This window comes from Psammomys obesus, unplaced genomic scaffold (genome assembly GCF_907164565.1).
Source record: "Psammomys obesus unplaced genomic scaffold, mPsaObe1.curated_primary_1811, whole genome shotgun sequence".
Classification (NCBI taxonomy): Eukaryota; Metazoa; Chordata; class Mammalia; order Rodentia; family Muridae; genus Psammomys; species Psammomys obesus.
The window spans coordinates 29268262-29412440 of record NW_026596046.1 but is presented as its reverse complement, the minus strand read 5'-3'; the positions used below and the strand labels follow the sequence as shown (position 1 = coordinate 29412440).

Below are 144179 nucleotides of genomic sequence, written 5' to 3'. Positions count from 1 at the left end.
CCACCAGGGTTTTTGCTGGTTTTTGGTAACATCAGAACCTGACTTCTTTACAGTCTCCAAGGTGGATTGCAGACTGGATGTACTCCACGAATCCTCAGGCCTTCAACCAGACTGGAACTCCTGAGACATCCAGACTAAAGGAATGAGCAGTCACTGTGGTCTCAGTCTCCATTGTGAAGACAGTTAGTGTTGGATAGGCCAGCTGTATTGTGAAACTAATCTACCAAGTTCCTTTTTACCATACCTTTTCTATAGATGGCACTCTTCCAAAGGGCTCCCACTAATACATCACCATATATGTCACTATGATAAGATACAAATTGTAAATTTTACAAAGACTTGACAAAGTGTGAGTAACGTGTAAATGATGATGAACACATACTGTTCCACCCCCCTCTTTTTCTTTTCCTCTGCCCTGAGTTCTACCCTCCCACATTAACTTAGTGTGCGCCCACACATGCGTCATTGCCCCCTGAGCTCAATCACAAGACTTGACTTTACATCTTAAAGTTGACAAAATACTTCAGACAAGCAACAGTGTTTACCAAATATGTGAAGTTAGCTGGTCATTTTTCCCTTTTCCTTCTCACCCTAGTTGATGTTTGTATCTAAGACAAAATAAGAGAGCTGCACATATGACTTTAAAGCATGCTTTTCACTTAATGTTTTGCTGTCCCTTTGTCTCATAATGCTAATTATCACTGTGATGAGTGCTTATTGTTTCATCAAGCTGATGTTCCGTACTTTTATGACCTCTCGGTTATTATCGAGTACTCAGGCTGCATCTTATTTTTCATTATTAAAATGACAGCATAATGAGGCTTTTCATACACTCTTGCCTTTGTCTTCAAAATATTATTCATACTGTGTGCCATCAAGATGTGCCGATATGTCAAAGGAGGTGTGGACGTTCTTTTGGCTTTAAAAGGAGTTTGGAAATGAGTTTCAAAGACATTTCGCCAGGCTCTCATCCACCAGTGAGGAATGCGCATGCCCAGTTTTTGAACATATAGTGAAACACATATTTAGTTTCCTATGAGATGCCTACCGTTTTCACTGCCAGAAGTTCCATTGTTCTAGTGAAAGCCCTCTTCTTCTACTCCGACCACTGTAGCTGTCACAGTATTTCCCTTGCTCATAATAGTCCCGCCTTCTTCAACATGAAGTCGATTGCTCTTAGCACAAGTAACATACTTCTTTGTGAGTTTTCAAGACAGTAAGTACCCAGGGTGTCAATCTCTTTTTTTACACTAAGTAAATGCTATAAATTTAAAGATTTTATATCTCTCTCCTGTATGCTTAATGCATAACGTTGGCTTTTCCCTGAGTCCCTTCACATACTGTTTTTTCGGAGGGGTCTTGATTTCCAGTTAATATACACCTCATGTGTTCTTGTTATTCTCTGTCTCACGAGCATGTTTTTTATGCTCTTTATAAGAATGCATGGACATACTCACTGGTAAATTGCATACCTTTCTTTCCCCATGGTGTCATCTCCCTCCTTTATGATATGCTAACAATAATCTCAATGCGGACAAATCATATTAATATCATTGTCAACACTAAACAAGCAGCTGCCATAAGCCTGGGCTAAAGAATGATGTCTGGAGGAATGTGTGGCAATCTAGGGTCTTTGAAATCAATGTGAACTGGTATTTTAATTTCTACAAAGCATTCAGACTTGAATGATAAAGACTTGAAATGAGCTCTGAGTAGTGATATGTACTCTCTATCTTAGCACTCAGTAGGTAGAGGTAGGGGGATCACTGCGAATTTGAGGCAGTCTGGGCGATACACTACATAGTGAGTTTAATTCCAGCCTGGGATGTATAGTCCGACTATTAAAAAAAAAAAAAAAAACTGAAACAAAAATTATTTCATTGCTCAGAGACTCTATGTGGCTCATCTTTCCATGACTTTAAAAAGACAATTAAGGCAGTTTAAAAAGAGAACTTCTATTGAAGAATTTGTAGAAAATTTCACATAAATAACAAGCACCCCTAAGAATCCAGGCCACTCATCAGACTCCACCAATATTTGCCATTCCATTAGCTCTCTACTCAGTTTCATAAGGAGCATAGGAGGTTCTCTTTCTTCTCCCCCTTCTCTGTTTTGTTCTTACAAGGGCTCATTGCAGAAAAAAAAAAAAAAAATCTCAGACCAGTTTTACCCTGCTCCTTTGCTGCATGACACAGGCTTCTGGTGACATTCAGCTAATGAATTTTCTTCATGATTAACTACCCGTTATACGTGGCCATTATCATGGATACACGTTCAGCCCATGCCATCCCCCTTACAAGCAAGGTGGCTGTGCAAAGGCTCATTAATATAAGTGAGGCAGGACAGTATTCTTTTATGAAGTCAGAGAAAAGTGAAGCGTAAAAAATATTACTCAAATTCAAACAAATTGCTGAAACAAAAGTATGCTCTGCTGGGCCGTGATGGCTATTCTTTTATTAGAAATGGCAAAAGTTATGAAATTAGATAATGAATTCAGTATAGAAATTCTTCCCTTTTTGTATTCTTCTGGAGGCACTGGAGAGATAGTGGGGAAAAAACAATAACAAGACAAAGAAACTCCTCACTTATTATTATTTTTAAAATTAATATTCTTATTCATTTGCTTAGCTTGTCAGAAGCCTCTGTAGAATTTACATTGTTGGAAGCCTTTCACCATTGCTTAATCTTTAGTGACACCTGGTGGCCTAAATTACTTAAGCTGTTGCAGGAACTCTTTATTGTTTTGTTTTGTTTTAATTTTAGGAACTCTTATTTGTTCATTATAAATATGTTTCATGCTCTTTAGTTGACACCTGTTCTTACTTGGCTAACATTAAAAAAACATTTTTTTCTTGTATTGCAATGTTAAGTATACATGTGTAATATGGGAGAACTGGGGAACATAAATTTATAAATTCTGTATTACTGTCTTATATGGGGACTCGACTTAAACTATTTATAATTTTGCCTCCTTTAAAAAGGAATAGGTTTTATACACTGTATTATTAAATATACTAAGTAAATTATTTGCGTACTTGTTAATCATAGGTTCTGGGCACTTTACCTCCTTGCATATCATAATTCCCTCAGAAAATGCCTTGCTAAGTATATAAGCTACATCAACACAGCAACACAGTGTGAGGTCCTCATCTCCCTGACGGTGTTTCCAGCCCCACTACTTCCCAAGGACACAGTGCTGTAAAGGTCTCTCTCCTTTCTGTCACTTGTGGGCCCTGAGGGGAATGTTTTTTTCTTTGACTCATTCTCCCTTCAGGATGCTTGTACATTGAATGATGGCCTGAAACCTCCAGGTCAACACGTCAATGATTTTTTTTTTCCTTCTATGCAAGCAACTTAAAATATTGACGGAAATCTGGTGTAGCTTTATACCTGCCAATGTATTTTGTAAAGAAAATCTTATTGGGTCTCACACTAGCTTCCTATCACTGTTAGGAAAAGAACAAATCCTTCCAGCATACATATTATTTGTGAGAAGTATACTTTTAGCATTAGCTTGCACAGGAAGGTTCTTTGAACTGTTCAAATCAATCATAAGTTTCAAAACCCTCCACCATCCCACATGCATTGTTTTTCATTAATCACTACTTCTACCTTTCTGAGTCTAGAAAATCCTGCTTGATCTCACAGTTCATTTTGCATTACTTCTCCATTAAAATCTAAGCTGAACACATAGTGTATAGTAAATTTATCTAATACACCAGCACACAAATTTCACTTCATACTTTCCAATAATGATCTAATTTTCCTTGAGATTTACTACTTCCCTTCATCTGACACTATCATCTCATATTAGAAAGAAGTAATTCAATAAAATATTTGTAAAGTTTATTTGTACCTTGACAATTCATATCTACAAACCAGTTGTTTCTCATCGGAAAAAAAGGCATAAGAGAAGTTACTGCTGCTGCTAGTGTGGATAAAAGTAACACTCTTATGAGTCCATGTCTAACAGGAGGGCATGCATGACTTTCAACTGTACTTGTTGTCTTGTAGAGATCATAAGCAAAGCCCTCACTGAACATTCTTGAAAATCAGTTTCAGGCAGCAGCGTGAGTCTAAGAGACAATAAACAATGGAAAGAAGGCACGGCCGGCACAGAAATGGTGCTAGGTATTCTAAGAAGAGGGATGGAATAATAGGGATGTGGGATACCCAGTGAACTGTCATTTTCTACATTCTCTCTGTGTGTGTCTCTCTTCACTTTGATATGCCATGAAGCCTTTAAGATATCAGCTCTGGAAATGTAATTTTTGAAGGAACACAGATGCTGGCTTTGCAGGACAGAAGCAGAATTCAAAAGGTCACTGCCAGAATGAGAATTAGAACGTAAGCTGGACTGACCCACTGTGTAAGGAAGGAGAGAGAAGGAGAGAGCTGTGCTAAAGAGGGATGTGCAACAAAGGAACAGGATGTGCTCTCAGGTTTGAATCGTGAGTTAGTAGACTTGGCACAAGGGGATCCTGCCTGTAGTGAATTCTTCAGGGTGTGTGTGTATGTACAAAGGCATGCATTACTTATAACTTAGACATTTATCCTAAGATATTTTTGGCTTCTGAGTTATGTGATCATCATAAACAGTGACATAATTTCACTACTTAGAAACATATCACAAGATTCAACACATAGAGATTCAACACATATAGATTCAACACATACAATAAATGTTTTAAAGAATCAGTGTTTTAAACTTTAAGTGCCACACGCACCTGAGCTCAATACATTTGCTCCTAAGCCTACATCCTTGCTTCCATCTTTCACTTTTTGATTTCCCATAATGTATTCTAGGGTGACTTACAAAAACAGAGGTGGTGAAACAAACCCCAAGACACCTAAGAAGATAAGCCAAGGAGAAGAAACAGAACATACCGGACAATGAACAAGTTGCTGCACTTTTAGGTCAAGACAGTATAACAAAAATCCATGTCCCAACTCCAGTCTTTATGAGTAGAAATAGAATAGGTCAGCAGTAAATCTGGGCAGATGGATTTTCCTGAAGTTCTGCATGATCAATGTCTTGAAGTGATTATCATAAACATGTTTTGTTTAAGAACATAGACACGCTCAGAAAGCAGAGGCAGCAGATGACTGTGAGTTCAAGGCCAGCCTGGTCTATAATAACATGGGCACTACAAACCAGAGTGTTGAGTCTAGCGGTCATTAGTTTCCTACCTATATAATCTAAATGTTTTGAGCACATTATGGATTTTATTCCAGTGTTGTTTATTTTTAAAGTACCTTCAGTTCAGTTCACTACCCATTCTCCTTCTCCTCACCAATGCTTTTAAAATATTCTTTTCAACACTATTTTCTTGTATTTCCTTTACATAGTGAATTCTCACCTACTTTTACCTTCTCATGCATTATCACCGATGATTTATTTATGTACTCAATTTGATACTGTAAAATACAGTCTTATGTAATCAAAGCAACCCAGCATTCTTGCTATGGAACTGAAGATGATTTGAAAACCTGCGGATTCCCGCCTCTACCTCGAAGTGCTTGGATGAGAGGCTTAGACCACATCATCAAATTTTGATTCCATTATAACAATAATTTCACTTTGACCCGCAATATGTAATAGTGAATATGATATTTGATTTTCTTCTCTTTCAGGTAAAAAGATTATTTAGGCCTCCAGAACAGTACATGGGGCAGCCAAAATGCTTAATTAATCCCACTGGCAACACAGAGAGGATTCACATGAAAATGCAGCAACATCAAGAACAGTATTATTCTATACAGCATATAGAGTATACATTTTAGATACCAATGGGGGGTAGGCTAAATGCCAGTTTCAGTTTCTATTACATTCCTAATGACTCAGTTTCCTCATCTAGAGAATAAAGATTGGGGCTTTTTCTTACTCATAGATGTGGTAATATTAAATATTAGCATAGGTGAGCTGTTTTTAGATGGGCTCTTGTCATATGGAAAGCATTCTGTAAATGGTGGTTTCATTGATTGGACTCCCAATCAGTGGAGACACTGTTCTTTTCTCTATCATTGTCAGAATGATTAGAGATCATTTACTGTGTCTCTTCCTCAGTTAAAAATTACATTATAATAAAGTAAGATTCATTGAATTGATACAGTCTCCTCTTAAGCAATCTAAGCACTTGCTGGAGCCACATTCATTTTAATAAATTCTGTGAAGCATCTACATAATTAATATTTATTAAGCACCCAGCATGGAAGAGGCAGCATTTGAAAGAAATGGAGAGAGCTTGAGTCTGAGGAGATCTGGGTAATATGATCCTTCATCTACATTGTAATTTTAATCAAGAATTCCAATTGTGTATCTAGTGAGGTCTAGTGAGGATTTTAACAGCTATAGAAGAATTTCTGTAAATGACAATAGACTCTTCCATTCCCCTCAGGCAATTTGAGATTATGTTAAATGTAGGGAGGAAAACAGAGCTTGGGTTAAGTAAACATCTTCCTGAGTTTAAAATCAAGGTAAGAGGTTGGCTCTAAGCAGTGGGTGTGCTACCTACAATCCACAAGCTGTTCTTCAGAGACAAGGCAAGTGGAGGGGTGAAAAGTTTGAGGTCAGAAGCAAGGAGCCCTTCTCTTAACAAAGATGCTAAGGATAAATCAAGTTGCCTATGTGCCTTTCAGAAAATTATTCAAGCAGTTGTGGCTTCAGTTATTTCCTCTTTAAAATTGAAATTAAAATATGTATGTAGCAGGGATATTACCTTACACAGAATATTAGTAGTATTCATTTTAGCGATTTAAAATTATTTCAAAATATTACTATATTTATATGCTCATCCTAGCTTACCTGAATTATTTGAATATTTTAAGGGAAATCAATGTTTTGTGGAACCATAAAATTTCATATTGGTCATAGGAAGAGTTGGTGCCCACACAGAAAAGTAACTTCAAAGTGTTTTGAATTTGTGGCATACAGCTTGGCTATGGGGCAAGGCGGATGTGTTCCCATCCATAATAAATGACCCGCAGGACGAAGAAGGATAATCATCCTTGCAGTAGCTGGCTTTGTAAGGTGTTTCACCTTTCTGCTTGAGAGACTTTTTGCCAATGCATATTTAGGGGAATGGGAACTATGCAGAGATGAAAGCACATCAGACATTTATCTCAAGAGTTTCATTTTCTAAGGAAGAGCAGGTGTATCGTGCAATTTCTCAAAGGGGCAAATGCTTCTCTAAAGTCTCTGTCAGTGTTTCTGGAGATAGATAGTGTGGGAGAGATAGCATGGAATGGATAGCTCAAGAAAAAAAAAATATATTGCATTTAAAGAAACTAGGCTAGGCAATACATTTCTTGCAAGACTAAATGTCCCAGAAACAATCAAATTGTTGTGAACAAAAGAAAAATACTACAGGAGACAGTACTAAAAAATGACGAAGATTCAATCTAAAACATCTTTAAATCACAGTTAAAAACTCACCGGTTATTGCTTCTATCTATGCGTCACACGTCGTCTCTGTTTTCTAAAGTCATTCTACCTTTGCTGTGTGCACAGCATGTGCTCAGAAACTCCAGAAATAGCTGCAGCCACCGTTTACTTCTGTTGTCACACCTGTACAGTTACCAAATATCTAACAAAGATAATCAGGAGATGTATAACGCCTCAAGTGCAAAGCAGGCGCTTTTCAATGATTAAGTAACAAGGAGAGCATCTTTCTCCATAGGAAGACAGTAGTTTTCAAATGCACATTACCTGTGAAATTCTTCCAAAGAAACATGAGTTTAATAGGAAGTCATTGTACACAGAACCCCGACCAGGGTTATACTAATTGCTTTCCATGCACTAATTTATGACATCATCAAAATTCTTAAGAAGTTAGAATATTAGTAATAAAATATTAAATATATCTGATGAAAATGGGGCTCTGAATGTCTCAGTAAACTAGAATTCAGTTACTATTGAACACTGGTCAAACAAAGGCAATCTGTTTCAAGATACTTTAATACTAACAATTCCCAAAATATTTGTGATTTGAAAAGTTATCTAATAATACTCGGCATGTCTTACAGTGGACAGACAGGTATATTTAGTCATGCAGTACTTAGTATCTGCTAAAAGTCATGTCATGGGTAATCACTAGATGTACAGAGGAGGCTAGTTCCAGTTTTTAGGAGGCTTGCATCACAGTAGAGAACACAAATGAAACAATGAACAGTCTTAAAACAGGAGCCTGGGCATTTTGATCATTGACTCTGGATGCCTGTTTCAAAGATCATATTTCCACATCCTGATAGCTCCAACACAACATATAATTCTGGAAGTCACCAATGAGCTGCTTAATCTCAATTAGGGGGATTGCCTTTGAACCAAAGGTCTGAACAGTTCTCATTTACAAGCTCTGCTTACCATATTTCCTCTGTGACTTCCTGCCACTTCTAGAACACGAGGCTAAACCCATCTTTTACATAGACTATTTTCCAACACACCCACTCTGCTTTTTCAAATTCCCACTCCCCTTCCTCTATGATTTTCTTCCACATCTAATGGATCATGGAATTTTTCCTTGTCTCTCTTGTAAATCGTGTTGTGCTTCCTTATTGCCCCTGCAGTTTTGCAGCCCTGTCCTCAGCACCATGAGTTTTCTCATAACGTACCTGCATATTTTCTGAAACTTCTTTGAGTACAAATACTCCAAATAAGAAAAAGGAAAAATGCATTCCCAATGTTGTCCTGAAAAATTATGCTCTCTTGATTTAGACCTATTAACCATTAGACCTCAATTCAAGTTTTTCAAACTTCATATATTTTCATCCCTCCCAGTGCTAAATCAGATGTATTGTTAGATCATATCAGTGTGATCTTTCTGCTATTTAAGCACCAGAATTCTTTAGGATGTGTGTTAAGTGATTGGAGAATCTCTTACACTAGGTTCTCATTCTTGTAGGTTCACTGATTCTACTGCTATACATGGTCATTGTGGGCCATTATACATGACATGAATCTTCTTGAGTCCTTATTTTGGTTATGTTTTGGCACTCATATATGCTTTGTTCTTTATCTTCCTTAACACAAAATTTCAAGATCCAAATCAACTGATACATCTGAGGAGTCTTTCCCCATCTTAGATAGCAGAATAAATCAAACATCACATCAGATATGCTTATATAGCAATCCTAGAATGTAGACTTTGATTTTGATGTCATGTTCTCCATACATTGAATGAATGATCAAAGAGCGGCAGCTTTAAATTATAAAGTATCCCCAGACCCTAGCATATACTCGGCACTAAAATTGACATGCATACACTTGGTAGGAAGACCATGCCTCTTCCTATGTTATTTAAATCCAAAATGACAAAGTCTGTAATGTATAAATATTTAACTATCTTAGACTACAATTCTTGCTTGCATATTTTTGAAAGCAAATGTTATTTATTAGCATTTTTACATCTTTACCTGAATCCATACTTAATAGGATAAACAGGCTTCTGTTTGGACTTGCTCTATGCTCAACTTTCTTTAATTTAATCTCTACAGAAAATGTAGTCTGAATCTGATGAGTTCAGATAATGCTCTTCTTTTTCTTAAAGCATTCTTCTTGTTCTAAGTGACACTAAAATTTTTCCACAGCTTACTTTGTTCTGGGCTCTACTAATCTCTTCACAGTTGTATCTTGCTCTACTATCAATTCTCTCCACCAAAAATATATATTTATATTTGAGTCTCATTATACTTTATTATTTAATGTACTTCTTATATGAAATAGTGCCTATTTTACGCATGTTTAAAGATATATTTCCCTATCATACGACTTCAAATATTTTATGGTCTTTAAGATAAGGAATGTCTTAGGCATAAAAAGCTTTTATGACTAATCCTATACTTTCCACTCCTGAAAAACTAGGTTGCAGTTCTTTTCCCGGCTTCTATAACTCCTTGTTCTTGCCATTGTCATAAGCCTCCTGGGTTGATTTTTCCATTCTCCTTTCTTACCTGTATATTTCACTAAGCATAAACATGACTGAGTTTTTCTACTATTGCATTTCTAATAATGTTTGCACAACTTAACTTGCTCTATGATATAAAGTACTCATTAATTGAAGAATTGTTGAATAGACAGAGTGAATTGTTGTTTAGACCTGTGACTCAGGCAAATGGTTAAGAACATCATGAAATCTAAGACCAATGAATCTCAAACGTTTATCCAAATTTAAGCAATGAAGACTTAAGCCAGAGGCAATTCTGTGTGCTTTGCAAAGTGTGAATGAGAGAGAGAGAGAGAGACAGCGAGAAAGAGAAAGAGGGAGGATCTAAATCTGCAGCGAGAATGAAAATCTCTTTGGTGCAACAGACCTTGGTTTAGTAAGTTCTTATCATTTTAGATATTTTCGGCTTTCCAAAATACTTAAGCAACCATATGTTCTTATTTATAAAGATAAAGACAGATTTGCCATTAAAAAAAAGAAAAATAAGACAGGAATTTGGAGTTCGAACTTGAATGAGTATTTGTCGTTTTATGTTGGTTTTTTTCCACAAAACATGGAAAGAATTTAGATTTTTATCTAAGAACTCAAATGAGTTCCTTCTATTTAATCACTAAGAAGACTACTTTCCTCTTTTATTGAAAAAAAAAAACAATACTCAACTTATTGTTTCTTCTGGTTTATCTCCCCCACTACTAAAATATGTATTTCTAAAATTAATTTTTAAAAACAGTAACTGTAAATTCTCCAATATTATGTTTCTCCAACTCAGGTATAGACCCACTTCTCACCAATTAGATAATTCACCTTTTCTCCATAAACTTAGCACATATATTAAGCTAGATTCATAGCCATACAGCACAGAACTGTAGCTAGAGTGATAAGAAGAAAGATGTACACTGTACAGTTGAAATACTGGATGGTAATGTGTAAGTTTTATACAACAGGTTATACAAATCACAAAATAACCACAAGGTATGCTTAAAGCATAAATTCAGAAGTTTATTTGACAAGGAAAATTTCCTCTAAGGCTAGGTTTGTTGGGAGTCTATATCATATTAATTGGGAAGAGTACCTTGTTTAATCCAATTGTATTAACAATCACGTTTATGCTTCATAATCATCTCACGTCTGTCTGTACTAACTTAAATATCTGCTCTGATTTCTCTGAAATACCCACCTCATTTGGGATCATGGATCCATATATCTCTCATCTTTCCTCCTGTCATTTCTTAACTCTGACCCCATTGCCTCTCATTAATACGGGGGTAGTATCACCACATTGGTCTCAATAAAAGAAATCAGGATAATTGTTCCGATCTGAAGACCAACTATTGAATTACATATGCATAAGTTGCAATGTAGTTAAAGTTTCCAAGGATAAGGATAGAGATCTCCTCTTGTTTAGGAGGCATTATCTGCCCTGCTATAGAATCCAGCTATGTGAAATTATGGTTACTATGAAAGCTAGGTCTAACTTCCAGCAGAGGCTGTTTCCAAACTACACACTTATCCACCATGACTCCAAACAGCAGACTCTTATCTATTATCTGTGATATGTAGATACTGCTTCAAACCCCACTCTGTAATGATATAAAAACACAGGGAAACTTAATGTGCGTGTATTTCTACTGTCAGTCTCCCAAATAGTTTTTTGGTTTTGCCTACAGTCCGTCTGCCAGCTCTAAGCGGTAGAGAAGTGAATTGTTTCCTGAAAAACTGCGTCTGTGTGATTTCTCCAGGCAGTCAAAAGATATTCATGTCAGCATGATTTACATTGCAGACAAATCTTGGCACCCAGTTAGTTTCCTGTTGGCAAAATGATAGTGTAATATACATCATTCTTATCTTAAATGTTTCTGAAAGTCAGTCAGTCAACAAGCTTTATTGAGAGACTAAAAATGCACTTCACATAAGTCAATGTTCTGTAAGTGAACAAGATAATCACCCAAATGTCAAAAATAATAATATTAAATAATATTAATATGCTTATTAAAGGAAAAATTTCACAAATGTACATATTGTAAAATTAAACACCCACACATACACATATACTATAACTATAGGACAAAACTACAAAATACTGAGCTGGAGCCTTAAAAATGACCTTGGATTTAAGACTCTCACTATGTGAACCACTGCATCATCCTCTTTCTATCTTTCCACTAAGACACACAAATACAAGCATTAATGTAAAGAATATTTTCAATGAACCAAAAATTTAACTTTTATGTAAAATGTAGCAAAGTAGTATAAACACAATGTGCAAAAACAGCCTAACTAGTGTGTATAAGAAGCCTCATTTGTCTTAAAAATGTCTACAAAAATGTTCAAAGGTATTTTTGAATTTATTATTCTCTTACTTGATGGCCCATTTTCATAGTATCTTTCCTAGCTAGCATGTGTCCAAACTCCTTTACCCATTTAACACATACAACACATCAGGTATAACTGTTCCTGGGATGCTTCTCATTTTCATATAATGTTAAAGTCCACCTTTGCACACTTTTAGATAATGCAGAAATTATGACAGACAAATGACATGGTTATCTATCCATGTTGTCTACTGTATCTTGTACAAGCTCAAGGCTGTATCCCATCTGCTATCTAGAACACACTTTAGAGACTATTCATGCATTTCCATTAAACAGAAGCATATAGACTTTATTCATTGATTCTTCAGGACAGGAGCCTACCACAGAGGGCCTCTGAAAGACTCTACCCAGCAACGTATCAAAGAAGATGGTGAGACTCATAGCTAAACATTGGGCAGAGTACAGGGAATTTAATGAAAGAAGGGGGAGATAGAAAGACTGGTTGGGAGCAGGAGCTTCACAAGGAGAGCAAACAAAAATTATGGACACAGGGGTCTTTCTTGAGACTGATACTACAACCAAGGACCATTCATGGAGATAACCTAGACGCCTGCACAGAGATAGCCTATGTCAGCTCACTGTACAAGTGGGTACCCTAGTAAGGGGAACAGGGACTGTCTCTGACATGAACTCAGTGGCTGGCTCTTTGATCACCTCCCCAAGAGAGGGAAGCAGACTTATCAGGCCACAGAAGAAGAAAATGCAGCCAGTCCTGATAGGCTAGAGTCAGATGGAAGGGGAGGAAGACCTCCCCTATCAGTGGACTTGGAGAGGGGAATGGGAGGAGATGATGGAGGAAGGGTGAAATTGGGAGGGTATGAGGGAGAGGCTACAGCTGGGATACAAAGTGAATAAACTGTAATTAATATAAAGTATAAAAATTTTAAAAAATGTAGTTGAAAAAATAATGAAAATATCAATTATGTAAGGAATAGGAGAAATTAAGTATCTTAAATCAACATCACCAGCATCCATCTTTTGCTAAATTGTGGCGTTAAAGTGTCTAATGCAGTGTTTTTCAACCTTCCTAATGCTACAACCCTTTAACACAGCTCCTCATGCTGTGGTGACTCGTATGATAAATCTTTTTTCATTGCTACTTCATAACTGTAATGTTGATTCTGTTTTCAATTGTAATGTAATGAATTGTAATCTGATACGTATGACCCACAGATTGAGAACCATAACCACCCAAACAGCAAGTTAACATGGACATATTCTTCCACTAGTGCTCTCTGCTGGAGCATGTGTCACATTCATTGTCGTAACAACTAAGCTGTGCCCTACCAGAAACTACCTGGCACCCACCCTCCTTCGTTACTCCACCTTTATTGAATCGCATGCAAAGCTTGTGCGGAATGGCCCTCAGTGTGGAGTTGTTTGACGTGTTGGAATGATTCACATCAGGGTTGTTTGTTTGTTTGTTTTTGTTTTGTTTTTTTCTTGCAGAGATACAGCCGAAATGTCCTTCATCATGCACAGCAACAAGTGGTACATGATGCCTGTCATTATGCCCCCAATATTGACTCTAATGTTGTGATGAAGGTGGTGTCTGACAGAATTTACCGTCTAAAGCTGTTAGTGTCTCCTTTGAAATGATCAGAATATTGTGGGCAGAGACTTTGAAACTAAGCAAGTATCTTGTTTCTCAGACTCTAGGGGAGCACACACACCGAAGACAGCTGCATCTCTTACAGCTCTGGATTTCCGGACTCACTTTCAGTAATATTTCATATCACTGATTAAATAAAATGAGAGGTCACCTAACTAGTTTGGGCTGTGTTTTGTGGGGTGTTTGTGCATGTGGACAGAGTATTTAGTATCTAACTTTCAACTGTGAAAAGGTAATAACGTGGGAACTTTCACAAAGACTATAAAGTTATAACGTGAGAATATACAAGATGCAATTTTCCAAGTGTAGGATTAGGTAGAAAACCCTTTGGGTTAAGGAGAAAGCCTATCCAATGCTACCAGTGTTTGAAAACACAAAGAGCATGTACGTTGGAGCATAAAATGCAAGTAGAACTTACAGGTGAAGAATATTATAATACAGGTAATGTAGTGGGCTGCAATGAACTGCCTTTAACAAGAGGTTAAAGAGTAAAATTTAATAGAAAATGATAACATATGAATTTTTTAGCAAAATGCTTTCTATAAAGTTATTTTTTCAGTAGGACACAAGAACATCTGTTGATTCTTTAAATCTTGTGAAGTTTAGCTTCCTGATTTCCTTTTGGATGTGGACATTGCTATTTTCTTTTGTTGGAATGTCTATGGGAACGCTTATAACTATGTAAAATACCTCGGAGGAAGTTAAAGAGTACTGTCATGAGAAAATCCCAAGTTTTCACTAAATGAGACTCACTCTGAAATCTTTTCAGTTCAATTTTCTGTTACTTTCACTTCATATTGGAGTAAAATGTGTTTGTATGTTACTCTTTGTACATGGAATACACTTCTGATGTCCAACAACAGTGATTCATGATGACCACATGAACAATTATAATCATCTGTGGTCAGACCATCTTTAGGCCTATTGCAAGCATTTACCTGTTTGGCCCTGTGGAAAGACATAAATGTGACCTAGAGCTTCAAGGTCATATAGCCACTGGAACCAGAATTTATTTCATTGTTATTGTGTGTGTTTCTAAATATAACCTCTCTGGTGCATATAATGTTATTTGTATTTATGTTTTTAGGGCTGACCATTTGTCACTGGAGAGCCTGATTGATGTGCTCTTCCTTGAAATAAACTACCTCTCCTGCTACAAGCTTTCCCTATCTAACCATACTTCCTGTGTAGGGCTGAAGCCTTGTAAATTTTTCCAGGTCTACTTCATCATGTGCATTCATTTTGTCCTTGATAAACTCATGTTTGGTCAGTCATCTTAGCAAGAACTTTCAGGTTTAACTTGAACCATTACTGGGAACTACAATCTTACAGAAAACTCCCTGATCCCTTGGCTCTTATGTTCTTTTTTTTTAATATTTATTTTATTTTTATATTAATCACAGGTTGTTTACTTTGTATCCTAGCTGTAGCCCCCTCCCTCATTCCCTCCCAATCCCATCTTCCCTCCCTTTATCTCCTCCCTGCCTTTTTCCAAGTCTACTCCTAGGGGAGGTCTTCCTCCCCTTCTATCTGAACCTAGCTTATCAGGTATCTCCAGGACTAGCTGCCATGTCCTCCTCTGTGGCCTAGCAAGATTGTTCCCCCCCCCGGGGGGGGAGGTAAAGGAGGCAGTCATTGAGTTCATGTCAGAAATAGTTCCTGTTCCCCTTACTAGGGAACCCACTTGGTTACTGAGCTACCATGGGCTACATCCGAGCAGGGATTCTAGGTTATATCCATACATGTTTCTTGTTTGGAGAAACAGTCTTATAGAAGACCCCTGTTCCCTGATATATTTGGTCCTTACTCTTTACTCACCCTTTTCTGCAATCTTCTCTGAACCTTAGATGTGGGGTATTTTGTAGATGAATCCGTTGGTACTGGCCTTAAGAGTAATTGTTGTAGTATCCATTGTGCCCTTCTACAGTATCCTACATTGTATTTCTCTGTAATGTGACTGCCAACTGGAAATGTCCAGTTAAGAAAAAGAACACAGATGCCATGTATATTCAGGAATGAGTTTTTAACATGTCTTGCAGATTTTTAAGAAAATTAATCATAAAATAGATGAATATATAGTAAACCAAATGTTTTCAATTCCCACTTTACAAACTGAATTTTTGCCACTCTTGTATTTTTTTTAATTAATTAATTAATTAATTAATTACACTCTATTCACTTTGTATCACTGCTGCAGCCCCTCCCTCATCTCCTCCCAGTCCCAACCATCCTCCCTTTTCTTCACCTATGTCCTTTCCCCAGTCCACTAATAAGGGAGGATCTCCTCCCCTTGTATCTGACCCTAGCCTATCAGGCCTCATCTGTACTGGCTGCATTGCCTTCCTCTGTGGCCTAGCAAGGTTTCACCTCCCAGGGGGAGGTGATCAAAGAGCAGACCACTGAGTTCATGTCAGAGACAGCCCTTGTACCCCTATTTTTCTAATCATTTAGTTTCATTCCATCATCTTCCGTTTTCCTTCATTCTCGCCTCTCAAGATTTTCAAAGATTATTTACAAAGCTCACTAACCATTTCTTTCTGCTTGTTTTAAACTGAATCTCATGTTGTTTGGAATTCCTTAGCATTATCATAATCATTTGCGGTACTATCAAATGGTGTCCCCTCACAAACTGAATGCAGAAAGGAATGTTATAGGGAAAAAAAATCACCATAGAATGGCAACAGTCAGAGAAAGTGGTATGCAATAAGCTTTACTCAATTAACCCCAGAAGCAGCTCCTGTTCGCCTATCATGAGATATATTTAAATATATTTACAATATTTTCTGAAGAAAAAATAGAGGCATTAATATACCTAACCTTTTCTGAATCATTACGTTAAAAATTACACAATTGCACTTTTAATGACACGTTACATACAGCAGGTCATGGATATCTTGCATTTAAGAAATATTTCACTACACAAAAAGAGGCGCAAACACCAAAAACACCTCTTGAACAAACTATCTAGTGCAATTCACAAGGCAAAGAGTGAGGTGTCTGTGTTTCAGTGATTTGCAACCCTGTTATATAGGTCTATGGGACCTTTCACACAGTATATAAATTATTGTTTAGGAAAGAAACAATTGTTCTTTTGTATGATAAATCCTCCAATTTTGAGATAACAGTTACTTCCACTTTTACAACTCACAAATAACGTAAAATGCATGCTTCCCTTAACTTACTACACTAACTTCTCTCATTCCTGTATGCTTTTCAAATTAACTGTTAGATAAAAAGAACAAATAGGGATAGAGGTACTTAAACATGTATTCATTGACATTTTCCAGAATTCATGGCTTAATTTTTTAATATTCATTAGTAAACCCATAGGTATGAAAAACAACAAAATATTTACTTATTTTGAGCACCATGATGCTAGAATGACTGTAGAATATGCACTCAACAGAATGAGCCAGATTTAGAAACATGATCACTTACCAGTCGGTGTTTATTTAGCATTCATTTTCAAACAAAATTGATCCTAAAAGAATAAAAGTAAAATCAATGATTAATATATAATAATAAAACATAAAAACATTCACCTTACATTAGAGTTTTGCTCACTCATTTAACTCCTGGCTATCTGTCTTCCCCACCTCTAATTCTTATCATAGAATGACAGCAGCTGAATTCTGGCCCATGATAGCTGGCAAGTAGCTAATTTAGCTGCATACCAATCGGGGACACCTATGGCTAGAGATTAGAAAGAACATGTCTTGGGTGAGGAAGGAGTACTTTACTGAGATGGAGGGTGGAAGAAGATTTATTTTAGCAGCTTTCAATTTTAAGATAAACTACCTTTCTGAATGAAGATTGAACATCTTACCAAAGTCCTCTTTCTTGATTAGCTTCCTTAGGTGTACAGATTTTAGTATGAGTATCCTATATCATATGTCTAATATTCACTTATAAGTGAGTATATACCATGGGTGGTCTTTCTGCTTCTGGGATACCTCACTCATAGTGATCATTTCTATAAACCACCATTTCCCTGCAAATTTCATGATTTCCTTGTTTTTAATTGCTGAGTAGTGCTCCATTGTGTAAATGTACCACAATTTCTGTATCCATTCCTCAACTGAGGAATTTCTGGGTTGCTTCCAGCTTCTGGCTATTACAAATAAAGCTGCTATGAACATGGTTGAGCAAATGTCTTTGTTGTATACTTGAGCATCTTTTGGATATATGCCTAGGAGTGGTATAGCTGGATCTTGAGGTGGCACTATTCCTAATTGTCTGAGAAAGCACCAGATTGATTTCCAAAGTGGATATACAAGTTTACATTCCCATCAGCAGTGGAGTAGGATTCCTCTTTCTCCACATCCACAGGGATCTGGACAGGAGCCTATCACAGAGGATTCTGAAAGACTCTACCCAGCAGGGCATCAAAACATATGCTGAGATTCATGCCAAACATTTTGCAGAGTGGAGGGAATCTTATGGAAGAACGGGAGATAGAAAGACCTGGAGGGAACAGGAGATCCACAAGAAGAGCAACAGAACCAAAAAATCTGGCCCAGGGGTCTTTTCTGAGACTGATACTCCAACCTAGGACCATGCAGGGAGATAACCTAGAACCCCTGCACAGAAGTATCCCATGGCATGTTCAGTCTCCAAGCATGTTCCCTAGTAATGGGGACAGGGACTGTCTCTGACATGAACTCAGTGGCTGGCTCTTTAATCACCTCCACCTGAGGGAGAGCAGCCTTATCAGTCCACTGAGGAAGACAAAGAAGCCAGTCCTAATGAGACCTGATAGATTAGGGTCAGATGGAAGGGGAGGAGGACCTCCCTATCATTGGACTGGGGGAGGGGCATAGGAGAAGAAGAGCCCAAAGGGTGGGACTGGGAGGGGATGAGGAAGGGGACTTCTGCTGGGATATGAAGTGAATAAACTGTAATTAATAAAAATAAATTTTAGGAACAAGATAAACTACAAATTGGTCTTAAAAGCAAAAATGAAATCCATGTGGCCAGAAATGATACATCAGTCTTTTGGCAGAGTCCTAGTTCTTGGCTTAATTCTAGGGGAAAGAAGTTGGAACCCCCACTAAACTCAAGACTTTCAGAAGTGAAGTCTCCTTCTGGAAAGCTTGACATCAAGCTCACCACGTGAGAGAAATATGTGCTCCCAAACATTAATATGCTCCAACACTCCAAAGAAGTGATTTTTAAATCCTGAACTCATCCCAAACTCACAATCAATATAGCCAGGCTTGCATTTTTCCCACCATTGAAATGCGGGAGAAGTAGAAAATTTATTTATTTGTTCCACAAATGTTTATTGTTTGTGTTTCAAGTACAACGTTTGTTTTGTGTAATTATGATCACCACAAACTGAGAAAGCTGCTTGTTTGAATTTACATTGTATAAATAGGTGATGAACAGATATTCCATATTTTTAAGGTCCAAGTACAAGACAGATTATTTTTCATTTTTTTCTTTTTTTAGCATGTTTTATTTTTTGAGACTATCATATAGTTAAATCATTCCCCTATACCTTTTTCTTCCTCCAAATACTCATAGAGCCCTCATTGCTCACTTTCATATCCATGGCCTTTATTTCATTAATTTTTGTACGTGCATACATGAATATATATGTATAGTCATACATCCCTTAATATATAAAAACAACTTTTTCAGTGAGAATAATTTTTCTTATATGTTAATTTTTAGGGTTGACCAGTTTGTATTAATAACCAATTGCTGTGGTGTTCCCTTTGGAAGACACTTTTTCCTGCTCTCAGCATAACTTAGTCAACTCTAATCCTTTGTGTGGGCTCAAGAACTCCTGGACTCCTCACCCTATTCACTTTAGCATGTCTACTGTTTCAGTTCACATTTAGGCAATCGTGTTGTTTAATCTTTATTGGTGCAGCTACTGACCTTCATAGATGACAAACTCCCAAATCCTGTGGTTTCTACAATCGGACTACCACCACACCTAGCCCAGTGATCCTTGAGCTTTAGGTGTGGGAGTTGATTGTATATATATATATATATATATATATATATATATATATATATATATATATACACACACACACACACATACATTTTGGTTGGTACTGGGACCCACAATTTGTAATGATCTCCTAGGCAACTCTCCAAGCTACTAAAGTAATGAATTTTGGAGGAGAACCTGGAACCACCACTTAACTCACCCAGAATAATTCCTAGTTACAGTCTTAAGTATTTGTCTTAATGGCCACAGATAAGTGCAGTCCCCAATCCCTCATCAAGAAAACTTCCCTTTACAACAGGCAGAAAATATTTTTAATAAGGGAAATTAAGACATTGAGAGACAGTCGCAGAAGCTAAAGATGAGTGAGTGGAGTTTGCAACTTGAGTGTTTAAGGTAGAGCAATGAATATTCAATAATTTAAACTACACTAACACACTATTAGAAGAAAAAAGAGGTTGATTTTAAGTGAGTAAATTTATAAAGACCAGTATATAGAGAGAGTTCTAGAGCAATGATAAGGCCATAGCTTTACAGGTGAGACTCTCGTGATTTTCACAAGAACACAGGAAAAAATTATCTTGGCACTTGATTGCCTACATTTGCTTTATAATTTTTCAATGCTGAATAGACGTTCAGGACTAAATCACAAGTTAAATTCTTTGGCATAAAATGTCACATTTGACTGTGAAGTGATCCATGAGACACTGAACTACCCTTTCTTCAATTACAGAGCGTCCTTAAAAGATTGAGAAATGATAGAAATCTTCAAACTGGGTTGCAATCCCATGTCACTAATTTAAAATAACCGTTCAAGTTTGCTTCTTACTGCTTTGAAAAACACCCTGTGATAAAGGTGACTTGGAGGAGGAATGGTTGATCTCAGCTTACTCCCTTCAGCCCACACGTGAAGTCACACAAGGAACTCTGGCAGCCACTTGGAGATGGGAAATGAAACAAGGACAGTGGAAGAAAGCTGCTTACCATGAATGCTCATCCTGTTTCCTTTACTTTTTTTTATATTTATGTATTATTTTTTTATATAACTCAGGACCATCTTCTTAAGTGTGGTACATTCACAGGACATTGAGCCCTCCCATGTTTGTCATTAATAAGCAAATACCACATTTACTTGCCTACAAGCCAATCGAAGGGAGACATTTTCTCAACTCAAGTTCCCTCTTTCCAGATGGCCTTGGCCTGTGTTCACAAAAGAACAGAGAAGAGGGGAGGGGAGGGAAGTGGAGGGGAGGGGAGAGGAGGGGAGAGGAGAGGAGAGGAGAGGAGAGGAGAGGAGAGGAGAGGAGAGGAGGAGAGGAGGGGAGGAGAAGAAAATTAAAAACAAAACCCCCTACTGGTAGAATAATAAAATGATTATATCCATGGTATTTTATTATAAATAAAATGAGGAAGTAACCTTATTTCAATTCCATGTGGGGTGATAAAATATTCAACAGTTGGGAATTAGCTGTATGTCACTGATGCTAATTCTGCTTTGAGATTCGCACATGTGCACATGAGTGTGAGTGATCACAAGAGCACACATAGTTAGATATTAGCCTTGCTTTTTAATGATGGCATACATTCAAATTTCGTTGAATTATCTAAGAATTCAACATGGGCACAGTTATGATCTCCTATGGATGTTTTCAGAGCTCTGTGTGTGCGTGCGTGTACACTATAGTGATGCTCAGAATTTGTGTGTGTGTCCCCCCTGTCATGATGCTGAGGCTGTCTGGTATGTGTGTCCCCACCTAAGGATGCTCAGAGTGCCTGGTGTGGAGATGCTTGGTTGTAAGTTTTGTCTGTCTTACAAGTATCATTTCACTATGTATACATATTATTTTTTCATTTTTGCTGGTTATTTTGTCTTTAAAATTTGCCAGGGGAATTTTGGTCTGAAGTTAAGGCTATTAGTCCTGAACTCACACAAAAAGCCTTTGATATGCTTTATGAAGAAGAAATTAATTTCCGCATTAATTTAAGCTTTATACAAGCATCAAGTATAATGCTGCTTACTATGATTTGGTAAATAAATCTATAATGCACATTAAATTTGATTTCTTCATACATTAAACAAGGTTTGTCATGATCCATGACCCTGGGCTGGCAGGAAAATAATTCAATATTATTTATAGAAATGGACGGCATGGGCTTGCTATGTGTTAATCCATTGTTTGCAATATACTTAGGGAACATTACTACAGCAAACCCTGTGACTTGTCTGTGCATGGAGGGTGCACTTTTGTGTTTCCGTTTGTATTTGTGTCACACGTGTGTGTGTGTGTGTGTGTGTGTGTGTGTGTGTGTGTATGTGTGTGTTGCAACTAGTACATCTTAAATTTCCACTGGGTATACCCTGGCAGTTCCAAATGGCACTCAGTACTTTGCTCCCCCCACCCCGCAAAAAAATAAAAGTCTACTCTCTTCCATGAAAATACATAGATGGATAATACATTAAATACTGAACAGTACTAGACATTTTATCTCTTTAATTTTATGATTCTTGGCTTAATATTTAAGTAATTAAAACAATTGAATTGTTACATTGCGATTAGGTACAAGTTAAAATATGAATGAGTGGGGCTTCTCCAGATTTATTTACAAAGTTAGCTTTATCCAAAAAAAAAAATAATAATTAAATAATTTTTTATTCTCTTTATATCCAGGTTGTAGTCCCAATCCTCCTCTCCCAGCTCCACCCTTCATCCCTCTCCCTTTTTCCCTTGCCTATTTCTCAGAATAGGGGAGCTCCCTTTCCCATCCACACCAGCTCATCAAGGTGTATCAGGCCTGAGTGTGATCTTTGCCTGTAGCCTGGCAAAGCCAGAGAGGATTGGGGGAGGAATTCTAATCCAGCAAAACATCCTATGAAAATGAAGGATACTGAAGGATTTATGATGAAATATAAGGGTTTTGGCCAAAATGCTCTTTATTCTCTGACTCTTTTTTTTTTTTTCTATTTTGAGCTGACCTCCTCTTCCACAACCTTGGTTATTCTGTTTAAGGTCCATTGGAATGATAATTGTCCAGTTAATTTTTCTTACCTTTTAAGTCTTCATAGCCCCAGGATCTGAGCAAACATCTCACTACATGTAGGAAATGCTGTTATGCGATTCAGGAGTGCTAACATGTTATACTGCAGTGTTATGAGGCTTTGAGATTGCTCTATATATGTTTTTATAACATGTATTTACAAAATAATATTTATCCATATAACCTACTTAAAAGTTCCTCATAAGTGCTTTTGAAATTTTCCAAGTTTTACTTCAGTCTGACCTGAGCCCAGTGTAGTAAGACAGTGTAGTGTGAAATTTGGTTAAGTAGGGTTTTTACATGCTGATTCTACTACCTACTAATCACAAAGTATTTTAAAAAGTTATCAACCCATTCTAACATTGAGCTTGCTTGTGTATGAAGTGTAACTAGAATATCAGCTACACAAACATCAACCCCACAGGCATGCATTTATATATGCCAATTTTCATTATTCACAGATAATATCTAAGTACATGTCTTAAAATAGTTCCAATGATGACTTCACGAAGTTATCATTGTCTTAATTTAATAGGATGTGAATCTAGATGCAGCTGGAGGGCTGTGAGTTATCAAAAAAGTCTCTGCTATAGGCAATAATTTTAATGTTAATTAACTCCATCTGTAAGGAAAAGCAGGTGCTGAAATTGATCACTTAAGTACAGAAAGCAAAAGCTGTTTACTAAACTCTCCCTAAATTAATTTGAGCTTATGGTTAAATTGCTTTCAAGTCGCTTTTCTATGAATGCCTCATACCAAATGCTGAAATTGGAAAAAGAAGTAGACCAAGCAGATTCTAATGAAATGTAACAAATTGTTCTGAAAGGTCACCTAAAAATAAAATTACATTTTAAAAATGAAAAAAAAATGCAATATTCATTTTTTTTCTTCAATAGCAGGTAGAATTCGGGGCAAAAAAAATTTATCTCCCACGTGTGGTGCACAAATCATTCCATTCACCTGCATCAAATTAATGTGAGAGCACTACAAATGGTAGAATTCTGGGATGTCTGCCAAACATATGGAAATAGATTCCCAGCAAGGCCTGGGAATGTGTATTTTTACCAATACCTAGGCATCTTTTAGTGTTATTCAAATGCAACTGTTCTCCTAAGACCAGAGAAATAGCAAATCTCATTGATAATGACACAAGGACCTGAAAAAGAATGAATGAGGATTGTGAGTTTCTCTGAGGGAAAACCGGAGACAAACAGGGTATATCATGAAGACTCAAAGGCCAGGATCAAAACTCTCTGTGTTGCTTAAAACTTAAATGGCTACAGTGGTGGTAGTGGAGAGTTAGTTCATTTGCCTCCTGCCACTCTCTAGTTCCTTCACAGAAAGCCTATACTTCTTAATCTTCTCAGAATCTTCCTTAGTGGTCTTATTTGTTTGTCCACTGTCTTCCAAAGTGAGGCTCCATAGAGTTGATATTGCTCAGGTACACAGAATCAGGGGTGTGGAGACTGAAACTGAGAAATCTACTTTTTTTTTCTTTTTATTAACTCTGTATCTCAGCTGTATCCTGCTCCCTCACTCCCTCTCAATTCCACCCTCCTTTCCTCTTCTCCTCCCTGCCCCTTTCAAGTCTTCTGATTGGAGAAGACCTCCTCCCCATTCATCTGACCCTGTTTTGTCAGGTATCTTCAGGACTGGCGGCAAAGTCCTCCTCTGTGGCCTAGCAGGACTGCTCCTTCCTTGGCGGGTGGGGAGGTCAAAGAGCCTGACATTGAGTTTCTGTCAGAAATAGTCCCTGTTCCCCTTACTAGGGAACCCACTTGGTTACTGAGCTACCATGGGCTACATCCAAGCATGTTTCTAGGTATGCCATGAGGTTTGCAGACCACTGTGTACCCTTTATGGTCTTTTTTTCTTTTTCTTTTTTTTTTTTTTTTTAACTAGTCAACGTCTCTGAGCACGCCTCGTGGGTGAGAGGGTATGTATTGTATGAAATATGACAACAGTGTCTCTTGCTTCTCTGTCAGACAGAAAATTGACTGCTGCAGTCACAAGGGTCTCAAAGACAAAGAATCAGATATTTCCTGCATCTCATTGCTTTTTGGAGAGCTCTTTGTTTACCTCCAAATTTATCTTCAGAGTAAATACCAACACTGGTTTGAATATGTGCAAAGTGTGTCTCACACCTGCTGAAGAAACCTAGTTTCAAACTGCGAGCATCTGGCACATCCATAGAGCTCCGGTTCCTTTCCACGCTTCCCACTGTCTCCAGAAATGCCTCTCCCGCTCAAGCATCATTCAAGGAAGCTGTGGACTTCATCAAACCAGACCACGCCCATAATGTAGAATCAGAAGATTGATTTGCTTAACTTTCCAAGACCGAAATTAAGGTACATTGGCATTTAGCTGGCTGTGTTTCTAACATTCCCTTTGGATCAGTTCAAAGCCTGCTCATGCCCGTGCTTCCACGAGGACACCCTTTACTTTCCAAAGCCCCCTGCTGTATGGATGTGAAAGCAGCAGCAGCAGAGCCTGCTACGCTTCCTGACTGCAGACTGAAAACAGCATTATAGTTTGTTATCATGAAATAAATATTCTGAAATGAAATGATATCTGTGAAAGCATGTTTAAGTTCAAACAATTGTATACTCATAATGTGTTAAAGGTATTTTTTTAATGTAGAGTTTTTTTCAAGTAGTTACTGATGAATAAAAATGTTTTAAATTTTATATCATAATCAATAATGTCTTCATATACTATCCATGTAGTGAGTTTTTGTATATAAGTATATAACACAAACTGCTATTGTAAACATTTATTTTGTTTTGAATTGTGTGCCTGCCTGTGTGTATGTGTGTTGCCATCAGAGGCCAGATGATGGTGTTAGATCTTCTGGAGCTGGAGTTACAGGCAGTGGTGAGCTGCTTTATATGGGTGGTGGGAAGAGAACTTGGGACCTCTACAAAAGCAATATGTGCTCTTAACAACTGAGTCATCTCTCCAGCCTATGTGCATGTCCCCGTGTGTGTGTTTGTGTGTTTGTCTCTCTTTCTCTCTGTGTCTATGTGTGTGTTTATGTTATCTATTTATTTAACACTTTTCAAACATAAAGCCTATATAATTTCAGGAGGAAGGATGATTTTCACACTTTCCTAATTGTAAAATTACCCTAAGGTACTTTTTAGAAAGCTATATTTTTTTTCAGTGTCTCCCCTGGAACATTATTGAGGTCTGAGTAGGAACTCCAAAGATATTATATATAATCAAAGATATGACAAGTATATTACAGAATTTCATAGGATAGAATCAAGGGAAATACTATTGAAAACACTAACATTGTTTAGGATATTTAAAAAACAAAATATAAGCCCAAGCCAAACAATTCTTTCATTTTATCTAATAAAATTGTAAAAATTTATTGTGGGAGATAGGCTTGTTTACTTTGCCAAAATGCTTGGTTTGTTAAAATACTTGTTTCAATGCATACCCAGTTGTTATTTATCCTTAAAATAAATGGAAAAAGAACAAGTATTTCCTTAGAACAACGAATATTCTTAAAAGATCTCAACACAGCAAGACCAGGTTATGATGTACTAGTAATGAATTTGATTCTGGACACCAGTACTTATTGCAATCCGTAAGTCTTGCCCATTCACTGTGAAAGTCCTGGGAGGATTGGCTGACATTGGAAAAGTGAGAGTGAAAGGTCTAGTCCACATGGTCACTGAGGGAAATAGCCATCGTCTTGTGAAGTCCATTCCATGATGAAGGACCTAGAAAGTGTAGGGTGAAGCTATCACTTGATCATCTCTCCATCTCAAGGACAAAGCGACACATAGCATTGTCATCAGTAGTTCACCACCCGTGGTCCACAACTGGTCTATTATAAATGAAAGTAAGCTGGAAAGTGTAGAGTAACATATGTGAAATATTAGCCTGCTAATATGGTCTCGTTCCACTTCATACCTAATGGGTGTCCTCTACAACTACATATCTGTAAATAATGTCAAATCAGAGAGGAATCTCAGACAAAAAGGAGAAGATATCATAGACTAGAACTCTGGCTCTAGAAGCTTCCATTCACAGAGATGGCATGGAGGCCCCACTGAGTTTCAAGGACCCTGCATTGAAGAAATACAATGTATAATACATGTTTAGTTACAGAGAACCAAGTGCTTTCGGTAAACCAGGCATGTATGAGATAAATTAGATGAATTAGAACTATAACATTTTTAGACATCTAAAATATTCAGACAGGGTAATATTATTTAAAGGTATAACTATAAAAAAAGACATGCCATGTTTGTCTTATTGAAATAAAATTGAATTTAATACACAGTTAAGAAAAATATAAACAAATATTTTTTAAAAAATGTTTCAGATCCTTCCACAGCAAAAAGCTAATAATGATTCATGTGCATTGTTTAATTTTTATTGGAAAAAATCCTTTTCAGACAAACGTTATTCTCCTTTGACAGGTATGATCAGAATTATGAAGAAAATAGATTTACATCACACAATTACTAAATGTCTAAACTGCAAAAAACAACAATAGTTTCTAAGCATTGCCTGGGTCTCCCAGTATTGAGGACGGAACATCACATATGTCTTTCTGGCATGAAGAAGGGATGCATCGGCAATCTAGGATTCCTTTTTGGAACTCCTACCTTGACAGAGAAGAAGAACAGCGCTCTTCAGAAGCTACAAGACTTTCTTTAATGAAGTCATAATCTAGTCACTCCCAGACTCAGCAAGCCTGCTGCTCTTATGTCTAACATTTCTGCACTACGGGACCATGGACATATAAAACAAATAGGCAAGATCATTGAGGCTTCAAATAACCCTTCTCTGACTTTTCCTTCCAATTTCACAAGAATTGGCAGCTAATTAGCAGCTCATTAGCAACATTGATAAACCATGTGACAAAAACAAATGTTGTGGGAACAGAAGGGACAGAGCTTTTCTGATGACTCTGAAATGGAATGTGCAGCTAAAATCACATCACTGCACTAGCTTCTCAGGATTCATGCCTGATCTGATGTGTTCTGAGTATTTCACTCACTCAGATATTTATTAGCCACCATAGCTCACTCAAGGCTGTGTAGTAGTTTTTTTTTTTTTTTTGGGGGGGGGGGAAACAAACAGTAAAAACCATTACTCTCCTCCAAAGAACTCATGAAATAGGAAGTGAGTAAGGAATCTGCACATTTTCTTTGTAAATGAGTTTCATGTGGCAGGAATATAATATTTCATAGGGAAGCACTATGTTAGGGAACACAACACGCACCATCACAACCACCATAACCACCACACCACACACTAGTTAATTACACTGCTATTAAAATAGTCTGAACAATTAATTTGTAAATAAGCTTCATGGAGGATAAACATGGTATTTTATAATGAAGCACTTTGCTAAGGAACATATATACCACCATTATGAAGGCATATTTTCTAGTTAGAGGCTATTAAAAGAGATGTAACATCTTTCCACAAGGCTTTGGCACGTATAATCAAATGACCTCTTGCTCAAAGGAAGACCATAGGCTGCTCAGTTTCCAAATGGGTTCCCTAGTAAGGGGAAAAGGGGCTGTTTCTAACATGAACTCAGTGGCACACTCTGATCACCCTCCCCTGGGGAGTGCAGCTTTGCCAGGCCACAGAGGAAGATGATGCAGCCAGCCTTGATGAGACCTGCTGGGATAGGGTTAGATAGAAGGGGAGGAGGACCCTCCCATCAGGGAACTAGGGAAGAGGCATGGGGTAGAAGCCAGAGGGTCAGGGGACTGGGAGGAGATGGGAGAGGGGGCTACAGATGCTATACAAAGTTAATAAATTGTTGTAAGTTATGATTAGTATTTACTAATAATTATCTTTTAGTAATGCTTGCTGTTAATCCTAAACAGCTGTATAACTGAATCACCACACACAGACTGGTTTTATTTAGTTAACCTAGAACACAATGCTGAGCAATAGTTACTCCCTCTTAAACCTCCAAGCCCTCAGAGTTTCCTAACATTTAGATTTCACCCATATACTTGGTTTTTGTGAAATCTTAGGTCTGGTTCATGCTCTAAGTCCTCCAAGATCTGTCCTCCAGCTCTCTCTCCTAGCTCTCCTCTTGCCCTTTCTCCTCCCATTTGTTTCCTGCCCTTTGCTCCTCCCCTCTTCCCTGTCCTCTGGCTCCTCCTGTTGTACAACATTGTGGCTAGTTGCTTTATTTTGGCCTATTTAGACAAAGTTGAGACAGGATACTTAGAATAAGTATCACAATGCAATTTCAAGAGGAGTAGTTTGTTCTGGTGTATAGTTTAAGTAGTTACAGTCTATGCCAGGAGCAAAGGTGTCTTTGTAATGGCTGGTGCTTGTGATGTGTCTTCTTCACTCTTGGTGTGTCAGGCAGAGGCCAATTCTGTAGGAAGCAAACCTGGTGTGTGACATTTAAAGTTTTCATCTAGTGACTTAACTTCAAATATTAAGCCCAATATCCTATAATCCTTATAATCTCCCAGAACAACCTGACCAAGTAGTGACCATATTAAAAAATATGAGTCAGTGGGGCATTTTAATCCCAAACCAGAACAGTGTCTTTCATATGATGATAGTAATAACTATCTTTATATTCAATAGATTCTTAAAAGAGTATCTTACTTAGAAATATAACATACAACATGTTTCTGAGTCTACCTTTGTGGCTTAAAATGATACATTAATTCTATTTTGTTGCACTTATAGTAGTTGTGTCTCTTATCTGCATGGGCTTGGAAATAGCCAACAGTTGCATTCCACGGTCTGAGTAGAGATGGCTGGCTGTCTTATGCACTACGGAACCCTCTAAACTGTTGTGGAAAATAGCGGGGCCAAAAAGAGAGATAAAAGCTCTCAATTTCTCAGATGAGGTTCCTCCTTCCCACTTAATCCTAGGTGTGTGTTAAGTAAACAACTGAAGCTAAGTGTGACAAGGCCAATCCTTAACTGGCCAACTGACAAATTTGATGGGTGACAATGATAGGTTTATACAGAAGATGAAATTCTAGCTGGTATCTGAAGGGTTATTAAAAAGTTACACAAGGTGTTATTACAAACTCAACCTTAAAAGGAACTTTTTAATTTATCAATATCTGTAGATTTCTTCTGTCAACTTCTTTAAACTATGTTGCATCGGCCCTCAACAAACATTCCACATCCATCAGCTTCTTGTCCTTTTCAGGGTTACCTCTCTCTCATAGTCTTAAACATACAGATTCAAAGACAGAAAATCATCTTTTCAAACTTTAACACAGATTCTCTGCTGTTACATAATTTGTGTACACATTCATATGGGAAAGCAAGGTAAGAAAAACTGAGATTTTGAAGTTAGTTTCACTCTCTTTTAAACATCAATACAGTGGGACTTGTTGGTAAAACTAAACCCTTTTCAAATTCCATATGCATAAAACTGTAGTGCTTTTTAGGTCTGCTTCAGTGTTTCCTTTATTCTTCAAGCAAGACTCATGGGTATTTATGTATGCAAACGTATAAAGTGGGCTGCAAACTGGTTCATAGCCCAAGGTACACCAGTGGGATTTGAACCACTACAGTTAACATCCAGGTCTTAATTATATGACCCCTTTCACAACCTTACTGATTAAGAATACAAATCAGAGACAACTTATGTTACTTTCAATGGACAGGGAACCAAAGTGTATGTTATCTGTAAGTTACTGATGCTTCTGAAGTATCAAAATTCATTTAGCATGCAGTGAACAAGCTTTGCATCCAGGATTGGGTCTAAATTTTGACACTGCCAAAAAGTAGCTGTGTAACTGGCTAAGTTACTTAGCCTCTCTATGTTTCTGTGAAGCCCAGACGATGGTAAGCTCCAAGAGTTTTGTGGGGCAAGAAATGTGGAAATGCTGACTCAGAAGCAGGCACAACATAAGCATTTAATTCTGTCTCTTCCTCTCCTTAATGCTGGAAAACTTGAATTTTAAACTCTATGGCAAAACCAGCTAATTCTCTGTTCTCTCTTTGTGCCTTGTGATGTCAATAAATCTCAAGGACTTAGAAGTTATTTCAAGGTCAAACATTTAACAATAAGTCATTAATTACATTTTCCGTTAGTAAATCATTATAAGAAAAAATCATTATGTGACCTTTTTTTTTGGATACAGTGATCCAATAAAAGTTACATTAGCCGGAGTTTCAGGAACATTAGTCTAATGTTCTTTCAAAGATTGCCTAATCTGAGCAGTGTAATAAGTTTGTGTGAAAAGCATAAAGCATGTAATATATAATAAAATTTGGACGTTAATGAGCCATCTTGGCATACTGACTAGTACTATAACTCAATGTTGAGCATTCTTTAATTAATGAATTAAAAAGCTTAGTGTATTCTCTAAATGTTACATGTGAATGCAATACATAGCCCTTATTTTGTATTTTACTATGAGGCCAATTTGAAATGAATCTTAAGTGATCTTGATTATGAAAGTAAAAGAAAAATTAAGTACAACATAAAGAGACTAGTTTAGTTTCTAGAACATTCTTTTCCTGAAAAGATTAATAATTCTACTTATCTTTTGAATATATATATGTGTGTGTTTTTAAAAGTCTCCCATAAAACATGTACTATAACATGAATGTAAATAAGCCTCTGAGCTTCTTTATTGAAAGATTTCATGAACAACAGACCAGTAGAACATTTCAAAGAATACTCTATTCTTTCTTTTACCTATAGCCTTTAAAATGGCTTTGTCCTACCTTTCCTCTACCTGTAGCCTTTTGAAAGTTTTATCATTTGTGTTTTATGCCTACAATAGCATTGGCTCAATATGAACAGAAACTTTTCACAGATGTATGCATTTTTCTCAGTGTTCTACTCCAGGTTTTAAATGTATGGTTGGTGAAGAGGTGTGGAAAAATGAGTAGGGGCAGTAAGAAATTGTTAGTCTATGATAAAATATTTCTCTAAAATATTATATGATTTTTCTGGAGTGTTATTAGCAGTAAAAGAACATTATGTCCTATTGTATTATAATAAGGATAAACAAAATCACTGTCATTTAATTCTGCCAAGTCTTCATTTTTAAGACACATGCTTGGAGAAAATAAATGCTTCTTTTTTTTTTTAAAGATATATTATTTTTACAGTACTCTCCCTGCATGTATACCTTAACAACAAAAGAGGGCACCAGATCTAATTATAGATGTTTATGAGTCACCATGTGGTTGCTGGGAATTGGACTCAGTATATTTGGAAGAACAGCCAGTATTCTTAATCTCTGAGCCATTTCTCCAGCCCAGGAAAACGTTTCTTAAAATCAAACCACTGTTTTGATTGTTAAATCATAATTTCATAAGTCACAACCTCCAAAAAGGACAAAAATAGTTTATCACTCTTAACAGGGAGGCATGACTTACAAGGAGATCACTGGGTAGATTGTTAGTAAAAATTACCTTTGGAGTGTTCACACCAGAGAAAGTTCCAAAAAGTAAATATATAGAATCTAGATACTTCAGAACTCTTTTTCAAGAAATTCAACTGTAAGACTATTACCAGTCATACTCAGTGACTATTAGACTATTTTCCTTTACACTTGTTAGTTGGGGCTACAATATGGTAGCCACTCTGATAACTTCAAGGTACCTGTATTTTACTTGTTACAGAAAGGATTTAACTCTTGAAGGAAAAAGACAGTTTTGGATAGATTTATTCATGTTCACTTCCATCTAATGTCACTAAGAATAGCTGTAACATATGACTATTTGCTTTCTAATCTAAACACATTTCATAATGTTTTATTGTCAAGAAAACAACATGAATATAAATAATGCATACATACTCTTTAAATTTATAGCACATTATAAACAAATATCTATACACATTTGGAAGAACTATTACAATTCTTCTCTCAAACACATCATTTATAGTAAACTTTGAGAAAAACAATCAGCATCAGAAAATTCAACTTTCTTGTGATTTTAGATTTTATAGAATCTAAAGCCCAATAAAGATAGCTACACACATTTGACCTCCAAGATATGTGAAATATCTTGGTTGCATTTAATTGAATTATATATAGATAATATCTAAGTCATTGACTCAGTTTTTCTACATAGTTGTTTTTTTTTTTTTTAAGAGATTTGTCATAAAGAAGGTAGTTTATCATTCCTTGATTACTGTTTCATAATGTGCCTTTTATAGTCAGGCACTGAGCTAACCTGATCTAGCCTTCTTTTCTTCCTCTGCTATATAAAAATACTTACCCATCTCCAAATGCTATGCTAATGAAATAAAGTAGTCGGGCTCTACATGTAGACATCCAGTTAGACCAGCACCATTTGTTGACGATGCTATCTTTTTTTCATCGAATGGTTTTGGCATCTTTGTCAAAAATCAGGTGTCATTAAGTGTGTGGTCTTCTATTCGATTGCATGGATCCACCAGTCTGTTTCTATGCCAGCACCATGCACTTTTTAGTATTGTTGCTCTATAGCACAGAGATCTTGTTGCTCTTGAGATCAGGGATGGAGATACCTCCTGAAGATCTTTTACTGTAGAGAATTGTTTTAGCAATTCTGGGTTTTTTTTTGTTGTTGTTCCATATGAAGGTGAAAATTTTCCTTTCAAGGTCTGTAAAGAATTGTGTTGGTAATTTGATGGGAATTGCATTGAATCTGTAGATTGCTTTTTGCAAGATGGCCACTTTCACTATATTAATCCTTCCAAGCCACTCCTGATGAGACCTAATTGACTAGGATCAGAAGGAAGGAAAAGAAGACCTCCCCTATCAGTGGACTTGGGGAGGGGCATGCGTGCAGAGGGTGGAGGAAGGGAGGGATTGGGAAGGGAGCAGGGAGGGAACCATAGGGGGGATACAAAGTGAATAGAGTGTAATTAATAAAGAATAAAAAAAAAGTAGTGGGGCTCCCCCCAAAACACACTGCCTTCTCTCTATGTATATCCCCAGTAGATGGTCCTACTGGCTGTTAGATAACAAAACACTTAAAATTATAATGTGTTATACAGATCCTTCCAAGAGGTTCACACTATATTTCCTTCTTGTGCGAAGCATAGCTTTTCATGAAATTATAATAGTTTTCATCTTTGCACCCTCTACATTTCCTTGGAACAGTTTTCTTCTGCCTCTCACCAAGCTAATTCACATTTGTGTGGTTACCAGGAAAAAAAATGTCTCTGTCCTTATTTTTCATCAGTTGGAATACTGATGTGTCAACTAATTCAGTGGATGTAGTTGTGTTGCTAACAAGAATGTAGAAATGTTCTTCTCCATCCACTGTGTCTCACTAAGAGACCACAGCCATACCTATATGCTTTTACTTTTGATAAACACAGTTAACATAAAAATCTCTTCTTTATTACAATTCACAGTGTTTCTGTGACGATATTAAGTGTGTGGGAACTGGTCCTAGTGGGTGGTGATTGTATTAACTGTTTGACAACATCTTTATAATGGCTAAGTAGTCTTGAGTCTACTACACTTTAGTCATTTATTTTATAGAGAATAGAATTAGAAAGTAATAGGGGGGCTTGCAAACAGAAGCTTCATGTAGTAACAAATGCAGTGTGCATACAGCTTAATAACTGAAAGTTAACATAATATATAATGAAATTAGACCTATTGGTGTTTCTTCCACAATCGTGAATCCCATCTGTAACACGTAATCACACGACTTGGACAGAAAGTTGTTCTGAAAATTCCTAGTTGGCTCCAATCCACATTTATGTCTTATATCCACAATTATCACCAAAATAAATTGTACTGGGTGCACTACAAACAATGGCATAAATAATGACCATATCAAAAGAATAAGCAAGCATATTTCAGAAAAGCTAATTCCAAGCAGAAGCTATTGGCAACTTAACAGAGAAAGAAGAGCTTAACTTTCTAACAGTAATGTTAAATTAAAAGGAAACGCTTCAAACCTATGCAACAGCCAGGAGCCCTGACACTTGAAGTCCCTGACACATCTGTTGTGAGGACCTGCTGTTGAGATTGTGCCAGGGCTACAAGGAAGAAAATAAAAGGAATGGGCAAAGGGAGCCTGCAAATGTTCCCCTAAAAGTCTGTTAGGTTTGTTTCTGTGGAAAGAATTCCAAATTATCCCTGGAACTTGAGACATTTTTAGCAATGGTTGGTTAAGAGAAGTCCAGTTTTGCTGTTTAAGATTAGCTTCTTTGGTCTTTATAAAATATACAATTATGATTTTCAATTTGAAATAATAGAATAAATCAAACCAATCTCTGGAATAGTTAATGATTTCCATCATGATAAAGTAAGATTGGGATTTAAGTCTACATGTATGTTGCTGAAATCTAACTTCTATATATCTTTCCATTATCTCTTGAGAGAAGAAGAGTACAACACACACACACACACACACACACACACGTGTGTGTGTGTGTGCGTGCACGCAAAACAATTCAGCTTGATTGTTCCTAACTGAAATGTATCCTAAATAAATTTACCAATGACTATCCCTGTCTCTATATTCACCATTTGCCAAATTGCTTCCAATACTATAGAATTCATTCAAGTATCATTTCTTCCTTTCACAATTCCTCAGTCTGTTTTATCAGAAAACCATTTCCATGGCCATAGAGAAGAAGTCTGTCTGCCTCCCTTAAGGATCTTTATCTAACCATCCCTTACACATTTTTTCTATCCTGATTTTGAACTATAATAAACATTTGAAGGAATAGAAAACTACAAAATTATAATTTTCCTTGAGAAGAATAAATATCTCTTATACGTCAGTTTCTTAATACTGAAGGAACAGTGTTTAATAAACATACAGATGATCTATGTTGACACGTTTAAATTATATAGACTGAGTCTTTTCACCTGTGACATATCATAGACACTGTCTAGAAATTCCAGTTAACTCAAAGCCCTAAGTGTAGGTGGCTTTTCTTTGTGTACTTTTGAAGCATCCATGACTATGTGTATTAGGATTTCTAGTGCTGTGTTAAAATACCATGACCAAAGATAATTGGGGAAAAAAAGGTTCTTCAGTTTACAACTCTCTGATAACCCATCACTGAGGCATGCTAAGGCAAGAACTCAAACCAGGAACCAGGAGGTGAGAACTAAAGCAGAGTTGGAGAAATGATATTACTGGTTAGCTCCCCATGACACACACACACACACACATATAAATGTTATATATATATATATATATATATATATATATATATATATATATATATCACCATATTTATATATGTGTATGCTATGTACATACACATACATACATAGATATGTAAAGATTTTATACATATATAGAAGATAGATAGATAGATAGATAGATAGATAGATAGATAGATAGATAGACAGATAAAAATATATTCACTATTTATCACCATCTATTCAGTCATGACACCATCCCAGTGAACTCTCTGGGCCTGCCCACATTAACAATTAATCAAGAAAATTCCCCACTGACTTGTTTATAAAAATCTGATGAAGCCATTTTTCCAATGGAGGATCCCATTTCCCAAAGGTCTCTAGATTGTATCAAAATAGACAAAATCTAACAAGCCAATTACCCAGGCTCAGACATATAATTGGTACTATTTTAATGCATATTTAATGTAAATCCCTTTTTCCTTTTTTTTTTAATTTTATTTTTTATCAGTTACATTTTATTAACTCTGTATCCCAGCCATGTCCCGATCCCTCATTCCCTCCCAGTCCCTCCCTCTCTCCCTCCCTCCCTCCCTCCCTCCCTCCCTCCCACCCTCATCTCCACCGTGACCCTTGCCAAGTCCACTGATAGGGGGGACCTCCTCCCCATTCATCTGATCCTGTTTTATCAGGTATCTTCAGGACTGGCTGCAAAGCTCTCCTCTGTGGCCTAACAGGACTGCTCCTTCCTTGGGGGGTGGGGAGGCCAAAGAGCCAGTCATTGAGTTCCTGTTAGAAATAGTCCTTGTTCCCCTCACTATGGGAAGCCAATTGGTTACTGAGCTACCACAGGCTACATCTGAGCAGAGGTTCTAGGTTACATTCATACATGGTCCTTGGTTGCATGTCAGTCTCAGAAAAGACCCTGTGCCCAGATATATTTGGTCCTTGTGGAGCTCCTATCCTTTCCTCATCAGACTAACTCCCCTTCTTTCTTATGATTCCCTGTACTCTGCCAAAGGTTTGGTCATGAGTCTTTGCTTTGAAAACACTGCTAGTTAGAGCCTTTCAAATGCGCTCAGTAGACTCCTATCATATGTTCAATGCGCATCCCATCTGTCTTTCTAAATGAGGATTGATAATCTTACCCCATGTCCACTCTCTTGATTATCTTTTTTAGGTGTATAGATTTCATTATGTTTATCATATCTTATAGGTCTATATAAGTGAGTATATGCCGTGTTTGTCTTTCTCCTTCTGGGATATTTCACTCAGGATGATCTTTTCTAGATCCTACCATTTGCCTGCAAATTTCATGATTTCCTCCTTTTTGATTGCTGAGTAGTATTCCATTGTGTAAAAATACCACAATTTCTGTACCCATTCCTCCCTTGATGGACTTCTGGGTTGTTTCCAGGTTCTGGCTATTACAAATAATGCTGCTATAAACATGGTTGAGCAAATATCCCTTTTGTGTACTTGAGCAAACTTTGGGTATATACCTAGCAGTGGTATAGCTGGATCTTGAGGAAGCACTATTCCTAATTGTCTTAGAAAGCGCCAGATAGATTTCCAGAGTGGTTGTACCAGTTTACATTCCCATCAGCAGTGGAGGAGGGTTCTCCTTTCTCCACAACCTCTGCAGCATGTGTTGTCCCTTGAGTTTTTTATCTTGGCCATTCTGATGGGTGCAAGGTGATATCTCAGGGTCGTTTTGATTTGCATTTCCCTGATGGCTAATGAGGATGAGCATTTCTTTAAGTGTTTCTCTGCCATTCGATATTCCTCTGTCGAGAATTCTCTGTTTAGCTCTGTTCCCCATTTTTTGATTGGATTACTTGGTTTGCTGCTTTTCAGCTTCTTTAGTTCTCAGCTTCATATGGAGAAACAAAAAACCCAGAATCTCCAAAACAATCCTGTACAACAACAGATCATCTGGAGGTATCTCTATCCCCGATATCCAGTTGTACTACAGAGCAGTAGTAATAAAAACTGCATGGTATTGGCACAAAAACAGCAAGGAGGATCAATGGAACCGCATAGAAGACCCAGAAATAAACCCACACACCTATGAATACTCGATTTTTGACAAAGAAGCCAAAACCATTCAATGGAAAAAAAGACAGCATCTTCAACAAATGGTGCTGGTCCAACTGAATGTCCACATGCAGAAAAATGAAAATAGATCTATATTTATCACCCTGCACAAAACTAAAGTCCAAGTGGATCAAAGACCTCAACATAAAACCAGATACTCTAAATCTGTTAGAAGAAAAAGTGGGGAAGAGCCTAGAACTCATTGGCACAGGAGACAACTTCCTGAACAGAACACCAACAGCACAGGCTCTAAGAACAACAATCAATAAATGGGACCTCATGAAACTCAACAGCTTCTGTAAAGCAAAGGACACTGTCATCAAAACAAAACGCCTGCCTACAGATTGGGAAAGAATCTTCACTAACCCTTTATCTGACAGAGGACTAATATCGAGTAAATCCCTTTTTCTAATTCCAACTGTACTTACAACTTGGATATATGTAGTTTTTTTTTGTTTGTTTGTTTCTCTTTGTTAGTTTTGCATATTAACTCCACATTAACACTTAATACATTAACACATCTCATTCAGTATCAGTTGGCTTACGCGAACATTCTTCACTAAGGAAATTAGTACAAAGAAATTATTTTATTGAATAGGGTATCTTTGGATGTAGTAGTATCAAATAATGTTCTCGTGCTTGTCTGGCCCCTGTATTTCTACATGGCTCCTTTGATATTTCTCTGCGAATGACTCAATATCTTACCATAGTTTTCTCTAGAAAAACAATGAACTAACAGTATAATAACAGTTCAGGAATGTTTTTTTTTTTTTTAATAGAAGGTGATGATGCTGATTTTGTTCTGTGCACTTAATTATTAATTTATATTCTCGTGTACACAATATTTAAAATATTCTCATCTAAGCCACCTTTCTATGCCATGTTCACTAAGACAGAAGTCTGAGTGAGTAAGTGGTGCTGTTTGCATGGAATAGCCGTTCACATAGTTAAAATTTATACCTGTTTTCTCTGACCTAAAATTTTATATTCAAAGCACTCCACATTATTTTCTGAGATATACAGATTAAGTGAATAATCTTTACTGAACTTACTGGCTGTCTCTTTAAAAAAAAAAAAAACATTTTTAACAGTTTCAATCACATGTTCACAGAACACAATTCGCCGGTGACCAGGTTTAATAAAGAAATCACTTCAACGGAAGACTCAGAACTCATAGCGTCTCTTTCTACAAGGTATAGGAATCTAAGTGAGCAGAGAGAAGCTCAGAAGTCAGTCACCCGATGCAGCAGCCACAAGGAAGGAGGCGGGGGTGCAAGCAGATCTAGCTTTAGGTCACTTCACGATCCTACCCACTGCACACGTCATGAGATTCTTCCTACTGACACATTCTCAGTAGAAATTATGAAGACTGTTCAAACATACCAAATCAAAATGTCTTCCAATACAGCTGGGATGAGAGCAAATTAGAAGTAATTTGAAAAGTGAAATGGGCAGGTAGACTATGAGCATGCTGGTCTTTTGAAAGCACTCACAATACCTCCTGATAGTGTCCATCAATCCTGCAGAGCAATACTTGAAATGAGAAAATCTGGAGGATGAACTATCTGTAAGTGGAGAGATTTCCATACTTAGCAACCAAACTTCCAATCCTCTGACAATTCTTCAGTCCGGCATCAATGGATAGATAGATAGATAGATAGATAGATAGATAGATAGATAGATAGATAGATAGATAGATAGATAGATAAAGAAGTAAATAAATAGATAAATAAATAATAAAACAAAAATGCCACTGAGACCTTACCCAGAACCTGGATTCAGCAATTTGAAACCTGACGCCTTTTCTCTAGATCGTTTTTTTTTTCTTTTTTATTATTCATATAATGACAAAATAGTATGCCAATACATTTCTCACACTATACTTATGAGAACCTTGTGCAAATTACTGTAAATGCCCCACTCTAAAATACCGCCGGGGATAGAGTTAGTGTGCAAGAAAAAAGCGGCTACAATTATGTTTATAAGTCAACCACATTTACATGTTAGGCACTGTCATGATGCAGAATATTTAAAATAAGAGGCACAACATATAAATCAGCGTTTTTATGGTAAACAAAACAGAGGCGAAAAGAAGCTATTGATACTGAAGATAAGGTTCACCTGTTCTTGCGAGTGACGGAGACTGTCTGCATTTCCGATTTGAAAAGACAGGTGCTATGTTGTTTTAGAGTTTTACCACCTCTCTCCACATCCCAGCGCCTTATATTACTTGTTTTCTAATGAATTCCTGCTGCTTTTTTCAGGATCTCGTCACTTCTGGAACAGAACCTGTACCTCAGACCCTAATTAAACTTCCTTCCTGTGTTGAGCTTAATCCAGTCTGGCAGCAATCAAGAGAAATGACCATGCAGTGTCAGGGCGGCGCCATCCTCAGCCGCTCCTCGGAAATGGGACAGGGGACCCATCTAGTAAGGGATACAAGAATGATATCAGATGGAAAATAAAAGGCACTGAATGTCTCCCTTGGGGGGAAAATATTTCTCTTAATGACAAAGGTGTTGGAGTTGGCAACCAGGCATATCTTTGGCCAGCCTCCAGGGGACCTGACAAGCTGGCCATCAGGTGTCAAATGAAACCACCTCCAGAAATGCAGAGGCAGTGGCACCTTTTACCATCACTGCGAAACAAGCATCGCTTTGTCCTACACATGCTCTGGGTCACTTTTATAAAAGGACTTGCCCATCCCCTTACCCCCTCACCCAGAGACTGTCTCTGTAAACCCCTCCTGTAATAAAACCTCCCATCCTCCCACGCAGAACCTGTTTCGTGACGTGATTTAGGAACCTGCGGTGTGACCCCACCACATAAATCCTAACAAAAGGGACACTAGGAGAGCTTTGAAAAAGCCACAGAAAATTCACTTCATGGGAGAAGTGGGGAAAAAAAGTTCTCTGAAAGCAGAAACAAAGTAACGTTTCCCTTCTCGGCCCTCTGTACACGTCTGAAATTAAATCAAACTCAAATGGAGATTATTTAATTACCACTGATTTATGCCCTATTTCAGTACAAAATGAATTAAGATGGGCAATTAATGTATCCTTTCTGCCCCTTCCGTTAAGCTCTAAGAAATCTGCTTTTGAGCCATTGCACTCACTGTAGTGTTTTCTTCCTTGATTAATGAGAGCAAACCACGTAGCTGAACACCCTAGAACTAATGTTAATACTAAGGGGGAACTGACTTGATTTCTGACCTTTACCTCTCCTCAGCAACCTCTCATCACCCTGTGGCCATTTTTCTCTGCAATGGCCCCTCCTCAGGCTTATTTGCTGCTGGTGGGTAAGGCACCTGATGACATTCCAAAGAGTCCTAACTCCACTTCTCCAGGGGCATATATCTCCATACCTTCCCACTGTTCTCCTTCTCTTTGGCATTTATCCATTCTCACCTGTGGAATGAAGGTATTCCTAGTGGTAATCAAAAAGGTATTTGACCAGAAGTTCACATACTTTGTTAGGAGTGGATCTGTAGTGAGGGAAGGAGGAGAGATATTGGATACAGACAGCCCTCATTTCCTGGCTTGTGTTTGTGTAGTCTTGGCAAAATAGCAAATCACTAGTTTATGTTCTCATGTGCATTTTTGGTTTAAGACAATATAGTATAAAATCTTGATGTTGCATGATAACATATAAAAGAGCTACAAAGCCTGACATCTATGACTGACATTTAATTTATTTCTTTGATCTGTTTAAAATCACATTTAGTTTTGAGATACAGTTGTCTCATTCATATATTGATCAATTTTTATTGCCAATTACAACCATCTTAATGGCAAGAAACACATTCGTGATTTCTGTCCAGCTACCCATAACTCTGACCTGCAGACATTTCAGCCGTACTGATCGCCACCTGAGTAATTCCTGATATAATATGTACCCTCTTCTTGGCATCAGAGTAAACACTCCCTTGATCTGTTCATGCTTTTTTCAGCTCACTTCCTCCACTTTTAGAATTTGCTTGTGTTCTTGTGTGCTTCTCCTGTGTAGGGCATGCTTTCAATTCTCCTGACAGCTCTTTTACCTCATGTAGAATATTCCCACCCTGGAAAGGTTTTCTTCACTGGTCCAGACCCTTAGGACTTTCAGTCTCTGTGCAGTCAAACCAGGAATCATTCCCTCATACCCTAGTAGCTGCCAGACTGCTGTCACTCATCTGTTTTGTTTACAATCTCCTCCTTAAAGGTGAAATGAAATAAAATTACATCAAATATCATCATGGTAGCTATGTCTTTTCATCGTTAGAACCAAATAAAGCAAAAGACCATCTTCTAATGTAGCACTAAAATACGTTACCAACTGGGACGACAGGATTTACGTATTAACTCTACATTCCTTCTGTATATAGCTGTAATCATATACAAAAAAATGTTTAGGCCAGACAAGGTGATGTTCAAATAAACTGGATTATTTTTATATGAAAGATACTAAATCAGTTTTCCTAACAACAATATTAAGTAACAAAATATTCTAAGAATATGCACTATTTATCCTGTTATTAAAACCTGTGTGTGTTTTTCCCTTAATGGCCACCTTCTGTTACTGACAGAAGGCTCTCTCAGACCTCCACTACACAGCCTAATCTTTTCCCTTTAAACTAACTCCCTGCCATGCAAACCTAAGTGGCAGTGAATAAGGAACTTCCTAGGCCCTAAGCCCTGGGTCCGGATTTTACCGCCTACCCAGCTCCATAGTCCCCAACCACTTGGCCCAAACATCCCATGCCAGCCCAGAACTCATAGAAAGGAAACAGACACAAGGCAAGAATCTTTATCTACTCAAAAATTACTAACCCTCTAAAAACGGATCGCAGTAAGGAGAACTAAATTTCAACATGCAGAAAAATAAAAATAGAACCTTAACACTCACTGTGTACAATCAGCTACAATTAGATCAAATATCTCAACATACTACTGTGTAGTTCCCTGAAACCTCTCCAGGAAAATGAATGAGTATGTTTTTGCATACAGACTCAGGCTAGGATTTACAGAATAAGATTCCAGTAGAACTGGATAATACCACCAATCATCCAATGGGATCTTGCAAAACTAAGAAAAAATTGAGTGGGTAAACAGACAGTTCACAGAAAAAGAGAAAATTATTGCCAAATTCGTATCTGATGGAGGACTGCTGTTTTTAATATACAAAGAAAATTTAAAAATTATTATGAAAATGAACTTTGTTGGTATCTTTGCAGGGCTCCTGTCCCCTCCAGGTCCTTTTATATCCCCCTTCTTCCATTAGTCTCCCTGGGCTCTGTCCAAAATTTGGCTGAGTGTCTGCATCTGCATGGATCCCATGCAGGTTGGAGGTTTGTAGAGGACATGTGTGGTAGGCTCCAGTCCTGTTTCCTCTCTTCTACCACTTCTGGTGTCTATCCTGTTTCCCCTTCTGAATGAGAATTAAGCATCTTCCCTAGGATCTTGCTTGCTGTTTAGCTTCTTTAGAGTTGTAGATTTTAGTATGTAGGCCTAGGGGTTACTACAGAAACTGATGCATCAACCAAAGACCATTCATAGAGATGACCTAGACCCCTTGCTCAGATGTAGCTTATAGACAGCTCAGTCTGTATGGAGCTTCCTTAGTAAAAGGAGAAGGGACAGTCTCTGACATGGACTCGGTTGCCTGCTCCTTGATCACTTTTCCCTGGTGGACAACCTAGCCAGCCCACAGAGGAAGGGGATCCAGTCAGTCCTGATGTGACCTAATAGGCTAGGGTCAGACAGCAGAGGAGGAGGACTTCCCCTGTCAGAGGACTATGGAAGAGGGATAGGGGAGAGAAAGGGAGGGGGGGTGGGACTGGGAGGAGATGAGGGAGCGGGCTACAACTGGGGCACAAAATGAATTATAAATAATAGTAGTAATATTTTTTAAGAAATAGATTTAAAATACATTAAACATAAGATGTCAACTATTTAAAAGTATTAGCAGGAACTTGCCATGGTGAGTAAAATATTAGCCCGAGAGCACACAGAAACACTAGTACACAGAGATAATGGTGGGGTTTCAAGGTACAGATAAATTGGAACATAGAAATGGGGGTAGAAATTGCAGTACAGCCATATTAATACACAGAAAGGGATTGGGGGGCCAGTTCTGAAGTCTTTTCTGAAAGAAATATATCAGTTGCATTAAATCTTAAGATTTTCAGAAAAAAATAACAATCTAAAATTGAAATGAAAAATTTTACAGAAAAATTCTAAAATTACAGAAGAAATTCAAATGGCTAGCAGACATTTTAAAATGTGCTATTCATTTTATTCATGAGAAAAATGCAAACTGAAATTACTTTAGGATTCCACTTTACCCCAGTCAGAATGGCTAGCACCTGTATTTAACAAAACTTTGGACAACTTATGTTGGTGTGGATGTGTGAAATGAGAAATTGTGGGAAATGTGTGAAATGTTTCTGGAAATATTAACTAGTGCAGCCACTTTAATAGTCAGTCCAGAGAGTTCTCAATAAACAAAAACAAAACAAGAACAAATCAAATCAAATCAAATCAATCAAACAAGCAAAAAACAAACCAACTAGAAACAGAACTTCTGTAAGACTCAGCTTTGCCTTCCTTGGGTGTATACTTAACAGACCTTTACGTTCTACTGAAGAGCACCTTTTACATCCTTGTTCATCTATTCATCTATTCACAGTAGCTAGAAAACGACATCAACTTCGGCAGCCATCAACAGAAGAATGGAGGGGAAAAGTGTAGTAAAATACAGAAAGAAATTACATTAAGCATGTTCAGCTCTTAGCATACTTTATGCTCCTTAATATCATTGTTAGTGAAAGATGCTAACTTTCATATAAAGATAATCCTGTTAATTTGCATATCACTATGAAGGACATAGGTACTTCCTATATACATATATATATATATATAAATTTATATGTGTACAACTGTGTAGCTACCTTTAAAGTCTGTTCATTATGTAACTTCTGTCTACACAGTTTGTGACACATTTAAAGCTACATTAGATTGTCTTTTGCTTGACTTATTTCCAGTGGATGAAAAGAAATAGCTACGATTATAATACTTTGATGTAACTGTCATCTTTTGAGGAATTAAAAAAAATAGTTGAGTGACAGCTCTCTGACAGGTACCATTGTCAGCTAGAGTGAGGCTTGGCTTTGAGAATATCGAAACAGCAAAGAGATAAAAAGGAATGTAAAGGCTAGAGGATTAGGAGGAGTGCTGTGAAGTGTTGTCTTCTAGAAATGACATAGCAAATGCAATCATGGACTCACAGAAGCTTGGGTAACCTGCTCAGGCTGAATCCAACCAACATTCGGACATAGATAAGATAGATGAGCGTCAGGCACCACATCTTACAAGGGAACTGTTGATAGCCTGTCATTGCTGGGAAGAGTCAGAAGCTGTTGAGAGTGATAGCATGTCATTGCTGGGAAAGGGAAATCTCTCTCTATATATATCTCTTCCTCTCACTGTGCCTACTGGTAGCCACTGTTTTCCCACACTCCAGAGGATGGCACCACATTTATGAACATATGAGAAGCACTATAGTAGACAATCCAGAAGAAAAGAAAGACATAAAATTGGTAGTTGGAACTGTTAGTTATGAATATGGGATAAGTAGAAGGGGGAGATGGAGGTTAAATGAGATCATATTTTACGTAGATGTATAAGAACATCTCAAAAATAAAATATCACAACTACTACATCATCATTAAAATTCCATAGATTAATTACAATTATACTTAATGTTAATAAAAATGATTTTTATTAGAAAGCATCCTTTGTGTAATGTTAAAGCTTGATCAAGTCATGGTGTTGAATGAAAACTCAGGTCTTTATGAAACTGAAGCTCTTCTTGTGTTGTGTAAGATCTCCTCCACTCTGACCACAGTCCTTGTGGCTAATGACTTTCCAGACTGTCCATAATGCAGTGGCAATATCAGTACCCTCAAAGGGGATTTTGGTGTCTTAAAAAAAACAAACTGCCAGCAGTAAATGATTAAAATGAATTTCCAGGGAAAACTTCAAACTTTTGGTAGTCTGAGCAGCACGGCAAACATCTGGTGCAATGCACACAGACACAGTATGACCCCGGGGTTCAGCTGCTCATGCACGAAGAGAATGCTGTGCGCAGCGCTGGGTGCTTTGAAGAGGTGAGGATAAGCCATGCTTACCGTGTTTAATCATGCCTGCCAAAGTATGACGAGAGCATTTACGTTTCAATGACTAATAAATTCATTTTTTTATGACAAGTTTATTATTTTGAAACTTGAATTGTATTAGTATCAGGGTAAAAAAATAAAGTAAAAAGAAAAAAAAGATTCCTACTTCTGTTCCAATAACCAGTTACAATTAGTGGGGAAATCACTGGTATAGCATGATCTTGGAGCACAGAGTATGACTTCTTACAGGCTCTTGGACATCTTAGCTCATGGGACTATAAGAAAGTAAAGCTTTCAGGCAAATTGAATTAAGATTTTTTTTTTACACTGAGATACAGAAGAGAACAACACATCTAGCTCAGGAGAGTGAAACAAGAAAGTGTTCCTAACCTCGGTTAGTCTGAGAACACAATTTGTGGCACTCATGGTGAATTTATAAACACTCAATGCTTTTTTATATAAATGGTTATATATGTGATAGTTGGGAAGGAATTTTCTTCCTTTTTTCTATTATTTAGGGGGAATTTGGAAGCAACCCCAGAATATAGAAATCAATTCCTCTATTAATCAATATTCAAGAAAGATTAGCTTACCAATTTCTGAAACTTGAGTGGTTTGGTAAATATCCACATGATTACAAACTAAGTTAACAAACTTACACTGATAGCCAAAAGGTTCTGGTAATCTTTCAAGGCATGAGGTATAAAATCATGATTTCTGCATAACTTCAGATTAAAAATGATCTCATTTTTTTCTACAAGACAGAAGACTTTAAGGGACATAGATAACATAATACAGAACAATGAAGAGTAAAGTATCCAAAATGATCAAACAAAATATCATGAAATAAGTACACTGATTTGAACTTTCAGGATCAAAGGCAGCTTCTTGATTTGTGAAAGTAGATGTCTGAAGCACAATGAGAAAATGTGTAGAGGAATTCCGGGAAGTGCAAGCTGAGAATGATTAAGCTTATGCTAATCATTCTTTTAGAACTTGGCTTAAGTGCAATCCAGAATTGTTACTATTTCCACTAGTGTATCTATTCATAACTTTGCCAAATGGCAGTGGGTGTGTATTATCCTGACACCAGATAAGGAAAGCAGATCTTAGCTACCAAGACTTGGTATTGAACTCTGTGTTGAGGCCCCATATGAAGACTAATCTCCAAAAACAGATGAACAGACCAGATGTGCATAGTTGGACAGCTTCCTCACTGGTTCAGTAATTCTCATTAGAGTGTTCATGATGTAATGTTGGCAATTTTTTTTTTTTTTTTTAATGAGGCTAAGATAACCTTCCCCCTTTAATTTTGCCTCATGGGACAGAGTTGCTATTGAATCTTCAGAACACAGAGGAGAGGGTGTTTCCACTCTAGATAGACCCCTACAGAAAAAAAAAAAAGAAAAGAAAAGAAAGAAAGGAAGTGGTTGTGAGTCTGTAGGCTAACTGTATGCATTACACCAAGCAACCAAGCATACAGGCATTCCTTAAACAGGACGCTGAGACCTGCTGTGAAACAGCCTTGACAGCAAGAGCAGCAGCCATTCTCCGCTGTGGCACAGGCAGCGTGAATTTGCACGAGATGTAATTTTATTATCTAGACGGCCCTATTTGATTAATCACAGCAACTAGTGGGAGACACTATTTGCATAGTGCATCTATTTTCTGCCCTAGCATTCATTTGTATGTGAGACACATTCAGCGAAAAGCAGTTAGGAAATGGGCATCAGGCACATAAAAGGTTTATTTTGTTTTTACGAACAAAATTGCTGTTTACAAATACCACACAGCAGGTTCTCTGTTTTATGGACAGGAATAATTCACTCATAAGCTATAAAGGTCCTGCAGAAATGGGTTTGCTTATCTCCAGCCCATTTTAAATTATGAGAAGCCCCTGCCACCAAGCTCGATGTTTGTGCTTTTCCTGGCCATGCCTTGCATATTCACGCACACCAGCCAAATGATGAATGCTACTTAGGGGTGCTTGTGGGCACAGTCCATTTATAGCACATAAGCTTAATATTCTCTCCTTTTTTTGTAAGTACAAGAAAACACAGAGGTTTTCTATAGCATAAAAGAGCAACAGTCTTTTTTTTTCTTTCCATAAAGGAGTGAATTTCATGCCATTTTAAGGAGAGAAGAGAACAATTGTAGTCAAGTCAAAAGCAATTCCTGTTGTACAAATTGTAGACACAATCTTCCTACATACTACTGGGTTTTTTTTTGTCCATATAAATTTAACACATATTCTTATTTTAAACCTGGGTACTCTTTATTTTATATTACCCCAAATAACCAAAATTCTAATTTGGAGGAACAGTGTATAAAACTTAAAAATTATAACCTACACAATAAAGTTTATTAGAGACAAATAGAGCGAAAGAGAGAGAGAGACAAAGAGAGAGAGAGAGAGGGAGAGAGGGAAAGAGAGAAAGAGAAGAAGAAGGGAGGGAGAGGGACAAAGGGAGAGAAGGGGAAGATAGATAGATAGATAGATAGATAGATAGATAGATAGATAGATAGATAGATAGAACACTCCTGGGCCATTTGTAAAATATATTGATGGGGCTTCTGGATTCAAGTGACAATTGAAGTACATTTTGATTGTCTGAGGTGTCATCATCCCTACCACAAAAAGAAAAAAAATAATGACCCCCCCCAAACCAAAGAACAATAAAGTTCTAGTAAGTCTGAAAATGAAAGATATAAATATTGAAAACATTGTAGAAATTTCAAAATTAACTTAATACTAGACAAAGAAAACAAAATAAACAAAAATTGAAGTTACTTTCATAACAGTTTAGCTGCATTAGAAGTAAAAAAAAAAGATTAAAAATATTCTGTACCAACTTTAAATCAAGCCATCAATTATATTATATATAAAGATAATTAAATCAAAATTGAATATAGATATTGCATAGAATAAATATACTTGCATTGATTTAAAGGTTTTCCTCCATATATAATAACTTACACTTTAATTTACCATCACAATCCTCTTAACTAGAAAACTTTTGGTGAATACCTGAAATTACATACTATATCAGAGTTTTAAAGCTATATATTTATTAATATTTATAAAGATGTATCTACAATGCGTTGAATCATAAATCCAAGGCTTTCAACTGCATATGTTTCCAACTATGTTTAAAAAAATCAGAATTACTATGCTTAGTGTAATCATGAACCAAGGCAGTTTAGCTAAAATGGAAAGTGGACATATGGGATAAGGAGAGTGTGGGGTGTAGGTTAATTTATAATTATTTTATAAAGTCTTCCCAAACAGGCATTGCAGACAGAACAGAAAGATGCTATGAGTCAGGGGTGGTAGATGAGTACAAGGAAACAATTTATTCCTGACACAGCAGGACAACTGTGTAAATTAACTCATAGAGACAATGATAACACACAACAGGCACCATGCATGCTAAATAAAGGCGGACCAAATCCCAGCATGGGGAAAGGGAGTGGACACAAAGGCCCACCACTAGCAGAAGAACTTTTGGGAAATGACACGTTTCTTGGAGAGAAAGAGATGGTTTTAAGAGTGTTGTCCCTGATAAGTCAAACATTTTCTAGTACATGGCCATACAACAACAAATATATTGGACTTTATAGGTTACAAAAAAAAAAAAAAAAAAAAAAAAAAAACCAAATTTGAATGGGCATGGAAGTGGGTAGATTAGGGAAGAGTAGACATTGAAGGTGATAAATAAGGTAAAACACATTGTGTGCCCTTAGAGTGGGGAAATTCAGACCCAGAAAAGCAAACTCCTTACTATTCTTTTTTCATTTGTGAATCTTAGCTACAGATCTTCAGATGTGAGTTTATAACCTGGAGTAACAATGGATACTAGGTGCGTAACCAGGACCAGGATTGACCAAGAGGCAAGGGAGAAATTCTAAAGAGAGGAATAGTAGAACACAGTTGCAAAGGTAGGGAAAATGGAACAAAAACAGGAGGGATGAGATAATTATCTGTGGAGTGGGGAGGGAAGGCAGTGCAGAGAGAGGAAAAATAAATAATACTAAGGATGCTGGAAAGAACCATAGGAAATCAAATATAGATGTGTGCATATAGCTTGAAGGGGTTATGAAAAAATCTTTCTAAAAGCCATAGGATGCCTAACAAAACTCAGTGCAAGGCATGGGAAGCCTCCATTTGAGTTGTTGATTAGTAGAATTAAAGATATTTTTAAACGTTATAGACCATTGCTATTGAACTTAGTTACCTACCATAGTTTGAATGTAAGACCTTATTGCTCACATTTAGACTAAGGATTTTGTGGAATAAAAGCAAGAACTGACCTAAACCCTTTACAATCAAGGCTACCTCTCATAGAACTAGAAGCATCTATGAAAGATGCCAAAGGCAAAAAATAATCAATTGGGGCCACCTGGCTGTAATGTGTGTAAACCACAACAGTGACGAGAATGACAAGATAACAATAAAGATATAGTAATGAAGCATATCCTGAAGGTGAGTGACAGCCACCTGAGTGGATTGAAATCAGGCTCAATAAAAACGAATTCATTTCTTGTACTATTTTCAATAAAAGGAAAATAAATTTAAAAGATTTTATTGGAAAATAAAGAGCATTTTATTATATTTTTCATTCCATTTTTAGTTGCCATAAATATCATAACTGCTGTAAACTTCCGTTTAACTGGAAGGAAAATGTCATCATGTCTACTTACTCTGCTTTTCATCCAAAGGTATAAATATCCCTCTCATCATATCACAGCTTAATCATGGCATCACTTTTTGGTAGAACCTACATGTGTGATCAAACAGTTTTCATAATGAAGCACTTTAAGAATAAAACTAGGACAAAAGTTTATTATAAACAATTTGGAGACTACTAAGAATTGAAAGTGTTTCTATGGAACCACTTGTTGATACATTTCTTTCTCACCTAATATTAAACAATGTAATAGTTTCCTGTTTATTTTGTGTTTCTTTCCTTTTATTATAGAAATATCAAAGGCATCCATGAAGAGTTTTCATTACAGAAATATGTTAATTTGATTAGTTTCCTGAAACTTGAAACCTAATTTATTTTTACTGATGTCCCTATATATCAAAAGGAAAAATGCCTTTGTAGACAAGACTCCTCTGATTCCTCTCCAGAGTTTGAGACAAACATTCTGTCTGAACATTGTCTTTAGGTTACTATAGACATATTAAACTGAAATGTATCCATATGGGGCTCTGCATAATTAAAATTATTTCATAAGGACCACCTTACTTCTCTGTCATGACAATTATTACTAAAATTATACCAACTTTAGCTTGGCAGCTTTCCTTCCTGTTGGTATATTGAAAGTCTGGTTTATGCTGTTTGTCCAGTGATGCATAGAAAATCCTGAAAGCTGAACAGCCCTTATTTTGGAGGCAGGATAAAGCTGGAGAAAGTAAGTTACTGGAGGCAGCTCTTCAGGGTTATACCTGGCCTCCATTTCAGAATAGCCCCCTCTTTGCATCCTGGTTGAAGGGAATGTGAGCAAATAGCTTCATGCAAATATCTCAACTGCCCCCAGGCTTCCTACTACACAGATTCCCTTCCATAATGCATTATATAGTCAGACCATGGGCCTCAAAAACAAATTTCTACTAAGTTTGCTTGTGTCAGATGTTTGGTTACAGCAATGTGAAAAATAACTCTTATAACCGTTATTTGTCCGTGGGAGACTTAATAATTTGAGTTCATCGTATGCTTTTTCCTCTTTTGCTTCCTGAATTATCCCCAATTAAATCCTCAGAATCCACCCTCTCCACATAGGTTCCACGTCAGATACGTAAAGTGACACACTAAGTACATAATCATCCTGGAGCCTATCCTCGTAAACATCTTCAGTCCCGTGATTCAGCTTTCTGGGGCCTCTTTGTTTGGGTTTAGGGAATATACAACTTCTTGTAAGTGTCTCTGCATTTTGTGTAATACCCTAGATTTCCATACATCCCATCCCGTTTCAAAGTTCACTTCTTTTTTTTTTATTAATTACACTTTATTCATTTTGTATCCCCCCATTAGCCCCTCCCTCCTCCCCTCCCGATCCCACCCTCCCTCCCCTTTCTGCATGCATGCCACTCCCCAAGTCCACTGATAGGGGAGGTTCTCCTCTCCTTTCTGATCTTCTTAACCCCTGAGAAAGAAAATAATTATGTCTTGCAGAGGAATCATAACATTTCTGCATCTTTCAAAATGTTAGAACTGGTGAGTATCTCAGTTACATGTGATTCTTGACTATGAAGTTTGGAATAACTTTTGACTTTAGCTATGAGCCTTCTGTAATAATGGAAAGCCCTCTTTAAAGGTGCTGGCCACAAGAGATGAACTCAGCAGCTACTGCCGTGTTCTAGTGAAAAAAGGCTGAGGCTGACTTCAGGTGCTGGGTATTCTCACTGAGGCTGTAGAAAAAATTAAGTGGCATTTATGAGACAAAACATCCAATCACACATGAACAATAAAAAAATTATAAAGATAATAGAAAAGGTTAAGAGAACACCAAAATTTCTGGCTTGAGTACTGAGTAAAACTAAAGATATCTTACTGAGGAGGCAGACACAAAAGTCCAGGCATGGGAGAGCAAAGACTATGACCAAGCATTAAGAGGAAATTTAATTTTAGTGTATCTATGGGACAACTTGAACACAATTGCCAGGAGATAAAATCAGAGATGAAATCTTTTTTACAAAAGCATCTGTCCCTGTGATGCGTAGATCTACAAGTAAGTATAATGAGAATGGCATATTTTATCAATTGTTTATGTTTATGTATTGTTCTTTGGTGATAAAATTCTTTTTAAAAATTTAGAAGACTCACTAAGTACTGTATTTAATTTTTAAGATTTGAAGACAATCTAACAGTGACAATTATTTGACAATCAGGCATTTCCACAGGTAGTTGTAACTCAGAGGGCAAATAAAGCCCTATAATGGCAACTAAGCCAGGGCTTCCCAAAACCATTCCTACCACTTGTTTCATCAGTGTCATATAGAAAGTGATATGGAAAGCATGACTTCTTAAAGCCCTAATAAATGGTCGGTGTCTGTAACCCCAACATTGAGGATTTTGGAAGTTTGAGGCCAGTCTAGGCTAGAGAGAAAGACTCTGCATAGGTAGGTAGATAGGTAGGTAGTTAGATAGATAGATAGATAGATAGATAGATAGATAGATAGATAGATAGATAGATAGAAGAAAAACTCAACATATTTAAAATGCAAAGCATGACAGTATGATATGCATATGAACCATGTATTAATTACTATAATTAAATGAGCTACCACATCTATTACTGTTCATGTTTGTTAACTATCCCCAAACATGTTCATTTATTTTTTTAATTTTTATATTTGATATTAATAACAGTTTATTCATTTTGTTATCCCAGCTGTAGCCCTCTCCCTCATTCCCTCCCAATCCCACCTTCCCTCCCTTGTCTTCTCCCATGCCTCTCTCCAAGTCCACTGATAGGGGAGGTCCTCATCCCCTTCCATCTGACTGCAGAAGACAACGTAGCCAGTCCTGATGAAAATGCTCTTTTTTTAAATCCTATTATCTGGATCATTGAAATGCATGCTTTTCACACCAAGAGAGACAGTGACAAAACTAAGTCTTGGGCTTGTCATAGTAAATGATTACAGGCAGGCAATTTCATTAGAAAATGAACATTTTATTGCCACCCATGAAGCAAATGCTAACGCCAGGAGAGCTGAGCAATTTCTGTAACATCTCTGACATATTTTAGATGCTAGAGAAACTTGTATGACCACACAAACATTTGAACACCTTTAATCAACGGATCAATAAATGATTAGCCTGCCATGTTGCATTGTAGGGGTGCACAGAAGATAAATTGCCTTTATGATTGCATAGTTTAGCCTTTATAAAATGCCAGACAGATTTGGAATGTGATATTCTTTGCTAATTTGCCTAGCATCTCTTTCTGTGTGTCCCTCATTCCCTACTTTGTGTGTCTGTGTGTACATGCGTGTGCATGCTGGTGTATAGATAGATTAATCAGCAGATAACAACCCCAGTTCCTTTCCTCTGCTTTCTCTCTTCCCCTGAATTCTCCTGTGCACATAACAGGTATATAGTTGAGTATAAAAGGTTATAAAATACTTTTAACTCCTAAAACAATAACAGTCAAGAAAGAAAAGCAATAGTTACAAAACTACAAAATCCAGTTGCTGAATATCCAGGGCAACCTGCTCAAAGATGCAGTCATCTATACTGACTATAGATAACGGTGGTGGTTTTACAACTTGTGGAAACTCTACAAGAATGGAGATGGCTTTGGAAAGCAGACAGATATGAAAAAAATAAGGTAAAACCTGGAGCAAATGGGATAAATATTGAAGTATCCAAATGTCTTATCATGTGTAGGACTCTTCATTATTAAAAAAAAAAAATAAGTGATACTAGCAGAAGAGAAAATGACTGGTTGATTGCTTGAACATGCCTTTAGAGATTATCTACCTTTACTTGGAAAGTCTAATTGTGGTTTCTCAGAATTTATTCTAAGGTCTCTTTTATCCCCCATCGTCTATATTTCTTATAGGACTTTATCAGTCAGTTTCTACCATCATGACTCAATCCACCCAAGACTATTTTGATGATGTACCGTCCAACTGTATACTCTGCTTCTATACTATTATAGAAAATTCAACCCATTATTTCCCACTGTAACACCTTTTCCTCAAGTCAATAGGTGATGCATCCATCTGAACGTCTGCCATAAAATCTGAAAGTAATTTTCTTTTACATTTTTTATTTCAAGATTATAATATAATTACGCTTTTCCCTTTTCTTTTTCCCCTCCAAACCCTTCTATGTACCTTCCCTTACTCTCTTTCAATATCATGGCCTCTTTTATCATTAATTGTTATTATATGCGTAAATGTATATGTGTATACATATATTCCTAAATGTAATCTATTCAGTCTGTCACTTAGTGTCACTTCTAGGTATGCTTTCAAAGCTAATTATTTTAGTCCTGACAACTCCTGTGTTTTTATACTCCATATACAATTAATTACTATGTACTAATAATTACCTGTCATAACTATTTCACACGTATGCCCCTTTCTGTTTTCCCAGAAAATAACTAATGAGTTTACAAAGAATGTCACTCAATGGCTGTAAAAAGTATTGCCTGTTTAGACAACACTAGAGTGTCATGGGAAAAGAGTATAGCAAAAAAGTTCCATGTGTTTATTTCTGATATAAAAATGATGGTTATAATTATCACTATGAGCAACATGGTTGCTCTCAATATCCACAGTTTTATTCTGCTGTATGTACTAAGATTAGAACCATATATATCATGTGTGACTTTTTACTAAGATATAAGATGATAGCAATATCATAATCCCTTTGGGGAAAATTGTCAACCATTATTTACAACTAGAAGACTGTGAAGTGAACAGTACAGGTACATGTTTGAGGACGTTTGAGTCATGCTATTTAAAAATAAGAGAGCAGATTTGTCCCCATATGTATGAATTAATATCATGGCATGTAAATATGGAAAGATTTAAGAACAAAGGAGATAAACACATTTATCACATAGAAGAAATTTTCATATACATCTCTGTCTGAGGTTGAGAAGGCAGTTTTCAGAAATAGTTTGCTAGCCATGGAGGAAATGAGCCAGGAGCAAAACCATCACAAAACAAGCAGATGCTTGGAAGTTTCAAGTATGGAGGATGGAGCCTGAAAATCATTCAATCTGTGTCCTTCCATTTCTGACAAATGGGTCCAGAATGCTCTCACTTTTCCAATTCCTCTTTTGAGACTTCAAAGAATGTTTGCATAGACTGCAAGTAATCAGAACCCTAGAGCTTTGCAAAAGGACAACGAATCTATGTTCATGTGCAAATAAAACCCTGCTGGGAAACAAGGAGATTGATCCCCTGCAGGAGGCATTAAAGAGACTCACGTTTTCCTAGTGCTGGTAATTGATGACTCTTTGATATTGCTCCCAGGACACAATTTAACAAGGTACAACCCAGTGCTTACATTATAGGATAGAATGTGTGTTTACAATAGAAACACAACACAAAACGACAAACAAATAAACATCTCCTCACATCCAGCAAGAACCAGCTGTCCCATTTTCCCAAGAGCGAGCTAGTTGCCAAACAGCTGAACACTGCTATGGTTCACTTTGTAGCATCCTATGTGAAAATGTTGACTTTTTGCTCCTGGGTTGCAATTTCAAAGTCCCTTCAACTACTGAAATGCACACAAAAGGTTACTAAGACACAGACTATTCAGTCATTTATTTTTAAAATATCATATACACAGTATCTATTCTGCAATAACATTGTAAAGACCTAGAATTGAGTAGATGGATAAGTGATGGCTACTTCAAAGGAATTTCAAAGCCAGTGAGCATAATATAATCAGAGTTCTGCAGTACTCCTGATAAAGTCCTGAAGCAGCATAAACAAGCAAACAGTAAAACAAAACAAAACCTAGAAAGAAATTCCAAACACCAAGAAAGTACTTTATGTATACAGAGAAGAGAGATTGCATAGTAACTATGCAATGCACTGATAGGGAGACTTTCAAACGTGTTGACTAGGAGCTCCAAACGCTGCAGTGAGGAGGACACTGGCCTTGGTATAGGATCGGCATGAAAGAGTGCATTCAACTGTCTCAGTTTCTTCTGCTCGGTGGTGTAAGTGTTGCTCTTTGCATCAGTGCAATCACACAGTTGTACCTGGCACGTGTCATCAAGGAGCGTAGTCAGGACCTTGCCCAGCTTGTGCTAGGTATGGGCCTTCCACCTCCACGCTTGTGAAACAAATAAACCTTTAATGTTCAGAAAGTTAGTTGTCTCCCATAGTTGTGATAGTGTCCCAGACATAACACAAAATTATATATATATATATATATATATATATATATATATATGTATATATATACATACATACAATTGATACATTCATAAATGATATAAAAACCCAACCATATGGGTGTATGTATTGTAATAATAGTTAATTTTTTGGACTCATGGGGTGTCATTTACATAAATTTGGCATTGTTAGATTCTCAGGTTCACAGACAGAAGAAAGTTGACAAGGAAAAACTCTTGAGAAAAAAAAATTAAAAATATGGTATCCATTAGATAAACATTTCCAGAAAACAGAGTAAGTCTTGAACACATTGGAATTGCAAGAAATAAGAGCAACTATCATCATATTTTTTTATAAACACCCAGGCCACAATATTTAGTCATAATGAGCTAAACTGTATAACAGTAAAAGAAAAAAATGGTAGTATGTGCGTAAATGGGTTTGTGATTCTTGTAGCTACTATTCCATGCCAAAATCAGTCTTTTGTAGGAACCTGCATTCAAATATAGCTTATAGGGTTGTTTATTTCAATGTAGCATGAGAATGAAACAGACTGTACAATTGAGATTCCTGAGGCCCAGCGAATTAGCTCAAGACCACACCAATTTATTTCTACACTAACAGGTGAAGCATATATTGCTCCTTTTATATGAGAAAAACAGCCCCAAAGCCTTGTAATTATGTGAATCTGTAACAATTCGATTAGCTATTCACTTATTTTCAGTTTAAAGATAGAGGCCCAGAAAAAGTGTGCACATTTCACTACACGCACTGATATTGTAGCAATGTTTTTACTTTTTCTGACTGTAAAGTTATGGCATCACATGAACTAAACAGCTTGCCAAGGGAACAGAATTATTTAATGATGGAGAAGTTCAGTGTGTGCTCTCCCTTCAGTCTGTCGTTCTGTAACGTCCCAGAACATTCTAGAAACATTTTCACATACCACCTGGGATTTCCATACATCTTCACATAATGATAAGGAAAGATACCCTTACTAATATTTCAAGATCATTCTATTTTTTTTTAATTCACCTATAGCCAATCCCACTGCTGCTGACTGGGCTCTGCTTTTTGTTTCAAATGTGTGGTATTGCTCCTCTGAGCCAACAAGTCAGAGTTCATTCCAGACATAGAGGATTCACCTGATCAATGCAGGAAGTTCTCATCTCTCAAGTGTTTCTTTCACTTGAGTCCAAATGTCATTTAGTTCACAGAACTCATCAGACTGCCCTATAGTGAAATCTTAGGTGTCCATTACTTTACTCCATGAGGATTTTAGGTATGGAAGGTTACACATCATTTGGACCAGTGTACGTGGAAAATAATTGTGGGAGTAGGGTCAGATTCTGTGAAGTGGTGAAAAGCAGACTACGAAGAGAACTCAATTAATGTAACCATGAGTGAGCACCTTTACTGCTGAGAGTCCATATCTTCATCTGTTAAAAGAATATTATGTAATCCTACCCCACATTTAATAATAATCACTAGCAATAGTGAATGCCTTTTAATGCAAGTGTCAGGTAGAACAGTGCTTTTAGAAGATAGCTTTTATCTTATTGGGGAATGTTTCCTCTAGTCCTATACTCTCTCTAGGACTTTCATCACAGTTTTCCTCTTTAATTCCATTAACATGCTTTATCACATGTATTGACATTTGTGTGTTGAACCATCTTTGCATAGCAGAGATAAAACAACTTGGTCATGGCAAATATTTGTCTATATTCTGTTTGCAAGTATTCCATTGCACATTGTTTTAGCATTTTGGGGGTCTGTGTTTATAAGAAAGGCTGGCCCTTTTATTTGTTGGGCCTTTACTTGGTTTGAGTATTAGACTAATATTGTCTTTGTAAAAAGAGTTTGTGGACCAGGCTTTCTCTCTCTCTCTCTCTCTCTCTCTCTCTCTCTCTCTCTCTCTCTTTCTCTCTCTCTCTCTCTCTGTAGTGCCAGAGTAGGCTGGTGCACTGTGGTGGGACCCAGATTAGATCTGGTGGGTGGAGGAGGTTTTGCAGGGAAGGTTCAGACCAACTTACCAGGGTAAATCCTAGAAAAGGATGTGGAGATTCATGCAGGATGGAGAGGTTGGCTGTGTTGTGGGAGCAGCTTTAAATGAAGCTTTTCGTAGGCATTGGTACATTACCTCTAATGTATGATGATGATGAATAAAACTCTTTGCTCCACTATTTATTGCAGAGACCTTAAGAATCATGAGTTGTGGCTAGCTCTATGGGTCTCTTTTACTCATTTGCCCATTTAGTTTATGGATATCCATTTCACAGCCAGTTAGATAAAGGACAAACATTCTAAGACTGTTAGTTGCCTTCTTCTCAGTTATAGTCAATGGTTTATTTCAAAATCCTATTTTTTTTAATTTTAGTAACATTTAGTGATTCATCTAATAATTTAATAGCATGTTTACAAATTCAATTAAACTTTTTTATTAAATTTGTTTAATTCTTATAGACCTTCTCTTTGTTACTAGACCAATGCCATTTATGGTAGACAAACTATGTTGTGAATCAATTGTTGAAGCATTGAAGGTTACATATATTGAGGGAAAGGCAAACCAATGACTTGCCCAACTTGATACCCATCCTGCTCGTGAGAGCCAACCACTGACACTATTAATGATACTCTGTTATGCTTGCAGACATGAGCCTAGCATAACTGTATTTTGAGTGGCTTCATCCAGAAGCTGATGGGAACAGATGCAAAGATCCACAGTTAAACTATAGGCAGAGCTCAGGGAGTTTTGTGGAAAGACTGGGAGGAAGGATTGGAGGAGCCAGAGAGGTCAAGACACCACAAGAAGACCTACAGAGTAAACAAGTCTGTGCCCTTGGGGACTGAACTACCAACCAAAGAGCATGTATGGGCTGGAGCTAGATCCCTACACAAACATAGAAGGTGTGTAGTTTGGTCAACATATAGATCCCGTAACAGTGTGAGTTGGGGCTGTCTCTTACTTTGTTGCCTTCTTTTGGATCCCTTTGCCCTAGCTCACCTTCCTTATCTGGCCTCAGTGAGAGAGGAGACAGTTAAGTCTTTCTACCTGAAGTGTCAGGATGGGTTGGTAATCCTTGGCAACCCTCTAAAAAGAAGAAGGGGTGTGAGGGAAGCAGTGTGAGGGTGAAACTGGGAGGAGAAGAGGTAGGGGGCTGACATCAGGATATAACGTCATCAAAAAAAAGTGTGAACAAGATTTTAAAGTTCTCCTCACCAGAATGCTGGCTTATGGGTTGTTTATAGAGACATGGTGATCACATTTGGTGAGTGCCTTTTCACAGTCAGAGGTGTGGCCACATGAAACACATCTGGTTCTAATCACCATGTCATGAGCTGCTGTTCACTTCTTTGTGTTGTAAGCAGAAGGATATTATATGCTCAGGTTACTTTCATATGCAGCTTTTAGTATTTCTCACACACAGAATATAGGCATAGGCTCAGCTGTTCCAAGGTGCTCTTGCTAGATCATCAAACTCATTGCATTGAAAGAAAAGTCACCTGATTATTGTGGAATACAAGGGTCAAGTGAGATTAAATGAAAAGTAGGGTAGGCATGAGATATGCTCATATAAAGCTCAGCTTTATATTTTTCCATAATACCTAACCCCAAAAATAATTATTACAAAGAATAATGTCATGATGGAACTATTATGGCATTGTGTGCTGTATATTGTCCTGGTTTCAGAGCATCATTTTTCAGAGTCCAGTTGCAAGGATGGCCTATGGACAAACAGCATACACTGACAGGTAATCCAAATGGGTAGAGAGAAGTGCTGCTATTTTATCACTCTGTGGTATTATGAAAGATGATAATTTGTCCAAACCATTGTTATATCTCTTTAAATGAGTTTGAAGAATGCCAGTAATTGACCTGGCTTTGGAAACTCCATCAAGAAACAAGACAATAGTTTCACTCCTTTTTATTGTGATTAGCATAACTGCGGTGGTTTGAATACTAATGTCCCATATAGAGTAATGTGTCTGAATGCTTGGCCTATAGGGAGTGGCAACATTAGCAGTGTGGCCTTAGAGTATGTGTAGCTTTGTTGGAGGGAGTGTGTTACTGTGAAGGCAAGCTCTGAAGTTATATATGCTCAAGCTATACCCAGTATGGTTCATATTCTTCTGTTAATGTATTAGCATTCAAACCAATCTTCCAAATCTACCTTCTCTACCCTGTTACAGTGATGAGTCATTTCCTCTTTTTATTTTATAGACAGATTTCTGTTTTTCTCCCTTTACCTGTCTTTCCCTTTCCTCCCTTTCCCTTTTCCCCTTCTCCCCTTCTCCTTCTTGGTGGTAGTTTTTCTTACTCAATTAATTTAATAAACGTATCTGCTTTCAAACTTAATTATCCAAGTTCGGCCCCTGAGCCTCATGTGATGGAAGAACAGCATCAACCCCCACATATTTTCTTCTGACTTCCACATATGAACTATTGCAAGTATACTTGTATTGCACAGCATACACACACACACACACACACACACACACACACACACACACACACACAGGATAAATAATATATTACAGTAGTTTAACATAATTGCATTATTTAATTTTGTCTTCTTTATGGCCATCACTACTGAAAAGAAAGACATACTTTAATTTCTTTCAATATTATTATGTAGTCAATATACAGCTTGGCTAGGTAATGTGATTTTAAGACAGAGAGCTCCATGAAGAAGTAAACCTAAAAGGCCTTTGTCCTAGTTTGCACCTGATTAAGTACTCCAGAAAGATGCACATGGCACAATTAAGTTTAAGTACCTCCTCAGGTGCTTCGCAAAAAGTCATTCTGATGTAGTAAAACCCATCCACACAGAAAGGGGTAAATTGATCCATGTGAAAATAGCATCCTTTTTTATATAAAGTTCATCTGCCTCTGCTGTTTATTACCCACCTGAAGTCATATGCTTGTTCTTGTGACACCCCACATGCTTGCTGAATAAATTATGATTAATATGGAAAACAGGGAGAAAAGTGCCTTCTTGCACACAGGTGTTACTATCAACCAGAAAAGGACTTCTAAAAAGCGAGAGAAGTGAGACTAACACTTCAGTTGTTTTAATGGCGTAACTGTGTAGAGGGGGCTTCTCTGTACTTAGGTTAGGTTAAATGGGAATCTTAAGACACTCCTGCTGGAGATAACTCGTAATTCCCCTGTGCCTCAGAAGAGCCTCATAAAGAGGCAATCTGGTAATGAGCAGCATCGTCTGACAATTTGCCAGAAGGAAGCCTCATTTATTTAGTTTTATTTTTTAGCACTTTCCCTGCATGATGATAATTTTAATAGACAGTGTGATTCAAAGAATTTGTCTCAAGTCGCTAATTATTCCAATCTAGGCTGCACTCTCAGAGGCCCAATTACAGCAATGCCCCAGAGAGTCAATACCATTTAAGTTTCTGAATCAGTCAGTGTCTCATCTCCCTGCTTCATCTTTAGTTGGTGGAGCTATGATTATTCCTCCAGACACCATCTTTCCTCGATAGCAAAATGTTTCCAATATTCAGTCAATCAATCAATCATTTATTCATTTATTCACTCATATTAGTTAGAATTTTGTTGAACATGTTATTGTGTATAGCAATATAGATGGATAAAATATCCATCTCCATAAACAATTTACTCTTTGTAACCAGTGACGTTTAGCGAAATACGGTGTTTCAGGTGGCTGAGGAAAACCTCATAATAGAACATAAGGTGGAGTGAAGGGATGGAAAGATTCAGATTCAGAGAGCTAGTGTGGAAGTTAAGGAAAAACATCTTACAGAAGTAAATTGGTTCCTAGAGTAAATGTTTAAGAGGAGTTAAAATGAATAGGAGAGTTTTCATCAGAGAAAAAAGTGTGAAGGTGAGAACTCACATGGCGCTGATATCACAAAAATTAGGTAGGGCATGTGGCTTTAAATTACAGCATAGAAGGGACATACAACATTTCAACTAACTGTCTATGCACTCAGATTCAGGTTACATGACACTTGTGTTTTACCAATTAGCAAAATGTAGGTTAGGACTTACCTAAAAAACATGAAGCTAAGGAGAAATTGATGTAGAACTCCAGCCAACTCGGCTGATCTCAGAGCAATAGTCTTAATCATGGGATCATTTGCAGAAGAGCAAGATCTCATTTATAGGTCTAATCACAAGTTTCTACTACCTAACTTTAATGTTAGTTGGAAAATAAAAGAGAAAACCCCAAGACAATCATATAGAAACCAAAAATCCTAGTTGAGAAAAGGTTATTTCAATGTTGACAGAGCATTGATAAAGTATGCAATTGTAATAGTGACATGACGGTGGCTCTGGGGAGATTTGAGTGTCATTAAAGAGATGCATTGAGGGCAGGTTGCAGTGAATAAGGACAATCAGGAAATGGAAGGTGGCTTGTGGGTTTCAGGCACAGATCACTAAGCATAAATGAATTATTTATGTAATTTTCAGTGCAACAATTGAAATCATTATGATATTTGCAGATTTGATGCAACAGTCAACCACCTTATCTTATAGTGCAATTCAGAAATAACAGTTTAAGCCCAAGGTATAAAATTTAAGTCCTCTGCACATCTGGAGAAATCCATTCCCTATGCATTAAGTTTCTCTAAACACTGTGTTGAACAGATTTTTCCCCACTATAATATATACAGAAAATAATTCTCTCTCATCAATCTCACAAAACCTGCTCCTTGCGCTTTCAGCTTTGCAATGACCTTTTCTTATTGCCTGAGTAATGCCTGCCTAGCCCATTCTGTAACAAATACAGATTGCTTTCCTTCTCCTTCTGTCTGGTGATGGGCTGATTAATAGCAGAGCAAGTGGATGCTCCTTGAGATTAATTAATCACCTGTCATAATTGTTCAGCAGTTAAATAAGTATTCATCTGGGGCTAGTCAGAGTGAAGGTTGACAGGTTAGAAATGGGAGGAGAGTTCTCACCACAAGATCAGGGCTAGGCTCTTGTTAAAATACAGCTTCCGAGTCCCTGACTGACTGTGTGGAGAAGTAAAGTGTCTCAGGGGCTGGGCACCTATAAAAGATTAAGAAATAACAGATCATTGCATACTTAGCATTGAATTATTCAGATGCTCCTCTTACAATGGTAACATAATTAGCACCATCTAAAGAAGAGTTGGCATTAGTCTCATTGCCCATTAGGGCAATGGAAAGTGGCCACAGGACATATTAAGCAGGAGGGGACCTTTGTTAAATGTATCTAGGCAGTATTAAGATAATTATATTTTACCTCCATTCCACACCAAATCAATAGAAAAAGGAAATATATAATAGGGGGATGTTTTGACCTTATAGTTTGTTAATTTGGTTAGTTGGTCTTCCTGTATGTCAACACGGCTATAGACATTAGTAATAACCAGTCTGCAGTTCAACCCATTGAGTCTCCTGAAGCTTTGCAGCCATTTCTTCCCAGTATAAAGCATATAAAAAAATAGAATTTGTGCACTGGATACATAATATCAACAGCATGGAAGAGCAGAGAGAGAGGGGCAGATCAGCTTCTTCCTTCTCATCACACATGAAGATAAGGTTTTTAATTTTTTCTTCTGCTGCTGATTTTGGAACATTGTCAATGAATAGGAGTTTGAAATCCTTTGTGGTACATTATAGAAATTTAGCAATGCTGATTTAGATCTTTAGTTCATATTCTAGCACTTATAAGCATTCTTTTCATCACAGATAAAGTTAGGAAGGATTAGAAAGTATCTAAAGATGGGTACTTATAATATGGTCTGCAATCATGGAATACTTAGTACTAACTGTGGGGGTAATTAACAGTATTGATTTTTTTTCAGGGTCTTTAGAATCAGAAAAACTGATAGAACCATCATCAATTCTGGTGGGGGTGAGACATAAATTTAATCTTTTTGGCCACTATATCTCACCTGATGGCTTAGGGAACTGGTGGGCAGTGCAATTCTTTCTTTTCTTTCATTCGGTGTTTATTCAAGCCTATGGGGATATAATTTTACACTGTGAGATTAAAGACCTGAAAGACAATCTGTGAATCATTTTATTCCCAAGGACAAACAGTCTCTGAATAGGATTTGCAACAATTCTTTTCTAGATTACATTTGCCCCCTGCAAAGTAACCTGACATCCTACATCATATTTGTGTTTCTTTTGCACACTCAGTTTTCATAAGACATTTGCCTCTTGTATCAAGGTTTTTCTGTTTGGTTTTGAAATACACTTGCCTCTAATTTTTTTCTCTGTACTTATTCTTTTTCCTTCTTTATTATAGTAATGCAAAAATATATTAAATCTCTTTGTGTGTCTAAACCATATTTTAAACATACATAATATATATAAATATATATATAAATATATATTATGTATATATATATATAAGCTCAGATTATTTTTAAATGGACCAGAATAAAAAGGGGAAGAGAGATGATAACATACATTTAAAGTCAATGAAGAGCGGAGGAAAAAGAAGGAGTTCTAAGCTAAGTCAAGGTTAAGCTAACCTTAACCCTCATTTGCCTTCTCATCAGAATAATAAGCATTGATACTTGGTAACTCCCATTTGTCTCTACTTGTTTACTTGCTATTGGTAGTTAAAAATAAAGCTAATAGGGCTATTGTGGATTTGTCTTACAAAAGACTGAACAGTGTCCTGAGCCACATGAAACTCTTAGTAAATGTTGGAAACCAGAATTAAGAATAGAACCTTGTCATACATCACTAGCAGCTGCACTTTAATGGCTTGCACTGTCTGGCTTCCTACCTTACCTCTGATAATGCCCTCTACTTACATTAAGTTAGCACATGGGCTTCTCTAAAGATACAGGTTACATATTGATTTTATTTGTTGACAAGCTCTTTTAACTGTTATTAAGTTAAAAAGACTTCATTAGGGTAATCTCTAATCCAGTAAAGCAGTATACTGTTGTACAGAGATGTAAACATCAGAGAAAACATTGTAAAGTTGAGGGCATAAATAAAAGTCCAAGAGTACTTAACATTCTCAAAAAACCACAGCAAATTAATGAAGAGATCCAAAACAGAAGAAACAGACAATGTTCAGGAGTAAAGGGGATTTTAAGTGTCATTCTTAGAGCACTGGCATATGAAAGAGAATGACAGAGGAGCTAAACTCACCTGTCAGATAACTCATTTTAGATCTCAAAGAAATCAAAGCCCTGGGTACTTGATTTCAGTCCTCACAAAACTATGAGACAGTAAATTAACATCAGACTTACCTACTTTGTGACACCTTCTTACCTCAAACCTAACAAGTTACATGTTGTGTCATTTTCTTTCTACCTATTTCCCTTCTCTCCTAAATACTGTTCTCAGTTTTCGTTTGAAGAAAAAAAATGAATTTTTTTCCTCCAAAAATATATCTCAAGGGTTTAGAGATAGCTCAGTGGTTGAAAGCACTGACTGCTCTTCCAGAGGATCTGGATTCAATTCCCAGCACCCTGCTAGCAGCTCACAGCTGTTGGTATTTCCAGTTCTGTGGGTTCTGATCTCCACACACAGATAAATATGTAGGAAAACACCAATGCAAACAAAGTAAAACAAATAAATCATAACTATCTCTCAGATTAGGACCATTTAAAATGCTTTTTCTTTATATAGCATATTGTAGCACTAAGACTGGGATGGGTGGGTCTAAGAAACTGAGAATACATAGCTCCCTCTTTTCCTCTTATGGAGGTTTAATACTCTATGGGAGTTTTACCTATATTAAATCCTTAGTTCTCTAGGGAACCCTGATGTTTGTGCTTTGATTCTGTTCCCTTCTCTAATTTTTTCCCCTTAATCTAAATATTTTTTATGCTATAACAGCTATAACCTCTTGTAGAGTCCCAAAATTCTGTCACTAGTTGCAATTGACAGGAAAAGTGCCAGGCCCAAAATCCATTTGAACTATGACAAATGCCTAGTCACCGTATTTAAGCTTATTAGGGAACTACAGAGAGAAGCCATGCATCTTTCAGCAATGCGTCAATTATTATGAACCATATGTTTGTGAAAATTGCCCTATCAATGACAGGTTTACAAATACTAGAATTAACAAAAGTATGTATTATAGTGAATGGCTTGGTGCCAGTGCAATTAATGATTTTCTATTAGGAATGTTATACTTGTGAGTCTTGGTCATGAATGTATGATAAGTCCCATTAAGCCATTTACCTCAAATAGTTTGTTGTTTTGTAATAATTATGGATACTTCTCACATAAATACATTAGTTAAATCAGAATACAGCAAGTCTTTCTTTTTCTTTTTTCCTTTCTTTCTTTTTCTTTTTTCTTTCTTTTTTTCTTTCTTCTTTCTTTCTTTCTTCAATACCAAAGTCTATCAAATACTCAGATCTTTGCCTGTACGGTTGATTAATACAATGGCAATACTTTAAAGTGCACAAAAAAGAGCACCTTAACAGCCCTTGGCTGTATAAGGACCACTGACTCACTTATGGCTCTCGATAGCTGCACAGACCCTGAGGCTCAACATGGTCTCAAGTCATTACACATGCTAATACTTTTACCTCTTTAAAAGAAAACTCTACAACCATAATTTATTTTTGTTGTTAAAATGGTAATTTTGATATAGAAGAGTGTCTCAGTTCTTTTTTTCATTTATTCACTTTATATCCCAATTGTAGCCCCCTCCCTTGTCTCATCCCTATCCAACCTTCTCTCCCTTTTCACCCCCAACTCCATCCCCTAGTCCTCAAAATGGAGGAACCCTCCCATCCTACCAACAGACACCATCCTATCAAGTATCATCAGGACTAGCAGCAGCATCTTCTCTGAGGCCTATCAAGGCAACCCCACCAGGGGGAAGTGATCAAGGAGCAGGCAACAGAGTTCATGTCAGAGACAGTCTCTGCTGACCTTAATAGGGGACCCACGTGGAAACTGAGATGCTTAGGAGCTACATCTGGGCAGAGTCACTAGGTCCTCTCCATGCATGGTCCTTGGTGCATCAGTCACCGCAGGCTCCCTGGGGCCCAGATTTCTTGGCTCTGTTGGTGTTTCTGTGGAACTCTTTTCCCCTCTGGGTTCTTCTATCTCCCCATTCTTCCACAAACAGGGGACATTTTGAAGGACCCCATGCCACATGTCTCCACAGGTGTCAGACCACTGAAACATCTTCTGCTATCTATGTGCTGGTACTCTCATTTTATTAGCTGTCGCTTATCATAAACATGGGCTGACTCTCTGGTCCTCAGTATGTCCTTTCTCTTTCATGAACTATACATCATCCAAATCCTGCACTGTAACTGGATTGCAGCTTGTTGTATTCTTTATGTCTCTAAACCCCATATGTCTCTATGTCCATACTCTAGATCATGATTAATTTACGTGAAAGTTATTCAAAATGAGATTGCGTATATTGGAGAATGAGTGGACGAATGAATGAATGATAAATTGTTAGAAAGATGAATAGATAAATGTGAATACACAGTTTTACAAAAGTCAATCATACCTATGTTATGTTTTCTATTACATCAAAGTCTGAATGTATCAGTGGGCTGTCAGATGAAGCTAATATAATATGTATAATTATCTAAGCTGTGGTATAAGATTGTACCTAGAGTGAATTCTTTTTTATCAACTTGTGGTTTCTATACAAAGAGTAGAAAAAAGCAACTGAAAAATAAAAAAATAAACATGCCCATTTCTCTCTGTTTCTTTAATTTTGTCTCTCTCAGCATCCATCAGTGTCTCTCTTATCTCTATTTCTCTCTGTCTCTCTGTCCCTGTCTTTTTTTCTCTCTTTTGGAGCCAAAAAGACAAGAATCTTAGAGGTATGATCTGTGCTGATGAATGTTGACATGTCACTAATCATATTAAACCTATAGAATTATAATACACAAAAACTATGTTCTTTAATCATATCTACCCCCCCACACACACCACTCTAGTCACCTCCAGCAGCCTATTCTGCTGTCTTGTCTCATATTTTTGTTATGTGAGTGAAAAATACAATTAGAAATAATATTTTTGAAATACACAGACTATTTCAACTCTGTGGTGTGCTTGTGCTCTACAGTGAATTCCAGTCTATGCAGCTACAGAATAGGAAGATTTATCTCGTGTGATAAATGAGATGACCTCAAGAATTTTATGAGCTTCCAGAAAGCAGCATTGTTTATCTGTGGTTAAACTGACCTTTACCATTGGAGGTGCAGGTTCTTTCAGGGCCATATATCTGGACTTAAATCCTAAGAAAAAAAAATGTATCTACCAATTCAATTAATGTCCTCACCCTTGCCCTGCCACAGTCCTTGGCACATTCAGTATTGATGAGTGATAATTGTAGCTGTGGAAATAAAATGAAGCTCCATAATCATTCAGGAAGTCAATTTTGAGCCAAACACACAGTTTAAAGAATGGAAACTACCATTCTGTTTAGACTAGCTAGAAAAATCATATAAATCTAAAAAAAAAAAATTAGTTAAATTTCTCATCCCCATACTTTCTATGCTACCATCATTAATAAGTTAATAGTTCTAAGCTTTTATCTGATTAAACAGGAAGATAAGCTTTTATTCTTATAACAAAGTTTGTTATAAAAATTAAATGAGAGAAAATAGCACATGAAGCTACTGATGAACTTAATTGTTAAATTAGTATTTGGAACAGAGATGGAAACTGAGCCCAAAGATTCATGGCCATTCTGGATAAGCCATAGAATTTACCTTCCTAACCAAGGCACTATGAGTCCTAGTCTCCATAAAACAACAGGAGTCAAGTCCACTCATGATTTGCTGGAAAGCTTTACGGTGAAATAGTGAGTGTTAAAGTGAGTTGTTCAAGAAGCTGATGTGATGCTTTCCTTTCCATCATATCTCTCAATTTCTGCAAGCCTGATATTGGAGTCACTGTCAGTCTCAAACTTACAGCTTAGTCCTTCAACAGAAGACTGTATGGAGCTGGAGGGACTCTGTCCAGTGACTCTACATGGACCATAGTCCTAGGATGTGGCTAAGGTGAACAAGTAAACAATGTATTTTCTGAAATCTTTAGCAATTAGACATCGTTATATCAGTTTTATTGTTCCTCTTAGAAGGATTGAGAGAAACTGGGACAGGACCTCATATATAAATGAAAGAAGTAAAAAATAAATGAAAATAGAGAAAGCCTAAAGAAATAGAAGTCATGGGAGACGTAGCGTCCTTGGCCTTCAAGTAACAAAATAATGTAGTTTTCACTCTATGTGTTTAAAATTTTTATTTTACATGTATGAGTATTTACCTGTCTGCATTTAGTGCCCTGTGTGCATGCCTGTTTTCCATAGAGGCAAAAAGAGTACTGAATACCGTAGAGTTGGAGTTAGATATAATTGTTAGCCTGGAGGCATAAGGTTATTATGTAATTCAAAGGCTGATTTCTGTATCCCCATTATCTGGTTGCAAGCCTTGTTCTGAGAATCCCCTGTCTTAGTGTTGTAAAACTCCCCAATGGTACCCTGATATGTCAATAAAACAGCTTACACTCAATCACTGAACAGGGGCGATAATAGGGTGGGACTTCCTGCCAGCCAGTATAGGCCGGGTTAGAGGAGCTGGATATTCAGCGAGGAAGATTTTGCAAGGGGGTTGAGCCACAGGAAGAGGTACAAGCAGCATCAGGAGGAAGGAGCTGTAGCCAGCGGAGGGAAGCTACAAAGTCAAGTATCACTGGGATGCACGCTTGCAGGAAGCCAAATTAGCTTAGAGGGTTAAGAATAATCTCTTCTCAGTTACTGTGTTGTGAAGCTTATCATTAAACAAATATAAAAGTCTCGGTCACTTATATGATAGGTTAAGAGAGAAACAAACACATGTAAAAATAACTGTAACATTAGCCTCCATGTGAGGCATAAGTCTTTAGCCCATAAACTCCACGAACTCCCCTAAAAAGTATAATATATAATGCATTTCACTGCAGGACATTGTTGCAGGTAATTTCAAGATGCCCACTATCAAATTTCAAAGTAAATGTCTGCAAATGAGGAAAGGAAGAGATAGAAAATTAAAAAACATGTCTGGGGGGGGGAGGCATACGTTCTGGTCCCTGGAATTGACTATAAGCAAAAAGTTAAGCATTTTAGCTTGTAAGGGAACTATTGATAAAACAAACACACAAAGACAACAACAAACCTAGACATTGGACCACTGTGATTGCTTAGCAGGTAAAGGCACTTGCTGCTAAATTTGACAACCAAAGTTCATGGCCTGAAAATAACTGATTCCAAATGTTGTACTCTGACCTCTGCATCAGCACCGTGTCACATGTAAAAAGAGGCACACACATAAATAGACAAAAATAATAAACTTAAGTAGTTTTTAAAAAGTGAAACCACAGCCAAATGTCTTCTGATACTTAACACTTGAACCACTAAATTTTCTTGTGGATAGAATAGTGAAAATGTTCAGAAAACTTATGACCTAGCATTTTCAGATTTGTTTAAGAGCTGTGGGTGAGCAAATCAATACTGGAGGAAGATATCATTAGTTAGTGACGACTGCTTTCCCAATCAATGACAGTCTTATTATCTCTTTTAACTTGTGTCCTCTGCACATGTGTATTTTTTTACAAGGGAATTTTCAATGTAGTTCTACATTCTTTAGTCCTTGAATGAAAAATAAATTACCACTAAGCCATACTTTTGACACTGACAAAATGATTTCTGGCTGGTCAAAAAAGCAGACCTTCAAATTTCAATAAAAATATTTACTGAAGATCTTTGGCTTATTTCTGTGAAGTACAGATTTATTTTTCTAGGAAGCAATTGTGCAGTCTGAAGCAATGTTTCCACAAAGATACTTTAATCAAACTAAAACCATGAACTGGCTCTCTTAGCAAACTAAAAGACAAAGTGTTATATGCCTTTTCTATTCCAAAGTATTTAAGAAACATATCTGTGCCTCCTCTTATTTGTACTTATTTCTTAACTTGATTTCTATATGCTGAAGAAGGTAAAGTATGTAGAGCTGAATTACATACATCTATGTTATGTCATCTTTGAATAAAATGATTTTATTCAATTTAATGCTTTTGTATATTTATATAATTTAAGCCCTCTCTCTCTGTGTGTATATATATATATATACTAATTAAACACTTCCTTAAAGAATCTCTGCATTTCCTACCCAGTTCCTTCTCTTTATCCTCTTTCATTGTCTATTCCAATAGACAATGAAAAAAAAAGTCATATTATTTTACTCTTGATTATTTCATTTTTTAATATTAATGTTATTTTTTCTTCACAATTTTTTCATTATGTATCACAATTTAAGCTATTTCTCTCAATTTCCCTAGTCCCACCTCCCTTCCTCTTCCTGTCACCCCCATCCACTAGTCCACTGAAAGGGGGGTTCTCTACTATTGCCATCTGCCCATAGTTTGTAAAATCTCAGCAGGACTGCCTGGACCCTCTTCGAAGCTCTATGCCTGGCAAGGCTGCATCATCAGGAGTGAGTGATCAGAGAGCAGTCAACTGAGTTCATGATAGAGGCAGATCCTGCTCCCCTCACTCAGAGATCCACAAGGAGACTGAGCTGCCAGTCGGCCACACCTGAGCAGAGGGTCTAAGTCCTCTCCATGCATGGTCCTCCTTTGGTGCATCAGTCTCTGCAGGACCCCCTGGGCTCAGATCTTTTATTTTGTTGTTCTCCTTTTGGGGCTCCTGTCCCCTCCATGCCCCTCTCTTCCCACTCCTTTCTTCCTCCATAAGATTCCCAGAGCACCAGAAGCCACACATTTTTAAATCATGTTACTTATTACTCCCAAGAGGGAGTTATCAAGAATAAGCTCTCAAAATTAATTTGACATTTATTTATTTATTTATTTATTTATTTATTTATTTATTTTGTATTCACATATGATTGGTGTCCAAGGATAGCACACACATGGAGCTCAGAAGTCAGACTGAGGGAATCAGTAATGAGACATCTCATGGGCCCCCAAATGATCTTTCTTTGACTTTTTTGATCACTTCTTAATGCAGCAATAACTTAATACTTTTATATAGCAAAAAGTCATTGGGGTATCTTTTGATTTAATAAAATGTTATTGCTTAGTGTGTTCTTTGGCTTTTACTTATGCTTATATCTTCTCACTGGATATATTATGTATCCCATAGAAGTTTGGAAAATATCATTATTTCATTTTCATATGTGATATTTTTATTGAAAAGAGATTTTTAGTACAATATATTCTGATTATGTTTTTTCCTCACCTAACTCACCCCAGATCCTCCCTACTTTTCCACCTGCCCAAATCCACATTCTTTCTTTCAGTGTTTTTTAAGGTCTTAAAGTTTCTCAGGTTACAGATTTGTGTCATCTCTAAGCTTCTGTCTGCTTCACTATGCTTGTCTTTCTGCTCCGGGTCACACGGGCTGCATGAAGCATATGGCTTTGATCTTCTTACCTTTGAGTCACAGCAGTGAACAGAAGGAGAATTTGGAGTAGGTTTACTGACACTGGATAAGATCCTAACTGCATTGCTGATGACTTACTACATGAATGTGCATGAACTGAAAGGACCTTTAATACTGCTTACCTAGCACAGTTTTCCCCAGTGAGTCCAAGAGAAGTGCCAAGAGAAGTTTAATAGGAAGAAATGTGATGTGGAAACAGAACTGACAGCATAAGACATGGCAGTTAAGCTGTGTGGTGACTTTCCTTTAAAAAGCAAGCAAACAAACAAAAACAGCAACTACCAAACAAACGCGGTTTTCATTAGCCGGGTGGCTGTGTTCTCTTTGAGTAACATAATAGAAACATGTTTGGAATTTTGTTTTCAAGGATAAGAGTTATACATTTTCATTATTTGAAAATGAGGAATATATCTGGGGAGAGCTATACAGCCCCTGATCATTGTAAATTGGAAGTATTGGAGGAGAAATAAACAGAAGGGCAATCTTCCTGGGAAAGGTAGTCACTGGGGGAAGCTAAATAATTGACTATTAAGATAACACATAGCACAGCCTCTTTAAGGGAAATAGATTTGAAGGAAAGGCACTCTAATGAACTGTGTCCAAAAGTATACAAACAGTAGCAGAAATGTGGCATGGGGCTAATTTCCTCTCCACTGTGACCATATGCTCGCTGAAGGCGTTAATGGCGCTAATTGCTTAGGGAGGACTCTGTGAAGTGCATTTTATGTGGTGTGCTAAGAAATATCACAGAAAACATAAAACCTCAAGGTTGCTATTTGCAGCTTGTCAGAAATCAGCCACAATTTATTTTAGTAGGATTTGATATTAAGAGAAAAACCTAATTTCCCATCTGCTTAGGCCAAATAAATCTCTATGCAATCAAGGAGCAAAGAATTTCCAAATTAACTCTTCATGGCTGGGTTGCTTGACACATTCTGAGGCAACACGGATGGAAATGCATGCTAGAGTTTTGCTCCAGAGATTCGTACTCTGAACACTCCAAACAGTAAAGGGCAGAAGTGCAAAGGCAGGCAGCAAATGAAAGCCTGGAACCCAGAGAGTGCCCAGAGAGAAGTAAATTGGTGCCATCTCACTTGTAAGTAATTGGCTACTTAAAAACCTGAGTTTGGCATAATTCAATTATCCAACTAAAGAGGAAATTGTATTTAGCTACAAAACTCACACACCATCATGGTGGTTAAGCATGGCCTAGAGCAAAAACAACAAAACAGAAGATTAGATATGAGTCTGAAATTGCAGAGAAAACAAGGCATGCACTGGGAATGGAAGAAAGTCCCTTTGCCACACCAAATGAACACTGTGGAGAAGAACCCAGGCTTTTTTAGTAAGCAAGTATGGAATATCTCACAGTTAAACACACCACACATCTTGGACTTTTTTCCTGAAAATGGGATTTCTGAGTAATGTCAGAGTACCACAGAGAAGCCAGTGTCACACATTTTGTTAGAGATCACGGGGATGTCACCTTGGTGTACAGGAGATCAGGAAACACACATGATGAAAACTATCATTTAAAAGCCTGGGCAGAAAGTTAATTTCTAAATATTCTTCTAGTATTTAAAACCTGAATTAATGCCAGGTGGCTTTTCACAGCGATTAGAGTTGACAGCACAGAATATTCATTCCGCGGGATTTTGCGTTACAGAGAGAATCTGGGAGTGATGACCTGTCAGGCTTAGGCTGTTTAGTAGACTTGCTATTCTAATTCTTTTAATATTACTAATGATAGGTTCTTCTTCATTGATTCTCACCAGGATCTTTTACTTCTCGTCAAATGAATCCCATTATAACATAGCAAACACTCTCCTGTATAGACGCTCAATCCCTCAGGGCCTGGAATTTCCCTTCTACACTTTTTCCTCCTGGACTCAATCACACTAGGCCTGTAAATTGAATGTACTGATACTCACTAGATATCACTACCTTCTATCACACTTAGCCTACATTTTCTCTTGGAGCCGTACATCATTATTTTCTTCATTAATGATGGTCATTTTGCTTCACTTTTCTCTGAAGCATCTAAACCTTACAGGTTGGATGGCACATTTTATGCATGTTAATACAGGATCTAAGAGCCTGGGCAATGAGGATTAAGATGGCATTTTGCAGGCTTTGGCGATCTTGTAGCTCCTCATGTATACTGTAGGGTACTTTTTTTCCTCATCACACGTGGAGACAGGTGCCTTTCTCTTTGCATCTTACAGTTATAGCATAGTTTTAAATTCTCTTATTCCTTCATAAAGGGCATAAAAGGAAAAGAATTTTGTTGCAATGCTAGAATAACTTCCGTTTTGCTCTCTAGCTCCATGTTTAGTCAGGCTGAGACCTTGCCTAAGTAAGTCCACCTAATTGGCTGAATCTGATCAGAGGAAAGCTGTTCTTCCCCAGAGCCAGCCTTATTATTCTCATAAGAAACAATTCAGTCGACAAATATTTATGGGACACTTAGCGCACTCTAGGAAAAACAGGAGAGAGAATTGAACATGTCATGGTCTCTGCACTAAACATAAAGGAAGAGAATTGTGGATTTGTACTTGTTTATGTGACCTTCACATTTTTGAGGCATTTGCAGACAAATATTTAGGTTTTCTAGTCTACGCCCCCTCTCTTCCACTCACGGGCTGCCACGGAGATAATGGTGCATGGGAAAATAGTTCCATGTGGATGGGCAGCGTTCCCCTAGTCTATGTGGAACATCAGACACATCACCTTGGGGTATTAATTTTCTGATGTTACTGACTCTGGTTCACCAAGGGAAATAAGGCAGGCTTGTCTTCAAATACACTGAATTGTCATTCAGTTTTCAGGAAGATCCATGTGTGTGTTTGTGTGCATGATATTATATATAACAGTGGTGTTGCTGTGAAAAGATGGAAACTAAAAATGCACTTCTAACATTATGCAGGTGATTGAGAACCCTGAGTTATTTCACCTCCTAGGGGTGGACAGGCCCCAGGCCTGTCCTTGGAGAAGATAATCAGAAAGAATCTTACCTCAGCCGGACTATGACATCTGTCAGGTAATAGAAGTTTGAATAGAAGTCTCCATGGGGGTTTCCTAGTAGGGGGAGCAGGAACAGTCACTGGCATGAAATTGGTTGCCTGCAATTTTATCACCTCCCCCTGGCGAGGTGACCTTACTAGCCACAGAGAAAGAGGATCCAAACAGTCCTTTTAAGACCTGATAGGCTAAGGTTAGATTGTAGGGGAGGAGGACCTCCCCTATCAGTGGACTAGGGGAGCTACCTAGGGGAGGAAGAGAGAGGGAGGGTGGGACCAGGAGGAGATGAGAGAGAGATCTATAGCCAGGATACAAAGTGAAGAAATATTAAATAATAATAAGAATAATAAGAATAATAGTAATAAGAATAATAATAAGAGAAACATAAATTGCAAGGAATCTGAGGATGCTACTATCAAATCCCCAATTTTAGGAGGAAACAATTTGGGGGCTAAAAGAAAAATCTTATGGGTTGTAGAATCCAGGTAAAGTAACTCTTTTAAATTATTTTTTTCTTTTTCACAATTTATTCATGTTATATCCCAATTGTAGCCCCCCAATTCCTCCCATTTCCACTCTCCATCCTTCTTCCCTCCTCTCATTTTCTCCTAGTCCGCTGAAAGGGAGAGTTCTCGTCCACTGCCATCTGATCCTGGCTAATGAAGTCTCATCAGGACCTTCTGGATCTTCTTCCTCTGTGGCCTGACAAGGCCTCATTGCCAGGGGGAAGTGATCAAATAGCAGGCAACCGAGTTCATGGCAGAGGCATGTGCCTCTTATTCAGGAACCCACATAGAGACTGACCTGCCTATGGGTTACATCTGAGCAAGGAGTCAAGGTCCTCTCCATGAACGATGCTTAGTTGGAGCATCAGTCTCTGCAGGTAGCCCTAGACTCAGATATTTTAGCTTTGTTGGTCTCCTTGGGGAGCTTCTGTCCCCTCCTCTGGGTCCTTCTGTCCCCTGTTCCTCCGTAAGATTCTCTGCGCTCTACCCAAAGTTTGGCTGTGAGTCTCAGCGTCTGCTTCATTCAGAATGAGAACAGAATAGATGGCAAAAGGTGTGAAAAAGAGGGAACAGGATGGGGGCCTATCATGGAGGTCCTCTGAAGGGCTCCACCTAACAGGGCAAACTAATCTCATAATTGAAGTCAGAGGTGATGGAAGGTGAAAGCACACAGTTGAACTTCATCAATGGTGAACTAGGCTTGGCTAAAGCAAAAGAGAGAAAAATGCAGGTCAGAGTCAAGAGTTTATTAAATATGACTTATCGATGCATAGACAGGTGCTGATAAGCCATTGTAGAGTTAGGGGTGACAGGTATTGGTGATTCTTCATATGTTTCAAGAGACTACAAGAAATGATTATTGTTTAACTGTGAGGAAATAAGTAGTTAAGCAGAGAGCTATGGTTAATGTGATGTAAATACTGCAGTGTATTTCTAGCAAGATATAATATTCTTTATCTTAATTATGTACAATTTTAATGACATTGTGTGTGGTTAAATGTAATTTTTGAAATGTGGTTTTCCACCTCTAAATACTCTTTGAATATCTATGACATCTGGTTCTGAAGAGAGGTCTTTAGAGTTCAACTAAGCTACCCCTGTGAGATATCAAAACTCAACATCGAGAGTCACATTTACTGTTTGGTAACTGAATTTTGTAAAAATATGAATGACAGCAGAGCATTATCTAATGTCCATGTTTGAAGAATAACACTTCCTGATTTTTAAGGTTTAATTCTGTTTATGTTCCCACTTTTATGATCCTTTCATTATTTGCCTAATACAAATAATAAAAAAATACAGAAGTACAGGGATTCAGCATAAACATTTCAACACCTTTGCATATATCCTCTGTAGTGGGACTAATGGGTTTAACGTGGTTCATTTCTTATCTTCTCAAGGAACCTCCTTGTGGTTTTATGAAATTAGTGTCCTACCTTGCAAGACTAACGAAATACATTAAAACCTCTTTCTCAAGTCCTTACCAAGATTGTCATTTTTAAATTTACAGTAGCAGACAAATCCAGAGAGTATAAGATCATCTCATGGTGGCTTTTATTTACATTTCTCTGAATCATGTATCTGCTGGCCATCAGCCTTTTTGGAAATATCTATTCAAGTCTCTTGCCTCTGTTAACCAAGACTGATTTGCTCTTGAGTAGTTTCAGTTTCACATTTATAGCCATGATTAAAACGGAAACCCTACACTGGGTGATGGTGACTCAGCTGCAAAGGCAGCCAGAGTTGGAGAGCAATGTGGGGAGGATGTGAGAGGAGAGAAGAGGGCCAATCAGTTTAAGAGTGCAATACTAGAAGTTAGTTCTGATGTTCTAATATACAGCAAGGTGACTACAATTTGTGTATGTTTGAACTGAAGGGGTTTGCATGCTCTGACCACAAGAACATGTTGCCTACAAGAAGTGATGGTAAATGCTAATAACTGTTTGCTCTTTCTTCAGGATCCCCATGTATTAAGACAGGAACTCCACAAGGAGAGCAACAGAACAAGAAAATTTGAACACAGGGAACTTCCCAGAGACTCATACTCCAACCAAGGACTATCCGTGGAGATAACTTAGAACCCTGATAATGCAGCCACTTCTGATGAGAACTGATAGACTAAGATCAGAAAGAAGGAGAGGAGGACCTCCCCAATCAGTGGACTTGGGGAGGGGCATGCATGCAGAAAGGGGGGGAGGGGGGACCACGAGGGGAGGAGGGAGGGGCTTATGGGGGGTACACAATGAATAAAGTGTAATTAATAAAAGTTAAAAAAAAGACTCAACCCCATATGTACACATTTAATTTGTCAGTTAACTAAAACTAGAAATTGTCCAAAAGGGAAAGTAATCTCATGATTGAGTTTTACCAGTAATAATTGTTATTTTACCTATTTTTAATTTACCTTGAACGTGTGTATCAGTTTCATTTTTCTTTGGAGACAAGGGTTTTATGACAATGTGAATAGCTGGTCACTTTGGATTAAGGTAACTCAGCAGTTAGTGGGCTTCAGCAGTAAAGTTATTTGCTGTGATAATTATTATTTCTTTGCCTGAAAGTAGACATTTTGCCCAATGGGTATTTATGGTCTGTGACTATAGTTATATGTATGTTTTTGAAGACTGATTCTGTAGCCTGAACTATTAAAGATTGAGATTGTAGGAACTATTGAAAAATGCCAAAAAAAAAAAAAAAAAAAAAAAACCATCACATTTGTAATTGAGTCCCTTTTGAGAATGGGCAGAGCATGGCTCTTTACAGTGTTCAATGTATAGTTCCTAATAATAGAACTTAATGTAAAGAGTCCAAAGAGAAATAATATTTATACATCAAACAAAATGGACTTCCGTATTCCTCTGCTGCTTTCTAGACTACACTGGGAAACTTTGCATTTCTTTGAGTCTAGTATTGTCCTCCTTTAAAATAATGCATATGCTTTATTCATCATGCTTTTTATGTGCCAAGCCTATAGAACTTGATGTATGTTATTGCATTTTATCCTTAAAGCAACTCTGTGAGCCAGAAGATATTATTATATCCAATTTGCAGATAAGGAGAGTAGAGCTCGGAGAGATCAAGCAAATAAAATGCAAAAGGAGGGTGCTTGCAAGGAGGTAGTGAGAAAAGCTGCTGCTGGCGGTGGGCATAGCAGGACTGATAGCTGAAAGTCTGTAGAGTGTGTCCCTGCATAGACTATGAAGGAGAAGGGAAAAGGGGCTAACAGGGGAAGCTGTCCGCGCTTAGCCTAGTGCTTAGCATAGAGATGTGATGCAACACACAGGCGCTGACTGACTTTGTCCCAGAGTGAGTGAGCTATTAGGACCTGGGAGGCCAGATACAGTCATCTCTGTGCATGGATTCCATCCCACAAGGTTGACTTTTCTGTTTACTCCACTTACAGACGAGATGAACACAAGGCACAAGTAAGGACTAACTCTGATGAGGAACTGTAGAACTTCAGGGCAGGGTCTGTGTGAATAGCATAGGAACACCTTCTGAAGCAGGTTTCAGGTTTCAATGTTAAGCTAGAATTTTGCCTTAAGCCTCCGCGCTGCTTCAAACTCAGGTTTCAATAAAAGAAAAACCAGCTGCACCTTTTCAAAAGCAGCTTCTAGTGTTGTTCAAAACATAATAAAGTGTAAGCATGAAATTAATAGCAAAGATTTATTATTGTGAGAAATAAATGAATTAACACAACACCTGTCAAACACATTTATGCTGAATACAAGCCAATTTAATTTTTGAAATTAGATCCTAAAACGGTAGCAATAAAAAAAAAACTAAGTTTAAATATATTTTAAAACAGCTTTCTTTGAATCAAAATTTCAAGGTAGTTTTGATATTGGATCTTGGTGAGTGTGTAAAAATAGGATGGGTATAAACACCACAATACATATGTTTTTTTTTAATCACCTATAGGTGATTATAAGAAAATAGGCTTATTTAATATACACCATGGCCTTTATTTCTTTGCAAAGCATCTTACATTTGTTTAGCATTGTGTATTTGTTTATGTGCATGCTCATTAGGTATGCACAAGTAAGAAGACGTTTTACAAAATATCTTACATTTGTTTAGTATTGTGTATTTATTTATGTGCATGCTCATTGTGCATGTTCAACTAAGAAGACAACACTGAGGACTCAATCCTCTCCTCCACCATATATGTGAGTTCTGAAGAGCAAACAAAGGCTATTGGGCTAGGTAGCAAGTGCATTTAGCATCTAAACCACCTTGCAAAACCATTTTTCAATGTCATTTATTTGAACCTCACACATTTCTACAGTACACACTGTACAGGTTCATTTTCAGGATGATGAATCAGCGGATAGAAGGACTGACCTATGTCATGATCCTGCAGTTTAGTGAAATGATTGTGATTGATTTCAAATTTGATTATAAACATGTGCTATCATTTATAGTAAATAATGGCAATTCTACCTCCTCTAGCTCTAGATACCTACACACTGCAACTGCATTGTCTTTTCATTCCAAATGTTCCAAAACTAGTCCTAGAGAACCTCACTCTCCAAGCTAGCAGCTTTCTTTCTTAGCCCGAACTAAGAAATAAACCCTCAAAGCCTCAGCTGTCTTCTGCAACTCTCGCCTTCATCATCAGTTTACACTGGAAACATGCCAGTGCTTACCCTCCAGGTTTCTTGGACATCCGTGTGCTTTATAAGACAATGCACCTCACTCATAGAGACATATAATATAGGATAAACCTACTAAAATCTGTACACGTAAAGAAACAAATCAAGAGGGAGGACTCTTGCTAAAATACTCAATTCCAGTCCAGAAAGGCAAAGAGGATGGACATCAGAAGACGGAGAAAAGAGGGAACAAGTCAGGAGCCTGACACAGAGGGCCTTTGAAAGGCTCTGCCCTGCGGACTATCAAAGCAGATCCTGAGACTTATGGCCAACCTTTGGGGCAGCATGCAGGGAATCTTATGAAAGAAGTGGGTGACAGTAAGATCTGGAGAGGACAGGAACTCCACAAGGAGAGCAACAGAACCAAAAAATCTGAGCACAGGGTCTTTTCTGAGACAGATACTCCAACCAAGGACCATGCATGGAGATAACCTAGGACCCCTGCACAGATGTAGCCCATGGCAGTTTAGTGTCCAAGTGGGTTCAACAGTAATAAGAACAGAAACTGTCTCTAACATGAACTGATTGGCCTGCTCTTTGATCATCTCTCCCTGAGGGGGGAGCAGCCTTACCAGGCCATAGAAGAAGACAATGCAGCCACTCCTGATGAGACCTAATTGACTAGGATCAGAAGGAAGGAAAAGAAGACCTCCCCTATCAGTGGACTTGGGGAGGAGCATGCTTGCAGACAGGGGAGGAAGGGAGGTATTGGGACAGGATGAGAGAGGGAACCACAGGGGGGATACAAAGTGAATAAAGTATAATTAATAAAGAATTTTTAAAATGTAGATCTATTAAGAACACATGCTATAAACAGCAATCATGTGCCTTACCTCCATCTCGGCTGAGGACCTCATCAAGATGTAAGCAGCCAAATGACTGGCAGCCATCTTTACTAAGGTTAAAGATTACACGTCATTGGCAGCCAGTCCTGAAGATACCTGATAAGCTAGGGTCAGGTGGAAGGGGAGGAGTGGACTTGGAAAGGGACAGGGCGGAGATGAGGAAGGGAGGGTGGGGTTGGGAAGGAATAAGGGAGGGAGCTATGGCTGGGATACAAAGTAAATAACCTGTGATTAATATAAAAAATAAAAATTAATAATAAAAAAGATAACACACATGACCACATATGAGATATCCCAAAGGGCTATGTAATTGAGGAGGGGAAATAAAAACTAATCCCAGCTCTAAAGGAAGGGGGCCATTTAGGGCCTACCATGAGAAACAAGAATCAAACAGAGGCCGAAAGTAAAATGTGGAGTATTGTGAAACACAAGAGGAAACACACTGATTCATCATATAGCAAGATGGCAGGAACTATGCCCTGAAAGGATGGAGTGGGTGGGTGTGAGTTGAAGTGTGAAGTAGGTAAGTGTCTGAAGAACGGCATCAAGTGGGAGGGGGGGTGGACAGGGTTACTGGATAAACATAAGGAGGTGCCTCAAACATTCCTCTTTTGAAGAATATGAAGTATGGTGGGCACGATGATAACACATATGTCTAAAGACAAAAAGAATGGCGTAGTTAGAGAGGACTCGGATGGTACATTAATCACTTTGGACTTACTTCCACCTTTCAAAAGAGACTAGAACATTTGAGAGCACCAAACCATCTCTCTGACTTGCATTTAATTAAAGCATTACTAAAAATTATAATGTTAATACTAGTAAAATTTTCTCCTACTTCTAAGACAATCTCTTTTTACCAAGTTTTGGCCTATAACCAGCTACCTCCAAATCTTCTTCAGCTCCTTTCTTATTAGCAAGAACCACACTGCACATCCCGGTCTGTCCTGAGTTAATTGACCCACAAAGCCTTGCTTTCCACGAATTAAGTTAACATTACCTTCTTTGATTCTCTATTCATTAGGCTCAAGGGGCACTGTTTTCACTTAAACATGGAATCAAAGGGGAATGCAGAGATGCCAAGTTTATTTTCACCGATTAACTCACTACCATGCACGAAGAAAGGAAATTGGTTCCAGATGAGGACAGGCAGCGCCAGCAGAACTGGGGTTAAAGCGCTGGAACCCAAACTAAGCAGCACAGGCTGTCCCTGCTGAGTCACTTTCAACTATGACTATAAACAGTAACACTGGGATTGGATGACAGAATCAGGATTTCAGATCTGTCTGCCACATCTAGGATGGATTTCTATTACTTTATTTATTAATAGTTTAAAGTGTTGATTAGCTTTTCAGCTTTGATTCTTATGCATCTCTCTTCTTTCCCTCAATAAAGGCCTGTTCCTAGAGGCTGTCCTTGTTTGTGCTGTAGTACTAAACAGCCATAACTAAAGAAGACAAGGCATTCCATAAACCTCGGCTATCACATGAGGAATAAAACTTGCCAAGGGATCAGGTGCAATTTTGAAGCTGGGTTTTGAAGAGAAGACAGTTGCCATCCTTTGTTTCAATCTTGCTTACCTCTGAGGCAGTTAAGTTAAACACTCATTTCTTTGTTAAGCTATACAAAAGGGATCAGGAAGACTACCTTTCTCCAAGAAGAGCAATATTTCGATCCTAGATGCTAAGGCCTGCCATATTACAAGACATCTCTGCGTAACAGGTACATGATGAGTTTTCCTAAAACAATACAGCAAAATTAGACTGGATCCTACAATGTATAAAGATGAATGCAGTAGTGGTGGAGTTGGAAGTCACTGGCCCCTGTGGCAGGGAGAGGAGCTACAGTGAAGGACGAGCTTGGCTCCATTTCTAACACTTCTTTTAACACTGGGGACAAAAAAAAATCTATTAGGGACATGGATAATTGAGATAAACATGCATAGCTATAAATTAGAAAAGGCCCATATTGGCAATTATAAAAACTTGAGGAAATTACGAAGACTTGCCTTTCCATTCACACAATTTCTATTTCCAAGTTATCTTTCATGAACATTTTCTCATTATTGATATTTAGTATGTGGGTCAGAGAGGCAGTTGGGAGGGTAACAGCAATGGGGGTTGGGATCAGGAATGGGGAGAAGAGAGAGAGGAAATTGGGGTGGGAGCATCTGTGGGCAGGGGAGGCTTCAGGGAGATTATGTGGTAACCTTAGCCTAGACACCTACCAGCAGGGCATTAAGGAGCCTGAAGTACCTACCTTCTGTAGCCAGGTGGGACTTCCAGTGGAGGGAGGGGGACACCAACCCACCCTAAAACCTTCAACCCAAAATTTGTCTTACCTACAATAAATGTAGAAATTAAGATGGAACAGAGATTGGGTGAATGGCAAATCAATCACTGGTTCAAATTGAGACACACCCCAGGAGAGAGAGAACAAACCCCTATCACTATTAATGATAGTCTGCTATGCTTGCAGACGGAGCCTAGCACAACTGTCTTCTGAGAGGCTTCATCCAGTAGCTGATGAAAACAGATGCAGAGACCCATAACCAAATAATAGGTCGAGCTCTGGGAGTTTTGTGGAAGAGTGGGAGGAAGGATTAAGGAAGCCAGAGGGTTCAAGAACACCACAAGAAGACCTACAGACACTGAACCACAAATCAAAGAGCACGCATGGGCTGGACCTAGATCGCCTACACATATGTAGCAGATGTACAGTTTGATCAGCATGTGGGTCCCCCAACAATGGGAGTAGGAGCTGTCTCTGATGCTTTTTCCTAACTTTGGATTCCTTTACTCTAGCTGTGATGCCTTGTCAGGATTCAGTGGGAAAGAATGTGCTCAGTCCTGCTGTGACTTGATAGGCCAAGGTGGATTGGTACCCCTTAGTGGCCTCCCTTTCTCTAAGAAGGAGAGGCAGTATGAGAGTATGGGGGCGGCAGGTCATGAGGTTAGGAGTGGGAGAAGAGGGAAGGGCCTGGGATTAGGTTTGAAAGTGATGAGAGACAGAGAGAATGAAAGAAAGAGAGAAAGAAAGAGAGAGAGAGAGAAAGAAAGAAAGAAAGAAAGAAAGAAAGAAAGAAAGAAAGAAAGAAAGAAAGAAAGAATAAAGAAAGAGAAAGGAAGGAAGGAAGGAAGGAAGGAAGGAAGGAAGGAAGGAAGGAAGGAAGGAAGGAAGGAAGGAAGGAAGAAGTTGCAGTATGATACTTCATTGACTTTTTTTCTCACATGCATTTTCCTTTGCATGTCCTCACCGGCCACTAGGTCATTTTCAAAAACAAATGTTACCATTGGGTTTCATTATTTTTATGTAAAGAGGAGTTGTGAAATTACCATGGGGCTAGATTCTAAATAACGTTGATGTACGTATTTAGTCTTTTATTTTCTCAGTGAAGAGAGCTTGAGAACCAACTGCAGGCCAGAGACTGAGGCATTACTGAAGCAATCCTTTTGTTCATCTTAAGAACCGGTAAGTTATACCCATAGTCAACAGATAATGAAAAGCATGTTGCACAGAAATTTCTTCACTGAAACTTCAATTCTTTCATTGTCTCTGCATCTGTCTAGTCTATCTGCCTCTGTCTCATCTCTGTCTATCTTTTAACTATCTGCATATGTGTATGTGTGTGTGATGCAATTCGTATATGCAAATCTTGCTATTTAGTAAGTAAAAATATTGATCACTAAATACTAGACTTAGGTTCAAAGCCTTTAACCCATATTATCATTGCTGGATTTTTTTGTATTAATATTAAATGTTTCTAAATATTTAAAGCAATGGATAGCTTTGGAAATGTCACTGAAGAATTAAAGGTAACATGGTGCTCCTCTCTTTTCAGATGAATATAATATATATGACTTTCTTGTGAAGACCTTAATGGTAAATTAAGTGAAATTTGCATTAGAAGCTACACAAAAAATAACTGCTGACTGATGGGGTCAACATGTGCTTCTGTGCAAACCTGCAAACCATGGCCAGCTTATAGGAAAGAATCTGAGATTTGAGGAAAAAAATATACTCCACACCTTGCTTGATAATTACAGGAATATTTATGACCTAAACCAGGAAGCATTTTACATCTTCTTGCTGCTAAGTCACTCAGATTTTTCTGAGTTGCAAGCATGGTACAAAGCCATTCATCCTGGTAAGAGATAATGAGTCTTTAGCTGCTCTGTTATAGGCAAAGGCATGGTGGAGATTTAGACCAGATTCTGGATATAACATGAGAATTTATCAGTGAGTTGTATCTTTGCTGCAGTTAGTTATTCACCGAAGCACCAAGGCCTTATTGGAGCACAAGAACCCAATGAATGCTTTTGTCTTTCATTTTTATCTGTTGATTCCAAATTTGGTCTGTCTGAGAATAACATAAAATTTGGATTTCACTGAAACTCTACACTTTAACAATATATGATTACAGAAATGTGTCATTTATTTTACTGGGTTTATAGAATCTTACTAAATCTTCAAATGAAAAGGTTTGTGTAGCAATATAGTTGTAATAATGTAACATTGATTTTATTTATATCTTTACATGATACTAATGCATTACAAACAACTTACAGACATATTGAAAGTGTAATTTTTATATTTTTGTTAACGTGTTGATGCTAGTTTCAGTATTTGTCTGCTCCACCGTTTTTCACCAAAAATGGACCAAAACATATAGCTATTTCAGTGGAGCATTTGGATAAAATATTGTACTGAGACTGTGACATACACATTGCTAAACATTGACACCTACTAGGAGTACATGAAAAAGAAAATTAATAACTAAATATCTATTTCTCTGTGTCTTGTGATCAACCCTGAATCTCAAAAGACTTTTTATTGTGGGACAAAATTGTAAAATAGTAACCGCAAGAATCTCTGCTCTCTGTAAGGCTTCTTGAGAATCATGCAGTTCTCCTAGCTCTGGAACCTAGCTTAGCATCCTGCCCAGTTAGTAGACTCTTCTATGGTGGGAGAGAAAGAGCCACTATCCTGAACATCCTGTACAGTCTCATGACTCATTGCCGTGTTGAGACCTTAGCCACCTAGCCTTCTGTGATCCAAGTCAGAGCATAGATAAATGCACACCATAGCCCAATTGGCACAAATTGTGAAACTACCTGGTTCTTCCTTTTTTTTCTCTCAGATTCATAAAGCAAAATGGATACTACCCCTCAGTAACTCAAGTTCCAAACACCCAAAAATAGTCGCTTAAGGATCCTACGCCTATCCATCAGCAACAAAAGCATCCAAAGAGAACTAAACCTTTCTTCCATAGCTTTCTAAACTACAATTTGTCTTACTACAGCTTGTTTTCTCAAGAACAGGAATTATAGTTTACGACTGCCTAGTACTAGGCATAAAGAATTTTAGGTATTTATCATTGCTTTATCAAAAAGGTATGGATTTACATTATAAATGGCAGAGTTTTAAAACGTTGCAAATAAATAATAAAAGCAAGAATTCAAACAAATGTGTTACTGAAAGAAGGTTATACTTGAAATGTACTAATTGCTGATACCAATCCTCTGCTTGAGAAAGGCAGAACCAATCAATGTTTTTTTTTTCAATATTTAAAGATGACCCTTATCAAAACCATAACATGACCGTACAGTCGCTGTCATATTTAAAAGTGTATTTTGCTGCTCGTGTTCAATGTGCACATTCCCACTAACTGAAGAAGTAAGAACCTCAAACATTACTCATTTTTTCTGTATAGAACATATAATAGACACCTTATAGTGCAGATATGAGCCAGTTCTGCATGCTTAGAAGTGAGAATATGAGGCATTTTGACAATAATAAAACAATTCCTTATATGTTTTAAATTTTACTCATTAATATTATAATCTTCTTTCTTTTTTGTTTGTTTTTTTAATTTTTATTATTAGTTACATTTTATTAAATCTGTATCCCAGCTGTATGCCGCTCCCTCATTCCCTCCCAATCCCACCCTCCCTCACTCATCTCCTCCCTGCCCCTTTCCAAGTCCACTGATTGGGGAGGACCTCCTCCCCTTTCATTCGACCCTGGATACCTGATAATCTTCTTTCTTGTTTAGTTATTTCTGGTGCCTTCAACACACAATTCTTTGTTTTATAATCCTTCTGTTGAGTGTATTTTCTCTAAGAACTAAAAGCTCAATCTTTCCATGTAGAAGCCTATGACAATAATGATAAAGTATGAGCAATATCAGAAGGATGAGGCTCAATTTAAGGCAAGTGGGAAAGTTCCTGCCCTGAGCTCGAGGAACATTGAGAGATAATAATTTGTCCAATGGTCAGTAAGTTCAGTGGTCCACAAAACCATCTACTCTTCATATATCAAGGGAGAAGACATCTAGATGCTTACGTGTAAAAATGTAATTTTATGCATTTGTTTTACAAATGAGTCATTTAAAATGAAAAGGTTACATGGTGGCCAAGATTATGTAAATTTGAATGTTTTTAATAGAATAGAATTGCATCACTTCCCTCTCTCCCTTTATTCTCTCCAGCCCCTCCTAACTACATTACACTCTTTTTTTCTCATTTCTAAAAACATATTTATTATTAATTACAGTTTATTCACTTTGCACCTCAGCTGTAGCCCCCTCCTTCATCCCCTCCCATTTTCACCTTTTTCCCTCTTCTCCTCCCGTGTCCCTCCCCAAGTTTACTGATAAGGAAGGTCCTCCTCCCCTTCCATCTGACCCTAGACTATCAGGTCTCATCAGGACTAGCTGCATTGTCTTCCTCTGTGGCCTGGTGAGGCTGCTCTAAGAGCCAACCACTGAGTTCACATCAGAGACAGTCCCTGTTCCCCTGTCTAGGGAACCCACTTGGAGACTGAGCTTCCATGGGCTACATCTGAGCAGGGCTTCCAGGTTATCTCCCTTTATGGTCTTTGGTTGGAGAATCAGTCTGAGAAAAGACCCCGCGCCCAGATTTTTTGGTTCTGTTACTCTCCTTGTGGAATTCCTGTCCCCTCCAGGTCTTTCTATCTCCTCCTTCTTTCATAAGATTCCCTGAACTCTGCCCAAAGTTTGGCTATGAGTCCAAGCATCTGTTTTGATACCCTGCTTGGTAGAGTCTTTCAGAGTCTCTCTGTGGTAGGCTCCTGTCTTGTTCTCTGCTTTCTCTCTCTTCGGGTATCTGTCCCATTTGCCTTTCTGAGTGAGGAGTGATCATCTTACCCAGCATTTTTAGGTGTACAGATTTTAGTATGTTTATCCTGCATTCCCTCTTAACCCGTACATGTTTTCCAACTCTCAAGTTCATAGCCTTTTTCTTTGCTTATATTTGTTACATATATACATACATACATACACATATAAATGTGTGTGTGTGTGTGTGTGTGTGTGTGTGTGTGTGTGTGTGAACCTGTGTTCAAGACCGGCCACTCTGCATCTCTGTGGGTGGACTCTTTTCACTAAGCTTAAGCACTAACCATATATATGGATTTCATACTCATTTATTGTCACAATTTACAGAACTCACCTGCATTCCTTGGAGAAAAACAAAGAGCTGAAAGTGTGTAATCTTGCCCTTCCTATCAGAAACATATCTAAATACCACTATCTGATTTGCCAAGTTACTTGCTCTGACCATCAGCCATCCCTCATATTTCTGTGTTACTTGTTTTCCCTGATGGCTTATGATTAATCTTTTTTTTTTTTTTTTACTGTGTTTACATGTCTAACTTTAGCTATTTGATTACATACTTTAAATCACTTCTACTCTTTTCTCTGACAGAACAAGGGAGGTATTTCTTTTCATCTTTGATAAAAACTCACTGTGTCTTTTTGATATTCTTTTCCAACTACTCAAATTACACCTAATTGTGTTGTATCTAGAACCTATAACACTCAGCCATAGTTTTCTTTGTCCTGTGAAGAATTGTGCATAAGGTCCTTTCATTTAGTATCTATGCTGAAGGATTGCCATAGGTAAATTTCTTAAAGAAATAATATTGAATTAACATGAAATGTAGAAACCCTTTGGTATGAAAATAACATTTTTTTAAATTTTATTTTATTTTTATTTTTTAAACTTTTATTAATTACGCTTTATTCACTTTGTATTCCCCCATAAACCCTTCCCTCCTCCCCTCCTAATCCCACCTTCCCTCTCCCTTCGTCATGCTTGCCCCTCCCAAGTCCACTGATAGGGGAGGTCCCTTCTTCTTCCTTCTGATCTTAGTCTACCAGATCTCATCAGGAGTGGCTGCATTGTCTTCCTCTGTGGCCTGGTAAGGCTGCTCCTCCCTCAGGGGGAGGTGATCAAAGAGCAGGCTAACCAGTTTATGTCAGAGGCAGTCCCTCTTCCCATTACTATGGAACCCATTTGGATACTGAACTGGCATGGGCTACATCTGTGCAGGGGTTCTAGGTTATCTCCATGCATGGTACTTGGTTACAGTATGAGTCTATGGAAAGACCCCTGTGTGCAAATTTTCTGGTTCTAAAAATAACTTTTAATTATATGCACTAAGAAAGAAAAACAGCTGGATTACATTTAGTTTACCTTATTAGTCAAATGAATGCTGTCTGGAGAATAATTTTTGGAGAATAATACTTGATGTTAAAAACTAGTATTTTCACTAATGAAATACTAGCATTCTTGGTTTTTAAAAACTTGTTAAATTGCTGGCTGTTATAGGAATAGTCAATACAATATATATAATTTTAAGTAAATATTTAATTGTTTAAACCAAAACAAAATAGAGAAGAAATATAATTAAAGGCAGAGTACAAATCTATATAAACTTCTGGAATTTTTTTTTCCAAGACATTTTTATTGCTACTAGGGAAAGGTCTGAGTAATCAGAAAAATGTATTTTCCATTTCTAGTTAAAAATGTCAGTGTCTTCTGAAGGAGATGTAGTCATTCAAGGCCAAGGAAATCATTTGGATTTACAGATAGAACAAGGAGCAGGAACCATTCAGGCTGTGTGAAGAAGCTATGGTCTCTCTATATAGTCCTTTTGTTTCCTGTACAAACTCAACAGACTCAAGGATAGAATGTGCTACTGAAAAGATAGCAGAATACTGCAAATGCCACCCAAAATGCTTTTGTAAGAACTAAATAAGATAATTCACATATACAGTATATTGAATATTAAAAAAATTACACGAGTTGATATGCACACAATGTGTTCAATTATAAAGTAGCAATTAGCTTGTAAATCAGTGCTAACACGAGGGGTTCATCAAATAATTACAGACTAATTTTAGATGTGGAGTCCTTGAAAGCAAAGGCTCGGCCTGCTTCTAAAGAATAGTATACTTACAAAAAAATTAAACATACTTTGATGTTGTAATTATTTCCTTGATGATGGGTATTATTGTATATAACATAGACAAATAATATATTGTATATAACAAATAACATAATATAGACAAAATAAAATAAGAAGAAACTTTAATAATCCAAAATAATTATCAAAAGTTATTATTCTACTTTGAAAAGTTCAATAAATAAAAAAAATTGCTTTTGAAGAAACTAGTTAATTTTTATCTTAATATATGAGAAACATTTTGTGAGGCTTTTCTTCAATGCTATAGGAAAAGAATCAAGTTGAAACAAAACTAAGTAAACTTTAAATACCCTTTTAATTTTCATTCAAGGAAAGAGATTATTCAATATAAATTATGAAAAAAAAATTACATAAAGGAAAAAATTGGTGAACTATGATATCCCTATAAGAACACCTGTAGGTTAGCCTCCTGAAACTGAGCCTCATGCTATGTTGGAGCTTGTTTCAAAACATTTGCATTTGAAGTAGATAATTCCTTGGAATATGATCAATACAATCTTACTATTTATTCATGTATAGAATGCTGAATGTCATTTGAATTGACACCATGGTTTTGGACACTGACCTTTGCTCCAGTACTGAAAACATATATTTAGAATTTAAAAAATGGGCAGGTTAGATGGGTCAACAGGTAAAGATGTTTGTGCCAAAAATGAACAACCTGAGTTTGGTCCTCAGAACACACATGATGAAAAGAGAAAACTGACTCCTCTAACCTTTACTTTTATCATCACACATTTTCCATGGAATCTATGCTTCAACAAAGGAGATTCATACACTCAATATCTACACGCACACAGTGTTTAAAATATGATTATTTATGAAGAATTTTTTTCTGAAGGCAGTGGACAACTTGAACATGTATAATATATAATATTTCAAAATACTCATCAAGATTTTAATTTTTACAAATGGCTGTATTCTCATTAACTATATTCTCACCCGACTCTTAATATCTGCTTGAACAGAGCAGAAAGAGTTTCAATTCCTGGGAAAATGACAGACCTTTTTCTGCCATAGTTATGACCATGGAACAGTATAATTGCGCTCTTATATTACAATCCTACTGCTCATCAGAGATGTTTCTATCTGTATTCTAAGGTTCAATATATTAAAAACATTAAATGGCATTACCCCCAACAGACATTCCAAATAAGGGATCAGTTAAACCATTTGCTACTGGGAGTTACAATTAGCCCTGCTTCTGTCATCATGATTTTTATGTTGATGCATTTTCATACAGTAAATCTCGCTTCCCAGCCTCCCTGTGTTACCATATACTATAGAGCTACAGCTACACCTACTGCACCAAATTCTGCTTTGATTTTACTTAACTCATATGTACTCAGACAGCCACGTGGCATTTGGCATGTAGAGTCTACTAATCATGTTGTCAATGTCAGAGTATGTGTTTCTTCTACCATCTGTAAAAATGAACAGATTGAATGGGGCTCAGTTATATTAGGAAGCTTTCTAAAGTTGCTGTCTTTGGAACAAAGCTTCTTTTGTTCAAATTAAGCTTCAGTCAACACAGACCCTGATCCTATGAATTTTGCATTAAATGAAAAGATCTGTTAGAACCATGATACCATTATTTCACTGGTTTTGGAAAACACTTGAAAGATCTTATTAATAAAGACCCACCAAAACCCAGACATTTCTAAGAATGGGTATCTATGAAAGGCCTTATTATCCTATGGGTTATATGGATCAAACCAGCCTCCAATTATAGCTTTCCCAAAGACCATTAACTTATCACAATACAAAGGTGTCAGGGTGATAAACATGATGAGCAGAAGTAATCCTCTTACTCCATCCATTCAGCACACATGGACTGAAACTTTCTAGTTTCTGTCTGAAAGTAGTACATGGACCTGGAATATTGACATTCGTGGTGGTTTGAATAAGAATGTCTTCTGTGGGCTCGTATATTTGCATATTTAATTATCAAGGAGTGGTACTATTTGCAAGGGATTAGGAGGAGTCACCTTGTTGGAGAAAGTGTATCACTGGGCTTGTCTTCAGGTTATCAACAGTCCAAATGAGACCCAGTGTCTTTCTGTTCCTACTTCCTGAAGATCCAGATGTAGAATGCTAATCCACTTCTCCAGGACCATGTCCACCTGAATGTTGCCATGCTCTCACCATGATGACAATGGACCAAAACTTTGAAACTGTAAACAAGCATCAATTAAATGCTTTCTTTTACAAGAGTTGCAGTGATCATGATGTCTTTTCATAGCAATAGAACAATGCCATTCAAAGAATAGACAATGCTATTCAAAGAATTAAAAGACATTGTAGTACTTGATAATCACAAGACTGAGAATATGTAGTTCTAGCCCAGCTACTGTCCCCTAAATGTTTACTAGAAGATTTCACACTGAATTTTATTTAGAAAGTATTTGTATTTACTCTGGACCAACTAATTCCTTAACAATTCATCTCACTATAAGAACAAAAAGATGCTACAACTTCAGTGCTGTGTATGTTGCTTCTTTTTCAAATTTAAATTTACTTTTTGAAATTTATTCAATTTACATCCTGAATGTAGCCCCCTCCCTTGTCTCCTCCTGTTCCCATGCTCCCTCCTTCTTACCTCTGTTTCTCAGAAAGGAGAAGCCCTCATCTTCTACCATCTGACCCCAGCCTATCAAGCCTCATTAGGACTGCCTGCATCTTCTTCCTCTGTGGGCTGACAATGCCCCCTCACCCCTCACCCGAAGAAAGTGATCAAAGAGCTCACAACAGAGTTATGTCAGAGACAGCTCCTGCTCCCCTTACTAGGGAACCCACATGGAGCATGAGCCGCCAAAGGGCTACATCTGAACAAGGGTTCTAGGTACTCTCCATGCGTCAGTCTCTGCAGGAGACTGGGACCAGATTTCTTCGCTCTGTTCTACTTGTGGAATTCCTGTCCATCCTGGTTTCTTCTATTCCTTTACTGTTTCCTACTGCTCCCTACTCTCCACCCAAAGTTCAGTTGTGAGTCTTAGCATCTACTTCGATCCCCTACTGGGTGCAGTATTTCAGAAGACATTTATGGTAGGCTTCCATCCAGTTCCCTCTCTTCAGTCTCTTCCAGTGTCTTTTCTATTTTTCCTTCTGAATGAGAATTAAGCACCCTCCTTTGGATCCTCCTTGTTGCTTAACTTCTTTAGGTCTGTGGTAGTAGTATGGTTATCCTGTATTATATGGCTAATATCCACTTACAAGTGGGTATATTCCATGCATGCCTTTCTGATTCTGGGTTATCTCACTCAGGATGTTCTTTTCTAGTTCCAACCATTTCCCTGCAAATTTAATGATTTTCTTGTTTTTAATTCCTGAGTATTATTCCATTGTGTCAATGTGCCACAGTTTTTGTATTCATTCTTCAATTGAGGGACACCTAGGTTGGTTCCAGATTCTTGCTATTAATAATAAAGCTGCTATGAGCATACTTGAGCAAATGCCCTTGTTGTTTGGTGGGACATCTTTCAGGTTATATGACCAGGAGCGGTATACCTGGATCTTGAGGTTATTGTATTCCCAATTGTCAGAGAGAGTGATTTCCTGAGGAATTGTACAAGTGTGCACTCCCACCAGCAGTGAAGGAGGGTTCCCCTTTCTCCACATTTTTCAGCATGTGTTGTCACTTGAGGTTTTGATCTTAGCTATTCTAATGGATGTAAGATGGAATCTCAGAGTTGTTTTGATTTGCATGTCACTGATGACTAAGGAGGTTGAACAATTCTTTAAATGTTTCTCCACCATTCGATATTCCTCTGTTGACAATTCTCTGTTTAATTCTGTACCCCATTTATAATTGCATAATTTGGTTTGTGGGAGTTTAATTTCTTGAATTCTTTAAATATTTCAGATATTAGCCCTCTGTTGGATATAGGGTTGGTGAAAATCTTTTCCTATTCTATAGGCTGTCGTTCTGTTCTGTTCACAGCGTCCTTTGCTTTACAGAAGCTTTTCAGTTTCATGAGGTCCCATTTATTGGTTGTTGCTCTTAGAGCCTGTGCTGTTGGTGTTCTGTTATCTCCTATGCCAATGAGATCAAGACTCTTTCTCATTTTTCTTCTAACAGGTATAGGGTGTCTGATTTAATGTTGAGGTCTCTGATCCACTTTGACTTTATCTAAGTGTAGGCTTAAAAATATGAATCTATTTGCATTTTTCTACATGTAGACATCCAGTTAGACCAGCACCATTTGGTTGAAGATGTTGTCATTTTTCCATTGTATGGTTTTGGTTCCTTTGTCAAAAGTCAAGTGTCTGTAGGTGTGTGGTTTAGTTCTGGATCTTCAACTCAATTCCACTGAACCACCAATCTGTGTCTATGCTAGCAGCATATAGTTTTAATTACTGTTGCTCTATAGTACAGCTTGAGATCTGAGATGATGCTACGTTCTGAAGATCTTTTATTGTACACAGTTGTTTTAGATATTCTGGGTTTTTGTTTTTCTGTATGAAGTTGGGAATTGTTCTTTCAAAGTCCTTAAAGAATTGTGTTGGTATTTTGATGGGGATTGCACTGAATATGTAGATTGCTTTTGGTAAGGTGGCCATTTTTACTATGTTTATCCTACCGATCCATGAGCATGGGAGATCTTTCCATCTTCTGGTATCTTTTTCAATTTCTTTCTTCAGAGTCTTGAAGGTTTTGTTTGTTTGTTTGTTTGTTTGTTTGTTTTTCATACAAGTCTTCCACTTGCTTGGCTATGGTAACACAAGATACTTTACAGCTTTTCGTGGCTACTGTAAAGGGTGTTGTTTCCCTAATTTCTTTCTCAGCCCTTTTGTCTTTTGTATACAGGAGAGCTACTGATTTTTTTTTTTGAGTTAATTTTGTATCCAGCCACCTTGCTGAATGTGTTTATCAGCTGTAGGAGTGCCCCAGTAGAATTTTGGGGCCACTTATATATACTGTTATATCATTGGAAATATGGTGTTTTGCTCCTTAAAACAGGTGAACTTCCCCACATTTTAAGTCTCTTGACTTTAGGAAGCTTCTTCCATTTATTGAATTCATAGTAATTCTAATGAATTCCCTAGTTCACATAATTCTAAGCTTAACCAACAAAAGACCATGTAGTATCTTAGTGTTACTCAGCATATTCTGACAAATCAAAAGAGGAATGTCTAGTCAACTCTGAGTGTATAATCTGTGGTTCTAAATCCTTAACTCAAAGTACATTTTTAAAAACCTTATATAAATCCATTTTCTTTTGTTTTTAATTGCAAATTTTGTAGTTTATCTTCGTGAAATAAGTGTACCACATGCGTGACTAGGGTTTGCAGAAGTCAGCAGAGTGCATTGAATTGTAGAAGGTTGTAAGACACCATATAGATTCTAGGAACTGTACATGGGTCCTCTGCAAGAGCAACAATTGCTTTTCATTGAACTATGTCTCCAGGCTTGAAATCAAATTTCAAATATAATGTATACAAACTCTTGAGTAAGAAATTATATGTAGCAATCTATCCTAACCCACCATGTATTATAATTAGCCTTCTTATACATTCTTAACTTAGTTATTTTTTTAGATATTACATAAATGTTCCTTCTATGTAATATGCATCTAAAATAGGTTTACACTCACACTACTTGATATTTCCTAATAATCTGCATTTAACATTCTTTGTGCTGTATTTTCTATTTATAGTCAGTTTACATAAAACAACAGCTGTTTTAGAAAAATGACTGCTGAGAAAGAATAGGGCATAAACTCGGCAACTATGGGTGTTTCCTGATGAGATAAATATATTTAACTGAAAGAAAGACTGCATGTTGGACGTGAATAGAAAAACAGCTATGAATGTGCTTCTCGTTCAAAGGAACCAGATTTCAGAAGTGATTAGACGACTCTTTCCATCTGCAGTTTTATTGCTTGTAAAATGCCAGGGTTCTATGCTTTCTGCACCATACATATAGCATGCTAATACATAAATTCAGAGCAAAAAAGTTGGAACTCAAGACACAATAATATCTAAATTTTATAATAAATTATCAAATATTATTCATTGTAATTTCATTTTATCTAGCGCTTGTCTCTTGTATTTCACTGGCTTTAGATTTGGCATAGGAGACTTGTTATGCAAAACCAAGAGAATTACTCAGATATAGGGTACTGTTTGCATTATTATGAGCCTAGGTTCAATGCTAAGAACTGACTAAAATAAAATAAGCGGTTACAATCTATACGTTCTTTTATTTCAAAAAAAATGGCTTTTGTATATCCAAAATCTACTCAACTATACAAGGACGTTTGCTCAATCATGTTCCTAGTAGCTCTATTCATAATAGCCAGAATCTGGAAAAAACCTAATGTTTCTCAACTGAAGAATGGACACAAAAAGTGTGGTTCATTTACACAATGGAATACTACTCAAGGAAATCATGAAATTTGTAGGCAAAAGGTGGGAACTAGAAACGATCATCTTGAGTGAGGTATCCCAGAAGCAGAAAGACAAACATGGTATATACTCACTTATAAGTGGTTATTAGACATGTAATATAGGATAAACATACTAAAATATGTACTCCTAAAGAAGCTAAACAACAAGGAAGACCCTAGGGAAGATTTTCAATCCTTATTCAGAAAGGCAAATGTGACAGACATCCGAAGCAGGAGAAAACAGGGAACAGGACAGGAGCCTACCACAGAGGGCCTCTGAAAGACTCTACAGAGGCTGAGGCTGAGACTCATAGCCAAACTATGGGCAGAAGGCATGAAACTTTATGAAAGAAGGAGGATATAGAAAAACCTGGAGGAGCCATGAGCTCCAAAAGTCTACAAACAGAACCAAAAAAAAAAAATTGGGTCTGAGGGTCCTACAGAAACTGATAGCCTTTCCAAGGACCATGCATGAAGAGGACCAAAAACCCCTGCTCAGATATAGCTCATAGATGTAGCCCAGAGATGTAGCCCACGTGCAGTCCCTAGTAAGGGGAGCAGGGGCTGTCTCTGCTCTCAGTGGCCAGCTTTCTGATCACCTCCCCTTGTCAGGTCACAGAGGAAGACAATGCAGACAGTCCTAATGAGACCTGATAGGCTAGGGTAAGATAAAATGGGAGGAGGACCTCACCTATCAGTGGACTACTGGAGGGGCATAGTGCGAGAAGAGGGAAAGAGGGTGTGATTGGGAGGAGATGAGGGACAGGCCACAGCCAGGACACAAAGTAGATAAAGTGTAATAAATAATAATAACAATTTTTAAAAATGGCATTGATACTGGGTGCTCTTCAGAGTATACTGTGGACATGTGCTTACATTAAGTTGCCCAGTAAAACAGTATATACTGAGCTCTGAAATAAAGCATTAGTTTTTTCTTAATTTGTTTGTGTTCTAAATGATTAAAATCCAAGCTATAAAATAATCTTAGACATTGTTAACCATACAAAACTAATTTTATATATGTTTGCAATGCATAGAAAGTTTGCTGTTCAGTCTTCTAAATATTTATTTAAATGTCATTAAAGGTATTTTCTGTTTGTTCCTTGAGGACATCACTGGCAACTATTTGAAGAAATACACAAATGCAGTGCATATATTATTAAATGTTATATTATTTATGAATTATATGCCTCAAGTGTAATGTATAAATGTTTATATTAAAATATTACATACTTAAAATTTGATTTCCTTTCAATTTTGCTTATGGTAATATAAAAGTAGCTGTATTTTCCAGGGTTCTCTAAAGGAACAGAACTAATTAAAGAATGTGTGTGTGTGTGTGTGTGTGTGTGTGTGTGTGTGTGTGTGTGTGATTTAAGAGGCTTACATCTGTGTTCCAGCTAGTCCAAAAATGGCCTTGTACCAACAGTAAGTCCAAGAATCCAGTATTTGTTCAGTCCATGGGACTGGATGTCTGATCTGGTCTTCAGTATACGGTGGATTCCAAAAGAAGTTGGCTCAAATGCCAGTGAAGGAATGACTTTGCCATTGTGAATTACAGGAAGCAGCCAAAAAAAAAAAACAAATGTTTACTTCATTCACATCTTTTGTATCGGCTGCCCCAGAGGTGTTCTGTGTTTAGAGTAGGTCTTTCCAGTTCAAATGATTTACTTAAGAAAATACCTCGTAAGTGTACCTAGCCACTATATTCCATATGTAGTCAAGTTGACAGCCAACAATTACTATCACAGTGTGTATGCTTTATAATGAAATCAGTTCCCATACCTATAGTTCTGCTTATACTGGAAAAGAACCTCCAAGCATTCTATAATCACAGTGCATTCAGCAAAGCACTCAGCATTTACAGAGTTTGATTTTTCATTGGCTGAAAGACTTCTGCTGCTAGAACTTTTAACGTGTTATTTTGAGAAACATTGCTTTGTGTTATCTCTGTATTACAGAATCCAAAAAATGGGCATGTCAGGATAAATGATGGGTCTTCTTGAAAATTTGACAATAAATGAAACTTTCCTCTGAACTTCTCACAATCTTGAAACATAAGTGAATTTTAGCTTCCTATTCAAAGTGTCGTTTTTTTTATCAATATCCTTTCCCCAAATTTCTCAAAGATATCCATTTATTTTAAGAAAAAAAAATATGGTACTCAAAAAAACAGAAAGGAAAGTAATATTTTTTCTAGTTTTTCCACAGTCTCAAATAAACTTACAAAGTAAGTAAAAATATTATTTCTGCTTTTCAGGTATATCTTCAATAGATAAACTCAAGAATTATTTCAAATCAGATTGTCATGCCCATTCCCTCCTTTTTAGGGGTGTTAACCAAAGCCATAAATCTTGCCATTAGTGACTCTGAGTACCTTGTTATACTTGATACTTCTTCATTGTGCTAATATTTGTTAATACTCAAGAGAAAAGAAATTATTGTCAAAAATTATGAACAATAATTTTATTGTAATGTGAGTATGTACTTTAGGTAGTACCACAGATTTACATAAAAGAAATGAAGATCTAGGAATAGATCTTATTTAATGACAGATTATAAAATAAAGTCTATGTCTTTTGACACCCAAGATTCTGGTATTTCTTACCAAACATACTGATATGATGAATATTTAAAATAATTTACCTTTGGAGATTTGAAGGAAAAACTCAAAGAAGAGAGAATAAGTGAAGAATAAGTGAATGGATATTAATACACTAGCATTTTCCAGATGGCCATGCAACAAGCCAAGAAAGATTATTGATTTTAAAAGGGTCATTTGTGCCTTAAGAATTATGCTTTCAGAAATGATATAACCTCATCCATGAGAATCTAGAATGTACCCTTTCATGACATTTCAAGAATCTCTAGGATAAGGTTGGCTACGCTCCTAAACCCGGTCCCCCAACTACTGCACACAGACTCTGCTACAAAGCATTCTATGTTCCTCTAGCATTCCTTTTGTTTCTAATTTAAATTCATTTTTATTTATTCACTTTACATACTGATCATAGCCCCCTCCCTCATCTCCCCCAAATCCACTCTCTGTCCCTCTTCTTTCCATCCCCCTCTCCTAGTCCTCAGAAAGGGGGTGGGGGACTCCTCCCCTATCAATTCCGGCCTGTCAAGTCTCATCAAGACTGCCTGCACCCTTTTCCTCTGTGGCATTGCAAGGCAGCTCAGTCAGAGGAGAGTTCTGGGTTGCAAAAATGTATAACCAATTACTGCTTCAATTATTGTAAACTTTCTGTCTTGCATATAAATAAACATCTATATCTTAACAAATCTTGTAAATAAGCATGTAACTTTAGATATAAATCTGCTTACTAGGAATGTGTTAAATTATTAATATAAATATAGTATACCTTATCAATCAGTACTTACCCCATACTGGACTGTCAATAAATTAATAACAGAAAGGGGTACAAATAAAACTCACTGACACTGTCAAAAAAAATATGCTTCCATTTAAAAAAAAAAAAAGGAATGCCAAGGTTGGAGGTGCACACCTTTAATTCCAGAGGAGGCAGCATCTAGCAGATCTCTATTGACTTGGAGGCCAGACTTGTCAACAAAGCAAGCCCAGTACAGCCAAGGATAGATAGGAAAACCCTGTCTCAAAAAACACAGAAACAAACAAACAGAAAAAGAAAGAAAAGAAATATATATCTTGTTCTGTTGCTCTGCTTGTGGAGTTCCCGTCCCCTCCAGCTCTTACTATTTCCCACTTCTTACATAAAATTCCATTCACTCTGTCCATCAGTTGTCCATCAGGCTCAGCATCTGCTTTGACAGTCTATACTGCAGAAGCTTTCAGAGGCCCTATAATTTGAACACAGGGAACTTCCCAGAGACTCATACTCCAACCAAGGACTATTCGTGGAGATGACCTGGAACCCCTGCACAGGTGTAGCCCATGGCAGTTCAGTGTACAAGTGGGTTACATAGTAATGGGAAGAGGGACTGCCTCTGACATAATCTGATTGGCCTGCTCATTGATCACTTCCCCCTGAGGGGGGAGCAGCCTTACCAGGCCACAGTAGAGGACAATGCAGCCACTGTTGATGAGAACTGATAGACTAAGATCAGAAAGAAGAGGAGAACCTCCCCTATCAGTGGACTTGGAGAGTGGCATGCATGCAGAAAGGGGAGGGAGGGTGGGATCGTCAGGGGACGAGGGAGGGGCTTATGGGGGGATACAAAATGAATAAAGTGTAATTAATAAAAAAAAAGAAAAAAAGAAAAAAAAGAAATATATAAAACAAAAAGAGCACATATACATTTCAATACTAATTAGTAAACACACAATTTTTTGTTTTAGTTTGTAAGATCAGGCATATACCCTTATAAAACAGGAATAATGTTTTATCTTACTGTAGAAGATAAGATAGCTCAGAGAAGCCTAATGATCTGATTTTGATTCCTAGAACCCGCATGGGAAAAAGATAACTGATTTCTAAAAGTGGTCCCTTGACCTCCATATTCATGTGTATGCACATAAATAAGTACGTAAAGAAGTAAAGAAATAAATATTTAAGACATTAAAAAATTGTTTTTATTTATTACATTTTTATTCATTTTGTATCCCAGCTGTAGTGGGATCCCTCAACCCCTCCCAAACCTTCCCTTTCTCCCTCTTCTCTCCCCACACTCCTGCTCCTCCACTAGTCCACTGATAGGGGAGGTCCTCCTTCCCTTCCATCTGACCCTAGCCTATCAGGTCTCATCAGGACTGGCTGCATTGTCTTCCTCTGTGGCCTGGGAAGGCTGCCACCTACTCAGGGAGAGGTGATCAAAGAGCCAGCTGCTGAGTTCATGTCAGAGACAGTCCCTGTTCACCTAACTAGAAAACCCACTTGGACACTGAGCTTCTATGGGGTACTTCTGTACAGGAGTTCTATGTTATCTCCATGGATGGTACTTGGTTGGAGTATCAGTCTCAGAAAAGACCCCTGTGCTCAGATTTTTTGGTTCTGTTGCTCTCCTTGTAGAGATCTTGCCCCCTCCAGGCCTTTCTATCTTCTCCCTACTTTCATAAGATTTTCTGCACTCTGCCCAAAGTTTGGCTATGAGTCTCAGCATCTGCCTTGATACCCCGCTGAGTAGAGTCTTTCAGAGGCCCTCTGTGGTAGACTCCTGTCACATTTTCTGTTTTATTCTTCTGTTGTCTATCCCATTTGCCTTCCTGAATGAGGATTAAGCATACACACTAAACCTTTTAGAAGAAAAAAATGGGGATGAGCCTTGAACTCATTGACACAGGAAATATCTTCCTGAAGAGAATGCCAACAGCACAGGCTCTAAGATCAACAAACAATAAATAGGACCTCATGAAAGTGAAAAGCTTCTGTAAGGAAAAGTATAATGTCATCAGAACAAAACAGCAGCCTATAGACTAGAAAGGATCTTTACCAACCCTATATCTGACAGAATGCTAATATCCAGCATATATAAAGAACTCAAGAAGTTAAACAGCAACAAACCAAGTAATCCAATTAAAAATTGGTTACAGAGATAAACAGACAATTCTCAACAGAGGAATATCAAGTGGCAGAGAAACATTTAAAGAAATGCTCAGCATCCTTAGTCATCAGGGAAATGCAAATCAAAACGACCCTGAGATTTCACCTTACAACCATCAGAATGGCCAAGATCAAAAACTCAAGGGACAACACATGGTGAAGAAAGGAGAACCTTCCCCATTGCTGGTGGGAATATAAACTTGTACAACCACTTTGGAAATCAATCTGGTGCTTTCTCAGACAATTAGGAATAGTGCTTCCTCAAGATCCAGCTATAGCACTCCTAGGCAGATATCCAAAATATGTTCATGTTATACAATAAGGACATTTGTTCAACAATGTTCATAGCAGATTTATTTGTTATAGGATCTGGAAACAACCCAGATATGCCTCAACTGAGGAATGGATTCAGAAATTGTGATACATTTACACAATGGAATTACTATTCAAGAAAATCATGAAATTTGCAGGCAAATGGTAGAAACTAGAAAATATCATCCTGAGTGTGGTATCCCAGAAGCAGAAAAATTATGTTTTCAACTTAAAATCTCTTTGCTGAGTCCTAGAGCTGCTCATGGCAGGGGTAGGAACTTGGGCGGGCACAGTGGTGATAGAGCTGTGAGCCTGGTCGCCCTGGGCTGAGCCACATTTCCACCATCCTAATCTTTGACCCCTGTCTCTCACCCTGAGGCTGCACGGGTGCATCCACCCAGGTCCCCACGATGGCAAATTATTTCCTGGGCTGGGGTGCTCAAAAGTCCCTGCCTTCTGGCAATGGTACCGGAATCCCTACAGCAAACATGTCTTAAGGGAAGTTATAGTGCACCAGGAGTTGACCCCTGACCAGAAGCTTCTGTCCCAGAGACTTCTTACCAAGAACAACAGGATGCCACCTTGGCCAAAGCGGCCGTTTCCATCTCCATTGCTCACTCACTGCACACCCTGGAGGACTCTTTTGCAGACCCACAGAATCAGACCATGACCACCTTCACCTGGAACCTCAACCACACCCAGCTGATGGTAGTAGAGGAACGATGTGTTTACTCTGTGAACTCTGACCGTAGCGGCTGGGACAAAATCCATCAGGAAGCCTGGGTCTCCTCTAGGTCATTTGATGTTTCAAGAATTGTCAAGGAATTTGACCTTGCCTAGTTCAAAAGCAATGTGTCCAAGGCCGTGAAGGGCTTTGAGGACACTTTGGCCAAACTCCATGGTGAGGTCCCTTCCCAAACACTTGTTGAGACAGAAAAAGAGGCCTAAAGAGAAAGCAAAGCAGACAGCAGTTACAGAAAAGGCCAAGAATGTGGCCAACAAGTCCTTCATCAAACAGCAGCAACAGCTTTTATGGTTTGCATGCTCTCCCTTCTTCCCAGTGTACTTGATTATTACAAACAGACCTGCAGTCCTCTCTGCAGTCTGAGTGGTGGGTGAGGATGCTGGCATGGTCAGCATGTGCAGGACACCCGGCTCAGTGTCCACTGGGCAGAGAGCTGTAGTGACTTGTCCGAGGTCACAAGCAGGAGATGCGGTAATACATGATAGACGTTATCCTGCACGAGGGCAGGGCTCCTTGTTTTATTCTCTGGTGTGTCCCAAGTACTCTGAACAATGTTTGGCACATAACAGGCACTCAATAAACATGACTTGATTGCCCCCCCCCCAAAAAAAAATCTCCGCAGGATTTAATGGATATCTCATACATCCCTGCCAAATGTAATGTTTATATACTTCCTAAGTCTCAGTTCAGGGAAGTCATTGAATGTGACAGGACTTAGAGAATTGTATTGACAGACTGTTCCTAAACTAAATTACTCAGCTGCACCAGCCCTAATCAATTAAGTGCCTCACCATGACACATGTTCTGAATGTGATCCTCTACAAGGAAGGTTGTGCTCCTTTTTCTTCTCAATTAGCAGTTTCTGTGCTTTCCATGTACTGTCCTGAGCCATAACCAATATGCCTAAAATTGCTCATAATAACTATGCCTTACACTTATATAGTAACTGCCATTTTTAAGAGACTTTTATATTTATAAGCTCATTTCAGGCCCAAATTCAGTTACTTCAAAAGGACAATAAACCTGGGAAACCATACTTATAAGGCATGTCATACAGACCTGAGTTTTAGTCACAAGTTTGTTTTCTGTTTTTTTGTTTGTTTGTTTGTTTGTTTGTTTTTTGTTTTTTTTTTAAGTTGCTGCATAACACATGAACTTCAAAGCCTAAGTGATTTCTCTTAAGGCTCCCAGAACAGAAATGGTCAGAATAGGGAGGCCTTAGGCCCTAGATTTCAGACCTACTACTATAAGCAAGGATTTAACTTTTGAAAGCTGTGTCATTAGAGGCATAATTTAGAAATTATGTTTTAAATATATCAGGACCTGCAATAGCTGCTCTAGCCCCTTTAACTATTTGGCATGTATCTACAAATTCTTATGATGCAAGAGAAAGCACAGGGAAAAGATACACTCCAGTAGTTCTGTTTCTAACTTGTACCAGTGAGAAGCTTCATTAGGCTTGAACCTATTAGTATAAGGTTATTTTTTTAATTTTTATTAATTACACTTTATTTACTTTCTATCCCCCAAAAATCCCTCCCCCTCCCCTCCAAATCCAAACTTCCTCTCCCTTCTATATGCATTCCCCTCCCCAAATCCACTGATAGGGGAGGTCTTCCTCTTCTTCCTTCTGATCCTAGTCTATCAGATCTCATCAGGAGTGGCTACATTGTCTTCCTCTGTCACCTGGTAAGGCTGCTCCCCCATCAGGGTGAGGTGATCAAAAGCAGGCCAATCAGCTCATGTCAGAGGCAGTCCCTCTTCCCATTACTATGGAACCCACTTGGACACTGAACTGCCATGGGCTACATCTGTGCAGGGGTTTTAGGTTATCTCCATGCATGGTACTTGGTTGGAGTATGAGTCTCAGGAAACACCCCTGTGCTCAGAATTTTTGGTTCTGTTGCAATCCTTGTGGAGATCCTGTCCTCTCCAGATCTTACTATTTCCCACTTCTTTCATAAGATTTCATGCACTTTGCCCAATAGTTGGCCATAAGTCTCAGGATCTGCTTTGATAGTCTGCAGGACAGAGCCTTTCAGAGGCCCTCCATGGCAGGCTCCTAAATTGTCTCCTGTTTTCTTCTTCCTCTGATGTCCATCCTCTTTGCCTTTTGGGATGGGGATTGAGCATTTTAGCCAGAGCCCTCCCTCTTGATTAGTTTCTTTAGTGTACAGATTTTAGTAAGTTTATCCTATATTATATGTCTATATGAGTGAGTATATACCTTGTGTGTCTTTCTGCTTCTGGGATAGCTCACTCAGGATGATCTTTTCCAGTTCCCACCATTTACCTGCAAATTTCATGATTTCCTTGTTTTTTATTGCTGAGTAATATTCTGTTGTGTAGATGTATCACAATTTCTGCATCCATTCTTCAGTTGAGGGGCATCTGGGTTTTTTTCCAGCTTCTGGCTATTACAAATAAAGCTTCTACAAACATGGTTGAGCAAATGTCCTTATTGTGTACTTGAGTCTTTTTTAGATATATGCCTAGGAGTGGTATAGCTTGATCCTGAGGAAGTGCCAGATTGATTTCCAGAGTATTTGTCCAAGTTTACATTCCCACCAGCAGTGGAGGAGTGTTCCTCTTTCTCTACAACCTCTCCAGCATGTGTTGTCACTTGAGTTTTTGATCTTGGCCATTCTGATGGGTGTAAGGTGAAATCTCACGGTCGTTTTGATTTCCATTTCCCTGATGGCTAATGACGTTGAGCATTTCTTTAAGTGTTTCTCTGCCATTCTATATTCCTCTATCGAGAATTCTCTGTTTAGCTCTGTTCCCCCATTTTTTAATTGGATTACTTGATTTGTTGCTTTTCAACTTCTTTAGTTTTTTATATATATTGGCTATTAGCCCTCTGTCAGATAGAGTTGGTAAAGATTCTTTTCCCAATCTGTAGGCATTTGTTTTGTTTTGATGACAGTGTCCTTTGCTTTACAGAAGCTTTTCAGTTTCATGAGGTCCCATTTATTGATTGTTGCTCTTAGAGCCTGTGCTGTTGGTGTTCTGTTCAGGAAGTTATCTCCTGTAGCAATGAGTTCACGGCTCTTCCTCACTTTTACTTCTAACTGATTTAATGTGTCTGGTTTTATGTTGAGGTCTTTGATCCACTTGGACTTTAGTTTTGTCCAGGTGATAAGCATAGATCTATTTGCATTTTTCTACATGTAGATATCCAGTTAGACAAGCACCATTTGTTGAAGATGCTATCTTTTTTTCCATTGTATGATTTTGGCTTCTTACAAATGTGGCCAGCACTGTCGACCCAGAAGCAACAGAGATTTCTTTAGAGACTGCCTTTTCTCAAACACGAGTGTGGTGACCTTCCTAGAAGCTGTAGTCCCATGCTACCCAATAATAAACTGGAGGAGCTGCCTTGAAAATCTGGCCACATCAGTCTTCCAGATGCCTATGGCTCTGGTCAGCACATTGGCAGAACCCCCAGCTGAGCTCAGCCAAAGTATAAAGAGAATAGTCTGTTACTGGCTCAAAATTGCCAAATTTTGAGGTTTGTACACACACATATGCGTATACATACACACATACATAAACATCATCTACGTGTGTGTGTGTGTGTATACAGAGAGAGAGGTGACAAAGAAGTGACACAATACTTCCTTATCAGGTAAATGCAAAAACAAAACAAAACAAAATAAAATTTAATGCCCATATGCCCCTTTGAAATTCCAAGAACTAAGGGTGGTGTGTCCTAATATCCTTAGCCCAGATTCCCTACATATGTATAATGTACAATGAACCTCCATTCTGTAGACTATTCTCTGTAAAGAGTAGCTTTCCTCCACTAAAAATGAAAAACGTCTGAGCTTATAACTTATCCAAACCATTTATTAATTATGAAATCTGATTAAGCTAGTTAACATGCTTGAGGCTCACATGTCAATTTTCTTTTACAGAATGCATATATCACAAACCAAATTTAAAAGAGTATACTTCTGAGAATTGGAACGATTTAGTTTATTCCATAGTGTTAAATGTTACTATTATTAACAGATAGAGGGTGGTTTGTCTTGTTAGTTCCAAGAAATAATCTTTGTCTTTTTTGCAAGCAGTAAGGATGATAAACACATACTTTTGGCTCATCTAGTTAAAATGGAAAGCTTTACATTTTGAAGCAATGTATTTAGCTACAAAGATAAATACTCTCTGGAAATCCACATTGCATGAACTAGAACCTAAATGAATTTAAAGACACAATGTCGTCCATGTGTACTCCCTCTATGATAACACAGGATGTCCCCGTGGGAGAGAGTAGTTGATGAAAGTAAAGTGGGTCTTATTTCCTTAGGACCAGGGAGATGAGTTTGTTGTCTGGGTAGGCAGGTGCCTATGCAGTCAGTTCTGTGAGTACTGTTCCACTCAGGCAAACCTTTGGTGATAGTTCTAGTTTATTAGTTGTGGTTTCCATAGAGTACTGACAAACAGTACAACCTTTCGCTTTTCTCCCCAAATAAATATAGATTCCAGTTTTGATGTAGTACCCTTGGGATGAGGAAAACAAAACAAAACAAAAGTTTAATAGAATCATGAAAGGCACATGAATGTAGCTACATAGTTTGTGACTGCTATGTCTATTTGTTTCTTGAAACATTAGTAAAAATGGCAGATGCCTCTACCCAGCTACCTTTCAGCTTCTAGTCCTAGTGATGGAAGTGAAATAGTCTCTTCAGGCAATACAAAATCATGGCAAGGAATTTTCCTGTGAAACCATCCTACCTGGTTTCACATCAAAGCCTGCCAATTACCTCCTGTAAGCACAAGGATATTCGTGCTCCCAACATGATGTGACCAGAAAATTTTTTCAGACTAGTCTCGATTTTTCATCTTTATCATTAGGAAGTGATGATACTATCTGGTGCTTCATAGGATTAACAGCAGGATAAATATAAAAAAATATGTAAAAATATTTAATCAATACAGAGGCAGCCTGGGCCCATAATTGAAGTGATTATAGACTTCTGCTGTGCGGGAGTCCTCGCTCCTTCAAAGGTTCCTCCTGCCTTCCCACTGTCTGTAAAATCAAGTCCAGAATTGTATCCTTGTGTTCCTCTACAGGAGTGCTTCTCAATCTTTACTGTACATAGAGATCTCCAAGGGGGCTCTTATTAAAATGCAGATTCTGATGAAGCAAACTCAGTAGGCCCTGCATTTGTGCATGACCAATAAGTACCCAGGTGGGGCCAATGTTCTTTGCACATAGAATCTATGTGAGTGTAAGGCTGCAGTTCTATTCAACCCAAAGCACACAACCAGTTACAAGATTAGGACCTCACTTTAGTAGCAGATTCTAAAATACCCTGTGGAGAAGCAGGAAAGAGTGAGTAATTCTGACCATTCCAAGATTAGACCAGCTCTCAAGAAGGTGTTGTTGATAAGGAAAGACAAATGTTTCACAAAAGAAAAATCTATGAGTATTTTGCTGTGACTTTGATGTCAAGGGCAGAGTTGGAGTCAGAACTGCAGAGCAGCAGGAGAGCATCTGACAGAGAACAGAATTGATAAAGTTGCTGGTCAGGGAAGAAGCTTTTACTGGCTGCTGTGCAGAGAGCTCCTCTGCAGATGCAGGAACAGAATCACTGGCGTGGAGTTACAGGGGGCAGGCAGTAATTCTGGCAAATTCCTGCACTTTTTAAATTGAACTGGGGATGAAAATTGTTTCAAAAGATTTTGAATGAGTAAAATTCAATTTATTTCATTATTTCTTTTTATTGGGGAAGATGTTTACCTTACAGACTCATAAGGATGAAATTAGTTAATACATTAAAAATATATAAGGTGATTAAGAAAAAGAAAATAGAACCGTGATTAGTATTCCAGTGTTGGTATTAGCTATCATGAGAAATATCTTCTTGAAAGAAATTCTGTTAAGTATACAAATATAAATGTATGTTATCTGTGATAGTTTTATGTTTAAAACAACACTCATAAAATAACACAGACAGCAAATTATGCTTTCTAAAACCACATAATTTGTGTGGGGTACAGAGTTCATCTTGATTCACCCAAATACAAAAATCTATATCCTTTTACTATTGCTAATGAGTTATTTATACCAAGTAAACTACACTTTCTTCATTGTGAAATGATAATATTTTCGGGTTTTTATTTTTCTGTTCATGTATATGTGTGTGTATGCATGCGAGTGTGCTTGTCATGGCTGTGCAGATCCTCGCAAAAGCTGAAAGAGGGTGTCACATCCACTGGGTCTAAAGTTACAGGGACAGGGGTCTTTTCTAAGACTGATACTCCAGCCAAGGACCACTCATGGATATGGCCTGGAACCCCTGCACAGAGGTAGCCTATGACAGTTCAGTGTCCAAGTGGCCTCCATAGTAATGGGGACAGGGACTGTCTCTGACATGAACTGATTGGCCTGCTCTTTGATCACCTCCCCCTGAGGGGGGGGAAGCATCCTTGCCAGGCTACAGAAGATGACAATGCAGCCACTCCTGATGAGATCTGATAGACTAGAATCAGAGGGAAGGGGAGGAGGACCTCCCCTATCAGTGGTCTGGAGAGTGACACAGGTGAGGAAGAGAGAGGGTGGGATTGCGAGAGGAGGAGGGAAGGAGGTACAGGGGGATACAAAGTGAATAAACTGTAATTAATAAAAATAAAAATAATTTAAAAAAAGAACTCCTATGTGGGTTCTGGGAGCCACAGGAAGAACAGCAAGTGTTCTTAAATTCTCTGCCGTCTCTCCAAATCAAAAATGAAATTTAATTGTTGTGTGATCAATTATGAGATCTAAGCATGAATGTACATTAATATGTATGTATTATTGGTTTAAAAGTATGATTGGTTTAACATAGCCATACTTCCATTCAACAAATATTCTTTCACAACTGTGATTATTTACATTACATTAATATCAAGCTAAAAATGCAAACCAATGCCGACATCCACCTCTTTCAAACATTAATACATGTTGACACATTCTTGTGTACCCGTATTTCATTAATAGCAGCTACCACTGCTACTGTGGTGATTCAACTTTCTGTCACTTGGACACAAGCTAGGGTCCCTTGGGAAAGGGGAACCTCAATTGAGAAAGAGCCTGGAGGCAAGTCTGTAGGACATTTTAAAAAACTAGTTATTGATATTGGATGGCTGAGCCCACGGTAGTCAGAATGACCTTTGGGCAGATGGTGTTCAGTTTCTTTAAAAACTAAGCCAAGGAAGACAAGGAAATCAAGCCACTACACAATGTTGCTTTGTGGACTCTGCTTCAGTCCCTGTCCAGATTCTTGCTCTGCTTGAGTTCCCATTTTGGTTTCCCTAAGTGATAGAATATGGTTGGTTGAGTCATGTACCCAAATAAGCCATGGTTGTTATTACAGCGACAGAAAATAAACTAGACTGGTGGTTCTATCCGTGTGAACCTGCCTTGGTTTCCTTGGGATGTCACCAGAGTTTCCCTGCTGTGATCTTCTTAGTGCTCCCTTGACAGGAAAAGCTTGGTCCCTTGTCTATTCATCTGAGTAAATCTTTAAAAACAACATATGATTATTTATTGTTATGATTATTGTTGCTTTCCCTGCATGTATAACTATGCACAAGTGCATTTCAGGTGCATTCTTTGGCCTTAAGTGGGCATAGGATTCCCTGAGACTGGAGCTACAGAGAGTGACGAGCTGCTGCTGTCATTTCATTCCCAACCCAAACCTCATGTCTTCAGATTCTTTCTAATTAGTCATTTGTGCATCTTACCATCCCATATATACATATCCAATGACTGTATTTTAAACACTACTAAAACTGGAATAGGCAACACCATTTGAAATCTTACCTTTATGTTTATTTCTTTGCTGATTAATTATCTCATACTGTGGAGAATGTGTTTGCTGTAAAAGTGGACATGATTTCCAGAGTGGTTGTACAAGTTTACATTCCCACCAGCAGTGGAGGAGGGTTCCCCTTTCTCCACAACCTCTCCAGTATGTGTTGTCACTTGAGTTTTTGATCTTGGCCATTCTGATGGGTGTAAAGGGAAATCTCAGGGTTGTTTTGATTTGCATTTCCCTAGTGGCTAATGAGGTTGAGCATTTCTTTAAGTGCTTCTCTGCCATTTGATATTCCTCTATTGAGAATTCTCTGTTTAGCTCTGTTCCTCATTTTTTAAGTGCATTACTTGGTTTGCTGCTTTTCGGCTTCTTTAATTCTTATATATACTGGATATGAGTCCACTGTCAGATAAAGGGTTGGTGAAGATTCTTTCCCAATCTGTAGGCAGTCACTTTGTTTTGATGACGGTGTCCTTTGCTTCCTAAAGATCCAGCCATACGACTCCTAGGCATATATCCAAAAGAGGCTCAAGTACAGAAAAAGAACATTTGCTCAACCATGTTTGTACCAGCTTTATTTGTAATAGCCAGAAGCTGGAAACAACCCAGATGCCCCTCAACTGAAGAATGGATGCAGAAATTGTGGTACATCTATACAATGGAGTATTACTCAGCAATGAAAAACAAGGAAATCATGAAATTTGCAGGTAAATGGTGGGACCTGGAAATGATCATCCTGAGTGAGTTGTCCCAGAAGCAAAAAGACATACACGGTATATACTCACTCATATAGACATGCAATATAGGACAAACCCACTAAAATCTGTGCATCTAAAGAATCTAAGCAAGAGAGAAGACCCTAACTAAAACGCTCAATCCCCATCCTGAAAGGCAAAGAGGATGGACATCAGAAGAAGAAAACAGGAAACAACCTAGGAACCTGCCACAGAGGGCCTCTGAAAGCCTCTGTCCTGCAGACTATCAAAGCAGATGCTAAGCCTGATGGCCAACTGTCTGGCAGAGTGAATGATATTTTATGTAAGAAGTAGGAAATAGTAAGAGCTGGAGAGGACAGGAACTCCACAAGGAGAGCAACAGAACAAGAAAATTTGAACACAGCGAACTTCCCAGAGACTCATACTCCAACCAAGGACTATTTGTGGAGATAACCTAGAAGCCCTGCACAGATGTAGCCCATGGCAGATCAGTGTCCAAGTGGGTTCCATAGTAATGGGAAGAGGGACTGCCTCTGACATAATCTGATTGGCCTGCTCTTTGATCACCTCCCCCTGAGTGGGGAGCAGCCTTACCAGGCCACAGAAGAGGACAATGCAGCCACTTTTGATGAGAACTGATTGACTAAGATCAGAAAGAAGGAGAGGAGAACCTCCCCTATCAGTGGACTTGGGGAGGGGCATGCATGCAGAAAGGGGAGGTAAGGTGGGATCAGGAGGGGAGGAGGGAGGGGCTTATGGGGGGATACAAAATGAATAAAGTGTAATTTAAAAAAGTGGACATGAATAGATCTCTAAAGATCTTTGGCTGTTCCTAGTTGCATCTAGAATTGAGATGTAGCACTTTTCAAAAACTTTTGACAAGTAAGTAGAAATAAATGATGATCAAAGTTATCATTAAAATCAAAACAGTAACATTTTATTAGCTCCTAGATTCATTTAGAATAAGTAGAATACTATCTATTGCATACTTAAAGAGATGTTCAATACCAAACTATCAGAGGTTTAATTCACCAATATTTTTTACATTTGAAATAATATGTCTTTAACATGGACTTTTCTGTGTAAGAATCAAGCCTCACAATCTATGGCTATAAAAGTACGTTTGGTCAAGTGGCAGTTTTTGGTTTAGAACAGAGCAGTTTTGTTGAGGGTTATATATTCTCCTATACCCTTTTTTACAAGTGAGCTTGAGTTTATATGGCATTAGGCATTTTTTTTCCTAATAGAGTACAGTTGAAGTAATTTCCATTTACTACAACAGATCTACTATGTTTTATGCATCATTTCTTACTGCATACTAGACAATACAATCATATACCAATTAATTTTGTTAAACAGATTTCTAAATGCTGTCATCAAGTTGGTTAAATTACCACATGCACAAATCTCATAATTTCAGTTTTCAAGTAGACAGAGTTTCAGGCTATGGATGAAAAAAGAGATTTATGGAAAACAAAATAAATGAAATTCTGTTATTGCTATAATCCTATTTACCATGTTTCTATAATTATTCTGTTTTATGTTTAAGAAATATTGAAGATAAAGACAGATGATTTACAACAGCATTTTTTTCAGTGCTGTACTTTAAAAACAAATCAAGTGTTCAATTATTAACACTACTTTTTGTGCTCTAAAGTATTTCATTCCTTAAAAGAATTGTTCAGTTATTATCAGGCTGGGACATATAACAATAAAGTTGAAAACAGAAGCTTCAAAGGTCAACAATGTAAAACTATTTTTCAAAACTATCCATTGACTAAAAGAGAGTAGGAAAATTAAAGAATGCTTCATTTTAAGGCTCACAGTAGGAAGTGTAGAGGCTAGATAACGATGCGTAAGATTAAAAATTGCATATTAAATTTTAGTGTCCATTGTTGATGTAAAAATCTGTCCCTCCCTTTTATTACCTCCTGTGTTCTTTATCTTATTTTTTTCTGCTCTGTTAGTTATTGCTGAGTGCATATTCTATTTAAATTTATAAGAGGCTACAAGTATAGGACATGAGTAAAATAAGGTCTTGTGCTTTCAGAGACTAATGTCTTACAATGCAATAGATATGATAAAAATGAAAATATTCACCAAGTGTAAAATTTGATATGGTTCTTAACAAAAAAAAAAAAAACAATGACAGGTTGTGGGGAATTACTAGGATAAAGTATGATGAGAATGATGTGAATTATGGAGACAGACAGAAATCAGAAATCTCTATGAAAATGACAATAGGATATAAAATGGAATAGAGGCACAATGGCATAGTTAGGAATATAATGGATTTCAAGCTAGGGTTTTCTACTTTATATTTCACATAATTGACCGGGAGAATTACAGTTTTAATTGAGTTCTTGGTGTTGTCTTATCCTCAGAACTTGTCAGCTAAAAGTTTCCTTAGTCCCTTTGCTTTTCAGTTACTGAATACAAGTTTCACAGTGTTCATAGGATTCATGAGAAGTACTTAAATAACTATTGCTCCTTTTACCTACCCCCAACCATTGTAATACACGACTGTTCTAGGCACTCCCTCAATTAGTACTCTTTCCAATATTTTCCAAATCCCTCTAGATGCGTGAGCTTCCCTAGAGATAGAGATCCAATGGTTCTGAAGTCACTGCTTTCTCTTGCGTTCTTTCTCTACAGACCTCTCCATATCTCATTTGTCAGCCTTTGCCTGTTCCTTTTTTTCAGAAGCTCATTTCCTGCACTACATTAATCTTTAGACCGCAGCCTTTCAAGAAGCATTTCTGAATCATTCCCTTCTCTACACAACCTGTTTATCACATTGGATTATCATTAAATATATGCATGATCATATCATCTCTATGAATCTGTACCATCTGAAAGGATAATGGCCATGGCTATCTTATTGATATTCCCACATATATTCAGTACACTGTTTGACTAATGGAGAGTATTAACATATATTCATTGGTTAAATGTAGAGTGAAAAGAATAATGAATGCATGATTTGAATGACTTAGGGTGTTAAACAAATAATTAAATGTGGGGCTGCAGAGATGACTCTGCATGTATTACATGGTAATCATACTTGCCTGCTCTGTGGATAGAAGGATCAAGTTCCAATTAGTAACACCCACATAAAAAGTCAGACATAAATGTACCCATGGATAAAAGACAGACAGCTCCTATAAGCTTGCTGTCCAGAGAGCGTTGGTGAAATTGTGAAATTCCTGATCAGTGAGAGACCTTGTCCAAAGAGAGTAAAGTTAAAAGAGTTAGGAGGAGACAAGTATATCTTTCTTTGGCCTCAGCATATAGGCATATGCACAGACTCCATAGATAGATAGATAGATAGATAGATAGATAGATAGATAGATAGATAGATAGATAGATAGATAAAAGCTATACTTGGTAAAACTTGAAATAAGGAATTTAAAGTAAAACTTCAAGCAACTGATGTTCTATTGAAGGTTTAAAAGTGCAAGTATCATTTAGTTTTCCAGAATAAGGTAACTGAAAAAGAAACAATAACAGAATTTGAAACCAAAGCATTCCAAAAGAAATGGAGACACACTAAGCTCAAGGTGAGGTACCGAGAAATGGCACACAGAGAGACTGTACTCTTACACTCTCACTTGCCTCCTATCGGACACAGAAGGCTGCAGGGGGAGTTTGTGCCAGAGTTAATAGGATTATTGTATAGCCCAGGCTTCATAGCAAAATATCAAAGCACAAAACCAGGTAAAATGTTATCAACCTAATACACGGACTGGAGATTTGTGTGGCTGATAGTAGTAGCAACAGTAGTCGGAAAAGCTCCATTTTGGGTTGGATGAAGATGAACTGGCATTTTTTACTAATGAAATTAATGTGAGTTTTGTTAATATTGTAATCAAGGAGGATATCACATTTTTAGGATAAAGTAACTTTTGAGATGGAACTCAATTCGACAATTCCATTGAAACAGAAACTTTGAATGAAAATCAGGTTACTTTGGGGATAGATTCAAAGCATGATAAACCATGGAAAAACTAAGTGAGAAGTCAACAAAGCAATTATTCCTGTTTTTTTGTGTTTTTTTCTTTCTGAGCTTAGAGAAGAGGTGATGCTCAGAAATTCACATACAAAGTGGTTATTGGATAATACTCATACCCCTAAGGCTAGCTCAGATCAGAGAGTAAGAACAATAAAAGGAGAATGAAACTGAGGGATGAGGCTCTCTATGTTCTAATATTTTGAAGATGAGAATCTAAGTGTCAGCCAACAAGTAACTGCAAAGTAGTAGATATTGTAGTAAATAAGCGAAAATTTCTAGCTAAATAAAATTATATATAAAAAGCATTTGTAAGCTATGTTCATTCACTTTGGGTCTCAATGAGACAATATCTGCTTTGCCAGGTACTGTCTATTAACTTCAACCAGTGTGCATAATCTGTCTTTTCACTTTCTTACAGGGTTTCTGCAGTCTGCCAACATTTGGAGCACCAAGTCAAACTTTACTTTGTCCTTTTCTTGGGGGTATGCCTCACTAGTCAAGCTGTTGTCTGGCATACAAGAGTCTCTGGGTTCTCTGAGTTCAGTGCCTAACACAAGCACGAAGAATCGCAGGAAATGCTTTCATTTGGAAACATGAATTCTGACACTCTAACATTTACAAGTTTTATTTTAAATAAATATCTCCCAACCATTTTTTATCTGGCTCAAAATTAGGTTATGTTATTAATTTGCATATTAGGAGTAAGGAAAAGTTAACAAGTGTAGAGATCCCTATAACTGAGAGTTTTAATATCACTGTCTTCAAGAACCAATTAGGTCATCTTTGTTTTGAATCACTTTATTGATACCCGGTTAAGTGTATAACCTAAATTGTTATTTACAATGTGATGACTTCCAAAATCTTTATGTGATAAAGAACATAGTTAAGGAATGTTAAAATAAAGACGTTTTGGCCACTAGATAGTGTGGCTATAGACTGTGCCTCACACTGTGAGCATGAAAAAAATAAACATACCACCTGTAATGAAACTGCAGGATACTCACAAACCTGAATCTGAGATTATCACTTTTATTCACTGACGATGCATTAAAACATCAAATTAAAAAAAAACTATTAAACAGTTGATGGCAAGAGTATTTAACCAGGTGTGGAATAGGAAATTCTGGAACTGAACATAAAGGACAAGTGGTTCTTGATTGTTCTCTCTCAACATTAAGACCTAACGTAGATCAACGAGCAGGCTATAGCCGAGCAGAGGTTCCAAGTTAACTCCTCACCCCCCAAGGGAGAAACAGCCTTGCTAGGCCACAGAGGACTTTGCAGCCAGTCCTGAAGATACCTGGTAAAACGGGGTCAGATGAAAGGGGAGGTGGTCCTCCCCAATCAGTGGACTCGGAAAGGGGCAGGGAGGAGATGAGGGAGGGAGGGTGTGATTGGGAGGGAATGAGGGATCAGGATACAGCTGGGATCCAGAGTTAATAAAATGTGACTAATAATAAAAATAAATTAAAAAAGAAAAAGAACTCCCAAGAAGACCAACAGCGTAAAATAACCTGAACCCAGAGGGGCATACAAAGAGCCAACCAAAGACCATGCATGGGCTAGAACTAGGCCATTACACACATGTACCAGAAGGGCAGCTTATTTTTCATATGAGGACCTAGCAAGGGGAGCAGAGACTGTCTCTGACATAGACTCTGCTGTCTGCATTCTTATCACAAACCACTGGCTGGGCTTCCTTGCCTGGCTTCAGTGGAAAAGTTTGTACTCAGTCCTGATGCAACTTGATGTACTGGCTGGTATTGCCAGGATGGGGGGCTCGCCATTTTTGGGGGGAGAGGGGGGAGGATGTGGGAAGTGTGAGGAAGGGTGGGACCTGGAAGAAAGGAGGGAGAGTGCTACCACCAGGATGTAAAGTGAATATATATATATTTTAAAAATAATAATAAATAATAATTACATTTAAAAATAAGTTTAATTTTTTGTGCATTGAAGGCTTACCTTTTCACAAATATATTTTAATATCCACATGCATGTGAAAGGATACAGTCCCTTTTCTACTTCTTCATGTGTTCTACAGGTCACACAGTCTTCAAAAATTACCTCTGTAGACTTATGATAGAATGAGAGGGGAAAAGGGAAAGGTTAAATCATCCCTGCATTGTGACTAGTTTTGAAGAGCACAATGCCTTTAAATGTTCATGGGCAGCCTCAATAAGTCTCCAAAAAATCTTGGACACTACAGTTTAGCCAGGAAAAGTTATTTATTAGTTTTTCTTTGACCAGATTTTAGTATTTCATGTCTGATGTCTAAAGGAATTATACACATTTCAAGAAACACTAGGTTGTTTCCTGTTATCTTCTTCTGATGTCCATCCTCTTTGCCTTTCAGGATGGGGATTGAGCGTTTTAGTCAGGGTCCTCTCTCTTGATTAGTTTCTTTAAATGTACAGATTTTAGTAGGTTTATCCTATGTTATATGTTTATATGAGTGAGTATATACTGTTTGTGTCTTTCTGTTTCTGGGACAGCTCACTCAGGATGATCCTTTCCAGGTCCCACCATTTACCTACAAATTTCATGATTTCCTTATTTTTCATTGCTGAGTAATACTCCATTGTGTAGATGTACCACAATTTCTGTATCCGTTCTTCAGTTGAGGGCCTCTGAAAGGCTCTGCCCTGCAGACTATCAAAGCTGATGCTGAGAACTTTGGCCAACTGTTGGGCAGAGTGCATGGAATCTTATGTAAGAAGTAGAAAAAAGTAAGATCTGGAGAGGGCAGGAACTCCACAAGGAGAGCAACAGAACCAGAAAATTTGAACACAGGGGTCTTTCCATAGACTCATACTCCAACCAAGAACCAGGCATGGAGATAACCTAGGACCCCTGCACAGATGTAGCCCATGGCAGCTTAGTGTCCAAGTGGGTTGCTTAATAATGGGAAGAGGGGCTGCCTCTGACATAATCTGATTGGCCTGCTCTTTGATCACCTCCCCATGGTGGGGAGAAGCCTTACCAGGCCACAGAAGATGACAATGCAGCCACTGCTGATGTGATCTGATAGACCGAGATCAGAAGGAAGGAGAGGAGGACCTTCCCTATCAGTGGACTTGGGGAGGGTCATGCGTGAAGAAGGGAGAGGGAGGGTGGGACCAGGAGGGGAAAAGGGAGGGGCTTATGGGGGATACAAAGTGAATAAAGTGTAATTAATAAAATAAAATATATAAAAAAAGAAACACTAGAAACATGTGCCTATGATTTGAGTTTTATTGTGTGTCTTGGAAGTTTTGAACTGGGAAAAATAATGTTTCTATTTAAATGAATAGAGACTGTATGATGTCCACCAGAAAAGTTGTGTTTTAAAATTTTAAGATATGACAAGGCTTAAGAAATCTATTGAGAATAGATATGTTTCATTTTAGATTTTTGATTTTATGTCTTTATATTCAGATAAATGGTCTGTCTTGTGTATGAATCGGTAAAATCAAAGTGGATTCTAATAGTCTCAAAACAAGAACATTTTATTTCTGTATAGTTGTGAAAAGGGGTAGGAACTGTACTCAACGGCCGAGTGTTGGCATACCGTATAATTCAGACTCTGGGTATGAATTATATGAACATGAAACAAAACAGAGACAAACAAAAACATACGGGGTATTTTAAGAAAAATAAAAGCACTAAAGTCCATAAAGTGCATACTGACCATGGCTAGAATCACTAGCCATGGACGTTCATGAGCACAATTTTATTCACTTGTCTTCAATGGTGGTAAGGATATAGGTTGACAATAGACTGCCCGCAGGCATCACTGCCATAAAAGAAATCTGGTATCAAGGCAACAATGCCTCTGTCCCCTTAGTTAATATTCAAAGTGATGGTCAAAGAGGTTATAAGCAAACATCAGCTTTCTTTCATACCTCTAAGCTCATTCTGCAAATTAATACCATCATCTTGGGAACATTCAAGATCCAGGATAATGAATGTTAACAGCAGTCCCTGTTGACTGCAGCTGAGGATGCATTTGTTTTTCTCATTATCTTACACACAATCTTTTAGCTATTGTCTGCCGCTGCTGCTCACTCAGGAGCCAGAAGTGCTAAAGATGTCAAGAAGCAAGAAGCCTCATTTATTTTTATGGCCTTCATCAGCATTTTTTTCTTTTCTTGCTCTCACACTTTTTTTTTTAAACTTAAAGGTCTATAATGGAATCTGCTGATTAGAATCAGAACCCGTATCTAAGTATAGATAGAAGAGACCTTTCCTGAAGGTGATGGGCAACACAAGGACACTTTGCCCATAAGATACCTGGAATAGACACTGGCACTAAAATCCATTAATTGGCATTTCTCCTGTCCTTTGTGATGACATTAAATAGTTTCACAATTGATTGACTCTAATATTATATAACGCAGTAAGTAACAGACTTGGATGAATGAAAAATATTAAGTGGACCAAAACTGCATACAAAAAAAAAAAAAAACAAAAAAAAAAACAGGAGAGCAACAAATGCAAATGGCTAGAAATCAAAAGATACTTTAGCCCATTAGTGATTAAAGGTTAACTTTAGTCATGTAGCATTAGAAAAATACAATAAACCCAATTGCCATTTTGAAAAGTACTTCAGATGACTTCTTTTTCAAGCACAGAATGTTCTGAGTCTAGATTCATATACTAGGCATTAATTGATAACCAGAATTATAGTTCAGGGTTCTATTTTTATATAGTAATAAAACATTTAGACAGATACAAACACTATATATCATTTTCTAAAGGAAAAACATGTCTAGTTGGAGATGTAACTGCAGAACATTTTATCAAGGAGCTAAATGGAAGGGAGAATGCAGGAAAAAATATTATATGCTTTAGAAACTAAATAGCTTGGATTGACAGTGTTAGAAAACAACTAACAAGAATTCAGACATATATCACGTACTTTGCATATTAAAATGTAGCATATTCTGGGGAAAGGAATTCGGTGAGAGTAAGAAATATTGACATAACTGTTCATTTGAAAATGAGAAACCTCAATTATCCATTTCACAAAGTAGAAGGTATGGATATTTTTAATTTTCAAGTACAAGGATTCTTTTATAACTGTCTCCAAGAGGGCATCAGACTGGTAGTGTGAGGACCAAAATCTTTGGTCATGCAGAATACATGGTAGATATGATGCCCATGAGTGACGAGTGTTACATAAGGACAGACCTGACCAAACTAGAGTAATGACAACAAAAATCATTTGCATCAAGGTCACACATATCTTCCTTTCATCAGAAGTTCTTTTAACACATATCCAGATCATTGTGCTCTTCCTCCCTTTGGCAATCTATCTTCTTGCTTCTGACTCTAATTTGCTAGATTGTATTCATTCAAAATTTCCCTAACTTTAACACTAATGGCCAAGCCAAAAGAGGCTCAATTGTTTTGTGTTCTGAACTCTACTGTCATGACATTCAGGTCACCGATCTCATTAAAGGAAAAAAGAATGATAGTTACAAAACCATAAAATGAACTCAGACATGGTTCAAGGTCTTACAAAATGAGAGGGGAAATCTTAGAGCTAAAGGCTCAAGGACATTACCTTCTAAATGCTAATGCCAAGCTAGCAGGAGTCATCCTAGTAAAGGTAAAAGATTTTTTTAAAGAAAACATTTTAAAATAATAAGAAGATACAGTAGACACTATTACATGAAAGGAACCTTATTCAACTCCGTTTGTAGACCTTTCTCTGTTCAAATTCAGTCAAAAGTGTAACCTGCCAGATTATGCCTGTAAAAGAAACACAGAGGCTCACAACAGAGTACAATTCTTTAGACATACTCCTGTTTGTGACGATTCAGTGCACATGCTAAAAATGCCCTGTTGGCCATGAATAACGTCACATAATCATCTTCCTAGTAAATTTATAGAACAACGGTCATATGCAGAAAGGTAGGGAGAGAAGAATCCCCTAGCTTCTCAGGTTAGCTAAACAGTACATGCAGATCATTAACAATTAAGAGACCGTGCTTCAAATTACTTGGAAGGCAAGAGTGGACACTCAAAGGTGAAAATTATGAGTACTTTTACAATAAAATAGTAAATGTTCAGAACCTTGTGTTTTGTTTCTAAAGTGTGTTGTGTATTATCATTTACTATTTAATGCCATACATACAAAAAGCTACTAGAATTAATGAATTTGTATTAGAGACCTACCATTTCTCGGTCTCCATTATAATGTGTGTGTGTGTGTGTTTGTGTGTGTGTGTGTATGTGTGTGTGTTTTTGTATGTGTGTGTGTGTAATGATTATCTTTATCAATGGAGACAGCTCGTTAGTTAAGGCCCTTGCGATTCAAGTGTGAGGACATGTTTAAATCTCAAAGGACCAAAAGAAATTTAGATGCGCTGCAAAGGTGTCCATCCATAACCTCAATGCTCCTGTGTCTGAAAGGTACATAGATACATGAGTCCCTCAGATCTTCTAAATCCAAACAAATCTCTGGCTCAAACAAGTTTGAAAGTGAGATCTGACACTCAAGGCTGTCTTCTGAAATCCATGCCTTTCATGCTATTTTAATTTTTGGATAGTTTATTTTTAAGCACATAGTTTTGCGAGTTATCAGTAGAGTATTCTCATCTATAACTTTCTGACTACCCTTACTTATCTTATTCATATAATGAAGGGCCTAAAAACAGAACTACATAATATTACATGAGCATTATAAAATCATTTTGTACATGGTACAGAAGAATGAAAGTACTAGGCAGGTAAAAGTTTAGATAAAACTTTGCAGTTAGTTATTTTCACAATTCTGCTAGTTCATACACTATTGTTTCTTCATTAATTTGAGAGTAAATACAGATAATGTCATTTGACTTAATTCAGGATTGGTGTAGATTTCCATGAGCCAATACATTTAAAATTCATTTGACAAATAACGCACACATTCAGTAAAAAATAAGAAGTGTCTTATTTTACATTGTTAGACTAATAGCCACCCAGATTGTGAAGGGTATCATGTACACAATCTCTACATTACCACTCTACATAAAACAGTGTCCATGTTGTCCCTATAGATTAGTATTGGTTTGAATTAAATTTATAGCTTAAAAAATAAAAAAAAAAACAATATAAGTAGCATAAGGTAGTCATTTTAGCATTCACCTAACAGTATCTATCATGGTGTGGTCAGTGGTGGTAGATCATTGTGCATCTGTCAATGAGCCATTTCCAGATTCAGGATCATCAACCCAGCTTGTGCTGTAAGGTTTGACCATGAATGGATCTGCAGAGAACAGGTGTGCAGAGGGAACATAATTAATGAGCCTACCAAGACAGAGCATCCTTGGGAGTAGGCTTGTATCAAGCAGTTACTCTGCTCATTATAAAAGAGATAGAAATGGTTGCGTAGGAGGAGAAAAGATGAAATGGAGAACAGGAATGAAAGGAAACTTAGACACTTGAACAATGTTTAAACCTTAAACCCAAGGAAGTAAGTGTTCAAAAGGAATTCAGCCATCTGTAGGTCATATGCCTAAACTTTTTTTCAGGTACCATCCATCCCACATCCTTGGAATTGGTCCTGGATATCATCTCTAATTCTGCATTCTTTGCTCTTGCATCTGCACATTGCATATTTCTGTGACTGGTTACTGACATTTGTATTTGATATTTCTTTCTCATCGTGCTTAAATTTTTATTATATTTAGGTCAGTTTCCCCTTTTCTCACAGTTTCCAATCTGCACACTTTGCAATCCTGCAAATTTACTGTCATTTAGCATCTCTATCAATATGCCATTTACTCCCCTGATCCAGATCTTTAATAAAAATATTAAATAAGAGCAGACCTAGTATTTGTTTCTTGCTGTTTATAAGCTTTTCCTCAGTTCTAATCTGACTGATTTTTTGTCATCTGAGCTCATTTAAAATGAATTTGCAAGTAAAATATCATAGACATAGTATCAGATGTTTTGCTAATGCCTAAATATATCAGGCTTTCCCTTCTATCCATTAATTTTAAGAACTTATCAAGAAAAGGGACTCTGCCTGTCCCCATGAATTTTCATTTATAAGTCCCTGCTGTTTTGGGTTTGCAAGCTTCTTTCACTTAGGTTGTTCTGGACCAAACAATTATTTTGTAAAGTAGCTCCATCCACTTATTGAATATGTAGATTTTCTTTTTCAAACACCAAAGGAAAAAAAGTCTTAGAGAGGATGACGGGCAGGACTGTAAACAAATCAGTAATAACCCCATATAAAATACCGCACATCAAAAGGTTTATCCTCCTCATGCAAATATGGAGCAGATTCTAAACAACCTTCTTGTTTGGGCCATGGAAGCCACTATTACTGATAACACGGCTTAGAAGACTCAGTAGGTTTTTATGTGTGACTTCTGCTCTCACCTGTGCGATCCTACGTTTCTACTCCTGAGTTTCTATTCATATCCTCTCTCAGTTGTATTTTGACAGCTATTTCTTACCCATTCCCATTACCCATTTCTATTGCCTCTGATTTCACCCAGCCAGGCTCGCCTAAACATTACACACAAGCACACACATGCATAACCACACACACGCAAACACTGGTCAATCTAAAATTTTTTTTTTGCTTCTTTTTTCCATTTTTGATAGGATCAGATTGGAACTCCTTAAGAAACCATGCAGAAAGGGGGGGAGGGTGGGACCGGGAGGGGAGGAGGGAGGGGCTTATGGGGGGATACAAAATGAATAAAGTGCAATTAATAGAAGTTAAAAAAATGGAAAAAAATTTGTTATACATATTTCAGTTCAAACTGATTATATAAACAACAATTTATATTTTAAAAAAAAGAAACTTAAGAGCTGTATATAATATGATCTGAAGCCCCATCTCAAACTACTACATGCAAAGTGTCAAATAACCCCATTGTCTTTCTGTTACAGCCGGACAAGCCCAGAGCTCAGAAATGACCCTTTTCTTTCATGCTTGCCTATTGATTTACTTTGACTTTCATGGTCTTGATTTCTGTACCTAAGCCAAGTCTTTAGTTCCTTCAGTCAGCAAGGCACAACTCATGTCAATACTGTAGCACTGGTTCACTTTCCTCTTTTTCCAAGATTTAATTGATCTTAGGGGCATTCTGAACTTATTTACAATAAATTCTGGTTCTCCTTTAAAATGTGTAACCCCTAACTCTATTCCTTATAGAATGATCACTTTCCATTTTTGAATTAGTGTGTGATTGCTCTGCAATCTTTTGAACCTGTAAGTAGACGGCACGCAGGTACTACATCCCTGTCAGGTACGCCTTCTCTTCATTTCTTGAAACTCTACACATTTTCTATCCAAAGACACTCAAATTGCCTTTCTCTAGAAATACATGTTATTTATATCCAACATCTAAAACAACTGTCTGTGGCAGACAGAAAAATCATTAACAAAATGTTAATGGCATCATAATGCTTTGTTCTGTTTAAATTTGAATTTGGCATCATTTTCCTAACAAGTATTTTATATCCACTTTAAAGTTGTTACATATATGTAACACATCAATGATTACTACCAAATTTTCAGAACATTTTTCTTTTGTGTTTTTCTGTGTCATCTCTTTTTGCTATGATCATAAAATTGAACCACATGACCTTGCATGCCACTTTTTCTCTAATCTCTTGACAGAAATAGACATGTTTTCCAGCAATATCAGATTCACACAAAGTTTAAGTTATTCCTGAGCATGTCTGTTCTTCTAAGTCTTGGTGTCTACAGTATATTCTGATGTTCAAAACTAAAAACTTATTAGACGTATTCAAACATTCCTAGTCTCTCCAAACCCCAAAATCAGGCCATCATGTTCCTGATGCAACTGCAGTCAGATCGCAAGATTACAAGTCCTCTCTCCTTGAAAACTCAATCCCTTTATTTCCATTCGCTAGATTATGGGCAATGGGCAGTTATTAACGGTGCCCTGCATTTGGAATCTGACAGTACATTATCTTTTTCATGCATATTACCTTACTCGATTACAAAATTCGGTGATGGTCCAGCAGCCCATGTGTTCTGCATGCATTAGTCAGAACTTCTGCCTCATCTTGACTTAACTCGGCTCTATAATCCAGTTTATCACGAAGTAGCAACTTTCACTTGAACAATATATATATTTATTTGTCTATTTTCTTTCTTTTGGATACATCCATAACCTATTCCAGGAATCTTGAAAATGTGTCTTCCTTTCCACAATGCCTAACTCTTTCTGAACCCCTCATTCCCAATACTTCTCATGATATGCAAATCTGGTTAAAAATCTGCTTCCAATTTTAAAGCCAATCTTTTTGTCCAAATATCTTTTTTAGATTAAATGCAAACTCCCAAGCAAAGTTTTATTGAATTTGAGCTTTGCTTTAGTACTTCTGTATGCTCACGAAACGACTTTTTTTTTTTGTTGTTGTTCTTTTTCTTTCAAGCTTATGCTGGAAAATCCAGGCTTCTTTCAGGTTACCACTTGTACCAATTTTATTTTATCACAAAGAGGTACTATGTTCTCTTACTTAGAACCTTCCTCACATTCTCTGTTGATAAACTGATATATGTATTATCTCTTTCTTCTATGAAGTCTGCTATGATCTTACAGACTGACCATTTTAGTAGTCTGCAGTGGCTCATACTTTGGGGTGCTTACTGTTTCAACGTCTGTTCCCCAACTAGATTATTTATTCTCCAAGGACAAACCGACCTCTCCTCTAGACACAAAATTGGTACTCTCTGAACAAAGTTCTTATTGAGAGACTACTGTTTTTATCTCCTTGGACTCCAAGTTCCTGTATAGCTCTTGGTTACCACATCTTAATTTAAGTGGCTCCCATCATCTTTGTTCTATCCCCTCAAAGAAAGTGAAGCTCAAATATTCTTTGTTGTACTTTGACAAAGGGAAGAGGAAATAGAAAATGTTTTCAAAACATATGCAATGATCTATTCTACAACTCTAGGGGTGTTTGGTAGCACACTGCTGTAATCCGAGGGTTTGAGAGAAAAAATAAAATGAAGACTTTGAGGCTACCCAGAGACACATGACAAAAACCTCTTTCAATAGAAAATAAGAGAGCAAAGAAAGCCCAGTTGAGTTCAGGTGTTTATATACATTCTGTGAGAAGAGCTGTACATTCTTGTCACTTCTGAAATAAATCATCATTTATTATCTATGTATGTTATCTATCATCTATCTATCTATTTATCTTCTTCATCATCATCAATTTAAATATTTTCCTGTACCACTGTAGAAAGAAAGTCTTTAAAGATAGTTCTATACTTTGTTTTACTTTAATGTTTTCTCTCTGCTGCAATATTACCTACAGATTCACCATCAAATGGAATATTGAAGTAGTTTAGTAATGTTATCAATGAATATAAAGTTATTTTTTGTTTCTGAATTGCGACTAAAGTTAAAGTGCCATTTAATCATTTGGCATTGTTCTTGAAAGGGAAAAGGATGTATGAATGTGACTTAAAATGCAGTTCTCTGGGTGGGGGTAGGGGGAATGCTAATTCACAGGAATTTTCTATACTCTCTTGGTAATAGGCCCATAATCCTCTCTCATTCTGACCCAGATGCTTTCACATTAAATTTCATTTTGTTATTTTCACAGACACATTATTCTCAAAATTCAGCATGAAATTGGTATAAACTTCTTTAATATCCATTTGTCTATGGTAGTACTATCCAGAATTTTGAAAGCACACTAAGAAATTTCAGTGAGGGATCAAGGTTAAGAAAGGCTGTTTTTACTTTATTAACTTAGTGTCACTAGAGATGTTTGCCAAGTACAGACTGAGCCACATGTATCCATTAACGAAGAAAAACACATCTAAGGTAGAGAATGAGCTAAAAACCAGTGCACCTCTAACCGGCATAGGCTTTTTGACAGATCGGTAGACTTTGTTCATACTTTGAAGTGCAGTCTTTTTACTAAGTCACACAAAAGACAGACAAAAAGGCTGATATCCCCCTGTATAGCTCTATCAAACATGTCCATCAACCACACTGTTCTCTCTCTCCTTTATAAAACACCATTCAAGACTCTCCCTGCTACTGGACACTTAATACCTTAACACATGTAACTGCATCTCTACTACCCAAGTTATTCGGTTCCAACTATTTCCCCCCTAAGAAATTAAAGTGAATCTCCTTAATACCAAGGCCTTATTTGATTGGCATAGCGAAGACATAATCATTTCCATGGAAATCCTGCATGAATAATTATGAAAGGGTTAAAGCTATACTCCAGAATGTTTCTTCAACACCCATTGGTCCTTAAACTTTAATTGACTTAGCTGTAGCATAAAATAGAAATTGTTTAACTTTCACGTTTTTGTAGACCATACATAAATATATTCTATGCCTTTCTTGGACATTCCATGAGGGGAGGAAAAAAAAAAAACCTATTTCTTGTTAAAGGTTGTTTTTCAGATTAGTGGCTAAAACTCACATGAGTATCCCAGAAATTTAAATCAAGGCAAAGCAGCAGCAGAAATAAAACAAACAAAAACACAAAGCAGTACAAAAAAGATAAATGACTCATGAGACAGAATTGAAATACCATTGAGAATTCCGACACATTCTCCAAAAGAAATCAGTAGCTCACAGCTGGAAGATACCAATGCCAGAGAAAGCTAGTAAGTCTAGGAAATCTGAAAATAAGGGCAGGGAATTTAATTTGCCTTTGCTAGAGGACATTTATGCTTTTTGATTTTTTTTGTTTTATTGTTTGTTTCTCCTTGACTTGGAAAGACTCAGGTGTATCTACTGCCAAAAATACATGCTTTTCTTATTTTCATGAAAAGACGAGTAAATATTAATTTCCAGCCTTGCTCATACATGGTGTTTGCTCTCTTTGTTTTGTGATTAATCGTAGACTACTTAAACATATGAGAAAGACAGAGAGAGAGAGAGAGAGAGAGGCAGAGAAAGAACATTTTGTGGTATGGATTTATATTAAATTAGAACCAGACTTAAATTTTCTTTAACTACAAAAAGAAAACTGTCACTCTTTGCTATCTGTAGAATTTGTTCCAATACTTTTTTTGTAGATATCCAAGCGCATAGATGCGTAAGGAGCTTGTGTGCCCACGTGCACGCGCACACACACACACTGCTAGATCACTTACAATACAAGCTAATGTGCAAATACACTGTGAACAATTCTTATAACGCACTGCTTAAGGAATTACAACAAGATAACAAGCAGTGCATTCACAAGTTTTCCTGATAATTTTGATACGTACATGCTTGAACCGCAAATACAAAAGACTGACTGCATTTACATATTCAATAACACTTAAAAGGAGTCTACCAGGACATGGTAGGAAAGTCGTATTATGCTACTCTTGATTATTTCACGCAACCAAATCTATTGGACACAATGATGCTGGGTGTACTAACTATACTAATGTTTGTCAAGATTGTGAGAGGTAAAGGAACAACTTGATTTGGATGAGAAATATTTTATAAATCAATGCACCTGAATAGAGCTACCATGTATTTCTAAAAATGTGTACCACTTGTCTATAATGCAGTCTTGAGCTTTTCTTTAAAATTCCTCAATGTATAATGTTTTCTTGATTTAATAAATTCCTTTTCAAGTTACTGACTTGGTTACTTGCAACATAATAATTCTATTAAAATCTCATTTTTTCCTCTCCTTTATTCTGAGCCTGGTAAAGTTATGCTCACAATTCCCATAGAAGGCTTTGTATCACTTGAAAATAATAAATTAAAACCAGTCACTGAAAGAAATTTCTGTGAGATAGACAATATTCCCACCCCATATTGTCTTTACTTGTTGCTCGGTTGGTCAGCGAAGCACTTTCTACTGTTGTTTGCCTCTAACCGTCCTGATTCTACTTCTCATTTTGTATAGCAATTCAAGAAAGAGTAATAAGAAAATCAGCTTGTGAGCATATATGGTTACATATTGTTGTCTTATCACAACTTGCATTATAACTTGCTGAAATAAGACAGAGAATCCATGAAGCTAAAAATATTTGAGACACTAATAATTTCCAAATTTCCAAGATAAATAGGTAAATAGGTATTGATAGCTTCATACATACACATACATGTATAATCTCTCAAAGGAGGAGGGGAAATTGGGAATATGAAAAAAATAAAATGAAGGTTTTCTACTTAGAACAAAATGAATTTGGATAGATGGTTGGTGTTACATGATACAAGAACTATAAATCATCAATCCTTACTTGGAAAATGGGCATTGAGGTAGGCACTCCTGAAGGGTATTTTCAGTGTCTGCATTCTTTATAAATATATGTCGTTTGGAATAAGGCATTGCAGTGCCTTCTGACAAGAATTAAAGATTAATTTTTTGTCTTCTGAATCAAGTTTAACATTGCTCTGGTAAATGGAATGTGGCAGAAATCTTGTGCTAGGTTTATTCTGGGCTTCAAAATATCTTTCTCACTTCTGCATTCTCGTGACAGTTATCCTAGCCTTAAGTAATAAAAAAAGAGACTTCATGAGGCCTTCATGAACTTCTGGAATCTGAGAAAATACATGGGCCAAAAGTGAGGTTTTCCAGCTAAAGTTGCCCAAACAGCCAGACCCTGGAGTACCATGTCAGTTCCACTGATGCGTGAACAAACCAACTGTGACCAGAAGTGTAACTGTACTTACACTGAGTACAGAGCTGTCTGCAATCATGTAAAATAGTGAGAGAGAAAAATGTGATTGTTTCTCAAGTCATTCAATTTTGTTACTATTTTACTTAGCATAACCTCTCCCAGACGGGGTGGATAGTTGGCATCACAAAGTCGAAGAGTTGAATTGAAATGAGCTACTTTGTGAAACAGTAAGCAATTTTGCTCAGCAGTGATTACAATATAATTAATTCTTCATGCCATTTAATAGATAAGATAATCCTTGTGTAAAGCTAAGAATGTGTAATGTAGTTGGAGGGCAAAGAAACTGACTCATACTTTATCTCATTGTTTGATCTTTGAGGTAGTTCATCTCAATATTCACATAAATACAATATTAGTTTGAGGGACAATGAATGGATATTGTGTATCACTATTATTATTTCTATTTACTGTTGATGGGAGGACTTAATATGGATAATATAGTGACATAATAGAGATGAAAGGATAGTTGTTGAAGAGAATGAGAATGTGATTATGATGTATTGGGCTTATACAATTCCAATTGTGACAGTGATAGAATTTATACATATATTCTTTGGATATAATATCATATCATCACTTGTTAAAGTACCGTTAGCTTATACATATTTCGGTCTCTGTCATCACTTTTGTTCTTGGTAACTGCACTGTCATAGGCTGCTTAACTTCATGAACCCTGTTTCCTAGAACAATGAAGTTATATAGGCAAGTCTCATGTAAATGTTCCTGAAATATAAAAAAAAAAATAATACTTTCTAACAAAAATTCTCTTTTTACTTAAGGTAATGAAAATTCAAACTTCAACCAGAAAAAGTGCCTTATCCTTAACAATCCAGGATTTAATTCAGGAATTCTAAGTTTCAGGATTGCATACAATTCAGGATGTAATGTGCTATTAATTAGAATGAAACCAGACAAATTTTATTTTCACAATTTCAAGCTACGTGGTATTGACTGCAATTTTATAAATGTAAATAAAATGACACAATAATTCTAGGCAACTAACCGTTCACTTTAAATTTAAAAAGTAAAAATGTTTTTTGGCACATTATATTTATTAATGATTTATTGAAATGGTTATACTCTTCATTCTTTCGTAACTATAGAAGCTATTATATTCATTATTATACTTTATTGCCTATACTTTATTAACACTGAGCTATTACTCAATATTATAGTTTTAAAATTTAAAACTAGTACTTTCTCCTTCAGTGTTTCTCTTAAAATTGAAATCTAAAATATTTGATCTAATGAGAAAACTAAAATATAGTAATGCCATTATTCATTGCTTTTACAATGATTCATTTACCAAACCATTTATAGCCTTAGCCACAAAGATAGGCATTTGCCAATGTTAAGCAAGGTTTCAGTCAATAGTCGCAAAGATGCTTCCTCCATTGTATTTATATTCAGGTGCTTTGAAGGCCTAGATAGAATTTTAAGATTTATTAAAATCAAATAGTCCTGTTTTCCACAATTAATTAAAACCATGAATATAAATTATTATAGAAAAATTCAAACAACTATGTTTTGTAGTCATTCTACCCTAAATCTGGAAAAAACTGGCACTTAAAAAGCTGGGCCCCAGGAGCCCTGCAGAGACTGATACCCCAACCAAGGACCATGCATGGAGAGGACCTATAACCCCTGCTCAGATTTAGTGCATAGGTTTTCTATAAGGGGAGCAGGGACTGTCTCTGCCATGAAATCAGTGACAGGCTCTCTAATCACCTTTCCCGGGAGGGTGCAGCCTTGCCAGGCCACAGAGAAAGACAATGCAGCCAGTCCTGATGATGCCTGATAGGCTAGGATCAGATAGAAGGGTTGGAGGTCCTCCCCTATTAGTGGAGTGGGGGAAGAAAAAGGAGAGAGGATGGGATTGGGAAGAGAAGAGGAAGAGGGCCACAGCCTGGATACAAAGTGAGTAAATTGTAATAAATAATAATAATAACAATAATGAAAAAAATCACAACATTCATGGGCTGGAGAGATGGCTCAGAGGTTAGGAGCCCTGGCTCAGTTAAATTCCCGGTGCCACATCATATTTCATAACCATCTATAATGAGATCTGGTACCCAATTCTGGCAGGCAGGCAGAACACTGTATACATAATCAGTCAATGAATCAATCAATCTTTAAAGATCCAATTTTAAATTTCCCAATGCAGGACACTTAAAACACATGGCCATGTTGGTTTTGTGATAAAGAGGGTAAAGTCATGGCTTTGTTTTCATCTTTAAGCTTTTGCTGTTCAGTCTATAATTATGCAGTGTAATAGGATCAGCAGGATTGGCAGTTTATGAACTGTATCTATGCTTGAAAGTTTTCCTTTGATACCAGTTCAGAAATATACTTAGAGTCGTGCAAAAAAAAAAAAAAAAAAAACTGATTAAGCTGTACCTGGTCTCTTCTTTCATGTTTTCAAGGTTAAGCCTAGGATGGGCAACTATACAATCAAAGGTTGTTTGGCTTAGCTAAACTTAATAGCTCATGCTCCTCAAATCTATCAAAGAATCTGCAGAAAATAAGTCCATTTAAATTCTTAATACAAAAGCTTAATGTAACAGAAACCTCATCTTCTAGTGGTGACCCCAAGGCCTCCAAGAAGATTTGGCCACAACAGAAGACTCTACCTAGATGTTGTGATACTGGGCAAGCCTACCCCAACTGGCCACTGCCAAGGCCCTGCCTGAACTGTGGACAAAGATGGCACTAGGAGAGCTGAACACCCTGGTTTACCCAGACAAAGTAACGTTGGTCGTTCCCCCAATTTCTTCTTCCACAGAAAGGCATCAGATTTGCTGGGTCCAGCACGTGAAGACTGATGCTATGAGGCTGCCCTAGGACTTGTGCTCACAAGTGCCACTGACACCACAGGAGCTTATGGGAAAGCCATCTGGATAATGGGTAAACCTCTGTTATATTATTCAATACATAGGCCACTTGGATTATGCTTCTTGTAGTAATTTATCCTTCTCTGATGGCTTTGAAGATAAGTTTAACAGCAGATACTGAGGCTTCCCCTGCTCTCTCAGAAATGTACAGTTTATGTAGGGTCCGAGGTTCTGACAGTGTTTGAGGGTCTGAGGTGTTTTAAGGTTGGTGATTAAAATAAAAATAATTTCAGCCATAGCCATTTTGTTATTATTGTTTTAATTTTATTTTTTTTTATTAAGACTGTTCAGAGCTTTAACATTAATCACATTTTAAATTATCTCCCAAGCCAATTTGTCTCTTTTTGTATACTTAAAAGGATTCTTGTAAGCCTCAAGAGATCCAGTAGAATCGCCAGGTCACACTGTGGATAAGTGCTGCCAGTCAACAGCCTGTCCCATCCTACCTATCCCTGAGAGTGGAATTCCTTCCCTGATGTTGTGATTCCCCTCCCCCAGCTACCAATACCATGGGCCTAAAAGTCCTGGGCCTAAAAGTTAAGCTCCTTGACTTTATCTTCTGTCTCTATCCTGTCCCAGTATCTTGTTTCCTCAAGGGCTGCATCCAGAACTCAGGTGCTCTGCTTAAACCTCACAGACTGCATCAGATTGAACTGTAGTTTCCTGGCTGCAGGATGGTCTCACAGATCGTGGACATCAAATAGAACAGTCTGCTCTTGGGGCTTAGCCAAAATTCCAGTGTTTGCCCCACTCCTCCAAATCAATGCCCTCAAATGTGAGCCAGAAGAGGCCACAAAAGAGTCTTTGCCCATTATCCATTTATTATCAACAAAAGGCTAGGATGTTAAAGTCTCTACCTGCTGCAGGGCGTGGCTGCCATGCCCTGCCTTCTACCAACGGTCACGTTTCTCTCCCAGAGGCCTTCACTATACAATCCAGACAACTTGGATCTGCCACCCCCTTTCTGCCCTTTCTCCTCCTTTCCCTCCTTCCTGATCTCCCCTCCCTCGGCACTCTCCCCTTTCCCTACTCACCACTCCCAATAAACCTGCATTTACATAACAAAGCTTTGTCTCGCCATTAGCTCAGTGCGTTTTATTTAATCAATCACTCATTCGTTGACAGTTTTGAAATCTAGGTCTCACACCAAATGTTAGAGATATAAATGCAAATAAAGTAGCTCATTTTAAGATAAGAATTTCAATCACATGAAAAGTCCTGCTACATGCCTAGAGTATGCATGACATAATAAAAATTCAAAGACAGAAATGGGAATGAAGTAGATAGAAGAGAACCAGAAAATTCGAAGAGACTGTAACAGATTGTATGAGATAATAAATAAATACATGCAGATTGTATGAGTTGATGAGTAAATAAATAAACAAATAGAATCCTATTTCCTTTCCTTATCAAGTCTCCATTTCCTAGCAGCCTCTCTTGCAGTTGACATAGCCTGTGGCTGGATTCTGATCAATAGGCAGGAACAGAAGTTATATATGCTAAGTTCAGACCTGATACAAATGTACTCTTTCAGGAAACATGAGCTATTAAAAGATACAGGAGAATTTGTGGGGACACGGGAAAGGACCTGTTCACCTCAGAGTCTGCTTGGAGTCTCCAGCAGAATAAATAGTGAATTGGAATAACTCCATGAACACAGATCATCTTACTTAGAGTTTCAACATAATATAGGGAAAGTCTTGTGATTTCTCGTGAATGCTCTTCATTTTTTTTGCTTTGTTTTGTTGTTGTTGTTGTTTATTTGTTTTGTGACAGGTTCTCTGTATGTAACCTAGGCTGGATTTGAACTATTGCATCACATATTCCCAGCTCAGTGACTCTTTATACTAGAAAGAAGTATATATGAACAAGAAAGAGCCAGATGAGGGTCATCCTACTCAAACTAGAATTTCGGTATGAAAATGATCTTCAATCTTAATTTCTTCTTTTATGAAATAGAAAAAAGATAAAATTTTAATGTACATTAATAAGTCACTAAAATAGAAAACTTAGAGTGGACACTAAATAATCTCAGTTCCATTGACTAAATAACAATCTTTACCTTAGGGTGCTGATAAGTTTATGCACATATTTTTGACTGGAATGGTTAACACAGAATTGCCAAACTTACCTTAGATTTTTCTTCCTATAGGATAATCTGGAGTCATGGTCACAGTATACAAAATACAGAGCACTTCTATAAAAGGAAACTGACCTATTTGGAATCGGCTTTAATGGAACACTTAAAAAAGTTACTATGACTGAGCATACCTGTAATTCTAGCAAAAGGAGGCTGAAGCAGGGGAATCAGGAGTTTTAAGGCAGCCTGGATTATAAGTAAGAGCCCGCAAATCAAAGCTGGCAATGAAGAGTCCAGGAAATAGGAATTAGGGAAATAAAAAAACAAGAATGAGAAAGATTTAAAAAAAAGTACCAGAATATGTTAAAGTGTAAGTACCTATTTGTTTAGATGAAAAATATTTGTGAAGTTGAAAAGAATTAACTTTCACAGAGTGTGCACTTCAAGCTATGTAGATTTCAGCACCCTTGGGTAGAAATAATGGCTCCCTTGTCTTAAGCAATGCTAAGTACATTGTCTAGAATCTCAACTGATAATAATAATTGAAAGCTTTTATAGTTTAATCAAAATTTAGATTCATTTATTCATTTGGTAGCTGTCAGACTGAATAAAATGCAAGTCAACCTACAACTTGACAATACTTTCCACTAAGGCATTTCATGCATGAAAAGATTCGAACTTTCAATTAGTTTTTTAATAGTGTAGACATGAGCTGCAGGATATAAAGAATAAAACACCACCACCACTCTTTATTTTTGAGGGAGCAAAACACATTTTATTTAAGAACCCAATACTTGACCCATAGTTTATCCAACGGTCAAGCCAACTACATATACATATAGTGAATCGACATTTACATCTATCATCGCAAAATGCATTCAAATGTGATCTGTTTTATTATTTAATCAATACAAATTTACCATGAATAACTTAAAAAAAATCTCTCACCATCTCTGTTTTCATTCATCAGGTAAACACTGTGGCTTATTGATAATTACATCCAAACTTCTCTGAGGTCTCTTAGTGTAGAAGGCAGAATGTTATTTCTTACACAGAGACCACCCCCACACACAGTCAAGTATGCTCTACCCTTTGGTGTTATTTCCCTGATTATATAACAAGAAATTTTGCATGTGGAGTTAAAATTGCTAGCCAGCAGTCACTAAAACAGATAATCCTGGATTACCTAGGTAGATCTACTGTAATCATATAAGCCCTTAAATTTCAGTACAGGAAGTCAGAGTTACTAAACCACCTCAAAGGTTCAATACAACACTGCTGATTTCAAAATGAATTTGGCCATTGTAAAGCAAACGGTCTGCAGACTGGCAGCAAGGTGGCAAGAGAGCTCCAAAGCCCAGAGGAGGGCAACCAAGCCTGTATCTTATTCTTGCCCTCTCTAGAGGACTCTAGCCACAGTGTGACTGACTTCCATACCACACAACTGAATTAGTAAGCAGACGTCATTTTAACATGCTGCCTTTCCTACTGTGCAAACTAGACCTCATAGACACATCAGGATTCTGTGAAATGGTGGACATGCTGCAACGGAAGTCACCTTTTAGACACTATATGAGTGGATGGACTTGTAGACTCAGAGAAACTTTCATGCTGCCTGGGAGTGTCCTAAATGGATTTGGTTTATTCCGGCGATGTTGATGTTCTGGTGACTATTTCCCTGGAATTCTATGCTATATATTTTATGTCAACCAGCAATTTGTACAATCAACCTGAGAACCATTTTTGCCATGGTGTCGCATTCCACTGACTTACATCTGGAGGAGACGTCGTGAATGAGAGACGGCACCAATCATCGAAAGCTTACGTTCTAGAAAAACTGTTTTCTAAAGGACTAAAGGAGCAACACTATGGCACATATATCTGTTGACAATGTGGATGATGGTAAGTGATGTCAACCAACTCATTTATATTCGATGCCATTAATCTCCTGGACATGACAAATCTTACACTTCCAGATAACACACTTCTGAAGTAATGAATAACCCTCCCTGTGAAGTACTTTAGTGGGTCTTCTTGTCAGATTTAAGATTTTTATTATTAACATTAGAAAGTGGAAGCCCAAAAAGATACAGTTGCAAATCAGTTTCACTGTTCCTGCATAACGAGTCCCTGATTGACCCCAATTTCTAATATAGTTATATATTTCCTTCCTTACTTAATTTTAGTGACAGGTATAGGGAAATTTAGAAACTGAGCATAAAGACATTTATTTTAACACTTTATTTTATGTAGTTTAATGGAACTATTAATCACTGCCATGGTAATATATAAAGAATATTTATGTCCCTTTATAGTTTAGAAGATGATCATTTTGTAAAATTAGTGCTTCATTTATTAAAAATACATAAGAATATCTATCAGTATTAATTCTCTTTATGTATGAATCCATCACAGAAGATTTGTACTTTATACTTAATGACTAATAAAGATATGACAGTGATTTTGCTTTGTAAAATGAGCTCTTTGGTTGGCATATTAGAAAAATGTGAATTAGAAAGACCATTTACTATTCAGTAAGAACCTGGGTCTATGTCATTTGACATTTAAAATATATTAAAAATGTAATAAAATCATTAAAATATATTAAAATACATTAAAAATATAATAAAGTGCTTTCCCCAATAACCACATGTTGGAACCATAAAATGTGAAGCATTTTTAGGGCTGGGGAGATGGCTCAGTGGGAAAACTGCAAGCATGAGGGCCTGAGTTCAGGTCCAAGGAACCATGTCAAAAGTGAGCACACCCCTGTGATGTCAGTACTTAGGGCTGGAGGCAGGGAGATTCCAGAAGCTTGCTGGAGCCAGTCTAATACAACTCTTAGTAACTAGGCTGGATGCCAGACTATATCTCAACAAGCTAGATGAGGAAGTTATCGAAGAAGAGGAGGAAAACCCCCTGACATCAAGCTCTTCCTTGTGTGTGCGCTAGCACTAGCAAACACACTTCCACATGCACAACCAACCAACCAACTAATCATCCAACCAATCAAACCATCAACCAACTAACCTGCCAACCAATCATCCAACCAAAATTTAACAGTTGTAATTGTGTTGCAGTACATTTAGAATACTGAAGACTGAGTCCATATACAACAGTCAGGGTACTGTGTATCTGAAGGTAAGACCTGTGCTACACTTACACTAATATTTATTATAATATTATATACTACCAATATATTATTATATTATGTTTGCCTTGTACATTGTCAACTATAACTTTTTCAAAGAACAAATATGTCAAAAAATTGGAATTTTTTAATTTTGCTAGCATAATTTAGTAAAAACAATGTAAGCAATTCTACCACACGAATCTCCACTGTTCAAAAGATTCTTAGCATCACCATCTGCCAGGCATGAAAAAGGACTTTAAACTTCCTAAGCATCAGTTTCTTTCTCTGAAAATGGAAGCTGCCTAATGTGAACAGTCATGAATACAATTTTAGATAACTCATGAAAATCATGTAGAGCAATGCCTAGTGCCTAACGTACATAGAAAATTCACTAAGTACTGTTAGTATGAAATTTTAATTCATCATTCTGTGTGTATGATACTTGTATGTGGGCATGTGTATGCCACGGTAAATATGTGGTAAGAGGACAACATCATGAATTGGTTCCCTCCTTCCGTCTTTATGGGAATTCTGGGTGTTGAACTCTCGCCCCTGGGCTTTGTGACAAGCACTTTTACTTGCAGAGCTATGTCACCAGCACCATGCAAAAAAAATGAAGTGAATGCACAGTGGTTTTTATTTATTGGTACTTCTAATAGGATTGTATCATGTTTCTGGTGCTTTCTAGTGTTTCCTATGTGGGAATCATAATAACTGAGCCACTTGTGTATTTTCTCTTTCATAGGATGTTCCAGGGGATGGAACATTCTGTAAACATCCCTTTCACACCAGTAACTCTGAAGGGGAAGTCCTGTAATAGGTTTCAAAAAGCTTTCTAGTATTTCATCACAAAATGATAAAAATCAACTTTGTGCATTGGATAGAGATTCCCACAATCAATATTTTCTTTGTCATGAAACACTTTATTATGGATTCTTAATAATATGAAACTATTTATTCTTGATGAGAAATGCAAAGCATTGATGACTGAGCATGAAGCCAACACACAGAGATGCCTGAGGCTTGCTTTGGACTAAGTAGATTTAGCAAACCTTGATAGAACATAAGAAAATCAAATACAGGAGAGAAGTCTGGTGCCTGTTTTCTTTCCTGTGGGCCTGAGGCTTGAATTAATACTGACTGTTTCGAATTAAATTTGGCAATGGACTAGAGACATAAAAGGTCTGTTTTATTATTTTATTTTGCTTTTATTATTGTTATTGGGAGAAAGAAAAGAAATATGAATGTTCTCCCACAGTTATGAATCTTGAGAGAGCAAAGACCTGACACTTTAAAAATGACCCAACTGGTTTTGTGAAACTGCTCTCATCTTTCACCACAGCAAGTATGAAATAAAGTTTCTGGGGATTGGAAACTCCTTTTTCTTATCTTCTGTACAATGGCAAGACACTGTAACACATATGGGAAGAAATGGCAAAAAGGGTTCATCTGTGGCATCCTTCAGTAAGGAATGTAAATCTATGTGGAGTTGCTTCTCAAAGGTGGTTTTGCACCAGGGCGGTGAAAGAACTTTTCTACAAATATCATTTTTTTTAATCACTATGATTCATTATCAGTGTCTCCTAGGAATAGGAATGGAAAATGGGGTAAATCGAGAAGAAAGTCTAGTCCTCACAAATGAGAAAAAAATTAAAAGTCAGACACCTAATCATTCCCCCAAACGTGAACTCTAATATAATATGTTTCACTCAGAAGGCAACAGAGAACTGATAGACTAAGATCAGAAAGGAGAGGAGAACCTCCCCTGTCAGTGGACTTGGGGAGTGGCATGCATGCAGAAAGGGGAGGGAGGGTGGGATCGGGAGGGGAGGAGGGAGGAGCTTATGGGGGGATACAAAATGAATAAAGTGTAATTAATAAAAAATAAAAAAAAAACCTGGTGTAGTACATTTCCAAAAACAGAACATCAGACATGTCTTCCTGTGACCCAGTGCTTGTGTATTTCTTTTTAGAAACTAAGTAATTCTAACTAGATTAACAATCAAAATGAGATTCCACTGGTGGACTTACAACTGCAGAAACTACTTTTCTTTTTCTCAGAAGGATAAAAGTCTCATCAAGAACTTGTTATTGAAGTCACATTTGAATATTTATTTTTATTTTATCCTTTTCATTATGTCTTCATTATGTTCACCATCCTGTGAGCTTTACATGTTATCGACAACAGATAATTCAAACTCTGCAGCAAGAGTCTTTTCAAGGTGGAGTTTCATGCACCTCCCAGTGTCGGTATGGAGGAGCCCATCTTCTGCTGGTAGAAACGAGGTTGTATCTTAGGAAACTTAAAATACCGCTCGCTCTAATCCCAGCTTAAATGCTTCTTTGTTGCATGGGTTTATAGTAATCACTTAATTATTCTTCATTTCACTTCTACCTGTGTGAAATTATCCTAGATAGAGGTCTGGCTCTGAGATGAAATCATGGTGTAGGACTAGAAATACAATAGGCAGCAGAACTATTGGCTTTTGTCTTCTCTTTTGTAAATATTACTATTGCCATTATGCTTGCTTTAGAATGATTATTTGCTGGATGCTGGAGACCCTGATAAAAACTTTGCAGCCTATTTTTGGTTAAAATACTTACTTGTGTTGAGGGCTAGGCAGCCATGTCTGTTTTGATTTAAGCATGCAGGGACCGGAACCAACTGCTTAAGTGTGTTTCACTGCCTGATCTATCTCTTAAAAACCTAAAGCCCTGTATTTTAAGTCACCTCATTGGGAAACGAGTTCCACATGTATAAGTTGAACATTACAAATGGTATGTCTCCAAAACAGAGAGTATTAATGATTTAACACCTGGAAGGCGTTAAGATTACCCTCACCATAACCAACCAGTGGGAAACCGTGCCTAGTACTGGCAACCTAGTTTACCTGCTCAGTCATAGTGGAAGAGAACCTACAACCACTACTTTACTAAAACAACAGCATGCTCCCTAACAACAGTATCAATATTTGTTCTTATGCCCACAGATGGCTGTAGTCTTCACATCTTCTCAAGGAAACTTTTTTTTTTTTCAACAGAAAGAGATGATTACAGAAAACCACCCCCAGTCAAAATGCAGAGCTCTTAGAGCCCAGTCACAGTGGATGTATCTACAGAACACTTCCACACCTCAGGCTCATGGAAATCTGCAGAAAAGAAGGCAAAACTATTGTAATAGACAGATAACCAGGAGTTTTCTGTGGAATAGTGTCTCTTAGGAAGGCCAGAAGCTATATCCATAACATTTCAATCCAGTATGACTGTGAAAATGTGATCTGACAAGAGCAACACCTCAGCCCTACACAGAGAACTGTAGGCAACTAAGAAATGCTGAGAGCAGAATATATAGTCTATGCATGTAAGTAATAACAATTGACAACGAAAGGAAGCTATGAAAGGGAAGGAAGAAATGTTGCAATTTTATTATAATCTGAAAACATAAAAAAGTGCATGGCCCAGCTGGCAGTCAGTGTGAACAGTGTTAGAAAGCCTATTACTGAAGTCAGAGGGTAGTCAAAGCACCTAAGGACCCTCTTCATTTGATTTCGAAATTAGTATAGACTCCATTTAGGTTTCAGTGTCACTAAATGGAAGAACCACAGTAATGTTTAACTGAAATTATATTAAATACACATTGAAGAAACTAGCAGCTCTCCCCTGTTAGGGACAGAGTCAGCATTTCCATACCCAGTCCCAAATCACAGCACTTTATTCATGTTCAAATTGTAGCCACCCCTACTTCCCTTAGGGCAATTGCAGTAGTTTTTCCTTGGCTTAGGTAGTTCGGCAAGGTCTCCCTTTTGGGCAAGAGCTCATTCTCTGTAAATTGATGAGGTGAGTGTGAGTAATTTAGATGGAGCATTTTAAAATCCATTTGGAAGCTATTTAAGGAAGTCTGAGTTTGCAGTCAAAGTTGGAGCTGACACATCCTATGAAGCTGCAGAGAGAAAACCACAATCAATGAAGGCCATTGTATTAAATAAGTCCAGAACATTGTAAGCTTCCCTGAGTATTTTAATACCATTTTGCAAGAGTGCAAAGGTAGAAGCAGGAGTTGAAGGACCTCATACTGCATCAAGGCAGAAAGGAGCTTTA

At 37.4% G+C, this 144179-nt stretch overlaps 1 pseudogene; it reads left to right on the top strand.

The window, feature by feature from the left end:
* The first annotated feature begins 56913 nt into the window (after window positions 1-56913).
* Window positions 56914-105190, top strand: LOC129688439 (PRELI domain-containing protein 1, mitochondrial-like; annotated as a pseudogene).
* Window positions 105191-144179: the final 38989 nt, after the last annotated feature.